The sequence below is a fragment of the Thalassophryne amazonica genome, chromosome 9 (genome assembly GCF_902500255.1).
Source record: "Thalassophryne amazonica chromosome 9, fThaAma1.1, whole genome shotgun sequence".
Taxonomy (NCBI): domain Eukaryota; kingdom Metazoa; phylum Chordata; class Actinopteri; order Batrachoidiformes; family Batrachoididae; genus Thalassophryne; species Thalassophryne amazonica.
Window position 1 is genome coordinate 37,831,824 of NC_047111.1, and position 144,179 is coordinate 37,976,002.

Genomic DNA, 144,179 nt, shown 5'->3' on the forward strand with positions numbered 1-144,179 from the left:
GTCTGGATGCATGAAGAACTGTTCAGATGAAAAGATGACATGTTTTTTTGGCTGGACTGAGGAACTACACAAAGTCTTTTTTTTATGGAAGTCCGAATCAGTGCACAGCATCGCTGGACTACATGTCGCAATTTGGACTTTAGCAGCAGTGGAACACCAAAATGTTAGTCCCTTTTCTGTTGTTTTTAAATTAATAAAATATCAAATGACAAGGATCTATTTTAGCCGTTATATAAAACAAATAATGAATGTTTTTACATTCTTTCAATGGAACAAATATTTAATTCGGTGAAATATCCATACCATTGAACTCATAAACATTCATTATTTGTATATTACTGCAGTTATGGAATCTGTTATATTGATTATTATTTTCTGTTTGTGTTCCTTAGAACCACACACACCCCCCACGTGCACTCTCCTCCCCAAATACCCTTTTATGCCTGTAACTCACCTGTGCCTGCAACTGTTCAGTAAACTCCCTAAACTGAACCACTATCTCCTGTTATTGTGTCCTGTCTGATGCCTCGGGGGTGAAAGAGGCTTATTACCATCATGAGCCAACCCTATATAGTCCTTTAAATCTAGTCTTCATAACAGTGTGCAAATATAAGAATCTTGGCACCACAGGCTTTATGTCATTACAGATGGAGGCCCAAATGATCTCGCAGGGATGAATGAAGGTTGGCCTGTAAGGTCTAACAGAAGCTCACGATCAAAACTAAGCTAAGAAGCCAATGTAGGAGTTATAGACATCAGGTAGCATGGAGATGGAGAGGCTGTGGACCAAAGAGGAAGCCATTACTCTAAAAGCAGCTAGTTTTGAAATGAAAGAAACTGAAACTCATTTCAAGAGACATGTAACGTCAAAAAACAAATATATGAGAGAAAGTGAGAGAGAAGGAAGAAGTGCTATGTTCAGGTTCATTCATACAGAACACAGGTTGTGTGGATATGTGTCAGTGAGTTTTAGAATGTACCCACTGTGAAATACTCAGTCTCACTCACTAACAACCACACATGCTCCTAATTCATCATCACTAACCATCCAGAAGTGGCAGGCACATCTACAAAGGCAAAACAAATTCAAGTTTCATCAAGTGTGAAAGGGGTTGTCCTTATATACAAAGTTTGAATTTGGTAATCTATGTACAAGAAGAGAATGTTTTTTTTTTTTTTTTAGTAATCACATCAAGTTATCATTATGACATTTATCTCTATTCACTCACTACATTTTTGAGGGAATAATCCAACAGTTTTCCAAAGCCTAAAAATGTTCCTACTCTGGAACATGTACATTTACCATTATACTACCGGTGCTGGTGCTTATCCCCTGGTACTGTAGTGTGAAGTGGATTAGTCTATGAGTGCCTTTGGACTTGATATCAGTCTGTTAAAGAATACTTGTCCAACCATGGCTGTTCATCATTTACAGCTGGATGGACTGGGACTAAGCAGGACAAGTGTTGATCTTAATATTTAGGTAAAAGTTTTGTTTTGGTCAAACAAACCTAAATAGTATACAGTAACCTGCACACATCTATATATTAAAAGCCAAGTGACCTCTGTGTACACATGCGTGTGTGTGTGTATGGCTTTGACCACGGACAAACTGGGGAGAGCTGACATTTGCCGTTTGGTATGCTTATGTATTTTGGGTCAAGAATGAAGGCTGCGAAAATGGAAAGTTGATAAGACTAATATTTTTGGAGAAATTAATGATAATATCTAACAACAATGAATAATGGACATTGATAATTACACTCAACAAAAATATAAACTCAACACTTTTGGTTTTGCTCCCATTTTGTATGAGATGAACTCAAAGATCGAAAACTTTTTCCACATACACAATATCACCATTTCCCTCAAATATTGTTCACAAACCGGTCTGAATTTGTGATAGTGAGCACTTCTCCTTTGCTGAGATAATCCATCCCACCTCACAGGTGTGCCATACCAAGATGCTGATTAGACACCATGATTAGTGCACAGGTGTGCCTTAGACTGTCCACAATAAAAGGCCACTCTGAAAGGTGCAGTTTTATCACACAGCACAATGCCACAGATGTCGCAAGATTTGAGGGAGCGTGCAATTGGCATGCTGACAGCAGGAATGTCAACCAGAGCTGTTGCTCGTGTATTGAATGTTCATTTCTCTACCATAAGCCGTCTCCAAAGACGTTTCAGAGAATTTGGCAGTACATCCAACCGGCCTCACAACCGCAGACCACGTGTAACCACACCAGCCCAGGACCTCCACATCCAGCATGTTCACCTCCAAGATCGTCTGAGACCAGCCACTCGGACAGCTGCTGAAACAATCGGTTTGCATAACCAAAGAATTTCTGCACAAACCGTCAGAAACCGTCTCAGGGAAGCTCATCTGCATGCTCGTCGTCCTCATCGGGGTCTCGACCTGACTCCAATTCGTTGTCGTAACCGACTTGAGTGGGCAAATGCTCACATTCGCTGGCGTTTGGCACGTTGGAGAGGTGTTCTCTTCACGGATGAATCCTGGTTCACACTGTTCAGGGCAGATGGCAGACAGCATGTGTGGTGTCGTGTGGGTGAGTGGTTTTCTGATGTCAGTGTTGTGGATCGAGTGGCCCATGGTGGTGGTGGGGTTATGGTATGGGCAGGCATCTGTTATGGACGAAGAACACAGGTGCATTTTATTGATGGCATTTTGAATGCACAGAGATGCCGTGACGAGATCCTGAGGCCCATTGTTGTGCCAATCCAAGAACATCACCTCATGTTGCAGCAGGATAATGCACGGCCCCATGTTGCAAGGATCTGTACACAATTCTTGGAAGCTGAAAATGTCCCAGTTCTTGCATGGCCGGCATACTCACCGGACATGTCACCCATTGAGCATCTTTGGGATGCTCTGGACCGGCGTATACGACAGCGTGTACCAGTTCCTGCCAATATCCAGCAACTTCGCACAGCCATTGAAGAGGAGTGGACCAACATTCCACAGGCCACAATTGACAACCTGATCAACTCTATGCGGAGATGTGTTGCACTGCATGAGGCAAATGGTGGTCACACCAGATACTGACTGGTATCCCCCTCAATAAAACAAAACTGCACCTTTCAGAGTGGCCTTTAATTGTGGACAGTCTAAGGCACACCTGTGCACTAATCATGCTGTCTAATCAGCATCTTGTTATGGCACACCTGTGAGGTGGGATGGATTATCTCAGCACAGGAGAAGTGCTCACTATCACAGATTTAGACTGGTTTGTGAACAATATTTGAGGGAAATGGTGATATTGTGTATGTGGAAAAAGTTTTAGATCTTTGAGTTCATCTCATACAAAATGGGAGCAAAACCAGAAGTGTTGCGTTTATATTTTTGTTCAATGTACATTCTGGACTTATACAGCACTCCAGTAGGGGGCAGCAAATAATCTATATATTAAAACCAAAATAGCTTCTGTCTACGTATGTGCGTGCGTGTGTGGATCTTAGGTTACGGAGAAACTGGGAAGAGCTGACATTTGCTGTTTGGTATGCTTATGTATTTTGGGTCAAGGATGAACGCCATGAAAACGGAACATTTAATAGGACTAATATTTTTTGGAGAAATTACGGATATTAAGTAACAGTGGATGTTAATAATTACATTCTGACCTCACACACACCATTCCAAATCTTTATAGAAACTTTACATAATTTGTTACCACCCCTTGAAAAATGTCAACTACCTAATTTCTAAACACTACCCGATCTAGAGCCCATGGATCCCCATGGGCAATGCGCTAGTTAAATCTTTTAACTTCAACAATATGGTTAAAATACCAAGGCTGAATTTCTAAAGTTGTTATGGCTAAATGTGGGGAAACACCCTCTATACTGTATGTTGACAGTTCTATAAAGTTTATTTAATGCAGGCTTTGTCACCCACATGATATTAGTGTGTCCTGGTTTGGAAATACTGGTTGAGGATCAAATGCACGATGTTCCCCGTGCATGTTTGAGTTGTTTACAGTGATGTCTCTGTGCACTGGTTTTAGCATTCTGCAGGATTCTGCCCAGTCCCACACAAAGCACAACTGATCCCAGTTCAGTTTAATGATTTGTGAGCACGCATGCATGTGTGTGTATGTAAGAGAGAGAGAGAGCTGGAGAGAGAGGGAGAGGGAGGGGTGGCTGGGGTGAGAGAGTGAGAGTATCCAGCTCTCTGTCATTTATCTCTCGGGGAGAGGAGAGGAAACTACAGCAGGACAGGAAAAGAACACTTTTTTCTAGAAATACAGATTGTTTTTTAGTTGTGTAGCTCCACGCTCACTGACTGGAAGCCTTTCACTCAAACACCTGAAACTACTTAATTTCTGCAAGTATTCCACTTCCTGCCGACTCCTGCTGTTGTGAGTGAAGATACTTCTGCAGCTGCCACTGAGGAGGCCTCAGAGTCGAACCCTAAACCTGAGAGGGGACCTTCACTCTACAACAAGCTGCAACCCTCGTCCCTGCTGCAGGAGGATCAGAGGCGCCCCCGGGCAGGACACGCTCACAGTGAGAGAGCATCCTCCTCCCTGCCTCCAAACACATGCCCACAGGACCACAGTAGTACATGACAGAATAAACTCAACATCAACACAAAGAAAAAAAAAGAGCCAATTAAAAGCAACCCCAGGGTTCTGCCCAGTGATACTGTAAGTTACCGTCAGGATATTGTAGGAATATTTAATTTTGTCAGAAGCACATCCAGGCGCAGGGAGACAGAGGACGCCACAGCACGCTGCACAATGGAGCTCCCACCAATCAGAGGTAAGCATGAATTCACCCTATCACCATCTGATCTGCTTGTGAATGATTTGTGTGACCTTGAAATGAAACTGCATTTGTAATTTTAGATCAACTATGGAGTTATGCTGGAGTAGTGCGGCACTTTTCTTCACTATCCAGAAAGGAAATCCTAACAAATTGTTACATTTAATTCCCATTTAAGTTTTTTTTTAGCTGTGGTTGACATAACTCAATGAAGTAAACATAATTTCACTTCTAAGAATGGTGTTTGTATTAGATATTATTTTGTTGTATGTTTCTCCCAAATTACTTTTCTGACATTATTTTGGGAACATGTAATGTCATATTAAAACTACACTGATAAGTACAGATGTGTTTTAGAGGTTTTGCAGAGGGCACTCAGTGTATCTGTTCTTAAAGGGGGTGCTGTTTCACCCACCTTCATGCAACATACAAATCAGCGATGACTTAAATATTGAATAAATATAAGTTCAATCTAGATCATCATTAGAATCCCAAAGCCATACCTCAACACCAAATAATGAAATCTTTTGAGACATTCTTTTTGAGATATTCTTCTGATAAAGAAACAAACACATTATTATGTAGTTAAATGGTTTTTGCACATTATAAGTACATTTAAAACCCTCCGTCATTACTTCACATTTGTAGTTTTGCTGAGTTAATATGTACAAGCATCTGCTCAGGTTTTAGCGATTAGGTTTTATTTATGATTGCTTTTAGACATCGAAGCTGAAGACCATGTGGTTGATCGTATGCTGTTCATTTCCCCTTATAAAAGAAAAAAATACATTAAAAGTGTACAGTGAAGCCACGCCTAAAATCATGAAATGACACAAATGAAAAAAAAAGAGATCATACATGTAGACAAATGTTACATTAACTTTCAGTCAAGTTTTCTAACAATAAAAATGTTCCCATCAGAAATGGGTTCAGATATTTTATTACAATAAAATAAATAAATAAATAAATATATATCTGAACTTGTTTCCATAAATTAGCCTTTTTTAATTCTTGAAATTAGAAAATGTTAAGAAATTTAATCTTAACTCATGACCTTGATCACTGACTGATCCTCAATGCATCTACCAATTTTGATCAAAAGCGGATTGGACATTCTTAAATAAATATTGCTGATATCGGCTGTTGGTAGCTTGAAATCTTCAGATCCACCCTCAGATTTGTAAAATAACCCAAAACGGCAGTGCAACCAAACAAAACTAAACAAACAAAAAAGCAGAATGTCTAGTCAGATTTACCAAATAAATCCATGTGAGGAATGTGATCCCAGTTGGATTCACCTCCTGAGATGGAATACAGGAAAACAGAATAGTCCATTCCCAACAACAATGTCCAAACTTCGCCTTGGACTTTTGTCCATTCTTTGATTTTCATTTTTCTCGAAATATGTATCAATCAGCTGAAGATGAGCCCATCCTTGTTTGGTTTTGTTTGTGCCCTTACTTCCAGCAATATGTGCCTGAATATCTCATGCACTGACATTGGTCCCATCTGCTCAGGGATTGCTGGAGTTCGTGATGTGATCTGTGTTTGGCGCTGTCTGCTTGCAGACATGGAAACTCTGTTTCATTGTTTGCCCCTTGAGGGCAGATTCATATGAGCAGTTTGCTTCTATTATCAATCACATTGACATTTTTTCTGATCATGTTCAAGTCTCACAGAGAGACATTAGAGAACATTTTGTCACGATGGAACAGAGAGACATATTAGCAGGCTACATGCTAATAATGACTTTTGGCATTGTGTGTGTGTGTGTGTGTGTGAGTTGTGTGTGAGAGAAAGAAAGAGAGAAATGTGATGGGTGGGATTGGGATTGATTGTCCTCAAGGTCAGTAGCAGAATATCAATACCCGTCTCCGCTGGGGTGGGACTGGAGGGGCGGGTGGATGAGCGAGTGATGGGACGGACTGATGGGAGAAAAAGAGATGGGAGATAGAGTGAGAGTGAAGGCATTGACCAGCGATAGACAGAAGGGAGGGGACAGTGTGTGGGGAAGGGAATATGGAGGACAGATGAATGGATGGGTGGTTAAATGGAGGAAGGGAGAGTGGGTGGGGGATGAATGGAGAGGTGCTAATGCACTGTCTAATGCACTACTGAACCACGAACTGTGGGAAATAAACAATAATAACAAAAATACTGTTAAAAACCAGATGTGGGACAGTCACCATCAATCACTCTCAAGTCAGCAATCTGCAAGACCCAAGTCAAGTCTCAAGTCATAATGACCACCAATTGTTTGCAAGGTGACTGAATGACACTGCCTAGCATAAAGTAAGAAAATGTGATTTCTTTCAAACAGTTGCAACAAGCAATGCACATGCTAGCTAGTGCTTATATAGACTGACTGTAGCCTTAAAACATGAAGTTCAAAGACAGTGTCATGCTGTGTATTAACTGCTCATGGTACAGGGAGTTCCAAACAGGAAGTGCCAAATTTTGCATCCACAGTGAAACAGGAAATGTCAAATGTTGAACACTTCCTGGATCGATAGTTCCTGGATTGACAGACGAGATCTCATGGAATCTTGCGGGAACTCAGTGGTAAGTTTGCACTGAAGCAGGAAGTGACAAATTTTGAGTCTGAGTGACACACCAGTGACACAATTTTAGATAAGTAAATCTAAAGTTATCTTCCTTAAACTCAAACTGAAAGCAAATGTCTACAACTTGATATAAATTCATTAAAAATATAAAATAAAGCTTCCTGATGAAGTGGTGTAGAGGAGGATTTTCTTAAAAAGAAGTCCTGATAGTTCAGCTACAATTTGACAGAAAGTACATTTGAGATGAAAGCCAAGATTTCATGTTTTGGTGAAAGAAACGTTTGTATTTCTTCATAACTGATGTAAATAAAGTCCAAGACATATTCAGTGACTTGGAAATGTTTGTTTCCATTCCCTGGCTTGTCTGAAGAAAACTCGCTATAAACTAATTATTATTTACAGGTTTTATCAAATTTTTGATATTTGCTTTCAGATGGAGTTTGAGGAAGATAATTTTAGAAATTTTTATTCTTTATATTTTTTGTATTTCTTGTATTTGAAATGGCATAAACAAATTAAAAAGTGTGAAATATGAAATGTTCCAATACTTTTGGAGGGCACTGTATCCTAACCTTATGATGAGTGCAAAATGAGTGTGGTATTATTACTGTTTTGTTTAAGTAGAGAAGCTTGAATCTTCGACTGGACTGGGTTGCTTGACGCGAGGACATTTCGCTTCAAATCGCAGAAGCTTCCTCAGCTAAAATTCTTGCTCTGGTGGTCTGACTTCTGTCTTGACTCTTGTAGAGAAGAATAATCAAGAAGTCACAAAAGCTGGAGTTTTAAACCTAACCAGACCCCTCCTACCGAGAGGCAGACTGCTATAGGCTGGTGACTAAACAATAGCTCTAATTAGCACCTATTGTGCTCTAGTTAGCACCCTCCTAATGACAGGGCAGCTGTCCCTCTCCTGATGGCTCCCTTGACGACTCTCCTGATGACATGAATGACTCATTACCATGAACAAAAGACTGAAACTGCTTTGACCTGAGTACCCCATTGTAAACAGGGGATAAAGCGTGTCTCAGACCCCCTCCCCGGTTAAGGCTGAGTTTTAAACGTTTCACAAAGAATGCCTCCTTGACCCCTCTCTCAAACCATTTCTTCTCTCTGGCTAATATTTTAACTTCCTTGTCCTCAAACATGTGGTTAGTATCTTTAAGGTGGAGATGAACTGCAGACTGACGTCCACTGGCGCCCTCTCTGCGGTGCTGGTATAGCCTTTTGTGTAAAGGTTGCTTAGTCTCACCTATGTAGTGTTCGTTACAGTTTTCCTGACATCTGATAGAATACACTACATTGCTCTGTTTGTAACTAGGGATCCTGTCCTTAGGGTGAACTAATTTCTGTCTCAAGGTGTTAACCGGTTTAAAGTAAACTGGGATTTTGTGCTGTCTGAAGATCCTCTGTAGTTTTTCCCCTACTCCTGCTAAATAAGGGAGAGACACTCCTCTTCTTCTTGTCTCCGTCTCCTGTCTATCTGATCTCTTTGTTCTCTGGGACTTCTGCACTTTGTCCAGGGACCATCGTGGGTACCCACTTACTGTGAGGGCTTTCCGGACAAGTTGTTGTTCTTTAGCCCTTCCCTCTGCAGTTGTGGGCACCTGTAGAGCGTCCTGATCACCCCGAGCTTGTGTTCAAGGGGGTGGTTTGAGCCAAAGAGCAGATATTGGTCAGTGTGAGTTGGTTTTCTGTAAATCCCTGTCTGGAGCTGCCTGTTCTCTCCAATGGTTTTGTTTAAGAATGTTTCATTTTCACTGTTGCTGCACTTCTGTGACAGACTGGCATCCTGTCCAGGGTGTACCCCACCTTGCGCTCTATGACTGCTGGGATAAGCTCCAGCCCCCCGCGACCCTTAATTGGACTAAGCAGTTGGAGATGAGTGTGTGTGTTGCTGCACTTTGTGTGTAATCATAGTCATATCGTATATCATATTGATATGATATAAGCGTAAATTTGGTAAGATTGTAATTCACGTCGGCAGTAATGACACCCGGTTACGCCAATCGGAGGTCACTAAAATTAACATTGAATCGGTGTGTAACTTTGCAAAAACAATGTCGGACTCTGTAGTTTTCTCTGGGCCCCTCCCCAATCGGACCGGGAGTGACATGTTTAGCCGCATGTTCTCCCTGAATTGCTGGCTGTCTGAGTGGTGTCCAAAAAATGAGGTGGACTTCATAGATAATTGGCAAAGCTTCTGGGGAAAACCTGGTCTTGTTAGGAGAGACGGCATCCATCCCACTTTGGATGGAGCAGCTCTCATTTCTAGAAATCTGGCCAATTTTCTTAAATCCTCCAAACCGTGACTATCCAGGGACCAGGAAGCAGAGTTGTAGTCTTACACACCTCTCTGCAGCTTCTGTCCCCCTGCCATCCCCTCATTGCCCCATCCCTGTAGAGACGGTGCCTGCTCCCAGACCACCAATAACCAGTAAAAATCTATTTAAGCATAAAAATTCAAAAAGAAAAAATAATATAGCACCTTCAACTGCACCACAGACTAAAACAGTTAAATGTGGTCTATTAAACATTAGGTCTCTCTCTTCTAAGTCCCTGTTAGTAAATGATATAATAATTGATCAACATATTGATTTATTCTGCCTTACAGAAACCTGGTTACAGCAGGATGAATATGTTAGTTTAAATGAGTCAACACCCCCGAGTCACACTAACTGCCAGAACGCTCGTAGCACGGGCCGAGGCGGAGGATTAGCAGCAATCTTCCATTCCAGCTTATTAATTAATCAAAAACCCAGACAGAGCTTTAATTCATTTGAAAGCTTGTCTCTTAGTCTTGTCCATCCAAATTGGAAGTCCCAAAAACCAGTTTTATTTGTTATTATCTATCGTCCACTAGAGGTTTTCCTGACATCTGATAGAATACACTACATTGCTCTGTTTGTAACTAGGGATCCTGTCCTTAGGGTGAACTAATTTCTGTCTCAAGGTGTTAACCGGTTTAAAGTAAACTGGGATTTTGTGCTGTCTGAAGATCCTCTGTAGTTTTTCCCCTACTCCTGCTAAATAAGGGAGAGACACTCCTCTTCTTCTTGTCTCCGTCTCCTGTCTATCTGATCTCTTTGTTCTCTGGGACTTCTGCACTTTGTCCAGGTTGTTACCTGGTTGTTACTGTGAGTTTCTCTGTGAATTTTCAGACCTTTTGTCTGACTTAGTGCTTAGCTCAGATAAGATAATTATAGTGGGCGATTTTAACATCCACACAGATGCTGAGAATGACAGCCTCAACACTGCATTTAATCTATTATTAGACTCAATTGGCTTTGCTCAAAATGTAAATGAGTCCACCCACCACTTTAATCATACCTTAGATCTTGTTCTGACTTATGGTATGGAAATTGAAGACTTAACAGTATTCCCTGAAAACTCCCTTCTGTCTGATCATTTCTTAATAACATTTACATTTACTCTGATGGACTACCCAGCAGTGGGGAATAAGTTTCATTACACTAGAAGTCTTCAGAAAGCGCTGTAACTAGGTTTAAGGATATGATTCCTTCTTTATGTTCTCTAATGCCATATACCAACACAGTGCAGAGTAGCTACCTAAACTCTGTAAGTGAGATAGAGTATCTCATCAATAGTTTTACATCCTCATTGAAGACAACTTTGGATGCTGTAGCTCCTCTGAAAAAGAGAGCTTTAAATCAGAAGTGCCTGACTCCATGGTATAACTCACAAACTCGCAGCTTAAAGCAGATAACCCGTAAGTTGGAGAGGAAATGGCGTCTCACTAATTTAGATGATCTTCACTTAGCCTGGAAAAAGAGTCTGTTGCTCTATAAAAAAACCCTCCATAAAGCTAGGACATCTTACTACTCATCACTAATTGAAGAAAATAAGAACAACCCCAGGTTTCTTTTCAGCACTGTAGCCAGGCTGACAAAAAGTCAGAGCTCTATTGAGCCGAGTATTCCTTTAACTTTAACTAGTAATGACTTCATGACTTTCTTTGCTAATAAAATTTTAACTATTAGAGAAAAAATTACTCATAACCATCCCAAAGATGTATCGTTATCTTTGGCTGCTTTCAGTGATGCCGGTATTTGGTTAGACTCTTTCTCTCCGATTGTACTGTCTGAGTTATTTTCATTAGTTACTTCATCCAAACCATCAACATGTCTATTAGACCCCATTCCTACCAGGCTGCTCAAGGAAGCCCTACCATTATTTAATGCTTCGATCTTAAATATGATCAATCTATCTTTATTAGTTGGCTATGTACCACAGGCTTTTAAGGTGGCAGTAATTAAACCATTACTTAAAAAGCCATCACTTGACCCAGCTATCTTAGCTAATTATAGGCCAATCTCCAACCTTCCTCTTCTCTCAAAAATTCTTGAAAGGGTAGTTGTAAAACAGCTAACTGATCATCTGCAGAGGAATGGTCTATTTGAAGAGTTTCAGTCAGGTTTTAGAATTCATCATAGTACAGAAACAGCATTAGTGAAGGTTACAAATGATCTTCTTATGGCCTCAGACAGTGGACTCATCTCTGTGCTTGTTCTGTTAGACCTCAGTGCTGCTTTTGATACTGTTGACCATAAAATTTTATTACAGAGATTAGAGCATGCCATAGGTATTAAAGGCACTGCGCTGCGGGACCAATTTTATTCACTTTATACATGCTTCCCTTAGGCAGTATTATTAGACGGCATTGCTTAAATTTTCATTGTTACGCAGATGATACCCAGCTTTATCTATCCATGAAGCCAGAGGACACACACCAATTAGCTAAACTGCAGGATTGTCTTACAGACATAAAGACATGGATGACCTCTAATTTCCTGCTTTTAAACTCAGATAAAACTGAAGTTATTGTACTTGGCCCCACAAATCTTAGAGACATGGTGTCTAACCAGATCCTTACTCTGGATGGCATTACCCTGACCTCTAGTAATACTGTGAGAAATCTTGGAGTCATTTTTGATCAGGATATGTCATTCAATGCGCATATTAAACAAATATGTAGGACTGCTTTTTTGCATTTACGCAATATCTCTAAAATTAGAAAGGTCTTGTCTCAGAGTGATGCTGAAAAACTAATTCATGCATTTATTTCCTCTAGGCTGGACTATTGTAATTCATTATTATCAGGTTGTCCTAAAGGTTCCCTGAAAAGCCTTCAGTTAATTCAAAATGCTGCAGCTAGAGTACTGACAGGGACTAGAAGGAGAGAGCAGATCTCACCCATATTGGCTTCTCTTCATTGGCTTCCTGTTAATTCTAGAATAGAATTTAAAATTCTTCATCTTACTTATAAGGTTTTGAATAATCAGGTCCCATCTTATCTTAGGGACCTCATAGTATCATATCACCCCAATAGAGCGCTTCGCTCTCAGACTGCAGGCTTACTTGTAGTTCCTAGGGTTTGTAAGAGTAGAATTGGAGGCAGAGCCTTCAGCTTTCAGGCTTCTCTCCTGTGGAACCAGCTCCCAATTCAGATCAGGGAGACAGACACCCTCTCTACTTTTAAGATTAGGCTTAAAACTTTCCTTTTTGCTAAAGCTTATAGTTAGGGCTGGATCAGGTGACCCTGAACCATCCCTTAGTTATGCTGCTATAGACTTAGACTGCTGGGGGGTTCCCATGATGCACTGAGTGTTTCTTTCTCTTTTTGCTCTGTATGCACTACTCTGCATTTAATCATTAGTGATTGATCTCTGCTCCCCTCCACAGCATGTCTTTTTCCTGGTTCTCTCCCTCAGCCCCAACCAGTCCCAGCAGAAGACTGCCCCTCCCTGAGCCTGGTTCTGCTGGAGGTTTCTTCCTGTTAAAAGGGAGTTTTTCCTTCCCAGTGTCGCCATGTGCTTGCTCACAGGGGGTCGTTTTGACCGTTGGGGTTTTTCCGTAATTATTGTATGGCCTTGCCTTACAATATAAAGCGCCTTGGGGCAACTGTTTGTTGTGATTTGGCGCTATATAAATAAAATTGATTTGATTTGATTTGATATGACAATATTGAGATATAATAATTGGGCCATATTGTACAGCCCTACTGTCAAGTAGCTGAAAAGTGTGCATATTAATTTTCATCTACATAAAAAAAATCTTAAAGCGAAAGGGGGTTAAGACGACTGCAATGGGGGGGGGGGGGGGGGGGGACAAGCCCCCCAGAAGCTGAAGGTTTTTAATCTTGCTAATGCTCCTCAGAAGCATTTACTGAAAATAAAGTGTGAAGGACCTAAATGACATTGTTAGATGGTGAGGAGCCTCCAGGCATGTGAGAGGCAAAAAAGAAAAATGCTTAAAAATGCGGGGTTTCTGGGGGGGCGGAGATCCTCAGAAGCTGTAAGGTTTTAGCCATGCTCATGCTCCCAAGAACTATTTTCCTGTAAAAAAGTCTGAAGGATCTAAATGACATGGTTAGACGGTGATGAGCTTCCAGGCATGTGAGAGGCAAAAAAGAAAAATGCTTAAAAAGGTGGGGGTCTGGGGGGGCGGAACTCCCCAGAAGCTGAAAGGTTTTAGCCATGCTAATGCTCCCCCGAAGCATTTGCTAAAAAAAAGTATGAAGGACCTAAATGACATGGTGAGATGCTGAAGAGCTTCGCTATTTAATGTCCACAACATACAGTATACATAATATTATGTCAATACCAAATCAACTGGAAGGTTTTGAAAGATTTTATCATATTTCTCATCATATTTCATATTTCACATCGTATTTCTCCCTGTGGTTGCTAAGCTGGGTGGAGTGGAGTATGCCTAACGCTCAGGAGGTAGATAAGCTACGATAATTTCACTTTAGCTTAATTTTTCCAAACAATAATCACTCAGCTGGATAGAGGAATATTAGTTTCTTTCTGACTAGATGCCATTTGAACAAAAATGTAACAGCGGACCCTGGAGTCTGCAGCAAAATATTTCATCACAGGTTTGCTCATGTTTTTTGTGTGACATTTACGTGGTAGGTTATTGGTGTACCAGTTATCAGGTCAGGTCTGAGACCATGAGCTGCAGTCACCAATTGCTCCATCCACTACACTTTGGATCCACCCTGGGTTATGGATGGCAACCAGCCAAGTAGACATCCACTACATTTCCACCTCTCAAAAGTAACATCATCTGCAGCAAGCTTATGATACATATGCATAGGGATGGGCGATATGGCCTAAAATCCATATTGTGATATACATTGTAGCCTCTTGTGATAACGATATATATCACAATATAGAAATTATAATTTCATAACGGGTTACATAGACCCCAACCAAATCCCCATCATTTTGTAGAACTATTTTCATAACAGTCCCTAGTTGCACAAGCATTTCACAATTTATATCTCTATTTATTACATACAGTATTTTATGATGGCACAACCACATTATAACACACGTATATTATTAATGTCTTTAAAACAAAAATATAGTCAAAAATTTCAAGATGCACATAGAATCTTTATCATTAAACATACATAACAGTGCCTTACTGTTTCATGATACCTTGCCCTTTATTGCTGGGGTGTTCATTAAATCATATTTTTGGGGACTGTGCGGTGGTTCTCCTAATGGTTTACTTTGTTGTGGACATTAAAAGTTATAAGTAGCATATTTTTTTCCAGTAATCATACACTAAGTGGAGCTAACGGGTGAAGCCACCGACAGCTGCTAATGGCGCTAACGCCGTTAGTGTACATCATTAAATCGATGAGAGTTTTACTTAGTGTGTCTACTGCAACAGAGACATCTGATCTGTTAGGACATTTGTGCTCTACGAGCATGGCGCACTAGTTTGGAGTATTTTATGACAAATATCTGGAATAATCTGGCTTGTTGTGCGGTGAAATGTATGCAAGGTAGCATCATGAACACTTCTTCTTCTTCTTCTTCTACTTCTATGGCATTTAACGACAGCCGGCATCCTTATTGCTGCATTGCTACCACCTTCAGTCCATTAACATGCATTACCGTAAGCCTAATTTATACCGTCTACCACATATACTGCACACCCCTACATGTGTGTTCTTGTCACATTTTCCATTTTCTGGGATTCTCAGCACTGAAGCACCTGTATACTAGTCCATTCTGAAAGAAATGCACCACCTGGACAATATGTTGTAGCTGATGTTTCCTCACCATGCAAGTGATAGTCCTCATTTGAGTCTCCCTAACTGCCTGCTTATTTGATACCTTCCTGTCTCCCAAATGGAAGCAAAGATTGCTTACAACACTAGGAAAACAGCATCTCCACCTATCTGAACAAGGTCAACCCTTTTTCCAAATTCCTGCAGCTATACTCACCTTACTGACATAACATGTCTCTGGGTCCTTGGCCTTTGTAATTGAAAGGTGCCGGGGAAGAGCTTATGGAGTCATGAGGTTGCTGGACAGAGGTGTTTGCCGATGCTGATATCTTTGCAGGAGAACAAAAGACCAAGTCATTAGGGTCCTGGTCCTGCCTGAATGGCTGTATGGTTGTGAGACTTGGACACTAACCAGTGACCAAGGGCGACAACTGGATATCTTTGACATTAGGTGATTTTGGAGGACCCTTGGGTACCGATGGAATGACTTTGTACAACACAAGAGTTTACTAAGAATGACTAAGATGAGGAATATCACCTGCATTGTGAGGATGCGCCAGCTTTGATATTTTGGCCACGTGGCCCATTTCTCTGTGCATGAACCAGCACTCATGTGCCTGAATGTAGAGGAACCCAGTAGCTGGAGAAGGCCATGGGGACACCCATGTTTCACCTGGCTGTGGCAGGTAGATGGTTACTTCAGAGATGCAGGAAAGGACTGGTTGACTGCCTGGATGGTTGCCATCCAAGACCTAAGGCGGTTCCATGGTGTCATGGATGTGGCAAAGTGCAGCACACGTGCATGCTGCCAGACTTGACTTGATGTATTCTAACTGACATGAAGTGGTGTGCCACTGACTGGTGGATCTGTATTGTGCTTGTTTTTTTACCAGACACATGATAATACTTCTTTCATAAGCATAACACCTCATGGTTTGACACAAAAACAAATTACCAACACTAATTACACACTCCACATTTTAAATGAAGACGAAAGCTCATTAAGTCCCTCTGTGCCACAATGAAGGACAGACCACATAACAGCAAATTTACAGTTAAAATAAATTTGAACAGTTATTAACTTACCTTAAAAAGTATTGCAGGTGATAGATCTTGGTATTTCTCTTTATTCAGGAATTTGTCTGTGAGCTCCATGTCAAAGATCAACACAAGCAGCACCTTACAGTGTGTACACACACACACATAGCGTATGTAACAGGTGTCGCAGGATGCAAAATTCACATACAGGGGTGCCCAAATGTTTCTGAACCTTGAGCTGTCACATATCACAAAGAGGAATGACATAAAATAAAAAAATGAAGAAAAACACATGAAGTAAAAATTAGTACTGTATGTTAAATCTGGGGCAGCACGGTGGCTTAGAGGTTAGCACTGTTGCCTCACAGCGAGAAGGTCGTGGGTTCAATTCCCGTGGCCTTTCTGTGTGGAGTTTGCATGTTCTCCCCGTGTTTGTGTGGGTTTCCTCCGGGTGCTCCGGTTTCCTCCCACATCCAAAGACATGCGGGTTAGGTGGATTGGAATCTTTAGAAAATTGTCCGTAGGTGTGTGTGTGTGTGTGGGTGTGTCTGTGTTTGTTTGTCTGTTTGTGGCCCTGCGACAGACTGGCGTCCTGTCCTGGGTGTACCCCGCCTCGCGCCCTATGACTGCTGGGATAGGCTCCAGCCCCCCACGACCCTTAATTGGACTAAGCGGTAGAAGATGAATGAATGAATGTTAAATCTGCCTGGAGGATGCAATTCTCAAAACTGAATGACTGTGCAAGAAGGAGACCAGTGAGGGAAGCAAACAAGACACCTGTCTGCATTCTGGCAACCTGTAGCCAAACTTTCAAGTCTTTTTTTTTAAGAAAATCCTCCTCTCTACACTACACCTTGAAGCTGTATAAACTGGGGATGCAAAATTTAAATTTTCCAATTGCAGCCACAGAAGCCTATAATGTCTTCAGGGTTGTCTGGGTATTTTGGTGGCTTTCCTCAATGATCTCCTTCTTGCACGGTCACTCAATTTTTTTGTAGAATGGCCTGCTCAAGACTTAATGTACGGTACCATATAAAATTTTGGTTATGCCCACAACACGCCCTTGACTAATCAAGAGGATAAATCCAACTTCTTTGTGCCCAGCACCCAGTTTTATGCTCAGTTTTTGTCCCCTGTAGGTAGAAAAGTGGACTTGCACACACTGCAAATTCATCTGAGGAGGGCTACATGCACCTGCTGTCAATGAATATGCAAGAGGAAATTAAGATTTATTTTATTTTTTTCTTGGCAACAAAAGTGTCTCAGAATGTAAATAGTGTTGTAAAAAGCTTTATCTCTCTTAGGCCATGTTGTCTTAAAGTTTTAGAAAAGGTTTCCCATTTAAATTTTCACTTTGTTGTGATCCGATCCTAACTTTTATTCTGGAGATTGAGCAGATTTGCGTTTCAGTGTTAACTCTGAATATGTCCTATATGTATTTTTTTTTAGCTCCCCTCACACAGTCCTCCTGTTCATTGCCTCCACCTCCTCTTCCTCCTCCTCCTCTCCTCCCTGCCAGGACTTGCTGGTCTGCAGTGTCTATTTCAGTCTTTCCGTTGGGGTCAGATTCGGCACATCCGGTATCTCATCCAGTTTATTGTCATTCAATCCGGCTCTGCTCCCGGAGGGCATTGAGAGGGAGGCCCCTGGGTCTTAGTGCCTGCACATATCACAGACACAACCTACATGTGCATATTGATGATGTCCTAAATAAATAAATAAATAAAAAACAACAATGAGATTTTACCTCAGACTCAGACTGTATTTTATTCATCTTATATGTATCACTATACAGTGCATCCGGAAAGTATTCACAGCCCTTCAGTTTTTCCACATTTTGTTATGTTACAGCCTTATTCCGAAATGGATGAAATTCTTTTTCCCTCAAAATTCTACTCACAACACCCCATAATGACAACATGAAAAAGTTTTAGAAATGTTTGCATTTTTTTTTAAATAACAAACTAAGAAATCACATGTCCATCAGTCTTCACACCCTTTGCTCAATACATTGTTGATGTAACTTTGGGAGCAATTACAGCCTCAAGTCTTCATGAATATAATGTCACAAGCCTCTTTGGATCTCAGTGAGGTTTTTACCTATATATTTCTTGGTCATCTCCTGATTAAGGCCCTTCTCCTCAGATAGCTCACTTTAGACTGGCGGCCAGCTCTTGGAAGAGTGCTGGTGGATCCAAACCTCTTCCATTTACAGATGATGGAGGCCACTGTACTCATTGGGACCTTCAAAGCAGCAGAAATATTTCTGTACCCTTCCCAGATTTGTACCTTGAGACCAGAGGTCTACAGACAATTCCTTTGACTTCATGTTTGGTTTTTGCTCTGACATACACTGTCAACTGTGGGACCTTATATGAAGACAGGTGTGTGTCTTTCCAAATCATGTCGAATCAACTGAATTTTTCCCAGGTGGACTCCAATTAAGCTATAGAAACATCACAAGGATGATCAGTGAAAACAGGATGTGCCTGAGCTCAATTTTGAGCTTTGTGGCAAACGCTGTGAATACTTATGTACGTGTGATTTCTGAGTTTTTTATTTTAATTTTTAATATATTTGCAAAAATCTAAAAAACAAAACAAAAACCTTTTGCCATTGTCATTATGGGGTATTGTGTGTAGAAGTTTGAGGAAAAACCCTGAATTTCATCCATTTTGGAATAAGGCCATAACAACAAACAAAATGTGGAAAAAGTGAAGCAATGTGAATATTTTCCAGATGCACTGTATTTCTTCTTGTGTGAGTTCATGAATATGCTGTGTGATTACATCATACAGTATGGATACCTTGGTCAGAATTCAACCTGTGTTCTTTTGGTGAACTTAAGTTTCTATACTGTTCGGAAAAAGGCCCTGGTTTAAACTCACCAGTGCCAAGCTGCTTTCTTAGTGGAATCTGCATGTTCTTCCCATTCTGGGTTTCTTCCTACTGTCAGAAACATGAACCTTAATTTCTTTCTTCTTTTAGAGCTGGAGTTGTGTTAGGAAGGGCGTCCACCATAAGTGCCAAATCAAAATTCAGATTCATACTTAATGGTGCCACTGCACAAGAGCATAATTCAGGCAGTTTTATCACATGTATGAGAATAAAGTGAAGACTCATGACCATGATCTGTAATTCCAGCAGTTATCAAAACCTTTTTATGGAGATTCAATCGACACAGCTGCCAGTGTTGTTTAAGCTCATCATAATAGACCTTATCCCATCACATTGGGGTGAATGTGAAGCGTTACTGTAAAGCGCTTTGAGCGTCTGATGCAGTTGGAAAAGCGCTATATAAATGCAGTCCATTTACATTTATTATACCATTTATCCAAAGCTTATGTGTGAATGTTCATAACAGCCACTCGAAGCACTTCCCCAATAGAAGACCTTAAATTTTTCAATTTATTTTAGCATCTTTCACTTTTTTAATCATTGTTGATCAGTTACCATGCCTGTATGAAAAGCTTAATTAATTGAGTGTGACTGCCCAATCTGCAAATGTGAGGTAAAATACAATTTGGATCGGATTTTTGTTATGTTAAATATATGTGATGCCATCATGAAATGGCATGAGATTGTTGTATGTATCATGATACATAATTACATGAGTAATCACATAAATTATGTAGAAAGTAATCTGTGGTGAATGTTTAACATTAAAGAAATAAATTATTCTGAAGTAAATATTGTAATCCTTTATGTTATGTGTCCTATTTGCATACTGCATAAATCATTTATGATTTTTTGCAAGAGGTAATTATGTCATCCATGCAATACCTGCAGTAGTTTGTAATACACACTCATTAAAAATAAAGATTTTACACAGACCTCATGATATGATTATCACAATATACGATGTATCGTTCCACCCCTACCTATTTCATTAGCTCACAGAGGAGGAAGTTGTAAATGTTGACCAACCAAAAAGTCTCACCGTAATTAATTACAGTCATGGAGTTGGTGCAGCAGATCCAGTCTAAATCCTCAGGTTAATTGTGCACAACTTCCTGATGCTACTCCAGATGTACATGAAGGATGGGCAAACAGAAAGAAAGCTTTTATTGTTTCAGATAAGGCCGTACTGGCAGAGAAAAAAGTTGCAGTTCCTTGACTGGTGACTTGAGGCTGGCAACAAAAGAGAGCACATTCCCATAGGAGTCCATGTTAAAATGGCAAAATTTATAGTAGAAATAAACATGTTTACAGCCTGGTACAAAAAAAACAAACCTGTTTTGGTCTCTATAGGTTCCTCTGTCATGACAACAGTTTGGAGGTGATTTTTTTCCCCTAACTTCTTAGTTTAAGATGTTTTAAGCCATAACGTTCTGTATAATTAGAGGCATGGCACTTTGAGTGACAGCGGCTGAGCCCAGTGACTCCGCCTCTCATAGCTTCTGGCCATAACTCAAAGGCTGCTCAGTGTGGCTGCTAGCTGAGGGTGGTTTCTGTTGTTTTGGAGTATTTTATTACAAACACCTGGAATAATATGGCTTATTGTGACGTGAAACGTCCTATTGGATCTTCCAAGACGTCCCTGCTGTAATATTCGCGCTGAGTGAAATTCTCATGGTATTTAACGTTGTATGCTAACGGCGTTAGTACTTTTAGGACCTATCCTAGCCTGATCCATTATGTCACGTTAATGCATGATTATCGCAACATTTAATGTACACACCAAAGAAAATTGTTAGGAGAACAGCCGGACAGTCCCTAAAAATATGATTTAATAAAGAACCTGAACTGAGGTTAGACTGTTAGCTAGTTCGGACGTGAAGAGAGAGGCGTTGTTCCATTACACAATGAGCCACCCACGCTCCACCCCTTTTCCCAGATATGGGCATAGATAACCTATGGATGGCGTCATGTGGGCTTTGTCCAGTACATAAACAGTGGTGGTTCCAAAGACTTTTTTCTGCAGGTGCTTGGTATTTTTATGAGGGTGCTATAGGCTCATGTGTTGCAACGGCTCTCTGTTACACCTCTGCCACATTCACAGGCTTACACACACATAGCCACATTCTGATCTGCGACAGTCACTAATGACATACAGAATGACCAAAATCACACACAAACCTAGGCTACTGTTCAATACAAACATCCACAGACCTACACATGCAGCCTATAGCCTCGGGAGAAAAATACCTACAGCAGGCAGAGAGGAAATCTTTCACCTGCCATTGATGTCTTCATAACAGCACAATGCATCTGTTGTTGTGGTTAAGAGCAAAAAACATCAATGATTTGGTTGCTGTCCAGAGGCTGTGTTCTCTGAGGGGTAATTGCCAGGAGTGACACCAGGTCACTGGTTTGTCTGTGCCTTCTGCTGTTCCTCAGGTAGTTCTTTAGGTGACACAGACTTTACTTCTTTCCAATTCCACTCATGGATATTTGGGCAGCAAAAACCATTTCAGCAACTTGAAACTACACTGACTACAGTACGACATCATCCTTGATGCTGAAAAACTCATCCATGCTGTTGTCTCCTCTAGGCTTGACTACTATAACTCCCTGCTCTTTGGGATCTCTGGCAAAAAACATCAATGGCTCCAATACATTCAAAAAAGTGCAGATAGAATTCTGATGAGAGTATGTAAACAGGAACACATACAGTAACACCTATTCTCCATAGCCTTCACTGGCTCCCTCTCCTACAGAATCCATTTTAAGATTGCTCTCATCACCCACCAATGCATCCATGGCAATGCCCCCACATACCTCAACGACCTCCTCACTGTGTCCACACATCCTCCGGTTACCTCTGTGCATACAACACTAATCTTCTCCGTTTCCCTCGCACCAAACCTCACACCATGGAAGACAGGGCCTTCTGTTCAGCTGCCCCTCATATCTGGAACTCCCTCCCTGCCCATCTGAGGGCTTCACAGACTGTGGAAGCTTTAAAAAACCTCAAGACATACCTATTTAGACAGGCCACAGTTATCAATAATTTGATAACTGTCTTTTATTCTAATTTATTATTTTATTTTGGCTTTATTCTATTCTGCTGACTGTTTTTAATCTTAAGATTTTCTGTTTTTATCTGTTTATCCCTGGTTTTATTTTTTCCTGTAGCACTTTGAGATTTTTATTAATGAAAGTTGCATTATAAATGACATTTATTATTATTATTATTATTATTATTATTATTATTATATTATTATTATTATTATCATGACATTGTTCAATGTGATGTCATTAAACATCACGTTACACTCATTTTGTGTAAAACAATCAGTTCTGTTGATGAATGTTTATTTTGTTTTATGAGTGAAATATTTATCTAATCACATAAATCTGAAAATGCCAAAAATGTCTTAGTGTGGAAAACTGAAAGGAGGATGTCATCACCCTGCCTCTGGAACATGTTGTTAACAGTGTAATTTTACTGTGTAATTTAGCATATTTTGTTGTTTTTTTTCTTCTTGTTGGTGGTGGGACAAAGTGCCGGCGTCCTCCAGCCCAGGTTGAGAAACTCACCCAGAGCAGACAAACACTGAGGGGCTTCTTAAAAAACTTAACAAGTAACTTCCATTATATCGAATTACAGTTTTTCTCAATTGCTAAAACACTAAACCCTAATTTCTAATCCAAATGCTCAGTTGCCAGAACCCACTGAGTGAATCACTCTTTTGGCAAAACCATAAGCACTTTTCACCTGTTAGACACAACTTGCCAACACATTTTCATTGTGATGTACCCGTGTTGCATAATGGTGAACACAGGTGGCAAAAGTCAAACACAGTTAAAGCACTGGTGTCACCGGTTGAACGCAACAGCTCAAAATTGATCACACTTGTGGCCAATGATGTGAGGGAACACATATAAGCCAGTTCACTGGTTTGGTTTTGTGAATGTAGCTTGAAAATTGGGTTTTGTGTTCACCGTTTTGAGGAAAAACAGAGCAGCTTTTGAGAAATGTGTCTTAGAAATTGAGAAAAACTGTAACGCATTTCCAGACGTCATCTTCCAAAACAAGGGTGTGGAGAACAGTTTTCAGATGTGATGATGAATCCTGGCAACAGGTCAGATTAAAAGACTTTATTTAATCTGTGTGCCGTCTTCTAAAGTTCTAGCATCCATTGCTACAATGATTAGCCCCAAGTCGTCTTCTCCATTTTTTTTGTAGAAGCGTTACGGCGCTATATACAGGCCTGGCATGTGTACTACAGCATTTTCATGCATTTCACTGGAATTGTGAAAATGGAGATATTTCTTGAATGGAACAATTTTGAAAATGACAAAAAGATTGTATAGCAGAAGTTCAAAAGCAGCAATGATTTAAAGGAATATTCCACGCCGGTTCATACATTTACTGTTTTGTAGTCAGGGGAAAATGTAGGTGGTGGGGGGGGGTTGTAGTTTCTGAGGTCCTTGAAGAGCAGGACTGACAAATGCTGATTTAACATGTTTGATACTAGAGAGATTCACAGAAGAGAAAGAGTGCAGTGGAAGAAAAGTGAGGGGACTGTGTGATGAGGTGAGGCAGGGAAGGGGAGAGTGACAGGAGGACGGTGAAGGTGATGGTAATGAGAATAGAGGAGGAAAGAGGAGAAGTCGACAGGAAAAGAGGGGAGAGGGCAACCCCTCTGAAAAGGAAGGGTCACTGCAGTTGGTATTGAAATAGCTTGAAACCATGATGTCATCAGTGGAGATGCGTCAATGTTTGTTTGTTCCATCGCGGTCTAGACTTGACGGATGTGAGGAAGTCAGCGGGACATGGTGCAGTCACCAAGTTCCTGTGGAATTTGGAAATGGGAACCAAGAGAAGATAACAACAAACCACAAGTTCACATTTCAGCTCTGAAGTAACTTCAAGCAACTTTATTCATATAAAGTTGTATTTCAATCACAACGACATCTTTGTGGGGCTTGTAATCTATGTAACTTACATTAAGGTCAAAGGTTTACATGCACCCTGGATCAAATCATTCAAACTCAGTTTCCCCCAAACAGACATTCATTCATTTTCTATACCCTCTTAGTCCAATCAAGGGTCATGAAGGGTTAGAGACTATCTCAGCAGTCAGAGAGGTGGGGTACACCCTGGACACGATGACAGTCTGTCGCAGCCTCAACTGGGCATACAGTATGTATTCCATTTTATCAAACATCATATGCTAAATCTAATAGAATGCAAACTTTGTTTCCATATAATACTAGAGGACTGTACTTGTAGAGCGCAAACCTCTGCCAACACTAGTTTCCAATTCCACAAATTTTTACCTTGGAAAAAATTTCAAGGTCAAAGTCCTGTTAGAAGTGGCTTTTCATAAGCTAAAATATAAAACAAAATATAGATCAAAAGGGCTTTTTAATGTTAAAATCAAATATACCCCAAATCTGCAATGCGGATCAGATAGATCCAACTTAGTCTATTCATTAAGAGGTCCAGTTTTCACCTCATTGTCAAAAATGAGAGTGATTGAGGCACTTTTGATTGAGATATAATGTAAAACTCACCTAAACAGTCATCGTATAAACAGAATATTTGCACTCACCGAACAAAAGCAAAAGTCCCAAAGCTTTTGTATGGTTTTCCATGGAATAAACACAGAATATAGCGTATTTTGTGTAACGGATTTTTAGACAAATGTCCTGTCCGATCGCAATGAATTTTCATTAAAAGCCCCTCGCATGTACCGGACAGAACAGTCTGGATGTGCTCAATAACAGACATACGAAATGAGGTTCAGCACTGACACTCAATGATTCAAGGAAATTGGGTACTGTATTTCCTTGATTAAAAGACCGGCTGTTTATTTAAAAAAAAAAACTGTGCTCAGACTCAGCGCCTAAACGAGGCAGGGTGTAAGGCTGATGATTATTAACAAAATTATGCTTGTTGCCTGCACTGTAATATGGTGTTAAGTTTCACATATGTCCCTGGGTGTGATGAACGAAACTGCTTTAGATCAGAGCCCTCTGCTGGTGGCAAACCCTCTCCATAGCCTGACATGCACCTACTAAATGAATGAGACTGCAAGGGCTGTGATTTGTCACTTTTATGTTTTCACTCCTTCCTCTCCCGTCATATGTTAAAAGTTTAAAATATAATGGCAATTTCATTTCGATCATGGATCAAATACGTTTGGCAGAAAAATCTGCAAATATGACCACGAAGGAAACTTGGAGATGCACCTTGGCTCTGCTGTGGTGACCCTAAATGAAAACAAGGGACCAACTGAAGGGACTTACTTTACCTTTATATAATCCAAGCACAAACATTCTGGGAAGTAGAGAAGCTTGAATCTTCGACTGGACTGGGTTGCTTGACGTGAGGACGTTTTACTTCTAATCACAGAGGCTTCCTCAGCTAAATTTCTTGCTCTGGTAGTCTGACTTCTGTCTTGACTCTTGTAGAGAAGAACTTTATTTCTCTACAAAAGTCAATGTGGAGTTGCACTTGGGCTATAAGTCATCAAAATAAGGCTGTTATTGTTCACAAAGCCGAGGTTTGATGCAACAAAAGTGGAATCTATGGGTGATAGTGAAACAGACAGATTCAGGCGTTTGCTCTCCAGGTGTAATTTGCACATAAATGTTGTGAGTGTAAATGGTGACACACTGTGAAGGTTGAATGTTTTTGTGGAACAAATTGATGGAGAGAAAAAAAATATATTTGTGCGTTGATCCCAGGGCAGAAGCTCGGCCCTTACTGATACTCCCCGAGCACAGAGATCCATCCTCATGTTACCACAGCCTCTTCAAACAACAACTCTCTCACCCACTCAAATATACATGTTACACAAGAAATGTTGAGGAAATGTGGCACAAAAATCACTTTGTGCTCTGCACCCTTGTACATCATTTACGGTGAATATCATCATATTCACAAGACTGTGAAATACAATTAATGTACCACATCGTTTATCCAAACAGGCATATACGAGGTCTGTCCATAAAGTATAGGTCCTTTTTATTTTTTTCAAAAACTATATGGATTTCATTCATATGTTTTTACGTCAGACATGCTTGAACCCTCGTGCGCATGCGTGAGTTTTTCCACGCCTGTCGGTGACGTCATTCGCCTGTGAGCACTCCTTGTGGGAGGAGTCGTCCAGCCCCTCGTCGGATTCCTTTGTCTGAGAAGTTGCTGAGAGACTGGCGCTTTGTTTGATCAAAATTTTTTCTAAACCTGTGAGACACATCGAAGTGGACACGGTTCGAAAAATTAAGCTGGTTTTCAGTGAAAATTTTAACGGCTGAGGAGAGATTTTGAGGTGACACTGTCGCTTTAAGGACTTCCCACAGTGCGAGACGTCGCGCTGCGCTCTCAGGCGGCGTCATCAGCCTGTTTCAAGCTGAAAACCTCCACATTTCAGGCTCTATTGATCCAGGACGTCGTGAGAGAACAGAGAAGTTTCAGAAGAAGTCGGTTTCAGCATTTTATCCGGATATTCCACTGTTAAAGGAGATTTTTTTAATGGAAGACGTGCGGACGGGTCTGCGCGTCGGGACGCAGCCGGCGCGGAGCGGCGGCACAGGAAAAACACCTCCGTGTTGATAACCATTTGTAAAATCCAGGCGGCTTTTGATGGCTTTCAGTGGAGTGAGTATATGAGAAATTGTTTAACAGCTGGACATGTTCCAACTTGTCCTTAAGGCTTCCAACACAGGTGTTTTTCCTGTGGCGGAGCGTCGCGGCGGCTGCGAGCCGACACGCGGACCTGTCCGCACGTCTTTCATTAAAAAAATCTCCTTTAACAGTGGAATATCCGGATAAATGCTGAAACCGACTTCTTCTGAAACTTCTCTGTTCTCTCACGAGACTTCTCAGATAAAGGAATTCCGACGAGGGGCTGGACGACTCCTCCCACAAGGAGTGCTCACAGGCGAATGACGTCACCGACAGGCGTGGAAAAACTCACGCATGCGCAGGAGGGTTCAAGCATGTCTGACGTAAAAACATATGAATGAAATCCATATAGTTTTTGAAAAAAATAAAAAGGACCTATACTTTATGGACAGACCTCGTACAGTAGTGTTCAGAATAATAGTAGTGCTATGTGACTAAAAAGATTAATCCAGGTTTTGAGTATATTTCTATTGTTACATGGGAAACAAGGTACCAGTAGATTCAGTAGATTCTCACAAATCCAACAAGACCAAGCATTCATGATATGCACACTCTTAAGGCTATGAAATTGGGCTATTAGTAAAGAAAAGTAGAAAAGGGGGGTGTTCACAATAATAGTAGCATCTGCTGTTGACACTGCAAACTAAAAACTATTATATTCAAACTGCTTTTTTTTTTTTAGCAATCCTGTGAATCACTAAACTAGTATTTAGTTGTATAACCAAAGTTTTTCATGATTTCTTCACATCTGCGAGGCATTAATTTTGTTGGTTTGGAACCAAGATTTTGCTCGTTTACTAGTGTGCTTGGGGTCATTGTCTTGTTGAAACACCCATTTCAAGGGCATGTCCTCTTCAGCATAAGGCAACATGACCTCTTCAAGTATTTTGACATATCCAAACTGATCCATGATACCTGGTATGCGATATATAGGCCCAACACCATAGTAGGAGAAACATGCCCATATCATGATGCTTGCACCACCATGCTTCACTGTCTTCACTGTGAACTGTGGCTTGAATTCAGAGTTTGGGGGTCATCTCACAAACTGTCTGCAGCCCTTGGACCCAAAAGAACAGTTTTACTCTTATCAGTCCACAAAATATTCCTTCATTTCTCTTTAGGCCAGTTGATGTGTTCTTTGGCAAATTGTAACCTCTTCTGCACATGTCTTTTATTTAACAGAGGGACTTTGCGGGGGATTCTTACAAATAAATTAGCTTCACACTGGCGTCTTCTAACTGTCACAGCACTTACAGGTAACTCCAGACTGTCTTTGATCATCCTGGAGCTGATCAGTGGGTGAGCCTTTGCCATTCTGGTTATTCTTCTGGTCATTCTGGTTATTTTGATGGTTGTTTTCTGTTTTCTTCCATGCGTCTCTGGTGTTTTTGTCCATTTTAAAGCATTGGAGATCATTGTAGATGAACAGCCTATAATTTTTGCACCTGCATATAAGTTTTCCCCTCTCCAATCAACCTTTTAATCAAACTACGCTGTTCTTCTGAACAATGTCTTGAACGTCCCATTGTCCTCAGGCTTTCAAAGAGAAAAGCATGTTCAACAGGTGCTGGCTTCATCCTTAAATAGGGGACACCTGATTCACACCTGTTTGTTCCACAAAATTGACAAACTCACTGACTGAATGCCACACTACTATTATTGTGAACACCCCCTTTTCTACTTTTTTTTACTAATAGCCTAATTTCATAGCCTTAAGAGTGTGCATGTCATGAATGCTTGGTCTTGTTGGATTTGTGAGAATCTACTGAATCTACTGGTACCTTGTTTCCCATGTAACAATAAGAAATATACTCAAAACCTGGATTAATCGTTTTAGTCACATAGCACTACTATTATTCTGAACACTACTGTATTTCCTTTCGGCAGTTCCCAGAATTCTATCAGTATGTACACAGATAGTTTCCTGTTGCACACATATTTTAAACTGGAAACAGCTGGCTTTAGACTTTTCTGAATTATTATGAGAATATACCAAAATGTTCAGTATTTTTTTAAACTTGACACATGTTGCGTCCATGTAAAGGCAGAGAAGTTTGATCAAAGTCCAAAACTCATCTTCATAATCATGTCTTACGTCCATAGCAGCTCCTTATTCTTACCAGTTCAGGGAAATTGCATTTATGTTTTTTTGGCTGCTCCCATTTTTTTTTTTGCTTGGGTTCACCACAGAAGATTGGGTATAGAGCCATTTATTGATTTGGCACAGGTTTTACATCAAATGCCCTTCTTCATACAACTCTAGACATACCAAGACATTAATTAATAGGTTGGGTATTGAACCCTGAAAGTGCACAATGTCTCTGTTCATTAAAGTTATGTATATAATCTGTGGTAAAAATATTCATTCATTTAACTCCTTTAAGATGGTAGAAAAAAATATTCCCCAATACACCCAACTGGTATTAGAAGTCAGATTATTGGAATAGAGTTCCACTTTTGTTGAGACAAGGAGTTCAGTAGGTATCGACGCAAAGCTGGTACCATAAAGACAAAATGACAGACCAGCAACTCTGCAAGGAGGTGATTGAAACATCTTGGACAGATATATTACTGTAAGTAAATGTAGAATACTCAATCAATATCCCTCAGAGGCCAGTCAATCAGTGAGAAACTGAAAGACTGGCATGGTTGCAAATCTGTTGAGATCATGCTGTCATAAAATAAAGGAAGACCCATGAGAGGAAGACCTGTGACAAGCGTGAAAGAGTTACAAGCCTAAGTAAAGATGTCGCACATATGTACACCAGATTCTGAGGTGTTTTCACCAATTGCAGTGTTAGCTCATGATTCAGCTTGAGTTTGGAAAGTCACTTATACGGTTCAAAAATTCAAAATTCAGATTTATTAATTTCTATAGCGCCAACTCATGATGAGATTGCCTCAAGGTGCTTTAAATCAAATCAAATCAAATCAATTTTATTTATATAGCGCCAAATCACAACAAACAGTTGCCCCAAGGCGCTTTATATTGTAAGGCAAGGCCATACAATAATTACGGAAAAACCCCAACGGTCAAAACAACCCCCTGTGAGCAAGCACTTGGCGACAGTGGGAAAGAAAAACTCCCTTTTAACAGGAAGAAACCTCCAGCAGAACCAGGCTCAGGGAGGGGCAGTCTTCTGCTGGGACTGGTTGGGGCTGAGGGAGAGAACCAGGAAAAAGACATGCTGTGGAGGGGAGCAGAGATCAATCACTAATGATTAAATGCAGAGTGATGCATACAGAGCAAAAAGAGAAAGAAACACTCAGTGCATCAATGGAACCCCCCAGCAGTCTAAGTCTATAGCAGCATAACTAAGGGATGGTTCAGGGTCACCTGATCCAGCCCTAACTATAAGCTTTAGCAAAAAGGAAAGTTTTAAGCCTAATCTTAAAAGTAGAGAGGGTGTCTGTCTCCCTGATCCGAATTGGGAGCTGGTTCCACAGGAGAGGAGCCTGAAAGCTGAAGGCTCTGCCTCCCATTCTGCTCTTACAAACCCTAGGAACTACAAGTAAGCCTGCAGTCTGAGAGCGAAGTGCTCTATTGGGTGATATGGTACTATGAGGTCCCTAAGATAAGATGGGACCTGATTATTCAAAACCTTATAAGTAAGAAGAAGAATTTTAAATTCTATTCTAGAATTAACAGGAAGCCAATGAAGAGAGGCCAATATGGGTGAGATATGCTCTCTCCTTCTAGTCCCTGTCAGTACTCTAGCTGCAGCATTTTGAATTAACAAGGCTTTTCAGGGAACATTTAGGACAACCTGATAATAATGAATTACAATAGTCCAGCCTAGAGGAAATAAATGCATGAATTAGTTTTTCAGCATCACTCTGAGACAAGACCTTTCTAATTTTAGAGATATTGCGCAAATGCAAAAAACGCAGTCCTACATATTTGTTAATATGCGCATTGAATGACATATCCTGATCAAAAATGACTCCAAGATTTCTCACAGTATTACTAGAGGTCAGGGTAATGCCATCCAGAGTAAGAATCTGGTTAGACTCCATGTTTCTAAGATTTGTGGGGCTAAGTACAATAACTTCAGTTTTATCTGAGTTTAAAAGCAGGAAATTAGAGGTCATCCATGTCTTTATGTCTGTAAGACAATCCTGCAGTTTAGCTAATTGGTGTGTGTCCTCTGGCTTCATGGATAGATAAAGCTGGGTATCATCTGCGTAACAATGAAAATTTAAGCAATGCCGTCTAATAATACTGCCTAAGGGAAACATGTATAAAGTGAATAAAATTGGTCCTAGCACAGAACCTTGTGGAACTCCATAATTAACCTTTGTCTGTGAAGAAGATTCCCCATTTACATGAACAAATTGTAATCTATTAGATAAATATGATTCAAACCATTGCAGCGCAGTGCCTTTAATACCTATGGCATGCTCTAATCTCTGTAATAAAATTTTATGGTCAACAGTATCAAAAGCAGCACTGAGGTCTAACAGGACAAGCACAGAGATGAGTCCACTGTCTGAGGCCATAAGAAGATCATTTGTAACCTTCACTAATGCTGTTTCTGCACTATGATGAATTCTAAAACCTGACTGAAACTCTTCAAATAGACCATTCCTCTGCAGATGATCAGTTAGCTGTTTTACAACTACTTTACACAACACAATACCGAAAACGGAGAAAACATTGAATTAAAAAAATTAAAAACACAAATAAAAAGACAAAACCATAAAAGCGCACAAGAATAAAAACACGTAATAACAAAAGGGTTGTCAGGTATTAACAATTTTTGGCCTTGATCTTCATCCTGATTTAAAAATTGTGGATTTTTTTTATCGTTGCCAAAATACATACGTAATCGTAGTTCAGTTCTTACAATTACCTGGTATTTTATATCCGATTACATACGACTGTAACCGATTATTTGCAGATTAAACCCAATTATGTATGATTCCTATTATCTGATATTTTTTATGTACATATGTTAGAGCGTGTACAAAACCATACTTCCACGCTTTCCCACTTTTCTAAAGAACTAAAATTTTTCCGTACAAAACTCAAAAATGTCTTATGTTGAAAAGTGCAATATGCTTTTTATGGGTTTCATGTTGTGAAGGAGGGTCAGAAGGCGGCGCCTGCTCGGGAAACAGGAGGTTTCGTTTACTACATATTGTACTTGACTGTCCACTTTCACCTACTTCTATTCACTTTATTTTTTTTTTTGGATAATTTTAACAACAATGTATTTGGATCATAATTTTATGATGTTGTGTAATATGCACATCCTGACAGTGCAGCATGGAGGTGGCAGCACCGTGTAGCTGCTTCGCTACTGCCTGACTGACAGATCAGATACAGTCTGCACGTCATCTACCATCTGGAAGAACGTTAATTATTATATATGAAGCACGTTACGTGTGTGGCTCTGTGACTCTGTATGTGTGTCCACACTGAAACCACAGCTTTCTCTGTACGTAGGCCGTCACCTCACTCGACGGAAAAAATGCAGCACACACTTCTTAAAGGTTATCTGTTAGGCTGATTAAACACAGATGTCTTATTATCACAGATATTTATAATAAAATGCTCACAGAGGAGCCATTCCATCATGCTCATGTTAGCTGTTAGCACCATGCTATGTAAAAAAAGTCTATTCAACATAAGTGAACAATTAAATGTTATTACAAATATCTGAGATAAAACAACTTGTGCTGTTAACTGTACTACCGGACCATCAAAGATGTCAGTGCACATGTATTTTTGTTGGGTGTAATTTATTTAAATTCGTATTTTAGCACAGTTAGCGCCAGGTAGCAGGTAGTGAGAGCTTGGTGAGGTTATCTTCACTGTTGCTTCACAGTTACTGAGACAATATAATGGTTTTTTTTTTTTTTTAATATCCGCACTGAACCCACTCTTTATGAAACACAGCCCAGTCCCAAAAAATATGCATCAATAAAACACCCAAACCAATGTTAGCCTGTTTGCTTTAGCTTTGGTATCTCCATGATGGGGCATGTTGGGACTTCATTTGTCTTGTTCAGGTCATGCCAGTCTTGCCCACGCACCATCGCTTTGCCTATGTCTGGGTTGACTGGGAGTCATACACCATCAAGATGGAGACATTTGGAACTGCCCCATTTGAGCTTCAAAACCTGCTCTTCAAACATCCTATGGGTGATGTCAGGGAGAGTCTGTCCAGTATGTATACAGTCTGTGCTTATTACAGAATGTGGCATGTGGAAACTCCAATTCAGGGACTAGCTGAGCGTCTGATGCAGATGGAAAAGCGCTATATAAATGCAGTCCTTTTATTTTTACGCATTTATCAAGAAGTCTTTGCTGCAGATCACTAAAGAGTGATGCTGCAGTCCTTCTCCTTCAGAAAACGTCATGTCGAGATACTTTTTTCTTTTGAGAAGATATTGATTTCACCCGGCATTCTTGGAAAACCTGACACTGTAAAACATGATAAGTTAGATCAACTCATTATTAGGTTTTAAGATGTGGTAGTGGGACTTAATGGACACTCTGATTGCAGCACTTGAGAAGCTGAGTGAGGAAGAGTGTCTGGGTTTGAGATTGTCCTGGAACAAGACTAAGATTCAGGCTTTTAATGACTTCCTGGACTCGGCCATCAGATGCATCTGTATGTGGTGAAAGTGTTGAAGTTGTAGAGGCATTCACTTATCTCAGCAGTGACATAAATGTCTCTGGGCCCTGCCCTTTGAGATCAAAGAGGTACCTGGGAAAAACTAGTTAGCTGGACAGAAGGTGTTTAGTGATGCTGATGTCTTCACACGAGACTCAAGGTCCACGTCTTGAGGGTCCTTGTGTTTCCTGTCTTACTCTATGGTTGTGAGACTTGGACACTAACCAATGACCCAAGACAGGGTGGGCAACGGGGGCCAAGACAGCGCAGACTTTCCTTGCAACCAATCACCTCAGCAGGTGGATTTGCTGATGAGCTTCTCCCCCAAACATAAACATCTGATCATTAACCCTCTGGGGCCGATGCTGTTGTATACGATGGCTAAGACCAAGCTTTACAAAATTATAAATTATTTTTGAATGATATGAGATAGAAACGTACTTTTTTTTGCTGAAAGGTTCACTCCGCGGACTTCTGAGCCAGCCATCGGCCATCTTTGTACTCCTCATAGAAGCTATGTGTTGACGTGCGCAATGTGAGTGTCCAATCGGAATTGGTTCACCGTCACATGGTTTTCCAAAATCCAACCGTAGGGCAGATTTACCTCACGTGAAAAGCCAAAGATCATTTTCAAGAGTGATATGTTTGGAGTTGGCCCGTTTGAATAGCCCCCTGGGTGAGTTCAGTGAGTACATACTATTGGTCTCCATGCGCCCTGTGCCATTACGCACAGCGATCAATGAAAGCAGGAGCAGACGGAAAGCCTCTTATGACAATCTCACGTGCTCAAACAAAGAGTGTGTAACTATCAGGATTGCTCCACTAGTTTGCATGTGAATGTTACTGGATAAATCTGTTGCTTTCTCTGCATAAAGCACTGTTTACCATCTCAATGGACAACAAAACTCATAAACCATTTTGTATATATTGTTCAAAATGTGCATTTGTGTTTATTGTTTGAAGCTTTTTGTTGTACAGTCTTTCACACAAGACCTCAAATTACCTTTATAAAGTGTCAAAACAGTTGTTTATTATAGTTTGCTGTGTGTTTTGAATAAATGTGTGTGGAAAATTATTTTTCACTTTATTTCTTCCTTGCCTATTTTTTATTGTAAACCTTTATTACACTTATAAAACACAACAAAAACATATATATTCTGAAAGCACAGGTTGTCCTGAAAAAAGAGACATAAAACCTGATTGTGGGATGCAGGGAGAGCTGTTAACAGCAATAATAAAACACTTATGCCAGGCGAGAGAACTGTCCAAAAAATGCCCTCAGACCCCAGAGGGTTAATGAAATCATCTGCTGAGGTGATTGGTAGCAAGGAAAACCTTTGTGGTACATGACTGCCCACCCCTGACCTAAGACAATGACTGGATGTCTTTGGTACTAGGTTTCTTTGGGTACCACTAGAATATCTTTGGTTCAAACAAGCTGTTACTTGGGGAGACTCAGATCAGAAGTATCACTTACAATGTGAGGGAGTGTCAGCTTCGATATTTTGGCCATGTGGCACATATCTCTGAGCATGATCTAGCACACAGGTCCCTGAGTGTTGAAGACCCCAGCAGCTGGAGAAGGTCAAGGTGACACCAATACTTCACTTGTACAGATAGATGGCTACTTTCAAGAAATGGGAATGGACCAGTTGTCTACCAAGGTGGTTGTCATCCAGGACCCAGTGCCGTTCTACGGTGTCATGGATGACAACAGTGATGCTCCCAGACTGGACTTGTAGTGAGACCAGTGATGTTGTTGTATGTTGATACCAAAGACACATGAAGGCGCACGGGAGACTCACATCTTTCATTTTCCGTCTTTTACAGAAAGCTGTAACACCTGTGAACCGACAGAGAAACTTTGCGCTGTGTACAGTCTCTCACATCACAGCCACAGAATCCTATAACTCCTTCAGAGTTGTCACAGATGTCTTGGTGGCTTCCCTCAATCGTTTCCTTCTTGCATGGTAACACAGTTTTTGAGAACTGCTTACTCCAGTTTGATTTACCATGCTGTGTCTGTTCTTCATGATGGTTGTAAATCAAGTTCAGAACATATTCGCTGACTTAGAAATGTTAACTTTGCAAAAGAGAACTTGCTGTAATAGTTATGATTTGTATTAACAATGATTCTTGTATTTAGTTTGTCCAAGTACTTATGGTGTCTGACTGCAATTCTTAATTGGTTAATTAATATTTATTTAACAAAATATTGCACTGTAATCATACCTACAATGGAGTTCTGACATACACAGACTGGTCAATAAAAGACATGTTAAAGAAGTCATTTTGCATAATATGTTCCCTTTAAATGCTACAATATGGCTGGACCAGTATCTGCTCCACTTATAGACTCTGTTTTTTTGACATGCTGAATAAAATATTGGAATTATTAGGGATTTCACTGTTCACAAAAATGAGCAGTTTGGATGAGATGCGGGTTTTAAGGCACTGATTGGATCATTTTATGCTGAGGAAAAAAATAAAATAAACTAGAAGCATTTTCTAATAACTAGTTATTCAATGAGGAGAAACAAATGCTAAATTATTGTTGTGTCTTAACTTAATTTTTGTTCAGCCTTTGTGACCCGTCTTCATGAAGTTAGATGCAAAGATGTTGAAATTGGCCCCTATCCTGCAATGATAAAGAATCCTTAAAAAATTACTGGATCCAGATCATGTTCCGGATCATCACCAAAATTTAATGACTTCTAAGTTAGGCCAAGCTACACCCCTGGTAAAAATTTCATTGAAGTCCGTTGAGGATTTTTTGAGTAATCCTGATAACAATCCAACCAACAAACAAACGGATGCGACCGAAAACATAACCTCATTGGCGGAGGTAATGAAGACAAATACTACCATGCTTTCCATTTTAAAAAGTGACTTAATGAGGAATATTGGTCTTTCTCCCTGCTCTGCTGCACACACACTTTTGAGCAGGATGCTTGGGGAAGGGTGCACAGGGACGAGACAACGGACACTTTCTCCTCAACTCCTTTAATTTTTCAAAGATTCTGACGTTTTTGGATCCAGAACTCCAGCACTTAGCCTGCTGCAAATGGAGCACGAGGCTACGTAAACTTGGCAATTAATCCACAGTTCACATGCGTGCTGACCTGTAGGGGGCACTCCGCATGGACCACTGATCAAATATGATCAGTTGTTACACTGTAAAGAACTGTGGTTGGGAAGGTAGCAACCAGCTCGACCAGCAAACATGAGGTCATCGTAAAGAGGCAGCAGTTCTCTTTTTTGACATTTAGATGGGCTGATAATCAGGCAGAGTATGGGCGAGCCATGGCCACCACTCTGCTTGATGAGATTAGTCACCGGGGCTTCTCTCCTGTCTGGCTAATTTGAAAATATATCCTCATGTAGCCAACCTGGAAGTTCCTTATCAGCTATGTGAGAGCTTCATAAGGCTCCATGGTAGGATTTCTTTATGTTCCCGGCTTTCAAACAGAGCCTGTGGAGCAGCAAGATGTTTATTTTCACTACTTTGTGATTTCTGCTCAATGATATATGGCCGTTCTTGAGCTTTATCCAACCTTCTTCCAACTCCCACTTCTTTTTCCCTGCTGCTGTTGTGATTTTCTCACTGTATCCATAATAGAAAAAATGAGAGAAATAACAGGTCATTTTCAAGCCACAACCTCCAGTCCTGATAAATGAATCCAACAAAGAACTGGTCCTCTACAGCTTCTTGTATGGCCATTTGAGGCTGGTTTTAAAATTGAGTCACTCCTCATAGACCCCCATGTTAAAATGTCCACTCTTAGAAACAAATAAAAGGTTTTCAACCTAGTACAAAAAAAAAAACAAAAAACAAAAACAAAAAACAGCTTTGCTCTCTGCAGGTGTTCTTTTAAAGTATTTTTAAGCCATACAGTTGTAATTAAAATAGAGTTCTAAGGCATGGACACAGACAATAAAGACAGGAGCAATATTAAATAAATGTTGACTTAAGTAGAACTATTTGTAATTGAACTGTAATTATTATTAAATTGTTGTTACATAACAAAATCAGTATTATACATCACTCATTCGCTGGTGTGTTTCTAAAAACTGGCACTGGCCATTAAAAAATGCACATCAGCTGACCAACACTTCTATGCTGTCTGAAGTCATTATTCATTATGTAAACATATGTTCATTATGTTTAGGTATTCCTCGGCCCTCCTTTAGCAGTAATGGTACTTGTAATAAGTGTAGCTTATTCGAGCTTTGGAGGCCAGGCTGGGCGAATTGGAGTCTCGGCTCCGCACCGTGGAAAATTCTACGCTAGCCAGCCCCTGTAGTCGGTGCGGACCAAGGTACTTAGCCGCCGTTAGTTTCCCTCTGGCAGATCCCGAGCATCCGGAAAGCAGGCCGACTGGGTGACTGTGAGGAGGAAGCGTAGTTCTAAACAGAAGCTCCGTGTACACCGCCAACCCGTTCACATTTCTAACCGTTTTTCCCCACTCGACGACACACCCCGAGGATCAAACTCTGGTTATGGCGACTCTGTTTTGAGAAATGTGAAGTTAGCGACACCAGCAACACCAATCAATCAATCAATCAATTTTTATATAGCGCCAAATCACAACAAACAGTTGCCCCAAGGCGCTTTATATTGTAAGGCAAGGCCATACAATAATTATGTAAAACCCCAACGGTCAAAACGACCCCCTGTGAGCAAGCACTTGGCTACAGTGGAAGGAAAAACTCCCTTTTCAACAGGAAGAAACCTCCAGCAGAACCAGGCTCAGGGAGGGCAGTCTTCTGCTGGGACTGGTTGGGGATGAGGGGAGAGAACCAGGACAAAAGACATGCTGTGGAGGGGAGCAGAGATCGATCACTAATGATTAAATGCAGAGTGGTGCATACAGAGCAAAAGAGAAAGAAACAGTGCATCATGGGAACCCCCAGCAGGTCTACGTCTATAGCAGCATAACTAAGGGATGGTTCAGGGTCACCTGATCCAGCCATACTATAAGCTTTAGCAAAAAGGAAAGTTTTAAGCCTAATCTTAAAAGTAGAGAGGGGTCTGTCTCCCTGATCTGAATTGGGAGCTGGTTCCACAGGAGAGGAGCCTGAAAGCTGAAGGCTCTGCCTCCCATTCTACTCTTACAAACCCTAGGAACTACAAGTAAGCCTGCAGTCTGAGAGCGAAGCGCTCTATTGGGGTGATATGGTACTACGAGGTCCCTAAGATAAGATGGGACCTGATTATTCAAAACCTTATAAGTAAGAAGAAGAATTTTAAATTCTATTCTAGAATTAACAGGAAGCCAATGAAGAGAGGCCAATATGGGTGAGATATGCTCTCTCCTTCGAGGTCCCTCGTCAGCCACTCTAGCTGCAAGCAATTTGAATTAACTGCTAAGGCTTTTTAGGGAACTTTTAGAGGACCAAACCTGATAAGAATGAATTACAATAGCCACAGCCTAGAGGAAATAAATTCCAGGATATTTAGTGTTTCTCAGCATCAACTCGGAGACAACGACCCTTTCTGAATTTTAGAGATATTGCGTAAATGCAAAAAAGCAGTCCTACATATTTGTTTAATTATGCCTTTGAATGACATATCCTGATCAAAAATGAACTCCAAGAGTTCTCAAACAGTATTACTAGAGGTCAGGGTAATGCCATCCAGAGTAATGGACTCTGGTTAGACACCATGTTTCTAAGATTTGTGGGGCCAAGTAACAATAACTTTCAGTTTTATCTGAGTTTAAAAGCAGGAAATTAGAGGTCAATCCATGTCTTTATGTCTGTAAGACAATCCTGGCAGTTAGACTAATTGGTGTGTGGGTCCTCTGGCTTCATGGATAGATAAAGCTGGGTATCATCTCGTAACAATGAAAAATTTAAGCAATACCGTCTAATAATACGCCTAAGGAAGCATGTATAAAGTGAATAAATTGGTCTAGCACAGAACCTGTGGAACTCCATAATTAACTTTAGTCTGTGAAGAAGATTCCCATTTACATGAACAAATTGTAATCTATTAGACAATATGATTCAAACCACCGCAGCGCAGTGCCTTTAATACCTAGGGCATGCTCTAATCTCTGTAATAAAATTTTATGGTCAACAGTATCAAAAGCAGCACTGAGGTCTCAACAGAACAGCACAGAGATGAGTCCACTGTCTAGGCCATAAGAAGATAATTTGTAACCTTCACTAATGCTGTTTCTGTACTATGATGAATTCTAAAACTGACTGAACTCTTCAAATAGACCATTCCTCTGCAGATGATCAGTTAGCTGTTTTACCAACTACCCTTTCAAGAATTTTTGAGAGAAAAAGGAAGGTTGGAGATTGGCCTATAATTAGCTAAGATAGCTGGGTCAGTGATGGCTTTTAAGTAATGGTTTAATTACTGCCACCTTAAAAGCCTGTGGTACATAGCCAACTAACAAAGATAGATTGATCCTATTGAAGATCGAAGCATTAAATAATGGTAGGGCTTCCTTGAGCAGCCTGGTAGGAATGGGTCTAATAACATGTTGATGGTTTGGATGAAGTAACTAATGAAAATAACTCAGACAGAACAATCGGAGAGAAAGAGTCTAACCAAATACCGGCATCACTGAAAGCAGCCAAAGATAACGATACGTCTTTGGGATGGTTATGAGTAATTTTTTCTCTAATAGTTAAAATTTTTGTTAGCAAAGAAAGTCATGAGTCATTACTAGTTAAAGTTAATGGAATACTCAGCTCAATAGAGCTCTGACTCTTTGTCAGCCTGGCTACAGTGCTGACAAGAAACCTGGGGTTGTTCTTATTTTCTTCAATTAAGTGATGAGTAGAAAGATGTCCTAGCTTTACGGAGGGCTTTTTATAGAGCAACAGACCTTTTCCAGGCTAAGTGAAGATCTTCTAATTAGTGAGACGCCATTTCCTCTCCAACTTACGGGTTATCTGCTTTAAAGCTGCGAGTTTGTGAGTTATACCACGGAGTCAGGCACTTCTGATTTAAAGCTCTCTTTTTCAGAGGAGCTACAGCACCAAAGTTGTCTTCAATGAGGATGTAAAACTATTGACGAGATACTCTATCTCCCTTACAGAGTTTAGGTAGCTACTCTGCACTGTGTTGGTATATGGCATTAGAGAACATAAAGAAGGAATCATATCCTTAAACCTAGTTACAGCGCTTTCTGAAAGACTTCTAGTGTAATGAAACTTATTCCCCACTGCTGGGTAGTCCATCAGAGTAAATGTAAATGTTATTAAGAAATGATCAGACAGAAGGGAGTTTTCAGGGAATACTGTTAAGTCTTCTATTTCCATACCATAAGTCAGAACAAGATCTAAGATATGATTAAAGTGGTGGGTGGACTCATTTACTTTTTGAGCAAAGCCAATAGAGTCTAATAATAGATTAAATGCAGTGTTGAGGCTGTCATTCTCAGCATCTGTGTGGATGTTAAAATCGCCCACTATAATTATCTTATCTGAGCTAAGCACTAAGTCAGACAAAAGGTCTGAAAATTCACAGAAAACTCACAGTAACGACCAGGTGGACGATAGATAATAACAAATAAAACTGGTTTTTGGGACTTCCAATTTGGATGGACAAGACTAAGAGACAAGCTTTCAAATGAATTAAAGCTCTGTCTGGGTTTTTGATTAATTAATAAGCTGGAATGGAAGATTGCTGCTAATCCTCCTCCTCGGCCCGTGCTACGAGCATTCTGACAGTTAGTGTAAATGGGGGTGTTGACTCATTTAAACTAACATATTCATCCTGCTGTAACCAGGTTTCTGTTAGGCAGAATAAATCAATATGTTGATCAATTATTATATCATTTACCAACAGGGACTTAGAAGAGAGAGACCTAATGTTTAATAGACCACATTAACTGTTTTAGTCTGTGGTGCAGTTGAAGGTGCTATATTTTTTTTCTTTTTGAATTTTTATGCTTAAATAGATTTTTGCTTGTTGTTGGTGGTCTGGGAGCAGGCACCGTCTCTACGGGGATGGGGTAATGAGGGGATGGCAGGGGGAGAGAAGCTGCAGAGAGGTGTGTAAGACTACAACTCTGCTTCCTGGTCCCAACCCTGGATAGTCACGGTTTGGAGGATTTAAGAAAATTGGCCAGATTTCTAGAAATGAGAGCTGCTCCATCCAAAGTGGGATGGATGCCGTCTCTCCTAACAAGACCAGGTTTTCCCCAGAAGCTTTGCCAATTATCTATGAAGCCCAACTCATTTTTTGGACACCACTCAGACAGCCAGCAATTCAAGGAGAACAGGCGGCTAAACATGTCACTCCCGGTCCAATTGGGGAGGGGCCCAGAGAAAACTACAGAGTCCGACATTGTTTTTGCAAAGTTACACACCGATTTAATGTTAATTTAGTGACCTCCGATTGGCGTAACCGGGTGTCATTACTGCCGACGTGAATTACAATCTTACCAAATTTACGCTTAGCCTTAGCCAGCAGTTTCAAATTTCCTTCAATGTCGCCTGCTCTGGCCCCCGGAAGACAATTGACTATGGTTGCTGGTGTCGCTAACTTCACATTTCTCAAATAGAGTCGCCAATAACCAGAGTTTGATCCTCGGCGGGTGTGTCGTCGAGTGGGGAAAAACGGTTAGAAATGTGAACGGGTTGGCGGTGTACACGGGGCTTCTGTTTAGAACTACGCTTCCTCCTCACAGTCACCCAGTCAGCCTGCTTGGGATCTGCCAGGGGGGAACCATAGTCAGTTCCTGTAAAAAGTCTGAAGGATCTAAATGACATGGTTAGAGGTGATGACTTCCAGGCATGTGAGAGGCAAAAAAGAAAAATGCTTAAAAAGGTGGGGGTCTGGGGGGGGGAACTCCCCAGAAGCTGAAAGGTTTTAGCCATGCTAATGCTCCCCCGAAGCATTTGCTAAAAAAAAGTATGAAGGACCTAAATGACATGGTGAGATGCTGAAGAGCTTCGCTATTTAATGTCCACAACATACAGTATACATAATATTATGTCAATACCAAATCAACTGGAAGGTTTTGAAAGATTTTATCATATTTCTCATCATATTTCATATTTCACATCGTATTTCTCCCTGTGGTTGCTAAGCTGGGTGGAGTGGAGTATGCCTAACGCTCAGGAGGTAGATAAGCTACGATAATTTCACTTTAGCTTAATTTTTCCAAACAATAATCACTCAGCTGGATAGAGGAATATTAGTTTCTTTCTGACTAGATGCCATTTGAACAAAAATGTAACAGCGGACCCTGGAGTCTGCAGCAAAATATTTCATCACAGGTTTGCTCATTTTTTGTGTGACATTTACGTGGTAGGTTATTGGTGTACCAGTTATCAGGTCAGGTCTGAGACCATGAGCTGCAGTCACCAATTGCTCCATCCACTACACTTTGGATCCACCCTGGGTTATGGATGGCAACCAGCCAAGTAGACATCCACTACATTTCCACCTCTCAAAAGTAACATCATCTGCAGCAAGCTTATGATACATATGCATAGGGATGGGCGATATGGCCTAAAATCCATATTGTGATATACATTGTAGCCTCTTGTGATAACGATATATATCACAATATAGAAATTATAATTTCATAACGGGTTACATAGACCCCAACCAAATCCCCATCATTTTGTAGAACTATTTTCATAACAGTCCCTAGTTGCACAAGCATTTCACAATTTATATCTCTATTTATTACATACAGTATTTATGATGGCACAACCACATTATAACACACGTATATTATTAATGTCTTTAAAACAAAAATATAGTCAAAAATTTCAAGATGCACATAGAATCTTTATCATTAAACATACATAACAGTGCCTTACTGTTTCATGATACCTTGCCCTTTATTGCTGGGGTGTTCATTAAATCATATTTTTGGGGACTGTGCGGTGGTTCTCCTAATGGTTTACTTTGTTGTGGACATTAAAAGTTATAAGTAGCATATTTTTTTCCAGTAATCATACACTAAGTGGAGCTAACGGGTGAAGCCACCGACAGCTGCTAATGGCGCTAACGCCGTTAGTGTACATCATTAAATCGATGAGAGTTTTACTTAGTGTGTCTACTGCAACAGAGACATCTGATCTTTAGGACATTTGTGCTCTACGAGCATGCGCACTAGTTTGGAGTATTTTATGACAAATATCTGGAATAATCTGGCTTGTTGTGCGGTGAAATGTATGCAAGGGTAGCATCATGAACACTTCTTCTTCTTCTTCCTTCTACTTCTATGGCATTTAACGACAGCCGCATCCTTATTGCTGCATTGCTACCACCTTCAGTCCCATTAACATATAGCATTAACCGTAGCCTAAATTTATACCGGTCTACCACATATACTGCACACCCCTACATGTGTGTTCTTGTCACATTTCCATTTTTCTGGGATTCCAGCACTGAAGCACCTGTAACTAGTCCATTCTGAAAGAAATGCCCACCGTGACAATGTTGTAGCTGAGTGTTTCCTCACCATGCAAGTGATAGTCCTCAATTTGATCTCCCTAACTGCCTGCTTATTTGATACCTTCCTGTCTCCAAATGGAAGCAAAGATTGCTTACAACACGAGGAAAACAGCATCTCCACCTATCTGAACAAGGTCAACCACTGTTTCCAAATTCCTGCAGCTATACTCACCTTACTGACATAACATGTCTCTGGTCCTTGGCCTTGTAATTGAAAAGGTGCCGGGGAAGAGCTTATGGGTCATGAGGTTGCTGGACAGAGGTGTTTGCCGATGCTGAGTATCTTTGCAGGAGAACAAAAAGCCAAGTCATTAGGGGTCCTGGTCCTGCCTGAATGGCTGTATGGTTGTGAGACTTGGACACTAACCAGTGACCAAGGCGACAACTGGATATCTTTGACATGAGGTGATTTTGGAGGACCCTTGGGTACCGATGGAATGACTTTGTACAACACAAGAGTTACTAAGAAATGACTAAGAATGAGGAATATCACCTGCATTGTGAGGATGCGCCAGCTTTGATATTTTGGCCACGTGGCCCATTTCTCTGTGCATGAACCAGCACTCATGTGCCTGAATGTAGAGGACCCAGTAGCTGGAGAAGGCCATGGGGACACCCATGTTTCACCTGGCTGTGGCAGGTAGATGGTTACTTCAGAGATGCAGGAAAGGACTGTTGACTGCCTGGATGGTTGCCATCCAAGACCTAAGGCGGTTCCATGGTGTCATGGATGTGGCAAAGTGCAGCACACGGCATGCTGCCAGACTTGACTTGATGTATCTAACTGACATGAAGTGGTGTGCCACTGACTGGTGGATCTGTATTGTGCTTGTTTTTTTACCAGACACATGATAATACTTCTTTCATAAGCATAACACCTCATGGTTTGACACAAAAACAAATTACCAACACTAATTACACACTCCACATTTTAAATGAAGACGAAAGCTCATTAGTCCCTCTGTGCCACAATGAAGGACAGACCACATAACAGCAAATTTACAGTTAAAATAAATTTGAACAGTTATTAACTTACCTTAAAAAGTATTGCAGGTGATAGATCTTGGTATTTCTCTTTATTCAGGAATTTGTCTGTGAGCTCCATGTCAAAGATCAACACAAGCAGCACCTTACAGTGTGTACACACACACACATAGCGTATGTAACAGGTGTCGCAGGATGCAAAATTCACATACAGGGGTGCCCAAATGTTTCTGAACCTTGAGCTGTCACATATCACAAAGAGGAATGACATAAAATAAAAAAATGAAGAAAAACACATGAAGTAAAAATTAGTACTGTATGTTAAATCTGGGGCAGCACGGTGGCTTAGAGGTTAGCACTGTTGCCTCACAGCGAGAAGGTCGTGGGTTCAATTCCCGTGGCCTTTCTGTGTGGAGTTTGCATGTTCTCCCCGTGTTTGTGTGGGTTTCCTCCGGGTGCTCCGGTTTCCTCCCACATCCAAAGACATGCGGGTTAGGTGGATTGGAATCTTTAGAAAATTGTCCGTAGGTGTGTGTGTGTGTGTGGGTTGTGTCTGTGTTTGTTTGTCTGTTTGTGGCCCTGCGACAGACTGGCGTCCTGTCCTGGGTGTACCCCGCCTCGCGCCCTATGACTGCTGGGATAGGCTCCAGCCCCCCACGACCCTTAATTGGACTAAGCGGTAGAAGATGAATGAATGAATGTTAAATCTGCCTGGAGGATGCAATTCTCAAAACTGAATGACTGTGCAAGAAGGAGACCAGTGAGGGAAGCAAACAAGACACCTGTCTGCATTCTGGCAACCTGTAGCCAAACTTTCAAGTCTTTTTTTTTAAGAAAATCCTCCTCTCTACACTACAACTTGAAGCTGTATAAACTGGGGATGCAAAATTTAAATTTTCCAATTGCAGCCACAGAAGCCTATAATGTCTTCAGGGTTGTCTGGGTATTTTGGTGGCTTTCCTCAATGATCTCCTTCTTGCACGGTCACTCAATTTTTTTGTAGAATGGCCTGCTCAAGACTTAATGTACGGTACCATATAAAATTTTGGTTATGCCCACAACACGCCCTTGACTAATCAAGAGGATAAATCCAACTTCTTTGTGCCCAGCACCCAGTTTTATGCTCAGTTTTGTCCCCTGTAGGTAGAAAAGTGGACTTGCACACACTGCAAATTCATCTGAGGAGGGCTACATGCCCTGCTGTCAATGAATATGCAAGAGGAAATTAAGATTTATTTTATTTTTTTCTTGGCAACAAAAGTGTCTCAGAATGTAAATAGTGTTGTAAAAAGCTTTATCTCTCTTAGGCCATGTTGTCTTAAAGTTTTAGAAAAGGTTTCCCATTTAAATTTTCACTTTGTTGTGATCCGATCCTAACTTTTATTCTGGAGATTGAGCAGATTTGCGTTTCAGTGTTAACTCTGAATATGTCCTATATGTATTTTTTTTAGCTCCCCTCACACAGTCCTCCTGTTCATTGCCTCCACCTCCTCTTCCTCTCCTCCTCTCCTCCCTGCCAGGACTTGCTGGTCTGCAGTGTCTATTTCAGTCTTTCCGTGGGGTCAGATTCGGCACATCCGGTATCTCATCCAGTTTATTGTCATTCAATCCGGCTCTGCTCCCGGAGGGCATTGAGAGGGAGGCCCCTGGGTCTTAGTGCCTGCACATATCACAGACACAACCTACATGTGCATATTGATGATGTCCTAAATAAATAAATAAATAAAAAACAACAATGAGATTTTACCTCAGACTCAGACTGTATTTTATTCATCTTATATGTATCACTATACGGTGCATCCGGAAAGTATTCACAGCCCTTCAGTTTTTCCACATTTTGTTATGTTACAGCCTTATTCCGAAATGGATGAAATTCTTTTTCCCTCAAAATTCTACTCACAACACCCCATAATGACAACATGAAAAAGTTTTAGAAATGTTTGCATTTTTTTTTAAATAACAAACTAAGAAATCACATGTCCATCAGTCTTCACACCCTTTGCTCAATACATTGTTGATGTAACTTTGGGAGCAATTACAGCCTCAAGTCTTCATGAATATAATGTCACAAGCCTCTTTGGATCTCAGTGAGGTTTTTACCTATATATTTCTTGGTCATCTCCTGATTAAGGCCCTTCTCCTCAGATAGCTCACTTTAGACTGGCGGCCAGCTCTTGGAAGAGTGCTGGTGGATCCAAACCTCTTCCATTTACAGATGATGGAGGCCACTGTACTCATTGGGACCTTCAAAGCAGCAGAAATATTTCTGTACCCTTCCCAGATTTGTACCTTGAGACCAGAGGTCTACAGACAATTCCTTTGACTTCATGTTTGGTTTTTGCTCTGACATACACTGTCAACTGTGGGACCTTATATGAAGACAGGTGTGTGTCTTTCCAAATCATGTCGAATCAACTGAATTTTTCCCAGGTGGACTCCAATTAAGCTATAGAAACATCACAAGGATGATCAGTGAAACAGGATGTGCCTGAGCTCAATTTTGAGCTTTGTGGCAAACGCTGTGAATACTTATGTACGTGTGATTTCTGAGTTTTTTATTTTAATTTTTAATATATTTGCAAAAATCTAAAAAACAAAACAAAAACCTTTTGCCATTGTCATTATGGGGTATTGTGTGTAGAAGTTTGAGGAAAAACCCTGAATTTCATCCATTTTGGAATAAGGCCATAACAACAAACAAAATGTGGAAAAAGTGAAGCAATGTGAATATTTTCCAGATGCACTGTATTTCTTCTTGTGTGAGTTCATGAATATGCTGTGTGATTACATCATACAGTATGGATACCTTGGTCAGAATTCAACCTGTGTTCTTTTGGTGAACTTAAGTTTCTATACTGTTCGGAAAAAGGCCCTGGTTTAAACTCACCAGTGCCAAGCTGCTTTCTTAGTGGAATCTGCATGTTCTTCCCATTCTGGGTTTCTTCCTACTGTCAGAAACATGAACCTTAATTTCTTTCTTCTTTTAGAGCTGGAGTTGTGTTAGGAAGGGCGTCCACCATAAGTGCCAAATCAAAATTCAGATTCATACTTAATGGTGCCACTGCACAAGAGCATAATTCAGGCAGTTTTATCACATGTATGAGAATAAAGTGAAGACTCATGACCATGATCTGTAATTCCAGCAGTTATCAAAACCTTTTTATGGAGATTCAATCGACACAGCTGCCAGTGTTGTTAAGCTCATCATAATAGACCTTATCCCATCACATTGGGGTGAATGTGAAGCGTTACTGTAAAGCGCTTTGAGCGTCTGATGCAGTTGGAAAAGCGCTATATAAATGCAGTCCATTTACATTTATTATACCATTTATCCAAAGCTTATGTGTGAATGTTCATAACAGCCACTCGAAGCACTTCCCCAATAGAAGACCTTAAATTTTTCAATTTATTTTAGCATCTTTCACTTTTTTAATCATTGTTGATCAGTTACCATGCCTGTATGAAAAGCTTAATTAATTGAGTGTGACTGCCCAATCTGCAAATGTGAGGTAAAATACAATTTGGATCGGATTTTTGTTATGTTAAATATATGTGATGCCATCATGAAATGGCATGAGATTGTTGTATGTATCATGATACATAATTACATGAGTAATCACATAAATTATGTAGAAAGTAATCTGTGGTGAATGTTTAACATTAAAGAAATAAATTATTCTGAAGTAAATATTGTAATCCTTTATGTTATGTGTCCTATTTGCATACTGCATAAATCATTTATGATTTTTTGCAAGAGGTAATTATGTCATCCATGCAATACCTGCAGTAGTTTGTAATACACACTCATTAAAAAATAAAGATTTTACACAGACCTCATGATATGATTATCACAATATACGATGTATCGTTCCACCCCTACCTATTTCATTAGCTCACAGAGGAGGAAGTTGTAAATGTTGACCAACCAAAAAGTCTCACCGTAATTAATTACAGTCATGGAGTTGGTGCAGCAGATCCAGTCTAAATCCTCAGGTTAATTGTGCACAACTTCCTGATGCTACTCCAGATGTACATGAAGGATGGGCAAACAGAAAGAAAGCTTTTATTGTTTCAGATAAGGCCGTACTGGCAGAGAAAAAAGTTGCAGTTCCTTGACTGGTGACTTGAGGCTGGCAACAAAAGAGAGCACATTCCCATAGGAGTCCATGTTAAAATGGCAAAATTTATAGTAGAAATAAACATGTTTACAGCCTGGTACAAAAAAAACAAACCTGTTTTGGTCTCTATAGGTTCCTCTGTCATGACAACAGTTTGGAGGTGATTTTTTTCCCCTAACTTCTTAGTTTAAGATGTTTTAAGCCATAACGTTCTGTATAATTAGAGGCATGGCACTTTGAGTGACAGCGGCTGAGCCCAGTGACTCCGCCTCTCATAGCTTCTGGCCATAACTCAAAGGCTGCTCAGTGTGGCTGCTAGCTGAGGGTGGTTTCTGTTGTTTTGGAGTATTTTATTACAAACACCTGGAATAATATGGCTTATTGTGACGTGAAACGTCCTATTGGATCTTCCAAGACGTCCCTGCTGTAATATTCGCGCTGAGTGAAATTCTCATGGTATTTAACGTTGTATGCTAACGGCATTAGTACTTTTAGGACCTATCCTAGCCTGATCCATTATGTCACGTTAATGCATGATTATCGCAACATTTAATGTACACACCAAAGAAAATTGTTAGGAGAACAGCCGGACAGTCCCTAAAAATATGATTTAATAAAGAACCTGAACTGAGGTTAGACTGTTAGCTAGTTCGGACGTGAAGAGAGAGGCGTTGTTCCATTACACAATGAGCCACCCACGCTCCACCCCTTTTCCCAGATATGGGCATAGATAACCTATGGATGGCGTCATGTGGGCTTTGTCCAGTACATAAACAGTGGTGGTTCCAAAGACTTTTTTCTGCAGGTGCTTGGTATTTTTATGAGGGTGCTATAGGCTCATGTGTTGCAACGGCTCTCTGTTACACCTCTGCCACATTCACAGGCTTACACACACATAGCCACATTCTGATCTGCGACAGTCACTAATGACATACAGAATGACCAAAATCACACACAAACCTAGGCTACTGTTCAATACAAACATCCACAGACCTACACATGCAGCCTATAGCCTCGGGAGAAAAATACCTACAGCAGGCAGAGAGGAAATCTTTCACCTGCCATTGATGTCTTCATAACAGCACAATGCATCTGTTGTTGTGGTTAAGAGCAAAAAACATCAATGATTTGGTTGCTGTCCAGAGGCTGTGTTCTCTGAGGGGTAATTGCCAGGAGTGACACCAGGTCACTGGTTTGTCTGTGCCTTCTGCTGTTCCTCAGGTAGTTCTTTAGGTGACACAGACTTTACTTCTTTCCAATTCCACTCATGGATATTTGGGCAGCAAAAACCATTTCAGCAACTTGAAACTACACTGACTACAGTACGACATCATCCTTGATGCTGAAAAACTCATCCATGCTGTTGTCTCCTCTAGGCTTGACTACTATAACTCCCTGCTCTTTGGGATCTCTGGCAAAAAACATCAATGGCTCCAATACATTCAAAAAAGTGCAGATAGAATTCTGATGAGAGTATGTAAACAGGAACACATACAGTAACACCTATTCTCCATAGCCTTCACTGGCTCCCTCTCCTACAGAATCCATTTTAAGATTGCTCTCATCACCCACCAATGCATCCATGGCAATGCCCCCACATACCTCAACGACCTCCTCACTGTGTCCACACATCCTCCGGTTACCTCTGTGCATACAACACTAATCTTCTCCGTTTCCCTCGCACCAAACCTCACACCATGGAAGACAGGGCCTTCTGTTCAGCTGCCCCTCATATCTGGAACTCCCTCCCTGCCCATCTGAGGGCTTCACAGACTGTGGAAGCTTTAAAAAACCTCAAGACATACCTATTTAGACAGGCCACAGTTATCAATAATTTGATAACTGTCTTTTTATTCTAATTTATTATTTTATTTTGGCTTTATTCTATTCTGCTGACTGTTTTTAATCTTAAGATTTTCTGTTTTTATCTGTTTATCCCTGGTTTTATTTTTTCCTGTAGCACTTTGAGATTTTTATTAATGAAAGTTGCATTATAAATGACATTTATTATTATTATTATTATTATTATTATTATTATTATTATATTATTATTATTATTATCATGACATTGTTCAATGTGATGTCATTAAACATCACGTTACACTCATTTTGTGTAAAACAATCAGTTCTGTTGATGAATGTTTATTTTGTTTTATGAGTGAAATATTTATCTAATCACATAAATCTGAAAATGCCAAAAATGTCTTAGTGTGGAAAACTGAAAGGAGGATGTCATCACCCTGCCTCTGGAACATGTTGTTAACAGTGTAATTTTACTGTGTAATTTAGCATATTTTGTTGTTTTTTTTCTTCTTGTTGGTGGTGGGACAAAGTGCCGGCGTCCTCCAGCCCAGGTTGAGAAACTCACCCAGAGCAGACAAACACTGAGGGGCTTCTTAAAAAACTTAACAAGTAACTTCCATTATATCGAATTACAGTTTTTCTCAATTGCTAAAACACTAAACCCTAATTTCTAATCCAAATGCTCAGTTGCCAGAACCCACTGAGTGAATCACTCTTTTGGCAAAACCATAAGCACTTTTCACCTGTTAGACACAACTTGCCAACACATTTTCATTGTGATGTACCCGTGTTGCATAATGGTGAACACAGGTGGCAAAAGTCAAACACAGTTAAAGCACTGGTGTCACCGGTTGAACGCAACAGCTCAAAATTGATCACACTTGTGGCCAATGATGTGAGGGAACACATATAAGCCAGTTCACTGGTTTGGTTTTGTGAATGTAGCTTGAAAATTGGGTTTTGTGTTCACCGTTTTGAGAAAAACAGAGCAGCTTTTGAGAAATGTGTCTTAGAAATTGAGAAAAACTGTAACGCATTTCCAGACGTCATCTTCCAAAACAAGGGTGTGGAGAACAGTTTTCAGATGTGATGATGAATCCTGGCAACAGGTCAGATTAAAAGACTTTATTTAATCTGTGTGCCGTCTTCTAAAGTTCTAGCATCCATTGCTACAATGATTAGCCCCAAGTCGTCTTCTCCATTTTTTTTGTAGAAGCGTTACGGCGCTATATACAGGCCTGGCATGTGTACTACAGCATTTTCATGCATTTCACTGGAATTGTGAAAATGGAGATATTTCTTGAATGGAACAATTTTGAAAATGACAAAAAGATTGTATAGCAGAAGTTCAAAAGCAGCAATGATTTAAAGGAATATTCCACGCCGGTTCATACATTTACTGTTTTGTAGTCAGGGGAAAATGTAGGTGGTGGGGGGGGGTTGTAGTTTCTGAGGTCCTTGAAGAGCAGGACTGACAAATGCTGATTTAACATGTTTGATACTAGAGAGATTCACAGAAGAGAAAGAGTGCAGTGGAAGAAAAGTGAGGGGACTGTGTGATGAGGTGAGGCAGGGAAGGGGAGAGTGACAGGAGGACGGTGAAGGTGATGGTAAATGAGAATAGAGGAGGAAAGAGGAGAAGTCGACAGGAAAAGAGGGGAGAGGGCAACCCCTCTGAAAAGGAAGGGTCACTGCAGTTGGTATTAAAATAGCTTGAAACCATGATGTCATCAGTGAGAGATGCGTCAATGTTTGTTTGTTCCATCGCGGTCTAGACTTGACGGATGTGAGGAAGTCAGCGGGACATGGTGCAGTCACCAAGTTCCTGTGGAATTTGGAAATGGGAACCAAGAGAAGATAACAACAAACCACAAGTTCACATTTCAGCTCTGAAGTAACTTCAAGCAACTTTATTCATATAAAGTTGTATTTCAATCACAACGACATCTTTGTGGGGCTTGTAATCTATGTAACTTACATTTAAGGTCAAAGGTTTACATGCACCCTGGATCAAATCATTCAAACTCAGTTTCCCCCAAACAGACATTCATTCATTTTCTATACCCTCTTAGTCCAATCAAGGGTCATGAAGGGTTAGAGACTATCTCAGCAGTCAGAGAGGTGGGGTACACCCTGGACACGATGACAGTCTGTCGCAGCCTCAACTGGGCATACAGTATGTATTCCATTTTATCAAACATCATATGCTAAATCTAATAGAATGCAAACTTTGTTTCCATATAATACTAGAGGACTGTACTTGTAGAGCGCAAACCTCTGCCAACACTAGTTTCCAATTCCACAAATTTTTACCTTGGAAAAAAATTTCAAGGTCAAAGTCCTGTTAGAAGTGGCTTTTCATAAGCTAAAATATAAAACAAAATATAGATCAAAAGGGCTTTTTAATGTTAAAATCAAATATACCCCAAATCTGCAATGCGGATCAGATAGATCCAACTTAGTCTATTCATTAAGAGGTCCAGTTTTCACCTCATTGTCAAAAATGAGAGTGATTGAGGCACTTTTGATTGAGATATAATGTAAAACTCACCTAAACAGTCATCGTATAAACAGAATATTTGCACTCACCGAACAAAAGCAAAAGTCCCAAAGCTTTTGTATGGTTTTCCATGGAATAAACACAGAATATAGCGTATTTTGTGTAACGGATTTTTAGACAAAATGTCCTGTCCGATCGCAATGAATTTTCATTAAAAGCCCCTCGCATGTACCGGACAGAACAGTCTGGATGTGCTCAATAACAGACATACGAAATGAGGTTCAGCACTGACACTCAATGATTCAAGGAAATTGGGTACTGTATTTCCTTGATTAAAAGACCGGCTGTTTATTTAAAAAAAAAACTGTGCTCAGACTCAGCGCCTAAACGAGGCAGGGTGTAAGGCTGATGATTATTAACAAAATTATGCTTGTTGCCTGCACTGTAATATGGTGTTAAGTTTCACATATGTCCCTGGGTGTGATGAACGAAACTGCTTTAGATCAGAGCCCTCTGCTGGTGGCAAACCCTCTCCATAGCCTGACATGCACCTACTAAATGAATGAGACTGCAAGGGCTGTGATTTGTCACTTTTATGTTTTCACTCCTTCCTCTCCCGTCATATGTTAAAAGTTTAAAATATAATGGCAATTTCATTTCGATCATGGATCAAATACGTTTGGCAGAAAAATCTGCAAATATGACCACGAAGGAAACTTGGAGATGCACCTTGGCTCTGCTGTGGTGACCCTAAATGAAAACAAGGGACCAACTGAAGGGACTTACTTTACCTTTATATAATCCAAGCACAAACATTCTGGGAAGTAGAGAAGCTTGAATCTTCGACTGGACTGGGTTGCTTGACGTGAGGACGTTTTACTTCTAATCACAGAGGCTTCCTCAGCTAAATTTCTTGCTCTGGTAGTCTGACTTCTGTCTTGACTCTTGTAGAGAAGAACTTTATTTCTCTACAAAAGTCAATGTGGAGTTGCACTTGGGCTATAAGTCATCAAAATAAGGCTGTTATTGTTCACAAAGCCGAGGTTTGATGCAACAAAAGTGGAATCTATGGGTGATAGTGAAACAGACAGATTCAGGCGTTTGCTCTCCAGGTGTAATTTGCACATAAATGTTGTGAGTGTAAATGGTGACACACTGTGAAGGTTGAATGTTTTTGTGGAACAAATTGATGGAGAGAAAAAAAATATATTTGTGCGTTGATCCCAGGGCAGAAGCTCGGCCCTTACTGATACTCCCCGAGCACAGAGATCCATCCTCATGTTACCACAGCCTCTTCAAACAACAACTCTCTCACCCACTCAAATATACATGTTACACAAGAAATGTTGAGGAAATGTGGCACAAAAATCACTTTGTGCTCTGCACCCTTGTACATCATTTACGGGTGAATATCATCATATTCACAAGACTGTGAAATACAATTAATGTACCACATCGTTTATCCAAACAGGCATATACGAGGTCTGTCCATAAAGTATAGGTCCTTTTTATTTTTTTCAAAAACTATATGGATTTCATTCATATGTTTTTACGTCAGACATGCTTGAACCCTCGTGCGCATGCGTGAGTTTTTCCACGCCTGTCGGTGACGTCATTCGCCTGTGAGCACTCCTTGTGGGAGGAGTCGTCCAGCCCCTCGTCGGAATTCCTTTGTCTGAGAAGTTGCTGAGAGACTGGCGCTTTGTTTGATCAAAATTTTTTCTAAACCTGTGAGACACATCGAAGTGGACACGGTTCGAAAAATTAAGCTGGTTTTCAGTGAAAATTTTAACGGCTGAGGAGAGATTTTGAGGTGACACTGTCGCTTTAAGGACTTCCCACAGTGCGAGACGTCGCGCTGCGCTCTCAGGCGGCGTCATCAGCCTGTTTCAAGCTGAAAACCTCCACATTTCAGGCTCTATTGATCCAGGACGTCGTGAGAGAACAGAGAAGTTTCAGAAGAAGTCGGTTTCAGCATTTTATCCGGATATTCCACTGTTAAAGGAGATTTTTTTAATGGAAGACGTGCGGACGGGTCTGCGCGTCGGGACGCAGCCGGCGCGGAGCGGCGGCACAGGAAAACACCTCCGTGTTGATAACCATTTGTAAAATCCAGGCGGCTTTTGATGGCTTTCAGTGGAGTGAGTATATGAGAAATTGTTTAACAGCTGGACATGTTCCAACTTGTCCTTAAGGCTTCCAACACAGGTGTTTTTCCTGTGGCGGAGCGTCGCGGCGGCTGCGAGCCGACACGCGGACCTGTCCGCACGTCTTTCATTAAAAAAATCTCCTTTAACAGTGGAATATCCGGATAAAATGCTGAAACCGACTTCTTCTGAAACTTCTCTGTTCTCTCACGAGACTTCTCAGATAAAGGAATTCCGACGAGGGGCTGGACGACTCCTCCCACAAGGAGTGCTCACAGGCGAATGACGTCACCGACAGGCGTGGAAAAACTCACGCATGCGCAGGAGGGTTCAAGCATGTCTGACGTAAAAACATATGAATGAAATCCATATAGTTTTTGAAAAAAATAAAAAGGACCTATACTTTATGGACAGACCTCGTACAGTAGTGTTCAGAATAATAGTAGTGCTATGTGACTAAAAAGATTAATCCAGGTTTTGAGTATATTTCTTATTGTTACATGGGAAACAAGGTACCAGTAGATTCAGTAGATTCTCACAAATCCAACAAGACCAAGCATTCATGATATGCACACTCCTAAGGCTATGAAATTGGGCTATTAGTAAAGAAAAGTAGAAAAGGGGGTGTTCACAATAATAGTAGCATCTGCTGTTGACACTGCAAACTAAAAACTATTATATTCAAACTGCTTTTTTTTTTTAGCAATCCTGTGAATCACTAAACTAGTATTTAGTTGTATAACCAAAGTTTTTCATGATTTCTTCACATCTGCGAGGCATTAATTTTGTTGGTTTGGAACCAAGATTTTGCTCGTTTACTAGTGTGCTTGGGGTCATTGTCTTGTTGAAACACCCATTTCAAGGGCATGTCCTCTTCAGCATAAGGCAACATGACCTCTTCAAGTATTTTGACATATCCAAACTGATCCATGATACCTGGTATGCGATATATAGGCCCAACACCATAGTAGGAGAAACATGCCCATATCATGATGCTTGCACCACCATGCTTCACTGTCTTCACTGTGAACTGTGGCTTGAATTCAGAGTTTGGGGGTCATCTCACAAACTGTCTGCAGCCCTTGGACCCAAAAAGAACAGTTTTACTCTTATCAGTCCACAAAATATTCCTTCATTTCTCTTTAGGCCAGTTGATGTGTTCTTTGGCAAATTGTAACCTCTTCTGCACATGTCTTTTATTTAACAGAGGGACTTTGCGGGGGATTCTTACAAATAAATTAGCTTCACACTGGCGTCTTCTAACTGTCACAGCACTTACAGGTAACTCCAGACTGTCTTTGATCATCCTGGAGCTGATCAGTGGGTGAGCCTTTGCCATTCTGGTTATTCTTCTGGTCATTCTGGTTATTTTGATGGTTGTTTTCTGTTTTCTTCCATGCGTCTCTGGTGTTTTTGTCCATTTTAAAGCATTGGAGATCATTGTAGATGAACAGCCTATAATTTTTTGCACCTGCATATAAGTTTTCCCCTCTCCAATCAACCTTTTAATCAAACTACGCTGTTCTTCTGAACAATGTCTTGAACGTCCCATTGTCCTCAGGCTTTCAAAGAGAAAAGCATGTTCAACAGGTGCTGGCTTCATCCTTAAATAGGGGACACCTGATTCACACCTGTTTGTTCCACAAAATTGACAAACTCACTGACTGAATGCCACACTACTATTATTGTGAACACCCCCTTTTCTACTTTTTTTTACTAATAGCCTAATTTCATAGCCTTAAGAGTGTGCATGTCATGAATGCTTGGTCTTGTTGGATTTGTGAGAATCTACTGAATCTACTGGTACCTTGTTTCCCATGTAACAATAAGAAATATACTCAAAACCTGGATTAATCGTTTTAGTCACATAGCACTACTATTATTCTGAACACTACTGTATTTCCTTTCGGCAGTTCCCAGAATTCTATCAGTATGTACACAGATAGTTTCCTGTTGCACACATATTTTAAACTGGAAACAGCTGGCTTTAGACTTTTCTGAATTATTATGAGAATATACCAAAATGTTCAGTATTTTTTTAAACTTGACACATGTTGCGTCCATGTAAAGGCAGAGAAGTTTGATCAAAGTCCAAAACTCATCTTCATAATCATGTCTTACGTCCATAGCAGCTCCTTATTCTTACCAGTTCAGGGAAATTGCATTTATGTTTTTTTGGCTGCTCCCATTTTTTTTTTTGCTTGGGTTCACCACAGAAGATTGGGTATAGAGCCATTTATTGATTTGGCACAGGTTTTACATCAAATGCCCTTCTTCATACAACTCTAGACATACCAAGACATTAATTAATAGGTTGGGTATTGAACCCTGAAAGTGCACAATGTCTCTGTTCATTAAAGTTATGTATATAATCTGTGGTAAAAATATTCATTCATTTAACTCCTTTAAGATGGTAGAAAAAAATATTCCCCAATACACCCAACTGGTATTAGAAGTCAGATTATTGGAATAGAGTTCCACTTTTGTTGAGACAAGGAGTTCAGTAGGTATCGACGCAAAGCTGGTACCATAAAGACAAAATGACAGACCAGCAACTCTGCAAGGAGGTGATTGAAACATCTTGGACAGATATATTACTGTAAGTAAATGTAGAATACTCAATCAATATCCCTCAGAGGCCAGTCAATCAGTGAGAAACTGAAAGACTGGCATGGTTGCAAATCTGTTGAGATCATGCTGTCATAAAATAAAGGAAGACCCATGAGAGGAAGACCTGTGACAAGCGTGAAAGAGTTACAAGCCTAAGTAAAGATGTCGCACATATGTACACCAGATTCTGAGGTGTTTTCACCAATTGCAGTGTTAGCTCATGATTCAGCTTGAGTTTGGAAAGTCACTTATACGGTTCAAAAATTCAAAATTCAGATTTATTAATTTCTATAGCGCCAACTCATGATGAGATTGCCTCAAGGTGCTTTAAATCAAATCAAATCAAATCAATTTTATTTATATAGCGCCAAATCACAACAAACAGTTGCCCCAAGGCGCTTTATATTGTAAGGCAAGGCCATACAATAATTACGGAAAAAACCCCAACGGTCAAAACAACCCCCTGTGAGCAAGCACTTGGCGACAGTGGGAAAGAAAAACTCCCTTTTAACAGGAAGAAACCTCCAGCAGAACCAGGCTCAGGGAGGGGCAGTCTTCTGCTGGGACTGGTTGGGGCTGAGGGAGAGAACCAGGAAAAAGACATGCTGTGGAGGGGAGCAGAGATCAATCACTAATGATTAAATGCAGAGTGATGCATACAGAGCAAAAAGAGAAAGAAACACTCAGTGCATCATGGGAACCCCCCAGCAGTCTAAGTCTATAGCAGCATAACTAAGGGATGGTTCAGGGTCACCTGATCCAGCCCTAACTATAAGCTTTAGCAAAAAGGAAAGTTTTAAGCCTAATCTTAAAAGTAGAGAGGGTGTCTGTCTCCCTGATCCGAATTGGGAGCTGGTTCCACAGGAGAGGAGCCTGAAAGCTGAAGGCTCTGCCTCCCATTCTGCTCTTACAAACCCTAGGAACTACAAGTAAGCCTGCAGTCTGAGAGCGAAGTGCTCTATTGGGGTGATATGGTACTATGAGGTCCCTAAGATAAGATGGGACCTGATTATTCAAAACCTTATAAGTAAGAAGAAGAATTTTAAATTCTATTCTAGAATTAACAGGAAGCCAATGAAGAGAGGCCAATATGGGTGAGATATGCTCTCTCCTTCTAGTCCCTGTCAGTACTCTAGCTGCAGCATTTTGAATTAACAAGGCTTTTCAGGGAACATTTAGGACAACCTGATAATAATGAATTACAATAGTCCAGCCTAGAGGAAATAAATGCATGAATTAGTTTTTCAGCATCACTCTGAGACAAGACCTTTCTAATTTTAGAGATATTGCGCAAATGCAAAAACGCAGTCCTACATATTTGTTTAATATGCGCATTGAATGACATATCCTGATCAAAAATGACTCCAAGATTTCTCACAGTATTACTAGAGGTCAGGGTAATGCCATCCAGAGTAAGAATCTGGTTAGACACCATGTTTCTAAGATTTGTGGGGCTAAGTACAATAACTTCAGTTTTATCTGAGTTTAAAAGCAGGAAATTAGAGGTCATCCATGTCTTTATGTCTGTAAGACAATCCTGCAGTTTAGCTAATTGGTGTGTGTCCTCTGGCTTCATGGATAGATAAAGCTGGGTATCATCTGCGTAACAATGAAAATTTAAGCAATGCCGTCTAATAATACTGCCTAAGGGAAACATGTATAAAGTGAATAAAATTGGTCCTAGCACAGAACCTTGTGGAACTCCATAATTAACCTTTGTCTGTGAAGAAGATTCCCCATTTACATGAACAAATTGTAATCTATTAGATAAATATGATTCAAACCATTGCAGCGCAGTGCCTTTAATACCTATGGCATGCTCTAATCTCTGTAATAAAATTTTATGGTCAACAGTATCAAAAGCAGCACTGAGGTCTAACAGGACAAGCACAGAGATGAGTCCACTGTCTGAGGCCATAAGAAGATCATTTGTAACCTTCACTAATGCTGTTTCTGCACTATGATGAATTCTAAAACCTGACTGAAACTCTTCAAATAGACCATTCCTCTGCAGATGATCAGTTAGCTGTTTTACAACTACTTTACACAACACAATACCGAAAACGGAGAAAACATTGAATTAAAAAAATTAAAAACACAAATAAAAAGACAAAACCATAAAGCGCACAAGAATAAAAACACGTAATAACAAAAGGGTTGTCAGGTATTAACAATTTTTGGCCTTGATCTTCATCCTGATTTAAAATTGTGGATTTTTTTTTATCGTTGCCAAAATACATACGTAATCGTAGTTCAGTTCTTACAATTACCTGGTATTTTATATCCGATTTACATACGACTGTAACCGATTATTTGCAGATTAAACCCAATTATGTATGAATTCCTATTATCTGATATTTTTTATGTACATATGTTAGAGCGTGTACAAAACCATACTTCCACGCTTTCCACTTTTCTAAAGAACTAAAATTTTCCGTACAAAACTCAAAATGTCTTATGTTGAAAGTGCAATATGCTTTTTATGGGTTTCATGTTGTGAAGGAGGGTCAGAAGGCGGCGCCTGCTCGGGAAACAGGAGGTTTCGTTTACTACATATTGTACTTGACTGTCCCTTTCACCTACTTCTATTCACTTTATTTTTTTTTTGGATAATTTTAACAACAATGTATTGGATCATAATTTTATGATGTTGTGTAATATGCAATCCTGACAGTGCAGCATGGAGGTGGCAGCACCGTGTAGCTGCTTCGCTACTGCCTGACTGACAGATCAGATACAGTCTGCACGTCATCTACCATCTGGAAGAACGTTATTATTATATATGAAGCACGTTACGTGTGTGGCTCTGTGACTCTGTATGTGTGTCCACACTGAAACCACAGCTTTCTCTGTACGTAGGCCGTCACCTCACTCGACGGAAAAAATGCAGCACACACTTCTTAAAGGTTATCTGTTAGGCTGATTAAACACAGATGTCTTATTATCACAGATATTTATAATAAAATGCTCACAGAGGAGCCATTCCATCATGCTCATGTTAGCTGTTAGCACCATGCTATGTAAAAAAAGTCTATTCAACATAAGTGAACAATTAAATGTTATTACAAATATCTGAGATAAAACAACTTGTGCTGTTAACTGTACTACCGGACCATCAAAGATGTCAGTGCACATGTATTTTTGTTGGGTGTAATTTATTTAAATTCGTATTTTAGCACAGTTAGCGCCAGGTAGCAGGTAGTGAGAGCTTGGTGAGGTTATCTTCACTGTTGCTTCACAGTTACTGAGACAATATAATGTTTTTTTTTTTTTTTAATATCCGCACTGAACCCACTCTTTATGAAACACAGCCCAGTCCCAAAAAATATGCATCAATAAAACACCCAAACCAATGTTAGCCTGTTAGCTTTAGCTTTGGTATCTCCATGATGGGGCATGTTGGGACTTCATTTGTCTTGTTCAGGTCATGCCAGTCTTGCCCACGCACCATCGCTTTACCTATGTCTGGGTTGACTGGGAGTCATACACCATCAAGATGGAGACATTTGGAACTGCCCCATTTGAGCTTCAAAACCTGCTCTTCAAACATCCTATGGGTGATGTCAGGGAGAGTCTGTCCAGTATGTATACAGTCTGTGCTTATTACAGAATGTGGCATGTGGAAACTCCAATTCAGGGACTAGCTGAGCGTCTGATGCAGATGGAAAAGCGCTATATAAATGCAGTCCTTTTATTTTTACGCATTTATCAAGAAGTCTTTGCTGCAGATCACTAAAGAGTGATGCTGCAGTCCTTCTCCTTCAGAAAACGTCATGTCGAGATACTTTTTTCTTTTGAGAAGATATTGATTTCACCCGGCATTCTTGGAAAACCTGACACTGTAAAACATGATAAGTTAGATCAACTCATTATTAGGTTTTAAGATGTGGTAGTGGGACTTAATGGACACTCTGATTGCAGCACTTGAGAAGCTGAGTGAGGAAGAGTGTCTGGGTTTGAGATTGTCCTGGAACAAGACTAAGATTCAGGCTTTTAATGACTTCCTGGACTCGGCCATCAGATGCATCTGTATGTGGTGAAAGTGTTGAAGTTGTAGAGGCATTCACTTATCTCAGCAGTGACATAAATGTCTCTGGGCCCTGCCCTTTGAGATCAAAGAGGTACCTGGGAAAAACTAGTTAGCTGGACAGAAGGTGTTTAGTGATGCTGATGTCTTCACACGAGACTCAAGGTCCACGTCTTGAGGGTCCTTGTGTTTCCTGTCTTACTCTATGGTTGTGAGACTTGGACACTAACCAATGACCCAAGACAGGGGTGGGCAACGGGGGCCAAGACAGCGCAGACTTTCCTTGCAACCAATCACCTCAGCAGGTGGATTTGCTGATGAGCTTCTCCCCCAAACATAAACATCTGATCATTAACCCTCTGGGGCCGATGCTGTTGTATACGATGGCTAAGACCAAGCTTTACAAAATTATAAATTATTTTTGAATGATATGAGATAGAAACGTACTTTTTTTTGCTGAAAGGTTCACTCCGCGGACTTCTGAGCCAGCCATCGGCCATCTTTGTACTCCTCATAGAAGCTATGTGTTGACGTGCGCAATGTGAGTGTCCAATCGGAATTGGTTCACCGTCACATGGTTTTCCAAAATCCAACCGTAGGGCAGATTTACCTCACGTGAAAAGCCAAAGATCATTTTCAAGAGTGATATGTTTGGAGTTGGCCCGTTTGAATAGCCCCCTGGGTGAGTTCAGTGAGTACATACTATTGGTCTCCATGCGCCCTGTGCCATTACGCACAGCGATCAATGAAAGCAGGAGCAGACGGAAAGCCTCTTATGACAATCTCACGTGCTCAAACAAAGAGTGTGTAACTATCAGGATTGCTCCACTAGTTTGCATGTGAATGTTACTGGATAAATCTGTTGCTTTCTCTGCATAAAGCACTGTTTACCATCTCAATGGACAACAAAACTCATAAACCATTTTGTATATATTGTTCAAAATGTGCATTTGTGTTTATTGTTTGAAGCTTTTTGTTGTACAGTCTTTCACACAAGACCTCAAATTACCTTTATAAAGTGTCAAAACAGTTGTTTATTATAGTTTGCTGTGTGTTTTGAATAAATGTGTGTGGAAAATTATTTTTCACTTTATTTCTTCCTTGCCTATTTTTTATTGTAAACCTTTATTACACTTATAAAACACAACAAAAACATATATATTCTGAAAGCACAGGTTGTCCTGAAAAAAAGAGACATAAAACCTGATTGTGGGATGCAGGGAGAGCTGTTAACAGCAATAATAAAACACTTATGCCAGGCGAGAGAACTGTCCAAAAAATGCCCTCAGACCCCAGAGGGTTAATGAAATCATCTGCTGAGGTGATTGGTAGCAAGGAAAACCTTTGTGGTACATGACTGCCCACCCCTGACCTAAGACAATGACTGGATGTCTTTGGTACTAGGTTTCTTTGGGTACCACTAGAATATCTTTGGTTCAAACAAGCTGTTACTTGGGGAGACTCAGATCAGAAGTATCACTTACAATGTGAGGGAGTGTCAGCTTCGATATTTTGGCCATGTGGCACATATCTCTGAGCATGATCTAGCACACAGGTCCCTGAGTGTTGAAGACCCCAGCAGCTGGAGAAGGTCAAGGTGACACCAATACTTCACTTGTACAGATAGATGGCTACTTTCAAGAAATGGGAATGGACCAGTTGTCTACCAAGGTGGTTGTCATCCAGGACCCAGTGCCGTTCTACGGTGTCATGGATGACAACAGTGATGCTCCCAGACTGGACTTGTAGTGAGACCAGTGATGTTGTTGTATGTTGATACCAAAGACACATGAAGGCGCACGGGAGACTCACATCTTTCATTTTCCGTCTTTTACAGAAAGCTGTAACACCTGTGAACCGACAGAGAAACTTTGCGCTGTGTACAGTCTCTCACATCACAGCCACAGAATCCTATAACTCCTTCAGAGTTGTCACAGATGTCTTGGTGGCTTCCCTCAATCGTTTCCTTCTTGCATGGTAACACAGTTTTTGAGAACTGCTTACTCCAGTTTGATTTACCATGCTGTGTCTGTTCTTCATGATGGTTGTAAATCAAGTTCAGAACATATTCGCTGACTTAGAAATGTTAACTTTGCAAAAGAGAACTTGCTGTAATAGTTATGATTTGTATTAACAATGATTCTTGTATTTAGTTTGTCCAAGTACTTATGGTGTCTGACTGCAATTCTTAATTGGTTAATTAATATTTATTTAACAAAATATTGCACTGTAATCATACCTACAATGGAGTTCTGACATACACAGACTGGTCAATAAAAGACATGTTAAAGAAGTCATTTTGCATAATATGTTCCCTTTAAATGCTACAATATGGCTGGACCAGTATCTGCTCCACTTATAGACTCTGTTTTTTTGACATGCTGAATAAAATATTGGAATTATTAGGGATTTCACTGTTCACAAAAATGAGCAGTTTGGATGAGATGCGGGTTTTAAGGCACTGATTGGATCATTTTATGCTGAGGAAAAAAATAAAATAAACTAGAAGCATTTTCTAATAACTAGTTTATTCAATGAGGAGAAACAAATGCTAAATTATTGTTGTGTCTTAACTTAATTTTTGTTCAGCCTTTGTGACCCGTCTTCATGAAGTTAGATGCAAAGATGTTGAAATTGGCCCTATCCTGCAATGATAAAGAATCCTTAAAAAAATTACTGGATCCAGATCATGTTCCGGATCATCACCAAAATTTAATGACTTCTAAGTTAGGCCAAGCTACACCCCTGGTAAAAATTTCATTGAAGTCCGTTGAGGATTTTTTGAGTAATCCTGATAACAATCCAACCAACAAACAAACGGATGCGACCGAAAACATAACCTCATTGGCGGAGGTAATGAAGACAAATACTACCATGCTTTCCATTTTAAAAAGTGACTTAATGAGAATATTGGTCTTTCTCCCTGCTCTGCTGCACACACACTTTGAGCAGGATGCTTGGGGAAGGGTGCACAGGGACGAGACAACGGACACTTTCTCCTCAACTCCTTTAATTTTTCAAAGATTCTGACGTTTTTGGATCCAGAACTCCAGCACTTAGCCTGCTGCAAATGGAGCACGAGGCTACGTAAACTTGGCAATTAATCCACAGTTCACATGCGTGCTGACCTGTAGGGGGCACTCCGCATGGACCACTGATCAAATATGATCAGTTGTTACACTGTAAAGAACTGTGGTTGGGAAGGTAGCAACCAGCTCGACCAGCAAACATGAGGTCATCGTAAAGAGGCAGCAGTTCTCTTTTTTGACATTTAGATGGGCTGATAATCAGGCAGAGTATGGGCGAGCCATGGCCACCACTCTGCTTGATGAGATTAGTCACCGGGGCTTCTCTCCTGTCTGGCTAATTTGAAAATATATCCTCATGTAGCCAACCTGGAAGTTCCTTATCAGCTATGTGAGAGCTTCATAAAGGCTCCATGGTAGGATTTCTTTATGTTCCCGGCTTTCAAACAGAGCCTGTGGAGCAGCAAGATGTTTATTTTCACTACTTTGTGATTTCTGCTCAATGATATATGGCCGTTCTTGAGCTTTATCCAACCTTCTTCCAACTCCCACTTCTTTTTCCCTGCTGCTGTTGTGATTTTCTCACTGTATCCATAATAGAAAAAATGAGAGAAATAACAGGTCATTTTCAAGCCACAACCTCCAGTCCTGATAAATGAATCCAACAAAGAACTGGTCCTCTACAGCTTCTTGTATGGCCATTTGAGGCTGGTTTTAAAATTGAGTCACTCCTCATAGACCCCCATGTTAAAATGTCCACTCTTAGAACACAAATAAAAAGGTTTTCAACCTAGTACAAAAAAAAAACAAAAAAACAAAAACAAAAAAACAGCTTTGCTCTCTGCAGGTGTTCTTTTAAAGTATTTTAAGCCATACAGTTGTAATTAAAATAGAGTTCTAAGGCATGGACACAGACAATAAAGACAGGAGCAATATTAAATAAATGTTGACTTAAGTAGAACTATTTTGTAATTGAACTGTAATTATTATTAAATTGTTGTTACATAACAAAAATCAGTATTATACATCACTCATTCGCTGGTGTGTTTTCTAAAAACTGGCACTGGCCATTAAAAAATGCACATCAGCTGACCAACACTTCCTATGCTGTCTGAAGTTCATTATTCATTATGTAAACATATGTTCATTATGTTTAGTTATTCCTCGGCCTCCTTTAGCAGTAATGGTACTTGTAATAAGTGTAGCTTATTCGTAGCTTTGGAGGCCAGGCTGGGCGAATTGGAGTCTCGGCTCCGCACCGTGGAAAATTCTACAGCTAGCCAGGCCCCTGTAGTCGGTGCGGACCAAGGTAGCTTAGCCGCCGTTAGTTTCCCTCTGGCAGATCCCGAGCAGCCGGGAAAGCAGGCCGACTGGGTGACTGTGAGGAGGAAGCGTAGTTCTAAACAGAAGCTCCGTGTACACCGCCAACCCGTTCACATTTCTAACCGTTTTTCCCCACTCGACGACACACCCGCCGAGGATCAAACTCTGGTTATTGGCGACTCTGTTTTGAGAAATGTGAAGTTAGCGACACCAGCAACCAATCAATCAATCAATCAATTTTTTTATATAGCGCCAAATCACAACAAACAGTTGCCCCAAGGCGCTTTATATTGTAAGGCAAGGCCATACAATAATTATGTAAAACCCCAACGGTCAAAACGACCCCCTGTGAGCAAGCACTTGGCTACAGTGGGAAGGAAAAACTCCCTTTTAACAGGAAGAAACCTCCAGCAGAACCAGGCTCAGGGAGGGGCAGTCTTCTGCTGGGACTGGTTGGGGCTGAGGGAGAGAACCAGGAAAAAGACATGCTGTGGAGGGGAGCAGAGATCGATCACTAATGATTAAATGCAGAGTGGTGCATACAGAGCAAAAGAGAAAGAAACAGTGCATCATGGGAACCCCCCAGCAGTCTACGTCTATAGCAGCATAACTAAGGGATGGTTCAGGGTCACCTGATCCAGCCCTAACTATAAGCTTTAGCAAAAAGGAAAGTTTTAAGCCTAATCTTAAAAGTAGAGAGGGTGTCTGTCTCCCTGATCTGAATTGGGAGCTGGTTCCACAGGAGAGGAGCCTGAAAGCTGAAGGCTCTGCCTCCCATTCTACTCTTACAAACCCTAGGAACTACAAGTAAGCCTGCAGTCTGAGAGCGAAGCGCTCTATTGGGGTGATATGGTACTACGAGGTCCCTAAGATAAGATGGGACCTGATTATTCAAAACCTTATAAGTAAGAAGAAGAATTTTAAATTCTATTCTAGAATTAACAGGAAGCCAATGAAGAGAGGCCAATATGGGTGAGATATGCTCTCTCCTTCTAGTCCCCGTCAGTACTCTAGCTGCAGCATTTTGAATTAACTGAAGGCTTTTTAGGGAACTTTTAGGACAACCTGATAATAATGAATTACAATAGTCCAGCCTAGAGGAAATAAATGCATGAATTAGTTTTTCAGCATCACTCTGAGACAAGACCTTTCTGATTTTAGAGATATTGCGTAAATGCAAAAAAGCAATCCTACATATTTGTTTAATATGCGCTTTGAATGACATATCCTGATCAAAAATGACTCCAAGATTTCTCACAGTATTACTAGAGGTCAGGGTAATGCCATCCAGAGTAAGGATCTGGTTAGACACCATGTTTCTAAGATTTGTGGGGCCAAGTACAATAACTTCAGTTTTATCTGAGTTTAAAAGCAGGAAATTAGAGGTCATCCATGTCTTTATGTCTGTAAGACAATCCTGCAGTTTAGCTAATTGGTGTGTGTCCTCTGGCTTCATGGATAGATAAAGCTGGGTATCATCTGCGTAACAATGAAAATTTAAGCAATACCGTCTAATAATACTGCCTAAGGGAAGCATGTATAAAGTGAATAAAATTGGTCCTAGCACAGAACCTTGTGGAACTCCATAATTAACTTTAGTCTGTGAAGAAGATTCCCCATTTACATGAACAAATTGTAATCTATTAGACAAATATGATTCAAACCACCGCAGCGCAGTGCCTTTAATACCTATGGCATGCTCTAATCTCTGTAATAAAATTTTATGGTCAACAGTATCAAAAGCAGCACTGAGGTCCAACAGAACAAGCACAGAGACGAGTCCACTGTCCGAGGCCATAAGAAGATAATTTGTAACCTTCACTAATGCTGTTTCTGTACTATGATGAATTCTAAAACCTGACTGAAACTCTTCAAATAGACCATTCCTCTGCAGATGATCAGTTAGCTGTTTTACAACTACCCTTTCAAGAATTTTTGAGAGAAAAGGAAGGTTGGAGATTGGCCTATAATTAGCTAAGATAGCTGGGTCAAGTGATGGCTTTTTAAGTAATGGTTTAATTACTGCCACCTTAAAAGCCTGTGGTACATAGCCAACTAACAAAGATAGATTGATCATATTTAAGATCGAAGCATTAAATAATGGTAGGGCTTCCTTGAGCAGCCTGGAAGGAATGGGGTCTAATAAACATGTTGATGGTTTGGATGAAGTAACTAATGAAAATAACTCAGACAGAACAATCGGAGAGAAAGAGTCTAACCAAATACCGGCATCACTGAAAGCAGCCAAAGATAACGATACGTCTTTGGGATGGTTATGAGTAATTTTTTCTCTAATAGTTAAAATTTTGTTAGCAAAGAAAGTCATGAAGTCATTACTAGTTAAAGTTAATGGAATACTCAGCTCAATAGAGCTCTGACTCTTTGTCAGCCTGGCTACAGTGCTGAAAAGAAACCTGGGGTTGTTCTTATTTTCTTCAATTAGTGATGAGTAGAAAGATGTCCTAGCTTTACGGAGGGCTTTTTTATAGAGCAACAGACTCTTTTTCCAGGCTAAGTGAAGATCTTCTAAATTAGTGAGACGCCATTTCCTCTCCAACTTACGGGTTATCTGCTTTAAGCTGCGAGTTTGTGAGTTATACCACGGAGTCAGGCACTTCTGATTTAAAGCTCTCTTTTTCAGAGGAGCTACAGCATCCAAAGTTGTCTTCAATGAGGATGTAAAACTATTGACGAGATACTCTATCTCCCTTACAGAGTTTAGGTAGCTACTCTGCACTGTGTTGGTATATGGCATTAGAGAACATAAAGAAGGAATCATATCCTTAAACCTAGTTACAGCGCTTTCTGAAAGACTTCTAGTGTAATGAAACTTATTCCCCACTGCTGGGTAGTCCATCAGAGTAAATGTAAATGTTATTAAGAAATGATCAGACAGAAGGGAGTTTTCAGGGAATACTGTTAAGTCTTCTATTTCCATACCATAAGTCAGAACAAGATCTAAGATATGATTAAAGTGGTGGGTGGACTCATTTACTTTTTGAGCAAAGCCAATAGAGTCTAATAATAGATTAAATGCAGTGTTGAGGCTGTCATTCTCAGCATCTGTGTGGATGTTAAAATCGCCCACTATAATTATCTTATCTGAGCTAAGCACTAAGTCAGACAAAAGGTCTGAAAATTCACAGAGAAACTCACAGTAACGACCAGGTGGACGATAGATAATAACAAATAAAACTGGTTTTTGGGACTTCCAATTTGGATGGACAAGACTAAGAGACAAGCTTTCAAATGAATTAAAGCTCTGTCTGGGTTTTTGATTAATTAATAAGCTGGAATGGAAGATTGCTGCTAATCCTCCTCCTCGGCCCGTGCTACGAGCATTCTGACAGTTAGTGTGACTCGGGGGTGTTGACTCATTTAAACTAACATATTCATCCTGCTGTAACCAGGTTTCTGTTAGGCAGAATAAATCAATATGTTGATCAATTATTATATCATTTACCAACAGGGACTTAGAAGAGAGAGACCTAATGTTTAATAGACCACATTTAACTGTTTTAGTCTGTGGTGCAGTTGAAGGTGCTATATTATTTTTTCTTTTTGAATTTTTATGCTTAAATAGATTTTTGCTTGTTGTTGGTGGTCTGGGAGCAGGCACCGTCTCTACGGGGATGGGGTAATGAGGGGATGGCAGGGGGAGAGAAGCTGCAGAGAGGTGTGTAAGACTACAACTCTGCTTCCTGGTCCCAACCCTGGATAGTCACGGTTTGGAGGATTTAAGAAAATTGGCCAGATTTCTAGAAATGAGAGCTGCTCCATCCAAAGTGGGATGGATGCCGTCTCTCCTAACAAGACCAGGTTTTCCCCAGAAGCTTTGCCAATTATCTATGAAGCCCAACTCATTTTTTGGACACCACTCAGACAGCCAGCAATTCAAGGAGAACAGGCGGCTAAACATGTCACTCCCGGTCCAATTGGGGAGGGGCCCAGAGAAAACTACAGAGTCCGACATTGTTTTGCAAAGTTACACACCGATTTAATGTTAATTTTAGTGACCTCCGATTGGCGTAACCGGGTGTCATTACTGCCGACGTGAATTACAATCTTACCAAATTTACGCTTAGCCTTAGCCAGCAGTTTCAAATTTCCTTCAATGTCGCCTGCTCTGGCCCCCGGAAGACAATTGACTATGGTTGCTGGTGTCGCTAACTTCACATTTCTCAAAATAGAGTCGCCAATAACCAGAGTTTGATCCTCGGCGGGTGTGTCGTCGAGTGGGGAAAAACGGTTAGAAATGTGAACGGGTTGGCGGTGTACACGGGGCTTCTGTTTAGAACTACGCTTCCTCCTCACAGTCACCCAGTCAGCCTGCTTGGGATCTGCCAGGGGGGAACCATAGTCAATTGTCTTCCGGGGGCCAGAGCAGGCGACATTGAAGGAAATTTGAAACTGCTGGCTAAGGCTAAGCGTAAATTTGGTAAGATTATAATTCACGTCGGCAGTAATGACACCCGGTTACACCAATCGGAGGTCACTAAAATTAACATTGAATCGGTGTGTAACTTTGCAAAAACAATGTCGGACTCTGTAGTTTTCTCTGGGCCCCTCCCCAATCGGACCGGGAGTGACATGTTTAGCCGCATGTTCTCCTTGAATTGCTGGCTGTCTGAGTGGTGTCCAAAAAACGAGGTGGGCTTCATAGATAATTGGCAAAGCTTCTGGGGAAAACCTGGTCTTGTTAGGAGAGACGGCATCCATCCCACTTTGGATGGAGCAGCTCTCATTTCTAGAAATCTGGCCAATTTTCTTAAATCCTCCAAACCGTGACTATCCAGGGTTGGGACCAGGAAGCAGAGTTGTAGTCTTACACACCTCTCTACAGCTTCTCTCCCCCTGCCATCCCCTCATTACCCCATCCCCGTAGAGACGGTGCCTGCTCCCAGACCACCAATAACCAGCAAAAATCTATTTAAGCATAAAAATTCAAAAAGAAAAAATAATATAGCACCTTCAACTGCACCACAGACTAAAACAGTTAAATGTGGTCTATTAAACATTAGGTCTCTCTCTTCTAAGGTCCTGTTAGCAAATGATATAATAATTGATCAACATATTGATTTATTCTGCCTTACAGAAACCTGGTTACAGCAGGATGAATATGTTAGTTTAAATGAGTCAACACCCCCGAGTCACACTAACTGCCAGAACGCTCGTAGCATGGGCCGAGGCGGAGGATTGGCAGCAATCTTCCATTCCAGCTTATTAATTAATCAAAAACCCAGACAGAGCTTTAATTCATTTGAAAGCTTGACTCTTAGTCTTGTCCACCCAAATTGGAAGTCCCCAAAACCAGTTTTATTTGTTATTATCTATCGTCCACCTGGTTGTTACTGTGAGTTTCTCTGTGAATTTTCAGACCTTTTGTCTGACTTAGTGCTTAGCTCAGATAAGATAAGTATAGTGGGCGATTTTAACATCCACACAGATGCTGAGAATGACAGCCTCAACACTGCATTTAATCTATTATTAGACTCAATTGGCTTTGCTCAAAATGTAAATGAGTCCACCCACCACTTTAATCATACCTTAGATCTTGTTCTGACTTATGGTATGGAAATTGAAGACTTAACAGTATTCCCTGAAAACTCCCTTCTGTCTGATCATTTCTTAATAACATTTACATTTACTCTGATGGACTACCCAGCAGTGGGGAATAAGTTTCATTACACTAGAAGTCTTTCAGAAAGCGCTGTAACTAGGTTTAAGGATATGATTCCTTCTTTATGTTCTCTAATGCCATATACCAACACAGTGCAGAGTAGCTACCTAAACTCTGTAAGTGAGATAGAGTATCTCATCAATAGTTTTACATCCTCATTGAAGACAACTTTGGATGCTGTAGCTCCTCTGAAAAAGAGAACTTTAAATCAGAAGTGCCTGACTCCATGGTATAACTCACAAACTCGCAGCTTAAAGCAGATAACCCATAAGTTGGAGAGGAAATGGCGTCTCACTAATTTAGAAGATCTTCACTTAGCCTGGAAAAAGAGTCTGTTGCTCTATAAAAAAGCCCTCCGTAAAGCTAGGACATCTTACTACTCATCACTAATTGAAGAAAATAAGAACAACCCCAGGTTTCTTTTCAGCACTGTAGCCAGGCTGACAAAGAGTCAGAGCTCTATTGAGCCGAGTATTCCTTTAACGTTAACTAGTAATGACTTCATGACTTTCTTTGCTAATAAAATTTTAACTATTAGAGAAAAAATTACTCATAACCATCCCAAAGATGTATCGTTATCTTTGGCTGCTTTCAGTGATGCCGGTATTTGGTTAGACTCTTTCTCTCCGATTGTTCTGTCTGAGTTATTTTCATTAGTTACTTCATCCAAACCATCAACATGTCTATTAGACCCCATTCCTACCAGGCTGCTCAAGGAAGCCCTACCATTATTTAATGCTTCGATCTTAAATATGATCAATCTATCTTTATTAGTTGGCTATGTACCACAGGCTTTTAAGGTGGCAGTAATTAAACCATTACTTAAAAAGCCATCACTTGACCCAGCTATCTTAGCTAATTATAGGCCAATCTCCAACCTTCCTCTTCTCTCAAAAATTCTTGAAAGGGTAGTTGTAAAACAGCTAACTGATCATCTGCAGAGGAATGGTCTATTTGAAGAGTTTCAGTCAGGTTTTAGAATTCATCATAGTACAGAAACAGCATTAGTGAAGGTTACAAATGATCTTCTTATGGCCTCAGACAGTGGACTCATCTCTGTGCTTGTTCTGTTAGACCTCAGTGCTGCTTTTGATACTGTTGACCATAAAATTTTATTACAGAGATTAGAGCATGCCATAGGTATTAAAGGCACTGCGCTGCGGGACCAATTTTATTCACTTTATACATGCTTCCCTTAGGCAGTATTATTAGACGGCATTGCTTAAATTTTCATTGTTACGCAGATGATACCCAGCTTTACCTATCCATGAAGCCAGAGGACACACACCAATTAGCTAAACTGCAGGATTGTCTTACAGACATAAAGACATGGATGACCTCTAATTTCCTGCTTTTAAACTCAGATAAAACTGAAGTTATTGTACTTGGCCCCACAAATCTTAGAAACATGGTGTCTAACCAGATCCTTACTCTGGATGGCATTACCCTGACCTCTAGTAATACTGTGAGAAATCTTGGAGTCATTTTTGATCAGGATATGTCATTCAATGCACATATTAAACAAATATGTAGGACTGCTTTTTTGCATTTACACAATATCTCTAAAATTAGAAAGGTCTTGTCTCAGAGTGATGCTGAAAAACTAATTCATGCATTTATTTCCTCTAGGCTGGACTACTGTAATTCATTATTATCAGGTTGTCCTAAAGGTTCCCTGAAAAGCCTTCAGTTAATTCAAAATGCTGCAGCTAGAGTACTGACGGGGACTAGAAGGAGAGAGCATATCTCACCCATATTGGCTTCTCTTCTTTGGCTTCCTGTTAATTCTAGAATAGAATTTAAAATTCTTCTTCTTACTTATAAGGTTTTGAATAATCAGGTCCCATCTTATCTTAGGGACCTCATAGTACCATATCACCCCAATAGAGCGCTTCGCTCTCAGACTGCAGGCTTACTTGTAGTTCCTAGCGTTTGTAAGAGTAGAATTGGAGGCAGAGCCTTCAGCTTTCAGGCTCCTCTCCTGTGGAACCAGCTCCCAATTCAGATCAGGGAGACAGACACCCTCTCTACTTTTAAGATTAGGCTTAAAACTTTCCTTTTTGCTAAAGCTTATAGTTAGGGCTGGATCAGGAGACCCTGAACCATCCCTTAGTTATGCTGCTATAGACTTAGTCTGCTGGGGGGTTCCCATGATGCACTGAGTGTTTCTTTCTCTTTTTGCTCTGTATGCACCACTCTGCATTTAATCATTAGTGATTGATCTCTGCTCCCCTCCACAGCATGTCTTTTTCCTGGTTCTCTCCCTCAGCCCCAACCAGTCCCAGCAGAAGACTGCCCCTCCCTGAGCCTGGTTCTGCTGGAGGTTTCTTCCTGTTAAAAGGGAGTTTTTCCTTCCCAGTGTCGCCATGTGCTTGCTCACAGGGGGTTGTTTTGACCGTTGGGGTTTTTACGTAATTATTGTATGGCCTTGCCTTACAATATAAAGCGCCTTGGGGCAACTGTTTGTTGTGATTTGGCGCTATATAAATAAAATTGATTGATTGATTGATTATTCTAATCCAATTACATTTTTTCCTGCAAATCTGATTGGTTAACCGTGTGAGATTTCAGACCACATAATATTTGGCTAATGGTGGCAAAATATTTGACCGTTTCACATTTGGATGTATCACCCCGCACCCTGACTGGTGTTCTGACAAGATATCATTCCTTTTGGCAAGCCAGCCCTCCGCATGCACAATGTTGTCGGGACGTAGAACTGTCGATTTATGTGACGAGACACACAATTTGACAGAACACCAGCTGTGCGTGCTGCTACGCAGATGTTATAATAGCACTGTTAGCTGAGAGCGAGAGAGAGTCGCGTACTGCCAATGCTGCTGAAATGGGTGAATTTAAGCTACCATACGAAAGTATTGATGTGGATTCTGACACAGAATTACCGTTTCACATTTGATGGATTTTCACATTTGATGGATTACTCCGCACCCTGACTGCTGTTGGAGCGACACTGCCTCACAGTAAGCCTTGCCAACCAATATCTGTTTTACCGTCTACGCTAACGCTTCGTTGGTAAAGCTCAATTTGCGGCTGTATAACCAGCATGAACGTCCACAAATCTTCAGACACAACGGGGTTATTCCTTAATTGACCTGCTGTTGTCTGCTCAACCGCTTGTCTGTGGAACAACCGACCAGCTCTTTATTCTTACAAGGATCCTGGAGGGGGCCTAGGAGTATGCCCATCCAGTCTACATGTGTTTTGTGGACTTGCAGAAGGCATATGAATGGGTACCCCGGGAGATACTGTGGTAGGTGCTGAGTGAGGTGTTCCCTTCTCAGGGCCGTCCAATCTCTGCACTCACAAAGCGAGAGCTGTGTTCGGGTTCAGTGTCTGCAAAAAATATGTTGGAGATGTTTTGACATTTGGTGGTTTCCAGCATCATCTTCTATGCTGTAGTGTGCTGGAGTAGCAGGCTGAAGGCAGCTGACATGAACAGACTCAACAAGTACATCAGGAAAGCTGGCTCTGTCCTGTGGGTGGAGCTAGAGTCTGTGGCAGAGGTGTCAGATAGGAGGATGTTGAGGAAACTGCTCAGCATCCTGGACAACACCTTCCACCTTCTGCACTGATGTCCCGTCAGAGCACCTTCAGCCATAGGCTGAGACCACCGAGGTGCACCACAGAAGATCCTTCCTACCTGTGGCAATCAGGCTATATAACTCAGTTAGTCAGAGTTATTAAGTTACTCAGAGCAATATTGTTGAACATCTTGTGCAATTGCCTAAAAATACATAATGCACAACTGAACAGAGTTATACTGTTTTTCAGGTACTCAGAGTTATGTGCAAAATTGTTGAATGTCTTGTGCAAATGTCTTTAAAAACACGCTGTTCACTGTTTACTTTTACTGTTTCAGTACTCTGGCAAATAATTTCCTTTGGGATAAATAACTTTGATCTTATTCTTATGAACGTCAGTTTTCACTGGCGTTAAACTCAGAGTCTCCACTCCGCACAGCACTCACAGTATCTGGCTATGATGTCCAGTAGCTTCTTGGGGACAGCACAAATTCTCAGGATGTCCCAGTGAGCAGTCTGATCAACTGAATGAAATGCTTTGCAAAAATTGATGTACGCAACAAAGAAGCACTGCAATACTCACACTTGCGTTCTATAACTACCCAAAGAGCAAAATGCGGTCAGCAGTTGACTTCTTGGGTGTGAAACCAGACAGTTTCAGCCACTAAACAGCAAGTAACGCCTGCAGACAAAGCTGTGAAACAGTTAGTCCAATCATTCAGTAAGAGCTGTCCTTTGATACTGAATGAAAAAAGAAAAAGCAGGGAGTTGAGGATTGCTTAGATGATGAAGAACAAGTTGGTTTTTTTTTTGTTTTTTTTGCCATGGTCTGTGGTTTTGAAAAAGTCTAAGAACTTCCAGTAATCATCATGACCAGATGTTCAGCTGAGAGATAGAGAACATGATTGGTCCCTGTTGCGGTTAACTTTTTTCAGGAATTACCATCTCCACACAGGTCCATGCTCAAAACTTTGACCAGTAGTGTACCCCATGATTTTACTGCTGTCTCTGTGAAAGGCCATCACCATTAACAGCTGATCTTCTTTAATCTCATTCTTACCTTGAAATGTGGCTGGTTGTCGGTCTTTTACGGCAGCAATACTGTTAAGCTTTGAACACATGCCACATCCTATTTTCCTTATTTAAACAAAGCACAGGTCAGATGGTTGATACACACTGATTTCAAGGACTAAACGTGCAGTTTTATTTTCGTTATGTTGAAGCTGCTTGACCACAGTACCAGCCTTGCTGTCTGCAGGTGGGTTTCCTCTGTGGTGGCAGAAAGCAGCTGTGCTAAACAGATGCTAAATTACAGTGTGGCTCTCGTGCTTCTCTTTCCTTATAGCTCTGGCAAGCTAATAATAGCGTTAGCCTGAGCAGAGAAACTCTGCGGTCATGATGACATGGCTAATGGTCGTGTGGACGCTGAACTCCAAAGATCTGTGCAGAGAGTAATGTGGACTGGCTGTTGTATTAAAGATAATCTCAACAGTAATGTGCAGTCAAAAAAAATATCAAGAAAATCTGGTGATCCTGATCGCTTCTGGGTATGAAATGGTTTGATTGTTACACCAGGCAAGCAGTTAACATTTATAGCGTGCTTGTAGCTGTTGCTGTTTATAGATTGGATTGGTAAGCTGCGGTCACATTAGCTACACGCGGCAGCAAGCAACAGGGCCAAAGCGGCGACTTGCCATTCATTTTCAGTCAGTCGGCATTTTGCAGCAGCAAGAGACAATGGTCGCTTTGTCGCAAGCTATGCAGCGGCAAAATATACCTGACATCTGTTTCATGCAAATACTGAGCGGTTGTGACACGGCGACTGCCAATCAGAGTGAATAGGCAACGTAACATGAGCTGGTTGTTCGCTTGAATAAAATAATCCAAGATGGCGGAAAACATGCCAAAACAGTTGTATTTATGCATAAATCAAATACTGTATGTTTCTCATATATTTTGTATAAGTTAGAGAGAAATAAACACTTCTACATCTAAAAATGCAGCTTTGTAACCAGATAACACATCTGAACCGATTTACAAGACATCATTGTAGATGTTATTGTGCACGCCCAAGGAACGCCCACCAACCGACAAAACCAGTTGCATGCTGCCCTCATTTGTAGCTAATATGACTGTAGCATTGGCAAGATGACAATCAACAATAAATTAATTCCATGGAATGTGATAAGTTTGAAACCATTTAAATTTGCTTCAGAGACAAACCTTTGTCAGTTAAGCATGAAGTAGGTTTATGAGAATTAAATGTTATAACATCACATTTGGCTTTAATTTTACTACGCGCAATTTGACCACATTCGTGCTATGTGTGAAGGGGTCCTTAACAATACAATCAATAATATTTTTAACCAAAAACATATCAAAATTGTCACTATCAGTTGATTTTTTTCCCCCTTAAGTTTATGAACTGACAATAATTTCTTTTTCATCCATTTTTTTAATGAACATTGAATCCAGAACTGTATTAATTGTTTTGCTGTAATCCAAAGACCGCGTCTTAGAATATACAATTGAATTTGCAACATTTTTACCCACATTGACAAAATAATCATTAAAATGATCTGCTATAGCTTTGTTTTCTTTAACAATTGTGTCAGTATTTGTATAAAAATAAGCAGGATATTCTTTAACAACTTTTTTCTTATTCATGATTTCATTTTAAAACTTCCACGTACTCTTTATATTTGTTTTTTTTGTTCAGTAAATTACTATAGTACTGCCTTTTACCAGATAGCATAATAATACAATAACATGCTTTTGGAGGGCAGTATGCATTTTCAGAGGACCAACATTCATGCCCAGTCGCCCAAAATGACAGATATTCATCCGAGTTAGATGAGGGCGAATATCTGTCATTTTGGGCAACGGCATGGACGTAGGGACTCAGAAAAAGCATACCGCATGACAACTGCATGTTATTTCCATTATTATCACTTACTGAGATACACAACACGTGGAATCACATTAACAATATTTAATGTCATTTCAAAATGCACGACACCCAGCAAAGGTGTACATAAAAAGTTGGCTCACTTTAACTTTTGTCGTGTTGGCTGGTACCGCACTGCTCTCCAAATTTGGCAGGGCGTCCTCATCAAGCTGGCTGCTTTGGCTGCTGTTCATTTTTGAACTATCCATGATAAAATCATCCGGAATATCCATATTGGGACCAACACACACTTCTCGCCTTTTCATCTTTTCCTCTGCGGACAGTTCTTGGGCAGTGCGCTATAACATCATCAGTTTATGCACAGTGGGCAAGTGTCCCAATTCCCACCCGCTACTGCGGGCAGGTATAGTCAGGTAGCGTAAATGTAAATATATGCTACCGGCCCAGCAACGCCTCATTAAGTGATAATAATGTTTGTTAGTTAGTTTTTATATGTCTTATATCTTTTCTCAGCTTCATTTGTTCTAAATTTTAACTCAGCCACATGGGGTGTGCAGCCAGTACATTCTGAGTGCCGGTCCCAAGCCCGGATAAATGAGGAGGGTTGCGTCAGAAAGGGCATCCGGCGTAAAACAAGCCAACCGAACTATGCAGACTCAGAATCGAATTCCCATACCGGATCGGTCGCGGCCCGGGTTAACAACGTCCGCCACCGGTGCTATTGCCCAACAGGGTGCCGGTGGAAATTGGGCTACTGCTGGGCGAAGACGAGGAAGAAGAGGAGGAAAACATTGCCACGAACAGCGGGAGAAGAAGAAAACTAGAAGGGTGGAAATGAGAGTGGGGACTTTGAATGTTGGTAGTATGACTGGTAAAGGGAGAGAGCTGGCTGATATGATGGAGAGGAGAAATGTAGACACATTGTGTGTGCAAGAGACCAAGTGGAAGGGAAGTAAGAGCAGGAGCATCGGCGGTGGGTACAAGTTGTTGTACCATGGTGAGGACAGGAAGAGAAATGGTGTTGGGGTCATTTTAAAGGAAGAGTATGTTAAAAGTGTGTTGGAGGTTAAGCGAGTGTCTGACAGGGTGATGAGTGTGAAGTTGGAAATTGAAGGGGTGATGATGAATATCATCAGTGCATATGCCCCACAGGTTGGTTGTGAGATGAAGGAGAAAGAAGATTTCTGGAGTGTGTTAGATGAGGTGGTGGAGAGTGTGCCCAAGCATGAAAGAGTGGTGATAGGAGCAGACTTCAATGGGCATGTTGGTGAAGGGAACAGAGGTGATGAGGAAGTAATGGGTAGATATGGTATCAAGGATAGGAATGGGGAAGGACAGATGGTAGTTGATTTTGCAAAAAGAATGGAAATGGCTGTGGTGAATACCTACTTTAAGAAAAGGGAGGAGCACAGGGTAACATATAAGAGTGGAGGAAGGTGCACACAGGTGGACTACATTCTTTATAGGAGATGCAAGCTAAAAGAAATCACAGACTGTAAGGTGGTAGCAGGAGAGAGTGTCACTAGACAGCACAGGATGGTTGTTTGTAGATGACTTTAGAGGTAAAGAAGAAGAAGAGAGTGAGAGCTCAACAAAGGATCAGATGTGGAAGCTGAAGGAGGAAGACTGTTGTGTGAAATTTAGCAAGCATGTGAGAGAAGCACTGGTTGGAGGGAAGCAATTTTGGACAACTGGAAAAGTACTGCAGATGTGGTGAGGGAGACAGCTAGGACAGTACTGGGTATGACATCTGGACAGTGGAAAGAAGACAAGGAGACTTGGTGGTGGAATGAAGAGGTCCAGGAAAGCATAAGGAGAAAGAGGTTGGCGAAAAAGTTTTGGGATAGTCGGAGAGATGAAGAAAGTAGACAGGAGTACAAGGAGATGCGGCGTAAGGCGAAAAGAGAAGTGGCAAAAGCAAAGGAAAAGGCATATTGCGAGCTGTACAAGAAGTTGAATAGTAAGGAAGGAGAAAAGGACTTGTACCGATTGGCCAGACAAAGGGACAGAGCTGGAAAGGATGTGCAGCAGGTTAGGGTGGTAAAAGATGCACATGGTAATGTGCTGACAAGTGAGGAGTGTGTGCTGAGAAGGTGGAGGGAATATTTTGAAGAGTTGATGAATAAAGAAAATGAGCGAGAGAAAAGGCTGGATGATGTGGTGAGAGTAAATCAGGAAGTACAAGAGATTAGCAAGGAAGAAGTGAGGGCTGCTATGAAGAGGATGAAGAGTGGAAAGGTAGTTGGTCCAGATGACATTCCAGTGGACGCATGGAAATGTCTAGGAGAGATGGCAGTAGAGTTTCTAACCAGATTGTTTAATAAAATCTTGGAAAGTGAGAGCATGCCTGAGGAGTGGAGATGAAGTGTGCTGGTTCCTATTTTCAAGAACAAGGGTGATGTGCAGAGCTGCAGTAACTACAGAGGCATAAAGCTGATCAGCCACAGCATAAAGTTATGGGAAAGAGTAGTAGAAGCTAGGCTTAGAAAACAGGTGAAGATTTGTGAGCAGCAATATGGTTTCATGCCGAGAAAGAGCACTACAGATGCAATGTTTGCTCTGAGAATACTATTGGAAAAGTACAGAGGACAGAAAGAGTTACATTGTGTATTTGTGGACTTAGAAAAAGCTTATGATAGGGTGCCAAGAGAAGAGTTGTGGTATTGTATGAGGAAGTCTGGAGTGGCAGAGAAGTATGTTAGGGTAGTGCAGGACATGTACAAGAATAGTGTGACAGCGGTGAGATGCGCAGTCGGAATTACAGACTCATTCAAGGTGGAGGTGGGATTACACCAAGGATTCTTGTTTGCAGTGGTGATGGACAGGTTGACGGATGAGATCAGACAGGAGTCCCCATGGACTATGATGTTTGCAGATGACATTGTGATCTGTAGTGAGATTAGAGAGCAAGTTGAGTCTAGTCTGGAGAAGTGGAGATATGCTTTGGAGAGAAGGGGAATGAAAGTCAGTAGAAGCAAGACTGAGTACATGTGTGTGAATGAGAGGGAGCCCAGTGGAATAGTGTAGTTACAAGGAGTAGAAGTGGTGAAAGTAGATGAGTTTAAATATTTGGGGTCACTGTTCAAGTAATGGAGAGTGTGGTAGAGAGGTGAAGAAGAGAGTGCAGGCAGGGTGGAGTGGGTGGAGAAAGGTGCAGGAGTGATTTGTGACTGAAGAATATCAGCAAGAGTGAAGGGGAAAGTTTACAAAACAGTAGTGAGACCAGCTATGTTGTATGGTTTAGAGACAGTGGCACTAACAAAAAGACAGGAGGCAGAGCTGGAGGTGGCAGAGCTGAAGATGTTAAGATTCTCTTTGGGAGTGACAAGAATGGACAAGATTAGGAATCAACATATCAGAGGGACAGCTCAGGTGGGACGGTTTGGAGACAAAGTCAGAGAGGTGAGATTGAGATGGTTTGGACATGTGCAGAGGAGGGACCCAGGGTATATAGGGAGAAGGATGCTGAGGATGGAGCCACCAGGCAGGAGGAGAAGAGGGAGACCAAAGAGGAGGTTCATGGATGTGCTGAGAGAGGACATGCAGGTGGTTGGTGTGACAGAGGAAGATACAGAGGACAGGGTGAGATGGAAACGATTGATCTGCTGTGGCGACCCCTAACGGGAACAGCAGAAAGACAAAGAAGAAGAAGAAGATTTGTTCTAAATTTTAAAAACTGCTTGTACAAATTTTTTTTTTTCTTTTTACAGGATTTCACAGATTCTTATGTTCAGTGAGCAGATTTGAAAATGAAATGGTCTTGGACCCAAAAACACAATTATTAAAGGGGTCTAGACTAGGGATGGGTATTGATAAGATTTTTATCAATATGGGTACCATTATCGATTCTCCTTTCTTAAACTCTTAAACTCTGAATATAATAAACTCTACATGGTGGATCCTTGATCTCTGGACCTAAATAGAAATAAACAAAATCTGTAGTTTTTTTCAAAAGCATTTCCTTTCAGACATTATTGGCATGAATGTCTTTCCATACATCTGAGCTGAGCTCTTGCAGCTGGCTGTGCTGAACGTCAGGATGTAATTCATAAAGAATGCAAGATGCCTCATTTTGGGAAAAAAAAAATGTTTTAGTCTGTTGTAGTTTATTGTCTGTATTACAGCATTTGGAAAGAGGTGTCATTTTATTTAAAGCGGCAATTCATTTTGAAGTTATTAATTCTGACCAGTCTCTGTCTCGGCAGAGAGCTGTGCAGCGTTAATCCACACAAAAGTGACTCACAATTGACATATTTTAATGGCTTTGTGAGGGGTGAAGAAGCGGACTTGCTGCTTCCGAAGAGCAGTGAATCAAGAACATCGAAGCAGAGGATTGAAGCACTGCTTCATTGGTTTATGCTTCAAAGTGGAGTCGTGCTGATTACAGTGCCGCTACAGCAGGGGTGGGCAATCATGTGCCATAAAGGGCCGAGACACTGCAGGTTTTCCGTGCAACCAATCGCCTCAGCAGGTGATTTCATTAATGATCAGGTGTCTCAGCAGGTGATTTCATTGACAACCAGGTGTTTATGTTCAGAGCAGAAGCTCATCAGCAACCCACCTGCTGAGGTGATTGGTTACATGGAAAACCTGCAGTGTCTCGGCCCTCGATGCCCACCCCTGCGCTACAGGGTCTGTAATCAACGTAGAGAAATGATCATTTTCCCGACAACCACCCTCAAAAACAACGGCTGCTCTGAAGGACCGATAAGGGAATCATTAAGCAAAAAGACTATTGATATCGGTGGACCGAATAATTTCTTAACGATACCCGAAAAGCAACCCTAGTCTAGACAGTGACCAAGTAAAGTACCTTTTGTTGTCATTGTACATACATAAAACAAAATTTGTCCTTTGCATTTAACCCATCCTAATTGCAGTTAGATACAATCCAACCACTAGGAGCAGTGGGCAGCCACAGTCTGGTGACAAACTCCAGATGTAGAGACACTGCCTTGGCCAGGGGCAGAGAAAGGAGAAGACCCCAAATTAGCATGTTTTTGATTGTGGAAGGAAACCGCAGTGCCCGGAGAAAACCCACATAGACACGGGGAGAACATGCAAACTCCACACAGAAAGGGCAGGAAGCGATCCCACGACATTCTTGCTGTGAGGCATCAGTGGTAACCACTAAGCCACTGTGCTGCCACTGGGCTGGATTAGACATGGTGCGAACCTGTAGTATTTGATTTTTCAACAACAGTATTAAGACTTTTTTCTTTGGTTTGCAGCTAAATTAAGATTAGGAAAATATCCAGCCTCCCATTTCCATGATAAGGATGTTTGAAAAAGCTTGCTTGTTGTAAAAGGGTAAAATGTGGATGTATAGTAGTTTAGCAACAGTGGACAAACCACTGTGAGTGCTACTTTCATCCATGTACTGAGACATCCTGAATCCTTTCAAATACCAAAAAAAAAAAAAAGAAAGAAGAAAAGATAATGCTGATGGCTTTACAGTCATATCCACAAAGTATTGATGCCATGCCTTTAGTAATAATGGAAAAAAAAAAAAATTATATCTGCATTTTGCTGCGCATATATTACACATTCTGCAAACTGGGGTAGAGCTCCAGTCAAGGTTCAGTCTGACAAGTCACTCAAGGCGTTATTTAGATGAGTGGTGAAACTCCTAAACAGGAAATCCAGCTGCTTTTGACTAAACTCTACATGTTGTGCTCTGAAATAACATTGTGATGGAATCATCCAAATTTAAATTTTTATCACTAACCACCATCATTTCAATATTTGTGTTTGTCTGCAGGTTTATCTGATGTGCCGTGAGAGTTGGGAGCACTTTGTCCCAGCTCCAGCCTGCAGCCCTGGTGCCACCTTGCACGGCTCACTAGGATGGACCCTTGTCATTCCTTCAGGATGGACTTGGACCTTCAGCAGGTCCCAGTGCTGTCACTCGACCAGATACGTGCAATCCGGGCCAACAATGACTACATGGAGCGGGCAGTGGCACTGGAACCAAACACCCAATCTGGATTTTTCTATGCCCACGATGAGCATTTCCTTCATGGAGTGTACATCCACCATCCCCAACCTTCTCTCCATTCTGTCCTGCCACGAAGCCAGAGTCAGCAACAACATGTCCATCTGACCCACCTCAGTCGTTCTAGCACCATCAGCTCATCTATGTCTCGGACCAGCGCCACCTCAGACCAACGGTTACTGGCAGGCTTAACGCCCTCCCACTCTGGCTTAAGTTCTGTGGTCCGATCTCAGCCCAAAGGAGAACTCAAGCATGATATTTCCCTGGAAAAAGGCCTGGTGGAGAATGAGACTGAGGTGGGCCTGCATTTGTTCATTTGTGAGAGGTGTGGTCGCTGTAAATGTCAAGAGTGCTGCACTCCCCGCCATCTGCCTTCGTGCTGGATCTGTGGGCAGCGCTGTCTCTGCTCTGCAGAAAGCGCTGTGGAGTACGGCACCTGTTTGTGCTGTGTTAAAGGCCTATTCTACCATTGCTCTGCCCAAGATGACGAGGATAACTGTGCTGACCGGCCTTGCTCCTGCACCCCAGCTCACGCCTGTGCCCGCTGGGGCACCATGGGGCTGCTGGCCTTTTTCCTTGCCCTGTCTCTGCTGCTACCCCCCTGCCAGGCTGTGCCTTTCCCTATGCCAGTGTGCCCATGACCGCGCTACACGCCCCGGCTGCAGATGCAGCGACACCAACACGGTGTGTCGCAAGATCTCCACCTCCAACCCCAACCCTGGTCCTCCCTCGCTCCGCAGCAAGGCCTTAGAAAAGCCATTATGACAGCCCTAGACGAGGTCCAGTCAAATCTTTTTTCCACTCAGACATCACCAAAGTAATGCTGTCAGTAATCAACAGTGCCACGACTAATATTGCAATCCTATGACATAGCCAACAAGAACCACAAACTGTTAATCACCTAATGTATCCTGTATTTACTTCTCCAGCTCAGGAGGGACCAAGGTTTACGTGTCTGTTCACGTTGGAGACTTAATGCCTAAAACAGAAACTTGTTTTTACTAAGAAGCTGTTGTGCTTTGCTGGAATGTCCGCTGACCTTAAGCAGGATTTCCACGCCCTCCCTTTGCTGTCTGTGGTGCAGCCTGGACATGTTAAAATCTATTTATCTACTGTCGACCCCATTCCTACCCTTCCTTAGCGAGAAGAGTGCACACACCACATTGATGGGCAATGGACCAAATCGGAAAGGAAAGATGCCTGCAGCAATGTATAAGATCGATGCCAACATAGCGTGTGTCCTCTAGAAAGAGAATGAGGAGAGTGACAGATTGAGGACTTAGACAACAACAGCATTCAGAAAAATCACACAAATATGGAAGATAATGCGGATAAACAAAATGTTGTGCCATGGTGGATTTGAAGTAGAACTCTGAGCAAAGTATACAGGCATTAAGACAGAACAAAGATACATGCAACACATTTAACAATTGTTTGACACCAATCCAAAAGGGCCCATGCACTGTACTGAGCGATTTTCAATGTGATTAAGCTGATTTGTAAAAGAAAAGCACTGTGAGGTAGATGGACAATGTTACCCTCATCGGCCAAAGAGCTGAATGGAGGATTATTTAACCGGAGGGACGATGCATCTGTTGTGACGAGGCAGCGCGTGAGAGTGTGTGTGTGTGTGTGTGTGTACATGTACAATAACCTGCAAGCTATGTGTATGTTGTTTTGTCAGCAGAAGGAGTCTCCATTGTCTTATTTTTAGCAGTGGTACTTCAGAGGGGCTGCGAGGGTCTGGTCAGGTTTCCTTTCCAAGTCAGTCTGTCGCCAGCTTCGACCTACGTCCTGTACATCTCTTCATCCACTCTTCCGTCTTCCAGTCTTCTCCGGTCCAGTTCAGTCTTAGGCAGCCAGTACCTTAATAAAATAAGTACTCCTAATAAAATAAACAGAGGCCTTCCAGCTGCAGTATAAACAAAGAATTTCCTGAGCACAAAATACTGAGATGTTTACCCGTTAAACACAGCAAAACTACAAAAGACGACAAACTTAGACTTCATTAAAATGTGTGTGTGTGAGAGAGTTTGCTTCTGCTCAAACAGAAAACTGAACCAAGGTACCAAATTCGCACTTCGGAACACTCTGGGCAAAATTTTGCTTGAAGAGTGGGGTGGCGGATGCACGAGCCCGACCTCTATTACGTTGGTCAGAACGCCCACACGTCCATATACAACCCCTGGCAAAATTATGGAATCACCGGCCTCGGAGGATGTTCATTCAGTTGTTTAATTTTGTAGAAAAAAAGCAGATCACAGACATGACACAAAACTAAAGTCATTTGAAATGGCAACTTTCTGGCTTTAAGAAACACTATAAGAAATCAAGAAAAAAAGATTGTGGCAGTCAGTAACGGTTACATTTTTAGACCAAGCAGAGGAAAAAAAATATGGAATCACTGTAAATTTTCATCCCCAAAACTAACACCTGCATCATATCAGATCTGCTCGTTAGTCTGCATCTAAAAAGGAGTGAACACACCTTGGAGAGCTGTTGCACCAAGTGGACTGACATGAATCATGGCTCCAACACGAGAGATGTCAATTGAAACAAAGGAGAGGATTATCAAACTCTTAAAAGAGAGTAAATCATCACACAATGTTGCAAAAGATGTTGGTTGTTCACAGTCAGCTGTGTCTAAACTCTGGACCAAATACAAAGGCAAACATACTGGTAGACCAAGGAAGACATCAAAGCGTCAAGACAGAAAACTTAAAGCAATGTGTCTCAAAAATCGAAAAATGTACAACAAAACAAATGAGGAACGAATGGGAGGAAACTGGAGTCAACGTCTGTGACCAAACTGTAAGAAACCGCCTAAAGGAAATGGGACTCACATACAGAAAAGCTAAACGAAAGGCATCATTAACACCTAAACAGAAAAAACAAGGTTACAATGGGCTAAGGAAAAGCAATTGTGGACTGTGGATGACTGGATGAAAGTCATATTCAGTGATGAATCTCGAATCTGCATTGGGCAAGGTGATGATGCTGGAACTTTTGTTTGGTGCCTTTCCAATGAGATTTATAAAGATGACTGCCTGAAGAGAACATATAAATTTCCACAGTCATTGATGATATGGGGCTGCATGTCAGGTAAAGGCACTGATGTAATGACAGACATTTAATGATGGCTGTCATTACATCATCATTAAATGCACAAGTTTATGTTGATATTTTGGACAATTGAAAGGATGTTTGGGGATGATGAAATCATTTTTCAAGATGATAATGCATCTTGCCATAGAGCAAAAACTGCAAAAACATTCCTTGCAAAAAGACACATAGGGTCAATGTCATGGCATAGGGTCAATGTCAATGAGCAGATCTGATTTGATGCAGGTGTTAATTTGGGGGATGAAAATTTACAGGGTGATTCCATAATTTTTTCCTCAGAATTGAGTGATTCCATATTTTTTTCCTCTGCTTGGTCTAAAAAAGTAACCGTTACTGACTGCCACAATCTTTTTTTCTTGATTTCTTATAGTGTTTCTTAAATCCAGAAAGTTGCCATTTGAAATGACTTTAGTTTTGTGTCATGTCTGTGATCTGCTTTTTTTCTACAAAATTAAACAACTGAATGAACATCCTCTGAGGCCGGTGATTCCATAATTTTTGCCAGGGGTTGTATTTCAATAAAATGTCTGATTTCATCATAAACAAAAAAATAAAACACAAATAACTCCCCTGTTTAGTGCCAGATCTGTTCAGCCTGATGCACAACTCTCACACCACAAACTCTCAAATTGACATCATTGTCATGCGACTATGACTAGTGCACACTGATGATGTCATCACGGGTAAGCTGCGGAAGCACCAAGAAAAACAACTCAATATTTTTGCTGTTTATTCCCCGGGTATGAAATACAGGAGGATATAGCGATCAGCATGTCCATCTGTCCATCCGTCCATTTTCGCTTTTTAGCGCGTTGACCAGTTTCATTCATATTTAGCATAAGGGTGTACTTGGGTGTTCCCCCGACACCAATCAATTGCAGTGACCTCGGGGTCAATTCCAAGGTAATAGCAAGATATTCAAGATACTGTCATTGCTACCATCATTAGCGCAATATCTCAAGAACCAGTTAAACAATTTCATTCCTATTTAGCATAAGGGTGTACTTGGGTGATCCCCTGACATCAGTCGATTATGGATTTGTTGGGGGATATATCATTCTTCTGAGACCCTTTTATGATGTTATGATTTTACAGTGCGGGTTTAATCAACTTCAATAAAAAGGGGGTTGGGGCGGCTGCTCGAAGGTGCAGTTCCAAACACGTGGATGTGGTACTTATTTCAGGGATGACCACGCTTAAAAGCACAACCGATTCCTAGATGTAGATAACAATACTGTAAACCTTGGGAGTGTTGAAATACCAGTACATTAATTTCAACAGTCAGTGCCTCTCGAGTAAGTCACTTCGGCTGCTCCCTGGTTTTCACTCGGGGATTATGAAAGTTTTATGCTGGATGCCCTTAGTGATGCAACTCTCCACATTTTCATGGAGAAATGTGGCAGAGGTGAACCTAGAACCTTCTGCACTGAAACCAAGCACATACCCACTTGCCACCACCTCTGCTGGTCAGTGCCTCTCTGTTCACGAGAAAACAGAACTTATATGTAATTGTTCAAGATGACAAAGAAAATATACTCAAGTTGTCCAAGCAATTATATATTAACTCAGCTAAACTATCACAAAGTTTAACTCAGCATATTGGCCCATTAGCACAGGGTACTGTAACTGCTGTCAAAAATATGTTTTAAAAAACACTTTTTCTAGGATATATCTGCTTCTAGTAAGACTAGAAAGATGATACAGAGTGTATTTCAAGGTTTTTGTAATCTTCAGTGACAAAATTACATTTAGAGAGCAAAATTTTTTATTTATTTATTAGTTCCTACCCTTATCAATCAATCAATCAATCAATTTTTATTTATATAGCGCCAAATCACAACAAACAGTTGCCCCAAGGCGCTTTATATTGTAAGGCAAGGCCATACAATAATTACGGAAAAACCCCAACGGTCAAAACGACCCCCTGTGAGCAAGCACTTGGCGACAGTGGGAAGGAAAAACTCCCTTTTAACAGGAAGAAACCTCCAGCAGAACCAGGCTCAGGGAGGGGCAGTCTTCTGCTGGGACTGGTTGGGGCTGAGGGAGAGAACCAGGAAAAAGACATGCTGTGGAGGGGAGCAGAGATCAATCACTAATGATTAAATGCAGAGTGGTGCATACAGAGCAAAAAGAGAAAGAAACACTCAGTGCATCATGGGAACCTAACTAAGGGATGGTTCAGGGTCACCTGATCCAGCCCTAACTATAAGCTTTAGCAAAAAGGAAAGTTTTAAGCCTAATCTTAAAAGTAGAGAGGGTGTCTGTCTCCCTGATCCGAATTGGGAGCTGGGTTCCACAGGAGAGGAGCCTGAAAGCTGAAGGCTCTGCCTCCCATTCTGCTCTTACAAACCCTAGGAACTACAAGTAAGCCTGCAGTCTGAGAGCAAAGCGCTCTATTGGGGTGATATGGTACTATGAGGTCCCTAAGATAAGATGGGACCTGATTATTCAAAACCTTATAAGTAAGAAGAAGAATTTTAAATTCTATTCTAGAATTAACAGGAAGCCAATGAAGAGAGGCCAATATGGGTGAGATATGCTCTCTCCTTCTAGTCCCCGTCAGTACTCTAGCTGCAGCATTTTGAATTAACTGAAGGCTAACAGAACAAGCACAGAGATGAGTCCACTGTCTGAGGCCATAAGAAGATCATTTGTAACCTTCACTAATGCTGTTTCTGTACTATGATGAATTCTAAAACCTGACTGAAACTCTTCAAATAGACCATTCATCTGCAGATGATCAGTTAGCTGTTTTACAACTACCCTTTCAAGACTTTTTGAGAGAAAAGGAAGGTTGGAGATTGGCCCCTATATTAGCTAAGATAGCTGGGTCAAGTGATGGCTTTTTAAGTAATGGTTTAATTCTGCCACCTTAAAAAGCCTGTGGTACATAGCCAACTAATAAAGATAGACTGATCATATTTAAGATCGAAGCATTAAATAATGGTAGGGCTTCTTGAGCAGCCTGGTAGGAATGGGGTCTAATAGACATGTTGATGGTTTGGATGAAGTAACTAATGAAAATAACTCAGACAGAACAATCTGAGAGAAAGAGTCTAACCAAATACCGGCATCACTGAAAGCAGCCAAAGATAACGATACGTCTTTGGGATGGTTATGAGTAATTTTTTCTCTAATAGTTAAATATTATTAGCAAAGAAAGTCATGAAGTCATTACTAGTTAAAGTTAAGGAATACTCGGCTCAACAGAGCTCTGACTCTTTGTCAGCCTGGCTACCAGTGCTGAAAAGAAACCTGGGGTTGTTCTTATTTTCTTCAATTAGTGATGAGTAGTAAGATGTCCTAGCTTTACAGAGGGCTTTTTTATACAGCAACAGACTCTTTTTCCAGGCTAAGTGAAGATCTTCTAAATTAGTGAGACGCCATTTCCTCTCCAACTTACGGGTTATCTGCTTTAAGCTGCGAGTTTGTGAGTTATACCACGGAGTCAGGCCTTCTGATTTAAAGCTCTCTTTTTCAGAGGAGCTACAGCATCCAAAGTTGTCTTCAATGAGGATGTAAAACTACTGACGAGATACTCTATCTCACTTACAGAGTTTAGGTAGCTACTCTGCACTGTGTTGGTATATGGCATTAGAGAACATAAAGAAGGAATCATATCCTTAAACCTAGTTACAGCGCTTTCTGAAAGACTTCTAGTGTAATGAAACTTATTCCCCACTGCTGGGTAGTCCATCAGAGTAAATGTAAATGTTATTAAGAAATGATCAGACAGAAGGGAGTTTTCAGGGAATACTGTTAAGTCTTCAATTTCCATACCATAAGTCAGAACAAGATCTAAAATATGATTAAAGTGGTGGGTGGACTCATTTACATTTTGAGCAAAGCCAATTGAGTCTAATAATAGATTAAATGCAGTGTTGAGGCTGTCATTCTCAGCATCTGTGTGGATGTTAAAATCGCCCACTATAATTATCTTAACTGAGCTAAGCACTAAGTCAGACAAAAGGTCTGAAAATTCACAGAAAAACTCACAGTAACGACCAGGAGGACGATAGATAACAACAAATAAATAAATAACAACAAATAATCTACCTAAAAGACTATCCTTTTGGGAGTGTCAGCCCAAACAGTTTTTTAATGGTTTCAAATCCAGTATGCAGGGTTACACGAGAAGAATAGCATTGTATGCGTGCTCTTAGGGTGGTCTTCCATTTCCGATTTTTGATACCCGATTTTTGTTCCCATTGTCAGGTGCAGTACTGGTGGAATACAGAAAGCGTCCATCCCTTAGACCACTAAAAACCTGATCTAAACTTGAACATAAGGCTGTTCTGGTATTTATAGTGCACAATATTAAGCTACACCTTACATTAGCGGATACACATAAAGCGTGCTTATATCTACTGATTTCTCAACAACCATGAAATAAAATGAAGTAGCTTTTGATACAGTTCTGTATACTGCCATTTAGTATGGCATCTAATAAGAAACTGACATGATTATTGTGAGATAAAGAGTGACATCATGGTGTGGAAGCTGGGCAGGAGGCATCTGATGAATATCAAACTCCAAACGTAGGGTATGGGTTAAGGTTGTGCATGAACTCTGACGTTGGGCATTTTAAGTAACAATGGATGCTAACAGCAACAGCTTTAATAAAATGAAAGTAGCCACTGATGGATAAATGCAAAACTTCACCTTTCTGCTTCACCACAGGTAGCTTTGGTGGTCGATCTCCACTGTCACACACTGGTTGGTGCAGATCCGTTAACTCACAAAAAAACCTCTTATTCTACTCTGCTTTATCTGCAGAACATAGTCACTCAGGGTCTCACAGATGGCGGTCTGTTTTTTTCCTGTTATGCCTAAAACATTTTGTGCTCAGATTATGCAAACAGATTATTTCAGATTATGTAAACAGCAAAAATGAGTCGAACACACTCAAAATGCACGTTTGCTATGTGCCTTACATCACACGCCACAGGTTGTCAAGATAGGGCCCACCGTGTTTATCCATCTCATCTTTGGCCATTTGCTTTTAAAACACAAATAAATGGAAGCGTAGGTTCACTCACCTTCTCATCTTCAACCACTTACTCCAATTAAGGGTCACCGGGGCTGGAGCTTATCCCAGCAGTGTAAGTTCTTTGACATAAATTTGTTTTGCTCAGTGTCAGCAGTGTGCCACCTGCAGGCCAAATGGCTTCACTGCACCATGATAAATTTGACCGCAAGAAGGCATAACTTAAAAACAGATTTCCGATTTTTAGGAAACAATTTCTGAATGTTCATTTGAATGTCAATCATGATTAGTTGCATTTTTTTTTAGCTGTCTTTTAGGAAACAAAAAGTGCCTATATTTGTACTTCCATTGGGTAGGGCTGATAATCACGTTTGTGTGTCTGGTTTTGGTTCGGGTGTCAGCATGCCAAGATTTACTCATCTTTCAACATCGGCCACTGGTAACAATGCCACTTATGAACTTTGACTCCATCAGTCAGTCCCAGCACATTACAGCAATTTTGTGAACAGGTTTTAAGAGGAAATTCTTAGTTGCAAACTTTTAGTGCACTCTCTGCCACAGCCACGGAGATAACTCACACAAAAACTCAGTGATGTTCCAGCGTCTCACACGAAAACTGCAAGGTGTACTTTCGAGTTCATTTCTTTTTCTCGCCTCATTCTTGCTTTGAAAATGCCTCAGCACAACAAATCGACATAAAACAAAGCAGCACAAGGCGCATTATTCCCACACACCCATATCCTTCCTGCCTCCTTCCATCCTCTTACACTTACAGGCTAAAAGCCTCCAGTCGCTCGTCCGTGGAGAGTTGATCAAACAGGCAATTAGCTTCATGATAGCTCTTAATGGGCCGGAGAAGGATGGAGTGTGGGAGGGAGGAGAGAGATGGAAACGGATGAGTGGAGCTGTGGTGTTTGGCAGATGGACAGCTGATGGAGATAGAGTGCTGACTGCAGAGTGATGTGAGGAGTGTGGTGAGAAACGGAGGAAGAGTGGGAAAAAGGAAAGATGAGCAATGATGTCATCTTAAAGCCAGTTTAAAAGAAATTAAAGCTTTAACAACTTTTATAGAACTTGTTCAACACTTTGGGAACAGAATTTCTAGGCTCCGCCTCAATGCATCATGGGAAATACAGGATTGGGTTCTGGCTGTCTGTATCTCTGTAACAAAATCTTGTTATTGTGACTCCTCCCACATGGCAACAGATACCTGTCTGTGTCCTTGGACATGACACTTAATCGTTATTGTGTCCGTTCATCCAGCTGTAAATGGGTGCCGGTTTCGACTGGGGAAGTAAGCTGTGATGAACTGGTGTCCTGTCTGGGATAGTCATAAGCTGTGTCTCAGTTCAAGGGCTGCATCCTTTGAAGGCAGTGTCCTACAAAGATCTGGCCTTCCAAGATCGTGGAGGCTGAACCAGTTGTTGTGAAATGAGACGGTCTAGCCCACAGAGCATTCTGCAATCGCATCATTATCTTGTCCAGCCCCTAACCCCTGTTATTTAGCAACCTTGACAACTGCACATGACAAGCTAGTGGACATAACCTGTAGTTTAGCAATCATTTTTCAGTACTTATAAATATTGAATGTTTTTTATTGTACATATGAAGCCCAAAATTGTTTTTTATTATTATTATAGTTTATTTATCTTAATTTACTAAGCCTTCTGTCTTGTAAAAAAATGTGCAAGGAGTCTGAGCTTTGCTTGAGCCATGAAGGATACACCTGTTCTATCTTTCATTTTCAGGGGAAAGAAGGATCCGTTCATTGGCCTCATTTCAAGGAGGCTTGAAAATGAGAGTCTAGTCGTGCCGTTACGATGCGGCCTTCGAAGGATGTGTTCGCCTAAATTGGGACACAGCATACACTCGCATCCACAAAAAGGTATCTGAGGATAAGCACCGGCCCGATGGGTCTCAGAGCCTATATAGGGCTTTTTTCTTCTTCAGGAGCTTCAAATTGACCTTGATTTGGGACCTTGAGGTGTGTGTTTTTGAGGAATGGGGTGATGTACTCCGACTCTCTCCCAATGACTGCTGAGATAGACTCCACCCCCATGACCCTTAACTAGAAAAAGCAGGATTACAAAATGGATGGATGTGTATTTGGATGTGGATGGATGTGGATGTGTGGTATCTTGTTAACACAATGCCTCGAAGGCTGCAAGGGCTACAAAATAATATGGGTACCAAAGGACAGGGGAACATCTGTCGATGCTGAATATGACTTTTTGATTTGACTTTGACCCTAAAATGAAACTGATTCAGGACAGTGAAACCATTGGGGTTTTTTGTTTGTTTTTTAAAAAACCCAATGAGATATCAACACCAAACCAAAATAAAAATCATTGCCCATGGGGAGGAATTGTTTTTTTTTTTTTGAAATATTATCATAATGGCAGCCATCTTGGTGGCCATTTTGGATTTATAATTTTCTCCATTGAGATTAAGGATGGCAGCACGTGGCCCCCTCTGAGTCTACTTCTATTTCAGACGATGACTTCAGTTGTGCATGTCATTTCTGATGGAAGGATCCCACATTGACAAAACAACAAACATTCACTATGTGTATGTGTGTGTGCAAACAGTTTGTACAAGAGTATTTGCATTTGTGTGTTTGTAAATGATATTTTGAGTGTGTGTGTGTGTGTGTGTATGTGTCACCTAAGCACAGACACACACACTGTGCTGATTTGATTAAATGTTACTTTGCTATATTTTTATATGTAAATACGGGCTATTAAGTATTTTTAACTGATGAGCACCTCTTTGCATTAAGGGCAGTATACTGAAAACTGCAGATTGTCAGCCCTTTCTTTACACTAAGACTGGATCCTTAACTTTAAAGTGACAAATTGTCTTTTTCTTGTTCCGCTTATAAAGAAAGACGGGATCCGTCCTCATTACTTCATACAGACAAAAAGTCAAGCTAGAATATTCGCCCACCAGGACGCCAACATTTATGTGGACTCACAACATGGCAACTCAATTGTTCTTATTTGGGTTAATTATTAACTAGTCACTTATTAGTTAGTAAAACACAAATATGATTTATTAGAATCACGTAAGTAAATCCCCCATAAATCCTTTTGTGTGTCTTGTTGGTATGACTGCAGTACTGTGCAAATGTTTTAGCCACCCTACAGTTTTGATCATATCCTGTTTGTTTTTTAAATTAATTAATTTACTTTTATCTTCGGTGGGAGAGTGAAAAAATAAAAAAACTAAATAACTGAAGAAACAATTATGAAGTTACAAACTTTTTTCAATTTATTTGTAGACAACATACAGTAAAACCACCATTTCCCATCAACTGAAAAAGACATAGTAGAGAAGCTTGAATCTTGCAGCTGGTCTGCTCTGTGTCAGCCTGATCCCGTCAGATCTCAGATGCTAAGCAGAGCAGGATCTGGTTAGTTGGATGGGAGACCTCTTTGGAACACCAGCGGCTGTGTGTGTTTCTCCAGGTAAAACTGGAGTTGCGTCAGGAAGGGCATCCGGCATAAAACTTGTGCCAATTACCAATGCGGATCTGGCTGTATCCGCAGTGGCGACCCTGAACAAGAACCGGGAGCAGCTGAATGAACAACAAGAGAAGCTTGAATCTTGAAGATTCAAGCTTCTCTACTATGGAAACCACCTGGACAACTGAGAGCCTTCACAGAAAAACTGAAAAAGACCACCTAAAAGAAATCATGGAGGGTAGATTACACATATTTCAGTGATTTTATAATTGTTGGATGCTTAGCTGTTTATTGTTAAACCACGCCATTTGTAAGGCACAGAAAGTGGATATACCACACCTGGCAAAAATTATGGAATCACCGGCCTCGGAGGATGTTCATTCAGTTGTTTAATTTTGTAGAAAAAAGCAGATCACAGACATGACACAAAACTAAAGTCATTTCAAATGGTAACTTTCTGGCTTTAAGAAACACTATAAGAAATCAGGAAAAAAAATTGTGGCAGTCAGTAACGGTTACTTTTTTAGACCAAGCAGAGGGAAAAAAATATGGAATCACTCAATTCTGAGGAAAAAAAACAAAAAAAAACAAACAAAAGAACGCTCCAGCACATCACTAGCATTTTGTTGTACCACCTCTGGCTTTTATAACAGCTTGCAGTCTCTGAGGCATGGACTTAATGAGTGACAAACAGTACTCTTCATCAATCTGGCTCCAACTTTCTCTGATTGCTGTTGCCAGATCAGCTTTGCAGGTTGGAGCCTTGTCATGGACCATTTTCTTCAACTTCCACCAAAGATTTTCAGTTGGATTAAGATCCGGACTATTTGCAGACCATGACATTGACCCTATGTGTCTTTTTGCAAGGAATGTTTTCACAGTTTTTGCTCTATGGCAAGATGCATTATCATCTTGAAAAATGATTTCATCAACAAAAGTTCCAGCATCATCACCTTGCCCAATGCAGGTTCGAGATTCATCACTGAATATGACTTTCATCCAGTCATCCACAGTCCACGATTGCTTTTCCTTAGCCCATTGTAACCTTGTTTTTTCTGTTTAGGTGTTAATGATGGCTTTCGTTTAGCTTTTCTGTATGTAAATCCCATTTCCTTTAGGCGGTTTCTTACAGTTCGGTCACAGACGTTGACTCCAGTTCCTCCCATTCGTTCCTCATTTGTTTTGTTGTGCATTTTCAATTTTTGAGACATATTGCTTTAAGTTTTCTGTCTTGACACTTTGATGTCTTCCTTGGTCTACCAGTATGTTTGCCTTTAACAACCTTCCCATGTTGTTTGTATTTGGTCCAGAGTTTAGACACAGCTGACTGAACAACCAACATCTTTTGCAACATTGCGTGATGATTTACCCTCTTTTAAGAGTTTGATAAGCCTCTCCTTTGTTTCAATTGACATCTCTCGTGTTGGAGCCATGATTCATGTCAGTCCACTTGGTGCAACAGTTCTCCAAGGTGTGATCACTCCTTTTTAGATGCAGACTAACGAGCAGATCTGATTTGATGCAGTTGTTAGTTTTGGGGATGAAAATTTACAGGGTGATTCCATAATTTATTCCTCAGAATTGAGTGATTCCATATTTTTTTCCCTCTGCTTGGTCTAAAAAAGTAACCGTTACTGACTGCCACAATTATTTTTCTTGATTTCTTATAGTGTTTCTTAAAGCCAGAAAGTTGCCATTTGAAATGACTTTAGTTTTGTGTCATGTCTGTGATCTGCTTTTTTTCTACAAAATTAAACAACTGAATGAACATCCTCCGAGGCCGGTGATTCCATAATTATTGCCAGGGGATGCGTGAGTTACACTTCCTTGAGGAGCCAATAGCTTGACTAAAATACATCTGATTTTCACAAAATGTAATTTGAAGTGGCCATCCTAAATGGGATTGTTTCAAACAAGTACAAATTTGGGCATGATGGGGTTTCACCAACACCCTCTAAGGACTGCCCATGTTACTGAATGGAGTATTGATTATTGTCATTTATAATTCCCAGTTTAAAATTTTGTAAGCTATTTTCACAAATCCCAGTGTAATAGTGTGAACAATATTTGATGCAGTCGGCTGCTTTTATTTCCAAATACAGCATCACAAGATGAAATACTTGCTTCAGTAAACATCTCCAAAATTATCTACCAAAGTGATCGAGCCAACACTAAGCAAAATGAACCCCATGGTTTAAAATACTAGAGTGGGAAACTCGGCACACGAGAGTGCATTCTTGATTCAGGTACAATAAATGTGCTTCAAACATTTGCACAGTACTGTAAGTAAGACAATAATTTTCAGGATGTGTGGATGTTGGCCAGAATGCTTTGGTGCTCATCACTGCTTTCACTGTAATAGACAGTTCATAAGTGTGTGGAGGACACGTTCAGCTTAAACATGGGTTATTAGTTCCATGTTGTCACTTTCATCTTCCACTTTTAGTCTCACCCATGGCGTTGTTATTAACATCAGGACCTACGGCAACCAAAAGTATTGTCTGTGTAATTGTCACACATGAAGCTGATGTGAGTTTTCCATTTAAGGTGATAAATCTGAAAACACTGTTGTCCATTTTGACCTTTTGTCCACACTGAGTTTGTTTTTCAAAGAATCAACACAGAAATGAACACATCTGAAAACTTCATACTTGTGTTATTATGTGGATGATGAAACGCTTAATGTATGCAACTGAAATGAGCACTTCACACAATTATTCGCTGCCATATTCTATCTGTCATGCATGTTCTAAATGACAACCAACATTTAAAATGTTTTAAATGATGAAAAAATGACAGTGTGGACAGAAAACCTTCAGTGTGTAAATAATGTTTTCAGATTTAATCTTAGGTGTGCCTGCAGAAAGCCAACATCATTGACAAAACAGGACTTCAGTCCGGTACTGGTGCTTCTGGAGGTGACTTGAGGAACTTCTATTTGTACCTAGACTGTTTTCTATCTGAGCTGAACACTGTTAAAAGGGGGAGACGTCCCAATATTTTCAACAGATTGTGTTTCATGAGTTCAGAGTAATGACATTTACAGCTCCCCATGTACGTTATATCTTTTTTTTATTATGCTGTATTGTCTATATGCACTACAGACACACAACAAGCACTGTGTGATACAATTCAACAACAGTTATCAACTTAAATATTGTATATATTTCAACATACACACTGTCAATAACTTTTACTGTTGTTTTAAATGCAGTTATTAAATTAAATGCAAGCAAATCCATTTGACATAAAATGCTCATGTTTGACTGCATTGTCAAAAGCATAGTTCCATGAAGTAACTAGAGCACCACACTCGCAGCGCACAAACCTCCACCAACACTTGTTCCACAATTCCACAAATGTTTCCATGGAAAGAATTTTTCAAGGTCAAAGTCCAGTTAGAAGTGGCCTTTTATAAGCTAAATTAGATGTGATCAGGAGTATTTTAGTTAATGCACTTGAATCTAAGTTTTTTCATGGTGTTTTCAGTTTTGTATTTTTTTAAACATTTTCAGTTTCTGATTTTTTTTTTTTTTTCAGATAATTTTCACAGAACATTGGTTATCTCTGCTATGCAGAGCATAAAATTGGAACCTCCATCAATAAAGGATATGGTATCCTTTATCGATGGACAAACACTTTCAAATATGACAGGAATTCAATCTTTTTTGACAGGATTATGAATTTTGGAAAATTTGTGCAATGTTAAGGGCCCCTTCACACATAGTACAAATAAGTACAAATCAGGGCGAACAGCTCGTATGAGCGAACCACGAAAACATTGAGCCGACGTCGGGAGGGACACGTGGTTGGGCAGGTGTAAACGATCCTGCTGCAACGGTTTTGTGCACAAGCATGCACAAAACCATCATAACAGGAACACAGTGCAAGCAGCTGGAGCATGTGTAACCACATCGCGCAGCTGCTGTAAAAAAAAAAAAAAAAAAAAAATACATGCCACCCACAGGATTTGAACCTGCAATTTACAAAAGCTCTGATTACCAGCCAGAAACTTTACCACTGTTCTACCATCGCTGTTCAGGAAAAATGCCTGAAATCAACAAGAAGATAGATGTATTTTAAAAAATAACACTACACACCATTAAAAAAAAAGCATTTTATTGAATCTCTCTTATTGAGCAGACAATACTGTGTAGATGACCCATGGTCACAGATGTACAGTCATGACATGAATGATGCAGTGCGCTCTTATCATGTCAACATCTACTGACCCGGCATATCCAACCGGCCCTGCGTGTGTGTCCAGCCCAACATGCGTGTCCTGTGGACGGCACGTCACAGGACAGACACCGCATCAATGGGACAGAGCTCACCTGCTGCATGTTATGATCTATTATGATGGCCCGTTTCACCCGGGGCAGCCTGTCAATGTGCGCGCCATGTGCTTGCTCGCTGCAGCTCATCATAACAATGATATATGTTTTTATGTATGTCCACGTGAGAACAGCAGGCAGACACACGTGTGTCACAGTGGACAGTTGTCAGGTCATATCCGTCCAAACACGGTACGTGTTCCCCAGTTGTAACGTCCAGAACCAGAGATCTCAACAGCTGCAGCTGTTGTTTTTGCTTCCTTTTTAAAATTTCCCTGTGCCAAATAAAAATAGCCCAGTCAAGCAGATGCTAGTTAGCAGCTAGCTACTAGCAGGAGCTAACTAAACATACTAAACAAACTAAACATTATGTAAGGTAAGAAGCTCTGTTTCTGACTGTAGTAGCAGTCAGCTACGGCTTTGATCTTCTACATCACACTTTTACTAACTCGTGTATCTGTTTGTGCATAAGATAAACTCAACTTCAGCAACAAATAAGTAATTTATGTTGTTTCTTTATAAATGAAAGGATTGTATTTTGTGATTCTAAGGTTTTCCATAAATTTCACACTTGCCCACATTCTATCTCAGGCACTGAGTTGATGCCAGAAAGTTGTTTGATGCTGTACGTACACAGGCTGCCGGTATATCCATTACACTTCTCCTCTTGTCTTTGCAAGCATTGCTTTTAGTGCAAATTGGCATCTTGTATGTTGTAAGAAATTTTAATGAGAGTATATGGAACAAATATATTAAAAAAATCTATTTAAAATGAATATATTATATAAAACATTATGCATTTTACAGTTTGTTTTATTTTTCATAATACATCATTACTATTTATTTAAACGGTTGCAACAACGGTGGTAAAAAATCACGGAGAATGCATTGATGAGTGACATATTTATTTTACAGTGGTCAGCGACATCATGGACACCGTTGATGTTTGTCTTTTGGTTTTGTTAAATTTGTTCTTCTTTGTGTGGTGTGGCTGCTGCTACCCTCCTGGCTAAAGATGAACCAATAAAAGATGTTTCCAAACAGATTTAGTGTGTGTATTATGACTGCTTTAAGGCTGCTTGCTTCACTGATAACAGCAACAGATTAATGCCAAATTCATTTTAAGGTATCAATAACATTCTAGTGTGCAGGTTCTCGGAGAAATATAGTAAATCCATCATACAGAAGGTGTCCAACTTGGACTTAGAGTAGTATTTAAATGCTCACCACCACCACCACTACTACTCTGCAAGAGTCAAGACAGAAGTCAGACTACCAGAGCAAGAATTTTAGCTGAGGAAGCTTCTTCGATTTAGAAGCGAAACATCCTCGCATCAAGCAACCCAGTCCAGTTGAAGATTCAAGCTTCTCTACTATGGAAACCACCTGGACAACTGAGAGCCTTCACAGAATCAAAGCCACAGCGAATTTAGAAAGAGGGCCAGTTATCAATAACACTAAAGCCTTGCTATCTCCAAAACTATGCCAGCCACCTATTCAAAGATATCAGCCTGCTAAACACCTCTTCATTCAGAAGGGAGGGGAGCATAGACTGTTAATCGATGCCGACATCTTTCTGGTGCGGTCACAAGTCCTCTCTATGCCCATTTTTGTGACTTCTGGTTGTCACATCCTAACATTATTGGTGCCAACATGAATAACTCTGTAGATATAACTCATGTCATGTTCCTTTGTCTGTCCGCCCTTGTGCCTTGTCAGCACCCTAAGGTGAGCGGCAGTGCTCTGGCCCCAGGAATACATTTAATCATTTAACATTGGCTGGCATCTGTCATCTGACCTTGCAGGTAATAGAATATCACTACACAGCATTTTGGTCTGGAGATAGGGGTAGAAGTTACCCGGGGCTTGGAGGGCTAACAATAGGCGTATTGAAAAATGGTTCACAATTGGCAGTGGTGACTTTGAGCTGGGTACCACAACCAGGCACCAAGCCTTACGGGATTTCTTCTGCCTAACAACATTCTGAAACTCATCATCATTAGCCGGTGGCGCTAAACTAATGCTAACGGGTGCGCTAGCTGATCCAACACTAAGCTTGTCTGGAGTGCCTGTGATATCTAACTCCACTGACCTAAGAAGCTGCTCTAGCTTCCAAACATGGCTCTCTAAGAGGGCCACCCTTTCTAACAGCATTGCGCAAATTAATGTAAATTGCTGTGCAGTAAGAAAAGAATAAGTGAGTAGCAAAAGCTCCTAGGATTCACACAGCAGTAAATTAATGAGCTAAAATCCATACCTGTTGCACTTAAATACTAACAAAAGTCAGAACTGGACTCTTACTATAAGACTATGGTAGAAAATTGACCAAATTGACAAGTAAACAAATGCTCTGTTTTCTGAAATGCTCCACTCATAAAATACTTGATCATGCATCAAAAGTGTTCTGTGTCAAAGAAAGGTTATTTAGGGAGACTAAAGCTTGTCTCTGAATGATGGTTTTTGACCCCCAATTGTGTATGTTTTTGGATGAAAAAACTGCATACCTAATGAAAATGTGTGTAATCTGTGGTAAAAGTAGTGCTGTAGAACATTGTGATTAATTTGGAAAGTTATAAACATATCCACAAAAATTTTGATGTTGGGACACATCGTGATCCACAAAACCTGAATAAGAGGATATAATTTGTGCAGACAGAGGAAAATAATGCATTTGTTATGGTAATTTTACAGATACCTTTGGTTTTGCCTGTGCATATTGAAATAAATCATTTTTGCCTGAATGTGGATTTGGCTGCTCAGTTATTTTGATGCCAAATTACAATTAAAGTGAGATTAAAATACAATGCAGATTGCTTTCTGTTTTGGAGCACAGTGATTTTAATGACCGGACTGGGCATTGGAGTGCAGCAGTCAGTGTGTGCGCAGGACGGTGCATTCATAGACTTACTGTTTGTTGACCACTGTTTGTTTACCTCTTTAATATGTTCTTCGGTAATCATATGAAAACCATGCTGCACTTTTCAGTAGAAGACAGGTGTTAGCACATACATTTTTGCTTTGTGGAAATGTCTTATTATAACCACAGACATTAGCGTATAGACACACACAGCACCATTTTGAGCATGCACAGTAGCTCCAGTATTGTGGAACAGTTTTCAATATTGCTTGTACTCGTCAATAACCTACATAACAATATAACACACAACTTTACACAGTTCTTGTAGTAAATTTGGCCCAGTTTCCTTATTTTTGAAATCAGGAAGGCAATGGTGGCCATAAATCGGCAATGGGAGATTGGCTCAAGAATATCACTTGTATTATAAGGGAATATCAGCTGTGATATTTTGTCGCTTTTCTGTGGGTGTAATCCAGCATGCAGGGGCCTCAGTGTTAATGACCCCAGTGTATAGAGAAAGCCAAGAGGATGCCAACATTTAGCATACAGATACTCATTTTGGACAGATGGAGTGGGCTTGGTTGACTGACTGTGTAGTTACCATCTGAGACCCAATGTGGTTCTGTGGAATGGTGCATATAGCACCATGTGGCACCCCAACATGCTTTCAGACCTGACTTGATCGGGTATAAGTTCTGTTCAAAGACCTGATCGGCTACGTCAACTCTACATAGAAGACTGTAGACAGAAGCTCTTCATTGATCAGTTGTGGGGGAAAAAAAAACATATACAATGTTGGTTTTGGTGTCTGACATCTCATTACTTTCTCATCAACTAGTAGAGCTGGATGATACGGTGGTATTAACGTCAGCATAACACACACAGTGGGAACCAAGATTAATAGTAGAGATCCAGTGCGCCAAACCAGTGTGGCAGAAAATAATTCCTAGTGAAAGACTACAGAAGCATTGCAAAAAAGCTTTTACCCTTGCATTAGGTGGTTTTTCAGGCGATGGAAAACCTTTTCTGCAAGAGCCACATGTCATTCCAAAGTACATGGATTGCTACATGTGGACAGAGAAGGGACTGAGATCTGAAACCTTATAATAGAAGAATGCAATATTAGAGGTGATAAAACTACAAAATGAGGCACTGCACATTTACACATCTGTTGCCATGACTACTACAGTGACAGTTTTTGCGAGAGGACAAAACCCAGTAGCTGCCTCACATCATTTACTGAAAACTATCATTTCGCAGTGGGCAGCATGGTACCTTAGTAGTCAGCACTGTTGCCCCGCAACAAGAAGGTCATAGGACCACATCCCACCTGATCCTTCCTGTGTAGATTTTGCATGTTCTCCCTGTGGTTGCGTGAGTTCCCTTTGGATGCTCTGGCTTCCTCCCACCTCCAAAAACATGCAGGTTAAGTGAATTGGAAACTATAAAATGAACATAGCTGTGGGTTTGTGAATGTGAATGTTACCCAGTGACTGCTGGGTAAGAGTCCAGCGCCCCATGACCCTTAATTTGAATAAGTGGGTCTAGAAAATGACAATGTTATTTTGGTGGGTTTTCTTTTTTTTTTTTTGGACATTCTGAAAATATCACTCAAATTTTGTGCAAATCTCGAATGGAAACTTGTCTTTTGTTTGGGCCTTGTAAATGGACCATATCACCAAAACCTTACCTATTTTCAACAGTTCCTACAGTTCCAACAGATATTGAAATAATCCTCTATAGATTTCTTCAAACAGAAAACTACTTCCATCTTTGTAATATAGCGAGGATGCTCCTCAGTCTTAACATCTAGCTCCAGTCTGCAAGTTGATGACATAAAATTGGAATTTTTTAACAACCATTTCTCTTACAAACCAGATGGAGTCCATCCCAACAAGTCAGGTAGCAGAGTTTTGACATATAATCTGCAATACTCTATGCAGTGCTTCCCACATGACTTGCTGTCAACATCATACATCACATCCCATGATGATTTTTCCTCTTATGATTAGGGAGGGGTGTTATTTAAAATTTTTTTTTAAATCTATCAATTTTTGCATGGAATATGGAAATATACAGGGAATAAACCATAACTGTATAATTTTTGGGTCATTTGGTTCCAAAAACCCATATGGACGGAAAGTTTGAAAATTTCAAGTAACGCGTGTCGTATACGAGTATCAATCAACTTTTCTTGTATAGCGCCAAATCACAACAAACAGTTGCCCCAAGGCGCTCCACATTGCAAGGCAAGGCCATACAATAATTATGAAACACAGTCTACGTCTAAAGCAACATAACCAAGGGATGGTCCAGGGTCACCCGATCCAGCCCTAACTATAAGCCTTAGCGAAAAGGAAAGTTTTAAGCCTAATCTTAAAAGTAGAGAGGGTATCTGTCTCCCTGATCTGAATTGGGAGCTGGTTCCACAGGAGAGGAGCCTGAAAGCTGAAGGCTCTGCCTCCCATTCTACTCTTACAAACCCTAGGAACTACAAGTAAGCCCGCAGTCTGAGAGCGAAGCGCTCTAATGGGGTAATATGGTACTATGAGGTCCCTAAGATAAGATGGGACCTGATTATTCAAAACCTTATAAGTAAGAAGAAGAATTTTAAATTCTATTCTAGCATTAACAGGAAGCCAATGAAGGGAGGCCAACACGGGTGAGATATGCTCTCTCCTGCTAGTCCCCGTCAGTACTCTAGCTGCAGCATTCTGAACCAACTGAAGGCTTTTTAGGGAACTTTTAGGACAACCTGATAATAATGAATTACAATAGTCCAGCCTAGAGGAAACAAATGCATGAATTAGTTTTTCAGCATCACTCTGAGACAAGACCTTTCTGATTTTAGAGATATTGCGTAAATGCAAAAAGGCAGTCCTACATATTTGTTTAATATGCGCTTTGAATGACATATCCTGATCAAAAATAACTCCAAGATTTCTCACAGTATTACTAGAGATCAGGGAAATGCCATCCAGAGTAACGATCTGGTTAGACACCATGCTTCTAAGATTTGTGGGGCCAAGTACAATAACTTCAGTTTTATCTGAGTTTAAAAGCAGGAAATTAGAGGTCATCCATGTCTTTATGTCTGTAAGACAATCCTGCAGTTTAGCTAATTGGTGCGTATCCTCTGGCTTCATGGATAGATAAAGCTGGGTATCATCTGCGTAACAATGAAAATTTAAGCAATACCGTCTAATAATACTGCCCAAGGGAAGCATGTATAAAGTGAATAAAATTGGTCCTAGCACAGAACCTTGTGGAACTCCATAATTAACTTTAGTCTGTGAAGAAGATTCCCCATTTACATGAACAAACTGTAATCTATTAGACAAATATGATTCAAACCACCGCAGCGCAATGCCTTTAATACCTATGACATGCTCTAATCTCTGTAATAAAATTTTATGGTCAACAGTATCAAAAGCAGCACTGAGGTCCAACAGAACAAGCACAGAGATAAGTCCACTGTCCGAAGCCATAAGAAGATCATTTGTAACCTTCACTAATGCTGTTTCTGTACTATGATGAATTCTAAAACCTGACTGAAACTCTTCAAATAGACCATTCCTCTGCAGGTGATCAGTTAGCTGTTTTACAACTACCCTCTCAAGAATCTTTGAGAGAAAAGGAAGGTTGGAGATTGGCCTATAATTAGCTAAGATAGCTGGGTCAAGTGATGGCTTTTTAAGTAATGGTTTAATTACTGCCACCTTAAAGGCCTGTGGTACATAACCAACTAACAAAGATAGATTGATCATATTTAAGATTGAAGCATTAAATAATGGTAGGACTTCCTTGAGCAGCCTGGCAGGAATGGGGTCTAATAAGCATGTTGATGGTTTGGATGAAGTAACTAATGAAAATAACTCAGACAGAACAATCGGAGAGAAAGAGTCTAACCAAATACCGGCATCACTGAAAGCAGCCAAAGATAACGATACATCTTTGGGATGGTTATGAGTAATTTTTTCTCTAATAGTCAAAATTTTGTTAGCAAAGAAAGTCATGAAGTCATTACTAGTTAAAGTTAATGGAATACTCAGCTCAATAGAGCTCTGACTCTTTGTCAGCCTGGCTACAGTGCTGAAAAGAAACCTGGGGTTGTTCTTATTTTCTTCAATTAGTGATGAGTAGAAAGATGTCCTAGCTTCACGAAGGGCTTTCTTATAGAGCAACAAACTCTTTTTCCAGGCTAAGTGAAGATCTTCTAAATTAGTGAGACGCCATTTCCTCTCCAACTTACGGGTTATCTGCTTTAAGCTACGAGTTTGTGAGTTATACCACGGAGTCAGACACTTCTGATTTAAAGCTCTCTTTTTCAGAGGAGCTACAGCATCCAAAGTTGTCTTCAATGAGGATGTAAAACTATTGACAAGATACTCTAACTCTCTTACAGAGTTTAGGTAGCTACTCTGCTCTGTGTTGGTATATGACATTAGAGAACATAAAGAAGGAATCATATCCTTAAACCTAGTTACAGCGCTTTCTGAAAGACTTCTAGTGTAATGAAACTTATTCCCCACTGCAGGGTAGTCCATCAGGGTAAATGTAAATGTTATTAAAAAATGATCAGACAAAAGGGAGTTTTCAGGGAATACTGTTAAGTCTTCTATTTCCATACCATAAGTCAGAACAAGATCTAAAATATGATTAAAGTGGTGGGTGGACTCATTTACTTTTTGAGCAAAGCCGATAGAGTCTAATAATAGATTAAATGCAGTGTTGAGGCTGTCATTCTCAGCATCTGTGTGGATGTTAAAATCGCCCACTATAATTATCTTATCTGAGCTAAGCACTAAGTCAGACAAAAGGTCTGAAAATTCACAGAGAAACTCACAGTAACGACCAGGTGGACGATAGATAATAACAAATAAAACTGGTTTTTGGGACTTCCAATTTGGATGGACAAGACTAAGAGACAAGCTTTCAAATGAATTAAAGCTCTGTCTAGGTTTTTGATTAATTAATAAGCTGGAATGGAAGATTGCTGCTAATCCTCCGCCCCGGCCCGTGCTACGAGCATTCTGACAGTTAGTGTGACTCGGGGGTGTTGACTCATTTAAACTAACATATTCATCCTGCTGTAACCAAGTTTCTGTTAGGCAGAATAAATCAATACGTTGATCAATTATTATATCATTTACCAACAGGGACTTAGAAGAAAGAGACCTAATGTTTAATAGACCACATTTAACTGTTTTAGTCTGTGGTGCAATTGAAGGTGCTATATTATTTTTTCTTTTTGAATTTTTATGCTTAAATAGATTTTTGCTAGTTATTGGTGGTCTGGGAGCAGGCACCGTCTCTACGGGGATGGGGTAATAGGGGGATGGCAGGGGGAGAGAAGCTGCAGAGAGGTGTATAAGACCACAGCTCTGCCTCCTGGTCCCAACGCTAGACAGTCACAGTTTGGAGGATCCCAAAAAATTGGCCAGATTTCTAGAAATGAGAGCTGCTCCCTCTAAAGTGGGATGGATGCCGTCTCTCCTAACAAGACCAGGTTTTCCCCAGAAGCTTTGCCAATTATCAATGAAGCCCACCTCATTTTTTGGACACCACTCAGACAGCCAGCAATTCAAGGAGAACATGCGGCTAAACATGTCACTCCCGGTCTGATTGGGGAGGGGCCCAGAGAAAACAACAGAGTCCGACAGAGTCCGAGTTTAAGACATTTTGATTTGATCAAGTTGTGCAGGGACCAACACACTGTCGTGGCGATACAATTAGCTTTTGTTTGTTTTTTTAATTCTCTCTCCCCTGCTGCCATTGCCATTGAGTGCTACATACTGTATTACAGACTTGTCTTTATTGCTGATGTTGTTAAAAATTCAAACAATGTAAACCTGGATACAATCTGGGTGAAGTCAAACAATAGTTTCATGAGCGAGTCCCCCAAGTACGCCACTCCCCTTACTCCACTCTGCTGGATCCATAAATAAGTAATCAAGGCTGGGTCACACTAATGGCTTCCATTCACAGGGAATCCAAATGTGTGTCTGTGTGTGTATGAATATGTGAGAAAAAGATGATGGAGAAAGAGAGGAAGAGATTATTAGAGAAAGAACTGTGTGTGTGCGTGTGCACAGAATGTGCAGTGTTGGAGAGAAAGTGCACAAATTAAAGTGCATTTAAGCAGAGCTCTTAGCATACACACACAACCCCCTCTCCCAACAAACATGCACACACCCATACAGACAAAACCCATGTGTATGCATGCGCTGCTGCGTACCTAAATGCGAAAACACACTCTGTCATCGCTGACACACAACCACTGTGGGTGTACGTTTAATGTGTGATGGAAAAATATGAATAATTCATGGCTGCTTCTCCTTTCAAGCTTGTTACCAATAAAGCCATTGACCATCTCCAGTTCTGGTGCCGCTGACCTCCTCATAGAATGAAATCTTGCCCTCTTCAAAGAAGGTTGGTGTTTAATTCCACTATCATTTACCTTTTTGAGATTATTGTTTACCTGTTCCCCCTGACCCTGACCTTTCGCCCATTAATGAAATATATAAGGTCAAATATTTTTTTTATATGCATTATGCAGGCAAATATTATTTCTCATGTCATAAATCCTTCAAATCATACAAATGTAATGTGTTACGTCAAGCTATAATGAAAAGACAATACAATGCAGTAGTAGGTAATTATTTTGTGGCAGAGTACGGCACTGCACCGGCCTTGACGGCTGCACAATTTAATGAAAAGGTGATGTTGCAATTGCTGTGGTAAAAATTGCAATGTGGTCAACTTATGGTCTGTTAATTCTGGTTTCTTAGTCATCAAAGCTTTAAAGCTAGAGGGCCACCCAAATTTCACTAAACTGACAAAATTTATAGTTTCTCCTAAAATCCAAGCATTATAATGTCCATTTATTTTTTGAAATGTCTTGTAAAATTACAGGTCATTTTAATCAAGAGAACATATTTATCTGGGTGATATTTATAATAAAACATCTGTGTGCATGCATGAGCTTTTGAAAAGAGTGGAAGTTACCTTGATGCTGTCAGGAAAGGGTGGATTGTCCCCTCTTGGTCACACAGAGAGTCATCATTCCTCAGATCCGTGTTTTATGCTAATGCAACAAGTTTGTCTCTACGTTTCACGGAAATTGCTGCATTTACAAAAAATTTTAAATTTATTGACTTTCAACCTTTTAAAGTCATTGAAACTGCACTGATCACTAATGCTCATATTGCTAATGCAACAAGTTTGTCTCTGCGTTTCACGGAAATTGCCGCATTTACAAAAAAGTTTAAATTTATTGACTTTCAGCCTTTTAAAGTCATTGAAACTGCACTGATCTCTAATGCTCATATTGCTAATGCAACAAGTTTGTCTCTACGTTTCACGGAAATTGCTGCATTTACAAAAGAATTTAAATTTATTGACTTTCAACCTTTTAAAGTCATTGAAACTGCACTGATCTCTAATGCTCATATTGCTAATGCAACAAGTTTGTCTCTGTGTTTCACGGAAATTGCCGCATTTACAAAAAAGTTTAAATTTATTGACTTTCAACCTTTTAAAGTCATTGAAACTGCACCGATCACTAATGCTCATATTGCTAATCCAACAAGTTTGTCTCTGCTTTCACGGAAATTGCTGCATTTACAAAAAAGTTTAAATTTATTGACTTTCAACCTTTTAAAGTCATTGAAACTGCACCGATCACTAATGCTCATATTGCTAATGCAACAAGTTTGTCTCTGCGTTTCACGGAAATTGCTGCATTTACAAAAAAGTTTAAATTTATTGACTTTCAACCTTTTAAAGTCATTGAAACTGCACTGATCGTTAATGCTCATATTGCTAATGCAACAAGTTTGTCTCTACGTTTCACGGAAATTGCTGCATTTACAAAAAAGTTTAAATTTATTGACTTTCAACCTTTTAAAGTCATTGAAACTGCACTGATCGCTAATGCTCATATTGCTAATGCAACAAGTTTGTCTCTACGTTTCACGGAAATTGCTGCATTTACAAAAAAGTTTAAATTTATTGACTTTCAACCTTTTAAAGTCATTGAAACTGCACTGATCTCTAATGCTCATATTGCTAATCCAACAAGTTTGTCTCTGTGTTTCACGGAAATTGCTGCATTTACAAAAAAGTTTAAATTTATTGACTTTCAACCTTTTAAAGTCATTGAAACTGCACCGATCGCTAATGCTCATATTGCTAATGCAACAAGTTTGTCTCTGCATTTCACAGAAATTGCTGCATTTACAAAAAAGTTTAAATTCATCGACTTTCTACCTTTTAAAGTCATAAAACTGCACCGATCGCTAATGCTCATATTGCATTCTGCCATCTTCACCATGTTCACACAGATTCACGTGGTAACCAAAATCATATCCGATCCCATAATGCATAGCGTGGATCAACATTCTGAAGTCGCTTATTATTCATGAATCATAATGAGTGCACTGAGAAGGGACATCTACTGCTAACAAACTGTCACTACACTCAGGTTTGGTGAGGGATGCATAATTAATCACACTGCAGTTGTAATTGTGATGTCATCCCGTGTGATTACGTAATTGCAAAAGGGTGCAGTAAAATCAGTAATCATCTGTCGTCAAAACACTGTGGCCTGCCATGGTGTCTTTTACAGCACGATGCACAGTTTCTCCAATCACAGCTACAGAAGCCTATAAGAAAACTGACATGTTGTCATGTTTGGTTGGTGGCTTACCTCACAAGTCTCTTTGAGAACTACCTATTCCAGACCGATTTACCATGCAGAGTGCCATACTGCAAAAACAACTGCAATATTTCTCACAATAACTGAATTATAATTGTTTTGACAAACTATATGGCGCTAGTTTTGACTTGCAATATGTGATTTCTCCTCCCTCCGGTGATGAGACAGGCTGATGAGTGATGCCACTTCCTGCCTGGACCTCTGACCCCGGTGTCAAACTGGTGGGTGTTGAAAGGTGGGGAGTCACCTCCACCCCATGCCTGACCTCCTGTCCTCTCAGACTAGTGTGTGTTCACTGTGGGCCTTGTTATCGCTTTACAACCAATGTTCAGATCTGCCCTGGGAGCTGGTCTCAGAACCAGGCAAAGACAAAACCGCCTGTCAGTCAAATGCTCATACAGGTGTCAATCAATCCAAATGATACTCTTTAGTCTGGACACAGATGATCCTGACACTCTGTCACCATGACAACCATCACCAACACAACAGAAACTGGCCTGACACACACATCAATGTGTGTGAGCCAAATAGTAATGCAAATGACAAAAGGTCAGAGGTTAGGGTGGCTGCAGAAGGATCTGCTAAAATGTCCTTGAGCAAGACATCGCAGCAAGTTGAGACTTTCTGACCTCTTCTAGCACTACATATAAACAGTACTTACAGTATAATGATAATGACACACTTAAAAGCAAACACAACTTTATATGAACCATTTAATGCATCCATTGTGCATGTATTTTGTGTTGTGACTATTTTAAAGTTTACTTCTAGTTTAACCTGTTAAATGTATTTAAGTTACAATAATCATATTATCTAAGTGTAATGAAATAATAGGTTTTAGGCTCCCTGCTCTTCTCCCTCTACATAGCACCACGTTACACTGATGAAAAGCTGGATGTCTAGGAACATCTTGCTTGTAAATTTGGACAAGACTGAAATGATGGTCCTTGGTCCTGCGAGACATAGACATTTTGAACAGCTAATGCTTAAAATAGACTCATGCGTTATACATCGCTGTGATAAAATGAGGAACCTTGGGGTGATTTTCAATCCCACACTGTCCTTCGACTTACCCATTAGAGAAATCACGAGGACTGCTTTGAGGTGCCATTGCCGGATGTGGGGACCTGGGATCTGAGAGACTGTTGTGGCAAGTTGAACAACAGACTTACCTGGCCCTGGTGGGCTAGATCTGCTCTGAGATGGACTTTTGCAATCTGTTAACTGACTTTCTGTCTTTTCTTCATTTTTTGTAAAACTTTATAAATGTTAGAATCACTCAAACAGTGGGTCACCCTCTGAGTCTGGTCTGCTTGATGTTTCTTCTTCAAAAACACCAGATGGAGTATTTCATGACCACTGTCTCCCATGTGAACTGCCTTGAGGCAGCTTTGTTGTGATTTGGTGCTATATAAATAAACTGAATTGAATTGTGTAATGAATTTAGCATGACTGGTGACCCCAGAGTAAAGAGCAACAGTGGCAGTCCACAAAAACACAGCACACTTGAGGGTATCAGCAAATGAGGAATCCAGGAAGATAGGTGGAACACCAGGGTGTTCATTGAATGGAGTCCACATAGCACAAGTGGCCATGTAGGAATGAGCAAAAAGTCAAACCAGGAAATGAGGCAGAGAATCAAAACACTGTCAAACAAACCTACCTACTTTCCAGTTATGGACATACAACAATCAACAAACACAAGAAGATAGCAAGGTTTGGTAATTAGGGCCCCTTCACACATAGTGTGAATTTGGTCGAATTACCCATGAAGTGCGCATCAAGCAGGAATCATATGCAATACGTGTAAAATCGTAGCTGCCTCTAACGCCTCATACACCTATTGCTACAACTATTTACTCACACCAGCGGCTGAAAGACAGAGTGTGCGCTGTGAGAGTTCATTGAACCCTTTTGTGGCCAAATTCCAGCTGACACACAGGAACATCTAACACCGCTTGATTGGCACTTAGAAAATGTGTGGCCATTCGCACTATCATCATGAAAACAGTCAGCAGACGATCACTGTCAAGCTGGATGTGAAATTTGTCTAAGTGCCCCACGAGTGTGGCTTTGCAAACACACACTGACAGGAGCTGACAGGAGGTGTGGCCACTGACAGGAGTGGCTGTGGAGATCTGTGGCTCTGGACATCACGGGTGGGGAACAGGTAACGTGTTTGGACGGACATGAACTAACAACTGTCCACTGTGAAGCATGTGTATCTGCTTGCTGTCCTCACGTGGACATACATAAAAACATATATCACTGTTGCATTGGGCTGCAGCGAGCGTGCGCATGCCACACATTGACAGGCTACCTCAGGTGAAACAGACCATCAGTGTTCCCGCGTGCATGACCTGCCACAGCGGCATCGTGCATGCCTGCCTGTCGGCTCAATGTTTTTGTGGTTCGCTCACATGAGCTGTTCCGCCGTGAGTCGCCATGGGTTGTATTTATTCATACTATGTGTGAAGGGACCCTTAGAGATGAAACACAGAAGAATAATGTGACAAGGACCAGTGGTGGGCACAACTAACCAAAAAGTTAGCTTTGATCACCGCTAATCCACTAGCTGAAAAGTTAACATTTAGAACGCTAAACCAATAAACTGCTAAAAAATTTAGTGGAAGTTACAGCTAATTTCTAACTTTTAATATTGACTCAGTACGCTGTCAGCTACTGATAAGCCAGTTTCAAGTTTAAGCACCATAGGGGCTGCTGGTTGAATTCAAAGGCAATCATAAACCCAAAACAAAGACACGAACAATAAACAAATAAAACCCCAAACACTGTCATCTTTATCAAAAGAAGTCATAGTTTATCTCTATATTATATACTGTGGCAAGCTGCATGGAAGAACAAGCCAGAGCTTTTGTCTTTATGCACCCTGCCACAAAGAAGTGCTATTTATTTTTCACACACAACAATGCAGATGGTGGCAGAAGACATCAAATGCAAGGCACTTTTCACTCATGGTGACAACATAATTTTTAGCCAAACTGACTACAACTACAACTACTAACTTGAACTAGAAAAACACAACAAATCTATAACACTAACAAGAATGCTAAAACAACATAAACTACAATAACAATAATAAACACCCCAAACCCTGAACTCCCATAATGCATTGCAGCACAGCAATTCACAGTCTTCATGACTGGCCCAGCGATTGCTACAATATTTATAAACCGTTAATGGAGCTGCATTCACAAACACAAAACAAATGCACAATAAATAAATTAATTAATTAAATCTCAAACACGGTCATTGTCTTCATAAAAAGCAGAAAATCACAGTATTAACAGTCAGAGTTTACGTCTGTATAAAAACAGGAACAGTTCACCTGTGTTGGTAAAATCTAAGCTGGTAAAAAATCTAGCTGGTAAAATCTACACCTTATTCGTCGCGTTGCGCTTCCCCACTGAAGAAAACCCACATAAGTTTTGTCTCTACATGAAAATACAGCAATAAGTGTCTTTTCACTTTAAAAAAGTAAACATTTGCGTGTACACGCTGTTTTTAAAGCAGACACACTGTCAATTTACACTGCGGTAGCTCATCTCAACAGGACACTGGTGTTGTCACACTCTGAGAGCTCCCCCATGTTTTATTGTGAAGTAATGCTGAATTTATGTGGAAATGATTGTTGTACGAATGCTTCAGATATCTGTCGATGAGATAGATGATGACTGGAGTGCAGTTTTAAACAGAAACGAAGCGATAATCTGTGAATAGCTGCTAAAGATTCAAAATGACGCATGTGCAGCGAAGGCACTGTGCAGGGAGAGTGCTCAGAAGGGGTGGGGTGGCTGAGCTCTTCACAGCGGCCTGACTGTTGCAGACACATCCACTGATGGTTTTTCAAAGTTAGCTGAAAGCAAGTCCACTAATTAGCGGTTAGCGGTTAGCAGATTAGCGGAACTGTGCCCACCACTGACAAGGACGACATGCTAGTTTCACTGTTCTGGCAGTGGAGTGATGGGCTGTGTGCAGTTAAATAGTTTGTGAATCAGTAAACTGGGAAATGAGTGTGCACACAAACCAGTAGCCCAGCGACCAGCAGTTGGGAACAAAACATGAGATGCAAAAAATCTGTATCTAGCCATCTGGAAGGAGTTGTATTAAGGCCCAATCGCGTAGAGATAAGACTCTCTTGCAGTCCCCTCAAGAATATGGTGATGAACTTTGTGGAAAAAAGTTGCAGTCAGTCACACATATATTAGTCTTTTGTGAAAAACACTGATGCACACATTTGAGGGTGGCTACATTAATATTTGACAGCCGTGTGGAAGACTGCCATTCTTTTGGCCATCACTCCCATAAGAGCTGTCCATGGTGCTGAACCGTGCTGTTTGTCAAAGAGGATGCAAAAAGTGCATGCTCTTCACAAGAACCAGTTTCCAAATTTCAACACTGGAGCTGTTCAAGCCTTTTTCTTTTCATGTCCTCTTCACATGTGCCAGCCACAAATTATGCACCTCTGTGGCACACTGTGGCACAAACAAACAAACAAAATCCCACTCACCACATTCTAAAGTCACAGGAGTTGGTGTGTGTATTTTGAACATGTTCGGGGTAAACTCTTCATCTGATTTTCAGGCTTCCACACAGTGCAGACACTCAATTTTTCCCATGACAGTTGAGAAAATGTGGTGTGCACACCTGCAAAATTTTGTCATGAACCTGTGGAAGGCTGGTTGTAACCCCCCAGTGTGACTAGGTCTTTCCTGAGATTCATAAACGAATGATCCGACTCCAGTCCTGTAATACGTTACAGCAGGAGGTTTAAGACCCTTCAGCTTCTTCCTTGTTTCACTTGGGTTAGCCACAGCAGATCAGAGGTGGATCTGCATGTTGATTTTTAGGTTTTATGCCAGATTCCCTACCTGATGTAATTCAACATTACATGAGAAAGGCAGGGGTGGGTTTGAACTGGCAACATTCCACTCTGGAAACAAGTGCACTTAACCTCTTGGCCACCGCCCAACATTACAACAGGACGTAACAATCAGAAATCGTTTGGATTGTGTGAAATTGATTTTGACCCTTTAAAAAACAAACAAAGAAAAAAAAAATCCCCTGTCAATTTTGGCCCTTGTTATGATACACTGTAATTGATGACTGAGTTACATGGATGCACATGGGGTGTGCAGCCAGTGCACTCTAAATGCCAGTCCCAAGCCTGGATAAATATGAGTAGTGTTGCATAAGGAAGGGCATCTAGCAAAAAAAAAAACAAAAAAACAAGCCAAGACTACAAATCAAATTTCCATACTGGATCGGTCAAGGCCCGGTTAACAATGACCGCCACTGGCGCAGTTAGCCAATAGGGTGCTGGCAGAAATTGTGCTACTGCTGGGTGAATTTTCAATTTATTTTATTTATACAGTTCCAAATCACAACAAAGCTGCCTCAAGGCGCTTCACATGGGTAAGGTCTAACCTCCCCAAACCCCATTGAGCAAGCATATAGGCGGCAGTAGTAAGGAAAAACTCCCTCTGATGATGTTGAGGAAGAAACCTCAAGCAGACCAGCCTCAGAGGGGTGACCCACTGCTTAGGCCATTCTAACAGTTACAAGATTTTTACAAAATTTTGCCAAGCTGAAGACACAGGAAACAGAAAAATAAAAAAAACAGAATAGCATCAAAAACAAAGTGCATTACTGGGGTGAGCACACAGTCAATAGCACCACAGGCAGGGTATCGTGAGATAAGTCCAGCACCCTTGTGTGCAGGGCACCATCCATCACACTGTCAGCTTCACTTTAGTAAAAGCTGTCTTCATGGAAGACTGCATTCTAAAAGCAGACTGCAGTGGCAAAGACAGGTCACCCTCATCAAGGTAGTCCATGGGCCAGAGCATCTCGTGGTCAGTCCAGTGCCCTGTGGTGCATAGCCATCAGCCTTGTGCAGTCTCTTCAATGCCTCAGACAGAGAAAAAAGACCACAATCAGTTGGCCGGAAATAACCACACCTAAGGTATGAGTTCAACAGTAAACATGGAATCAGAGAGAATACTAAGGTGACCTGCAGTTAGCCCTGAGTTTCACTAACAGACCCAGAAATTAGTTGCAGTGAGGCTGTGATCTGTTCTGTTGCTAATAAGATGAATTAAAGGGATAGTTCCATACTATGCCAATGTGCTATCCATATGAGAGGGAGAATAGATGCTCTTTAGTCTGGGCTTGAATGTCTCTATGGAATCTGACTGTCTGTGAAGAAGAAGAAGAAGAGGAGGAAACTGTCTCCATAGACAATGGGAGAAGAAAAAAATAAAAAGGTCTAAGTGAATGTTGGCAGTATGACTGGCTGACATGATGAGAGGAGAAAAGTAGAAATACTATGTATGCAAGAGACTAAGTGAAAGGGAAGTAATGCCAGGAGCATAGGCGGTAGGATCAAAATGTATCATGGTGTTCGGGTCATTCTAAAGGAAGAACATGTTGAGAGTGTGTTGGAGGTTAAGCAAGTGTCTGACAAGGTGATGAGTGTGAAGTTGAAAACTGAAGGGGTGATGATGAATATCATCAGTGCATATGCCCCACAGGTAGGTTGTAAGATGAAGGAGAAAGAAGATTTCTGGAGTGAGTTAGGTGACATGGTGGAGAGTGTGCCCAAGCATGAAAAAGTGGTGATAGGAGAAGACTTCAGTGGGCATGTTGTTGAAGGGAACAGAGATGATGAGGAAGTAATAGGTAGGTGTGGTATCAATGACAGTAACGTGGAAGGGCAGATGGTAGTTGATTTTGCAAAAAGGATGGAAATGGGCTGTGGTGAATACCTACTTTAAGAAAAGGGAAGAGCACGAGGTGACATGTAAGAGTGGAGGAAGGCGCACACAGATGGGCTACATTCTTTATAGGAGATGCAAGCTAAAAGAAATTAGAGGCTGTAAGGTGGTTGCAGGAGAGAGTGTAGTTAGACAGCATAGGATGGTGACTTGTAGAATGACTTTAGAGGTGAAGAAGAGGAAGAAAGTCAGAGCTTAACAAAGGATCAGATGGTGGAAGCTGAAGGAGGACTGCTGCGTGAAATTCAGTGAGCAGGTGAGAGAAGCATTGAATGGAGTGGAAGCAATTTTGGACAACTGGAAAAGTACTGCAGATGTGGTGAGGGAGACTGTTTAAGGTGAAAAGAGAAGTGACAAAAGCTAAGGAAAAGCCATATCGCGAGCTGTGCAAGAAGTTGAACAGTAATACCCCCATTACACATACACTGATTGAGGCTGAATGGCATCAGAATGACACATCTGGCCACAGTCGGGAAGTATTGAGGTGCGGTCTGAAGACGGATGGACTGCAGTCTCTGAGCAGTCTACATAGTTGGTCCCAATCGCTCGGATGTCGCGAGTGTGTTGCACAGTTCAAAACACTCTTTGCGCTGTCGAGATGGGACACACATCTGAGGGCAGTCTATGTGCAGTATCTGCACCATCTGATCACAATCTGCATATTCTGATGCCATCATAACAGCATTTGAAACAATCTGATCGCAGTTGATTGAGCTCTGAGATGGATCGTCATGGCAAAGCATGTTGTGCCACATATCTCCATCTGCACTGCACCCTGGCCACAGAGGGCAAAGGAAATGTTGATATGTAATAACATGTATGTGGTACACACTCATCATGTGCAGTGAATGTGAATAGCGCACATTCAAACCGAAAGCACTGTGTGCCACTGCAGGCCAATGCATCGCACAGCACACACCGCCACAGATCTGAACAGGCGAGTAAATCCATAATAGACCTTACAGTACAGACAAATTTCCAGTCCTTCACTTGGATGACATTAATAATGTGAAATATTGTCCTCATCATATCTGTGATACCACATGCAGGTGCGCCTCTCTGTGGTCACATGCGCAGTAATGCACGTGTCAGAGGCTCAGAGCTGAATGGATCTCACCACTGTAATATATACATATTATTACTTGATCACCATCTCTGTATGATGTGGAACTGTATCGCCAGCCCATGACAACATTATTAAACATGAATCTCACCTCCAGCACGGAACCGAGAGCGTTTCACAGTGCAGGGCAGACAAGAGCCAGGACTACAGCCTGTGGTGAAAAGCCTCTCATCCAGCTGCTGTGTGCTGCTGCAAACAACCACAGCTTAAATAAATCCCATGTGATAATCTAAACAGACATGAGTTGTGCTGAAGTGAGCAAAAAATAAAAAAAAAAATAAATAAAAAGAAATGAAAGTATTCTGGAAAGGCTGCATCTGAAGAATGGTGGGAAAGCTTGGCCCACTGCCAGCAAACATTCAGCAAAGGTGTCAGTGGCTGACAGCAGCATGCGCACACACAGCAAATGGTGTCCAGTGGTGCGTAGTGGCTCATTCAGCTGTTATGAACACACACACACAAAGGAGGACAGAGCGCTGCCTCTCACTCCAGTCCCGTGTTTGCCATCCAGACGTTTAGACATCGAGCACTCTGCAGTGCCTTTTCTGGCTTTCTGAAAGCAGTCTGTGTCATTTAACTGTTGTCTAAATATGCTTTGTATGCGATCATGCAGGTGTGAATGATGTAGTCTGGACGGCATCCGTCCACAGTCTACACACCTCTTTCCCTCCTGACTGCATCCAGATCATGGGCATTTTTGCCGTGTCGTCCTGGTTCCTGCACATTCTTTCTATGTGTGACAGAGCCTGTAGATATAGATGGTAATTTGTTGACAAGCAAGTATAGTGTTTTGAGAAGGCGGAGGGAATATTTTGAGGAGCTGATGAATGAAGAAAATGAGAGAGAGAAAAGTCTGGATGATGTGGAGAGTAAATCAGGAAGTGCAAGAAATTAGTAGGGCACCTATTAAGAGAGAAAGACGGTTCGTCCAGGTGACATTCCAGTGGAAGCATGGAAATCTAGAAGAGGTGGTAGTGGAGTTTCTAATCTGATTGTTTAATAAATCATGGAAAGCGAGAGAATGTCTGAGGAGTGGAGATGAAGTGTGCTGGTTCCTATTTTTAAGAACAAGGGTGATGTCCAAAGCTGCAGTAACTGACTACAGAGGCTTTAAGCTGATCAGCCACAGCATGGAGCTATGGGAAACAGTTGTAGAACCTAGGCTTAGAAAACAGGTGAAGATCTTTGAGCAGAAATATGGTTTCTGAAAATGGCTGTTCAGTGACACTACCCATCCACCCTGACTGAATTTGAAAAGTGCTGCAAAGAGGAATGGGCAAAACTGCCAACAGTAGGTGCACTAAACTTGTGGCATCATGTTCAAGAAGACTCGAGGCTGTAATTGCTGCCAAAGGTGCATCAATAAGGTATTGAGCAAAGGGTGTGAATACCTATGTACAAGTGATTTCTTAGTTTAGTTTTGAATATATTTGCAAAAATTAAAAAAAAAAAACTTTTTACATGTTGTCATTATGGGCTCTTGTGAGTAGAATTTTGAGGGTAAAAAATTAATTACCTCCATTTTGGAATAGGGTTGTAACAAAATGTGGAAAAAGTGAAGTGCTGAGGATAATTTCCAGATGCACTGTATATTTTTGACACTTGCTGAAAGTAATTTAAAAGTGGTGTTTGTCAGATTTGGTACTGACCACAGTTACTTTGTTAATGAAGCTTGTTTGGCACATTTTACTTAATTTTTGTTGCGACCAACAAGATGTTTGGTTTAGCACTTGTAATAACCCCCTCGCATTTGTTAACATCTTCACTCGGTGACTGAAGACTGCCACAGTGGTGAAACTCTACTGGTCATAGATCAATCAATCAATCAATCAATCAATTTTATTTATATAGCGCCAAATCACAACAAACAGTTGCCCCAAGGCGCTTTATATTGTAAGGCAAGGCCATACAATAACTACGTAAAAACCCCAACGGTCAAAACGACCCCCTGTGAGCAAGCACTTGGCGACAGTGGGAAGGAAAAACTCCCTTTTAACAGGAAGAAACCTCCAGCAGAACCAGGCTCAGGGAGGGGCAGTCTTCTGCTGGGACTGGTTGGGGCTGAGGGAGAGAACCAGGAAAAAGACATGCTGTGGAGGGGAGCAGAGATCAATCACTAATGATTAAATGCAGAGTGGTGCATACAGAGCAAAAAGAGAAAGAAACACTCAGTGCATCATGGGAACCCCCCAGCAGTCTAAGTCTATAGCAGCATAACTAAAGGATGGTTCAGGGTCACCTGATCCAGCCCTAACTATAAGCTTTAGCAAAAAGGAAAGTTTTAAGCCTAATCTTAAAAGTAGAGAGGGTGTCTGTCTCCCTGATCTGAATTGGGAGCTGGTTCCACAGGAGAGGAGCCTGAAAGCTGAAGGCTCTGCCTCCCATTCTACTCTTACAAACCCTAGGACCTACAAGTAAGCCTGCAGTCTGAGAGCGAAACGCTCTATTGGGGTGATATGGTACTATGAGGTCCCTAAGATACGATGGGACCTGATTATTCAAAACCTTATAAGTAAGAAGAAGAATTTTAAATTCTACTCTAGAATTAACAGGAAGCCAATGAAGAGAGGCCAATATGGGTGAGATATGCTCTCTCCTTCTAGTCCCTGTTAGCACTTTAGCTGCTGCATTTTGAATTAACTGAAGGCTTTTCAGGGAACTTTTAGGACAACCTGATAATAATGAATTACGGTAGTCCAGCCTAGAGGAAATAAATGCATGAATTACTTTTTCAGCATCACTCTGAGACAAGACCTTTCTAATTTTAGAGATATTGCGTAAATGCAAAAAAGCAGTCCTACATATTTGTTTAATATGCGCATTGAATGACATATCCTGATCAAAAATTACTCCAAGATTTCTCACAGTATTACTAGAGGTCAGGGTAATGCCATCCAGAGTAAGGATCTGGTTAGACACCATGTTTCTAAGATTTGTGGGGCCAAGTACAATAACTTCAGTTTTATCTGAGTTTAAAATCAGGAAATTAGAGGTCATCCATATCTTTATGTCTGTAAGACAATCCTGCAGTTTAGCTAATTGGTGTGTGTCCTCTGGCTTCATGGATAGATAAAGCTGGGTATCATCTGCGTAATAATGAAAATACTGCCTAAGAGAAGCATGTATAAAGTGAATAAAATTGGTCCTAGCACAGAACCTTGTGGAACTCCATAATTAACCTTAGTCTGTGAAGAAGATTCCCCATTTACATGAACAAATTGTAATCTATTAGATAAATATGATTCAAACCACCACAGCGCAGTGCCTTTAATACCTATAGCATGCTCTAATCTCTGTAATAAAATTTTATGGTCAACAGTATCAAAAACAGCACTGAGGTCTAACAGAACAAGCACAGAGATGAGTCCACTGTCTGAGGCCATAAGAAGATCATTTGTAACCTTCACTAATGCTGTTTCTGTACTATGATGAATTCTAAAACCTGACTGAAACTCAAGAATTTTTGAGAGAGAAGATTTTTGATAGATGATTTCAGTCTGAGCACTGCGTATAGTCCCTTAGTTTCTTAGTTTTTAAAATACTTTTAATAAATTTGCAAAAATTTTGAAAAGCTTTTTCACATTATCATTATGGAGTACTGTGTGCGGAATTTTGATGGGAAAAAAATAATGAATTTCATCCAATTTGGAATAAGGCTGTGTGGAAAAAGTGAAGCGCTGTGAATACTTTCCAGGTGCATCGTAACCCTTTTCTTCTCAAAAACCATTAAAATGTGCATTTTGTTCATGTTAATCTAGCAATGCTGTTCAGATTAACAGATGTCCTAACATCTATAAAAATCCTCACGAGTCAGAAATTAATAAAGACACAATGAACAGGAAGCAAGATTAAACCAAGGAGATCTGAGATGGAGTAACAAGAACACAGAGATCCAAGAACTAGAAAGTGAGGGAGTTTTCTCACAGCTGCAGGGACGGGGGAGGGTGGAAATGATATCTGCAAGAGTCAAGAGGTTAGCTGAGAGGATTTAACTGACTTCCTGTTTCTGCTGCTTGGATGACACAACTTCGCTCACTGTCCTCTGGAATTCATATCCTCTCCTCCCCTCCCTCCCTGTCCTCATTTTTTTCGTGCTGTGGTGCCTGCGGCTTTTTCCACACTCCAGTAGCTGCTCTGTTTCCATTCAGTTCTTCTCATGTAAATTATAAGTAAAATCGAGTATTAAAAGAAAATTTAGTCATTTGTTTAAAATGCTTCCAGTTTGGCAGAAAAAAAAATATGACAGTTCTCTTCTTTTAAAATGCAACAATCCAGATTTGAAAGCATGTCTGTCACATAGCATTCACCAGGCTGATGGCATACATACATACATACATACTATTACAGAAAATGTGAGTGTCATGTATACCCACCTCAGGCAGCATGGTGGAACAAGCAGTTAGTGTCAGGTGAGTCAAGAAGGGCACAGTCCATGCCAATTTGACATCTTAGAGGTAAAGATCCTGATGGGTAATACAGTGATTGCTGGTTCAAGGCCCATTGGTGTGCTCAGTCTTTGGTGGCATAATGGATTAGTGGTTAGCACTGTTGCGTTTGCATGTCTGTGTGGGTTTAGTCTGGGTACTCTGGGTCCCTCCCACAATCAAAAACATGATTATTTAGGGTCTGCTCCTCTCTAACCACAGCTGCCTCTCTGGGTGCTGGACTGTGGCTGCCCACTGCTCCTAGTAGTTGGACTGTGTCTAGCTGTAGTTAGGATGGGTCAAATTCAGAGGACAAATTCTGTTGTATGTATTTATCAATGTACAATAACAATACAGACCCTTCTTCTTCAACTGAACATGGAAATCTGCAGTGGCAACCCAGAGCAGAAAAGAAATTACCCAGTATGCCCACCTAAAAATGGTCAGAAATGGGCATCAGCCAGATGTACAGTGTTTGGAACTTACTTTTGAGCTTTTTGTCCACTGATTAAGAGGTGTAAAGCATTATTCTTTTCACCCTGCCTGGAGAGATGATCTGCCAGAAACAGTGGTTTGATATTGAGGAAGCAGATACAAGTGAAAGGATTTCTGTTGTGAGTTGCCATTGTTCTTAGCTTCACTGGTGGAGAGGTGAGAATGATGTTGTGTATACCCACCTAGTGGTGCAAGCAGTTAGTGTCAGTGTTGGGAAAGTGTAGTGACACGGACCACAACAGGGGGCGTAAATGAACGGACAATGGAGATACAAAAAGATAACAATTGTTGTGAAAGTGTAGGAACACGGACCCACAACAGGGGGCGCAAATGAACGGACAATGGAGGTAGCCAAATAACAACGCTTTACTGTTGCGACAAAAAGCGCAACAAACACAACAGATTACAACAATAGACAAGAAGTCAATTCACACAATGTGTCACGTGGGCAGGCTCGAAGATAAGAGACGTCTGTCCAAAGCAGAACCGGAACCACACGATTTCCTCCGCCACCGAACCCCAGGAATACTGGAGCCGCCAAGTCCCGAACTCCCAGGTGGCCACTGCCTCCGTGTGTCGGATCTGGTACTGCTGGCGAGGAACAAAAACAGTTAAAGGTGGGTGCGTGTATGCATCTCACCCAGCAACCCGTATGGCGGGAAAACCACCTCCTCCTCTCGTCGGAAGAATGTCTGCTACTTCACGCACAAAAGTAACAAAGTGTTAATGTTGACAAAGACAACACAGTCGGCTGAGAACAGTACCTTCAAGGTAGAGCGATATCTCGGCAAAGAGGTGGAGATGTCGTCCTGCTGATATACCACTGCTGATCAGATGATTGGTGACAGCTGTCATAGGCGATAAGTGACAGCTGTCACCCCGGCTGCTCCTGTGAGGCGGCAGCGCCCTCTGGTGCCTGGAGCCCGCACTCCAGACAGGGCGCCCTCTGGTGGTGATGGGCCAGCAGTACCTTCTCTTCAGCAGCCCACACAACAACAATTTAATGTTGTGAAATGTGCACAACGGTATACAGATACGATCTTAGACAACAGTCAATTAAACAGTCGGTGACGTGTGGGTAGGCTGGAGGATAGGAGACGCCTGTCCAGAGAAGAGCCGGGCCCCACCCGATTTCCACTGCCAGCGGAGACCCGAGACACTGGAGCCGCCAAGTCCTGAGTCCCCAGGTGGCCACCGCCTCCAGCTGTCGGACCGGGTACTGCTGGCAGGAAGCACAAATAGATCAAGTGGGTGTGTGCACACCCAGCAAACAGTTCAGCACAGACAGTCAAAGTTCCTTCTGGTGGAAAACCTTCACCTCCTGAACACAGATATTCAGAGTACGTGCAGATCCTTCTGAAACACTCAAGTTTTGGATTGAGGAGCGGGAACGCCGACTCCTCCAAACGTCCACAAACTCAGCAACCAGCTATGTGTTTACAAAAAGGTCTCAGCTGCAAAGACTCAGATGCAAAGAACATACAACTACGGCTCAGATGTAAAGACGTTACAACTGGCAAGTTTAGCTGTACAAAGGTGCGCATACGGCACTGAACGGCTGAGAGTTTACCTGTCGGGTAAGACGATTTCTCAGCAGAGATGTGGTGTCTCCTCCAGGCTTTTATGGTGTGATGAGTGATGAGGTGATTGATAACAGCTGTCAGCTCCGGGCTCCTGGTGCTCCTGGTGGCGACTGCGCCCTCTGGTGCCTGAAGCCCACCTTCAGGCAGGGCGCCCTCTGGTGTTGGGCCAGCAGTACCTCCTCTTCGGGCAGCCCACACAACAGTCAGGTGTGTCTCAATAAGAGCATAAGTCGTGCCAAACCAAGTCGATCCACACCACATCTGGCTGACAGATTAGAGCCAACTGCACAAACGTCAGCACCCATCAAAGCTCCCTGAGGTGAAGCCTGCAGTAATGTGACTTAAAAAAAATTACACATATTGACTGTATCTGAGAGAGGGTGTGTGTGTGTGTGTGTGTGTGTGTGTGTGTTTCTGTGTGTGTGTGGGAGGGGGGGATGTCTTGTACGATTCGTGATTATTTTTCTCCTTCCTCCAGCCCCCCCCCCCACCTTCCTTTTGCCTACAGTGGCTGTAATACGCCTTCATATTAATATTACATCACTGCAGGTGATTTATGATATGTGCAGGCAAGCAGAGTCTACATATGTTATGAAACCACTTATGTATGGCACCAGTCACTGTGATCCTCTTTGTGCAGTGCCATACAACACTGGATGACATACCTATTTTTTATTTTTTATTTTTTTTGGTGGTCTAAGGGGCAAACGTTTTATGGTAATGGATGATATACCTGCTCTGTCCCTGATTACACCCCAATGTTAAACCAACATGTCCATAGAACCTAGAAAGTATTATTGTTATTTAGAATATGCAGGTGCAGGGCGTGAAAATGACAACTGGCCTAGTTCAAAAATAATGAAGCCTAACTGCTGACTTGCATTGCATTTGTCATGAACAAGCCATTATTTTATTTAGCACCATCCAGATTTATCTGTGAATTGCCTATAGTCTCTTTGACAGGTACTAAAAATGTAATGGAAAAATTCCGCACTGTTCCAGAAATATGCATGAAATTTACCCCCAAAACAGTACTTTTTTTCATCAATTTTGTGTGACATTGATATTTAGCATTATCATTTAAAGTTGAATGTTAAAGAAATAACCTTGTATTTTGTCAGTTTGTTTGTTTGTGCTTCATACTAACACACAGTAATACATTTTTGTAAAGGTAGAAATGTCATTTCCTAGAAAAAAACATCATGTTTCTAAAGCAAGGTAAAACTGTCGCAAGCGTAACGGTGAGAATAAGTCCTTGATTTATTTGTGTCAAAACCTTAGCTATATCTCCTACTCTGCTTCAATAGAATAATTATATGACTTGTTCAATAATACCAGGAACTAATGGACAGAATTTCGTTGTTTCGGGCTTCTGTAGACTAAAGAAGATACCTGCAACTGTTGTCGCATCCGTTCCGCTCTAGCACATTATAGAATATATGCACTGATAATTTCTAGGAATGACTGAACCGAGACCAATAGAAATATTGAAACTCTGATATATTACCATACCTAAAATGATAACATTTCACAAAAAAAGACCACTTTTAGATTTTGATGGTTATGTCACACTTTGGCTTCATTATTTTTGAACTAGGCCAACTCCGTCAGGTGGAAAGCATAGATCATGTTTAAGTATAGACACACATGCACGCACACACATACATAATGGGCAAACCTGTGGGAAGTGTGATGAATGTGGCTTGATCACGACCCCCATTTCAGAGATCCCAAACAAGTTAATGTAACCTGCATCCCACTCTGGGCTCAAACTCACAGTCTCCAGGATGGAGCATAGGCACTCTGACCACAAGGCTAAAACCCATGGGCCCTAGAGTCTATTCCTAAAGCATCTTTTGGCCTGTTTGGAATAAGTTTTATTTAATGTCTTCTGCACAGCACCCCCGACTGGACTCCATTACACTAAGACTAACAGGCTAACATTGCTTTGGGTGTTTTATTAGTGCATGCTTTTGTGTACCCGGTGATGATTTTTCCTAAAGGTTAACTTGAGGCAGGTATGACAAATTATTGCCCCAGTAATAACTGCATCATCAGTGGACCTCATGCCATCAAGCTACCAACACCCACTAATCAGTGCTGAGAGAACGTCCTCAATCTTGGGGCATGCTGATGTCATGTGAACATCAGAGACGTAAAAACAATCAAGTGACATAAAAACAATAAGGGTACACAAAAGTAACTTCATGTTGGTTCACTGGTTATGACACGCACGACCTTCCTCACATGTATGTGTCATCAATACACAGATCCACACGTACTTTGTGTTTCAGTAGACTGCGCATCCTGCAGAGAATGCAGAGAGGAAGTGATTGAATAATTCAGCATATTTCCTGAGCAGTAATGGCCTGCCACTGATGGTGGTGCAGTATTCAGTGATGGGGTTAAGTGCTCCGTATACTCAGTCACCCGTGCAACATCCATCCATCTGGCTAGATTTTACCTTAGTTTATTTATACACACAAAGCATAAAAATATGGAACTTATAAATGAAATCCAGAGAGGAGATATTAAGTAGGCTGGAAAGAAAACAAAATGCCCATTTCTGGTCAAGTGCAGTAACAGAGGCACCTCAGATGGACAAATATAGGGAAATGGGACAAATTTTAGGAAGCATGTGTTAGTGCACGTATCCCCCAGAGTGCCTTTTCTGTGACACAAGAGTGTAAATTTGGTCTCACATTGCAGATTTTTGGCTCAGATTGCTTTCCTGATTCCAAAAACAAGGAAATCAGGCCAGATGAATTACAACTACAATTTAAAGATGTGTGTCATATACAGCAGGTTTGTACAGACTACAAACCATTTTGAATGCAGCCCCATGACACGAGAGCTTCTGGACATGTGCACAATGGTACTGTGTACAATCTGAGCACTAATGTTCACAGTTATGAGAAGACTTTTCCACACAGGCCAAATATATCTGTTAACATCTGAAAACTGGCTTCTGTTGAAGAGCGTGACATGGTTTTCATGGAATTATGGATGAATTTATTATATTTTCAGAAGAGATTTTCAGTGAATGGTGAGTCTTTGAATGCACTGAACTGAAATTGCCCACTGATCGCTCAAAAAAGAAAAAAAAAGAAAAGAAAAAAGAACAGTCTGCATTGTATTATAATTTTAGATTTCACTGTAGTCTGGCATCAAAATAACTGAGCAGTCAAATTTATATTTAAGCAGAAATTATTTATTCCAAGAGGACTGATAAAATAATCACAAAGCCATCTGTAAAAATAAAGTAAGATGGATGGTGCTGTCTGTTCTGTGCCGGTCCAGTATGTGATAGTGGAGCAAGTTGTAGCTACAGATAAAGTGATGATCTAGTTTCTTACAGTATGCTGCCCCATACGCATACTCCTGCCACAATCCATCCTCTTGGCTCCACTCTGCTGATATCACTCACATGCCCTCACTTTTGCTCAATATTACCAAATATCTGCACAAATTACATCCGACTATTCACTGTTTTGGATCACGTTGTGTGTTCTCACATCACAAATTTTTTGAACATGCTTAAAACTTTGTATAGTTCAAAATGACCAACAAAGCTACTTTTACCACCTATTACACCCTTTTCAAAACCTGATTGTACCAGAAACATAAGGAATCATATATCAAAAATCTGTAAGGGCTTTAAACACGACATATGTCACAATCATCAGGAAGACAGTGATGCTATGTGAAAAATATGATGTCAACAATGAAAAAGAAATTGTACTTCATAGAATCCAAAAATTCAAGTCTAAAACTTGGCGGTATTGTCTCTTAGGAACAAACTTTATGAAAGTGTTTTTGGTTCTTTATTTTGGGACAAGGAGGAAAGTCCGTGCACTTGGTCTGTTAGCCTTTGGTTCAGGAAACCGGATGAGAAGTGCGTGTCTGGTGTTGGGGGTGGGGGGTTACATATTCCAGAGTCTATTGGGACAAACCAGGGTTCCCACGTTCCCACAGTCTGAGCTGGAAAATGCTGCATGATGACAGCTGGCTCTGCTAGGAACTCTGGGTAAAAGACAGTCGGCTGCCTCCACAGGAAGGAAAGGTCACAGTGCAAACACACAAACAGTCCACTACACACACAAACACGGGCTGATTTTGTGACATTTAACGCTACAGTGTGTGGGAATTAGTGTCACGTAGTGGTGAGGTTGCAGATTGCATTACGCCATGGCCAATCGTGATTCTGTTTCCCTTCATGTTTTCACTTCTTTGTTGAAGGGGATTCACACTCCTTTGCCTTCTCTTGTGATAAATACTGTTTCACAAAAAGAGGGTTGTCAAACTTGTTAGATTGCACTAGCAACCAGTAGATGGCGTATCGCAGAGCAACCACTGATTCCTCTTCTTTTCTTCCTTCAGTCTTCCTGCCACGCTCCAAAATACAAAAAGATGGAGAAAGTGTACACAGTTGGGAAAATCTGAGAGATTTTAAAGTTTAAAAAAAGCCTTTAATTCTTCATGACTATTGAATTAGCTGTAAAAAAGTAGCAGTAAAAACATACTAACGTGTTACAGCCATTGCAGGTTTTTCATCAGTGAAAACACAAAATGGCTTTCCTTGGACCTATACCTTGATGTCACATGATCAGGTTAGGCAGGTAAGCAGTCACATGATCACTGAAGGTAGCCAATCAGGTGTCTGTTAGTACTTGACTGGTTACACACCTGAATGAGCTAATCAGCTTGTAGCAGAACAGGGAGTGATGGAAAATGTGTAGGTTAGGTGGTCCTTGAAGACTGGTTTCAAAACATTTGCCACACACTGGCAAGTTTTGGAAACCCATGTGCTGTTGTATGGCATGTTTGGTATGAGTCAATGGCATAGGGATAGATGGTCAGCATGTGCCATTGTACTGGGGCCCGGGACATACAGGGGCAGTGAATTTGTCTGGACTAACTTATCACAGTGAATCACACTTTACACAACACACAGCTGATTCATTACCTTATAGCCTTGAAGCAAACCTGTCTCTCGGTAGCATGGCCCAAGCAGAGGGTCACCCCTTTGAGTCTGGTCTGCTTGAGGTTTCTTCCTCAGAGGGAGTTTTTCCTTACCACTGTGACCTGTGTGCTTGCTCTAGGGGTTGGTAAGGTTAGACCTTACTTGTGTGAAGCGCCTTGAGGCAACTTTGTTGTGATTTGGTGCTATATAAATAAAAAAATTGACAAAACTCTCTCTGTCATGGTTTCCCAATTGGTGAAATAATTAAGTGCAATATTTTCAAAAATGGTGTGTTTTTTAATGAATAATAGGCGATATTTAGTATACAGAATACTCAGTTATAAGAATAATGTAATGTCTATTGGGGTTTTTCATACGATGCTATGCAGTGATGAATGCTGAGTAAACTATACGCTACCTCCATGTCAACCAATGACATAGCTGTATTTATTCAACTAGTGACACCAAAGAGAAGAGAAGAGAGCAAAGCTGACTAAATTAGGCAGCTCTGGATTTTCCAGCACAGCCAGTAGCCAGTGTCAGCAGCCCACCAACGAGTCCAAGTCCAGGCACGGCCGCTCTTCTTATTTCTGATATTAGCGGTGATAGTGGTGCCAGCTGAGAGATGGTTTTCCAAGTTAAAAGTGATCAAGACATACCTGAGGCGCTCCACAGAGCAGGAGTGGCTGACTGGCTTAGCTGTCCTCGCCATTGAAAACTCAAGAGCCAGGGAGTTGGACAATGGGTATATACAGTAATAGAGGATTTTGCCCAGCACAAGGCTCGCAAGATGCCCTTCCATTGAACCAAATATTATTCAGGGAACCTTTGGGGTAACTTAATAATCTGACTGTGGCGGGTTGCCACACCCCTTACCTGTTTGATCACCACTGTGCACCAGTTTCAGGAGAGGTCTGTGTGTTTCACATGTTACACGGTCTCTTCTGTCTTATCATGCTATAGGCTTCATTTTATTATCATCTCTTCTTGCCTTAAGGTTGCACTCTTGATTTTGCAAGAACAATGATTTTGTAGTCATTTCAGCACCTCTATGAATTAGACAGTTCCTCCCCTGCTGTCTGATGTGATGATGAGGTGTGCTGACCTGCACACTGTCGTGCACATGTGATTCATAGCTGGGGTGGTAAATCTAGATTCTTGACCTCTTAAACTTCTAATACAATAACCCAAGTCATTTATTTGATTGTAAAATCTAACACACTGTTGGAAAAAATCTACAGTATATAGACCTCATAATGTGGGTGGGTGCATGCATCTGCCTGATTGCGTGCAATTGCGCGTGTACGCCTAATAACTAGTGACATGCACGTAAAAGCTGTGCTGAGGTTGCTAGGTCACTGGTATGAGTAGTGATGTCTTTATGGTGTATAAGTGGCGAGTGCTACATGGGTCACTAAGCACCACGCACATGCCTTCTGTGTGAGAGGTGTTTTTCAACCCAATCTCACGCCAAGTTCGTGATGGCGTCACAAAAGTGATTTAATCCATTATTTTGTGATACTGGCATGAAATGCGTTAAAATTTTTTGCCAAAGTATCACAAAATGATTTTGTGACGGTATCACAAAATTGGGATGCTCTAGGGTTAGGGTTAGGGTTAGGGTGAGTGTGCATGTGTGAATCATCACTTTTACACCCAGTTTTCTTTAGACAAGTCAAGGGACAAATACATGATGTCCCCAAAATTTGCACTGAGTTAAGTAAGCAATCCTTCATGTACTTCGCACCTGCTGCCTGGAACTCACTACAGAGAACTTTGAACTTGAGGGAACTAACTTCTCTTGGAACATTTAAAAACATTATGAGGGATTTAGTATCTGCATCACATCATTCCTGTTCCTGTTTATGAAAGCCCCATATTAACTCTATGATGTGACCAGATTGTATTTGTCTGTTTTGTTGTTGTCTGATTCTGTGTTCTAGTCCTGAAACTTAATGTTTTTAAGCTGTTTTCTTGACCAGTCTTCCGTTGGAAAAGAGATCTTTGTGTCTCAATGAGACTGACCTGGTTAAATAAAGTTTTAATTTAATAATAAATGATAGAGTCTAGGTTAAAAAATCCTGGCGTTCCCTTTAACCTCAACCTGCCAACCATTTTTTCTACTACACATGTCGAGTCAGTGTTCCAGCACGGTCAAAGGTCAAAACAGTCACAGAAGATGGTTGCAGAAAATGGTTAATTTGAAGAGGTGGGGTTGGACTTGTTGTCTGTCTGGGGTGGGTGGACTCAAGGCAGTTTCTCAGTGGGGTGGATGTGGGGACATGTGACACCAGCACATGTTCTCTAACCAGATTCTGTTCAAGGAACAAAGAGGAGTGTGAGAAATTTCAGCACGCAGCACATACTGAATGCTCCCACAAACATTTCTAATTCGGATGATGCCTGTGCTCATTACTTTTTAAGTATCTTACCACTTATGTCATCACTGATCAAGACATACTTTTACACATATAAAACACACATGGTAGAAAATAATGTTAATTTTTATGTTGTGTCCTCTGACAGCCACCTCTTTTGGCCTGATTATTATCAGTTTGATGTTGTGGTGGATCAGTTTCATACAAGCAAAGCGTTCAGCCTCCTGTGGGGCTATCGCTCCCTCTTGTGGTTGTGTTGAGACATGAGCACACAAGACAAAACATGAATGACTGGAAATGACTAAAACGTGAGCATGGCCCGCAGGCAAACCATCAGTTTTAAGGCAAGGTTTTTTTTCACCACCACAATGGAGTCGAAATTAAACAATGAAGATATGATTTTAGTGGAGACTTTTTAATTCAATGGGCTTCACACACCATTTAGGAATTAGAGCCATTTTTACAAACAGTAAGAGACTTGAACATTTATTCCACAGATTCAAACTTTGCAAATAAAAGATAGGGCTGGTCCCTATTCCTCACAGCGTCAGGGTACACTGAATTCAAATCCTGCCATCGGGAGAAGTCTTTGGACAGGGACTAACTGTCCAAAGCTAAGGACGGGGTGGTGCATGACGGCAATTAGGGTGCACACAGGAACCAAGCGAAGGTGACAAGAAGAGGAGGCAGAGGCCAGGCCAGTGATGGACTGGAATCAATGGGTTGCAGCAGATCATGAAGGGGCAACAAGAACCAACCAGGAGGTGGCGGGGTGGAGGAGGCAAAGTCTCAGACAGCATCTGCAAACAGCTGAGAGGTGAGCCAGGATTGGCATCTTTAAATGGCTTTGACGTTTCCATACAGTTGCCGTACAGTATGTATCAGTAAGAACTCTGATTGCAGAAGCCCGGCCTTCATGATAACAAGACATGAAAGCTACATGAAATAAAGGCTGCTTAAGTCATGTGATGTGCTGTAATTTTGAAATCTTTGGTGTATCTAAGCAATAATAATGTCATCCTCTTTTTCTTCTTCTTCCAGCTACTCCTGTTAGGGGTCACCACAGCTGATCAATTGTTTCCATCTCACTCTGTCCTCTGCATCTTCCTCTGTTATCCATATCATAATAATGTACTTAGCCACTTCTTTACTGACTGCTGTGCACATGTGTTACGTCTAAGGCAGAGGTCTCAAACCGGTTCCATAAAGGGCTGAGAGGGTGCAGGTTTTCTGTGCAACTACCCACTCCAACAGGTGATTTCACTAATTAACATCACTTTGAGCAGGTGGAATCATATCTTAGATCTTGTTCTGACTTATGGTATGGAAATAGAAGACTTAACAGTATTCCCTGAAACTCCCTTCTGTCTGATCATTTCTTAATAACATTTACATTTACTCTGATGGACTACCCAGCAGTGGGGAATAAGTTTCATTACACTAGAAGTCTTTCAGAAAGCGCTGTAACTAGGTTTAAGGATATGATTCCTTCTTTATGTTCTCTAATGCCATATACCAACACAGTGCAGAGTAGCTACCTAAACTCTGTAAGTGAGATAGAGTATCTCGTCAATAGTTTTACATCCTCATTGAAGACAACTTTGGATGCTGTAGCTCCTCTAAAAAAGAGAGCTTTAAATCAGAAGTGCCTGACTCCGTGGTATAACTCACAAACTCGTAGCTTAAAGCAGATAACCCTTAAGTTGGAGAGGAAATGGCGTCTCACTAATTTAGAAGATCTTCACTTAGCCTGGAAAAAGAGTCTGTTGCTCTATAAAAAAGCCCTCCGTAAAGCTAGGACATCTTTCTACTCATCACTAATTGAAGAAAATAAGAACAACCCCAGGTTTCTTTTCAGCACTGTAGCCAGGCTGACAAAGAGTCAGAGCTCTATTGAGCTGAGTATTCCATTAACTTTAACTAGTAATGACTTCATGACTTTCTTTGCTAACAAAATTTTACTATTAGAGAAAAAATACTCATAACCATCCCAAAGACGTATCGTTATCTTTGGCTGCTTTCAGTGATGCCTGTATTGGGTTAGACTCTTTCTCTCCGATTGTTCTGTCTGAGTTATTTTCATTAGTTACTTCATCCAAACCATCAACATGTTTATTAGACCCATTCCTACCAGGCTGCTCAAGGAAGCCCTACCATTATTTAATGCTTCGATCTTAAATATGATCAATCTATCTTTGTTAGTTGGCTATGTACCACAGGCTTTTAAGGGGCAGTAATTAAACCATTACTTAAAAAGCCATCACTTGACCCAGCTATCTTAGCTAATTATAGGCCAATCTCCAACCCCCTTCCTTTTCTCTCAAACATTCTTGAAAGGGTAGTTGTAAAACAGCTAACTGATCATCTGCAGAGGAATGGTCTATTTGAAGAGTTTCAGTCAGGTTTTAGAATTCATCATAGTACAGAAACAGCATTAGTGAAGGTTACAAATGATCTTCTTATGGCCTCGGACAGTGGACTCATCTCTGTGCTTGTTCTGTTAGACCTCAGTGCTGCTTTGATACTGTTGACCATAAAATTTTATTACAGAGATTAGAGCATGCCATAGGTATTAAAGGCACCTGCGCTGCGATGGTTTGAATCATATTTATCTCATAGATTACAATTTGTTCATGTAAATGGGGAATCTTCTTCACAGACTAAAGTTAATTATGGAGTTCCACAAGGTTCTGTGCTAGGACCAATTTTATTCACTTTATACATGCTTCCCTTAGGCAGTATTATTAGACGGTATTGCTTAAATTTTCATTGTTACGCAGATGATACCCAGCTTTATCTATCCATGAAGCCAGAGGACACACACCAATTAGCTAAACTGCAGGATTGTCTTACAGACATAAAGACATGGATGACCTCTAATTTCCTGCTTTTAAACTCAGATAAAACTGAAGTTATTGTACTTGGCCCCACAAATCTTAGAAACATGGTGTCTAACCAGATCCTTACTGTGGATGGCATTACCCTGACCTCTAGTAATACTGTGAGAAATCTTGGAGTCATTTTTGATCAGGATATGTCATTCAAAGCGCATATTAAACAAATAGGTAGGACTGCTTTTTTGCATTTACGCAATATCTCTAAAATCAGAAAGGTCTTGTCTCAGAGTGATGCTGAAAAACTAATTCATGCATTTATTTCCTCTAGGCTGGACTATTGTAATTCATTATTATCAGGTTGTCCTAAAAGTTCCCTAAAAAGCCTTCAGTTAATTCAAAATGCTGCAGCTAGAGTACTGAAGGGGACTAGAAGGAGAGAGCATATCTCACCCATATGGCCTCTCTTCATTGGCTTCCTGTTAATTCTAGAATAGAATTTAAAATTCTTCTTCTTACTTATAAGGTTTTGAATAATCAGGTCCATCTTATCTTAGGGACCTCGTAGTACCATATCACCCCAATAGAGCGCTTCGCTCTCAGACTGCAGGCTTACTTGTAGTTCCTAGGGTTTGTAAGAGTAGAATGGGAGGCAGAGCCTTCAGCTTTCAGGCTCCTCTCCTGTGGAACCAGCTCCCAATTCAGATCAGGGAGACAGACACCCTCTCTACTTTAAGATTAGGCTTAAAACTTTCCTTTTGCTAAAGCTTATAGTTAGGGCTGGATCAGGTGACCCTGAACCATCCCTTAGTTATGCTGCTATAGACGTAGACTGCTGGGGGGTTCCCATGATGCACTGTTTCTTTCTCTTTTTGCTCTGTATGCACCACTCTGCATTTAATCAATAGTGATCGATCTCTGCTCCCTCCACAGCATGTCTTTTTCCTGGTTCTCTCCCTCAGCCCCAACCAGTCCCAGCAGAAGACTGCCCCTCCCTGAGCCTGGTTCTGCTGGAGGTTTCTTCCTGTTAAAAGGGAGTTTTTCCTTCCCACTGTAGCCAAGTGCTTGCTCACAGGGGGTCGTTTTGACCGTTGGGGTTTTACATAATTATTGTATGGCCTTGCCTTACAATATAAAGCGCCTTGGGGCAACTGTTTGTTGTGATTTGGCGCTATATAAAAAAATTGATTGATTGATTGGAATCAGTTAATTCATGCACATCCATTGTTGGGGGTGGGGTGGGGTGGGGTGAAATCCAATCACAGTAGAGCGGCACCGTGATGTCATTGGCTCGTCTCTCTCTGGCTGCTAATTTAACATGGCTCCAAAACCACTTAGTTTCTGTGTAAATATAACATGTTTCTCATATGTAGTGTAAAAGCTAGTGAGAAATAAACACTTCTAAAAGTGAAAACTCTGTCTTTGTAACCTGAAAATGCCTCTGGAGTGATTTACAAGACATCTCGCGGACGTCAGCATGCATGCGGATCGCACGCGGTCAAAGGTAAGTTCCAGTCTTTTCAAAAGGTCATGTATGTGCACACGCACGCCCTCCTGCAGACGTTGTTAAAACAGAAATAAAATATTGCTTATGATTGATTGATTGAGTTGATTCTGCAACATGAATATAAACATACAGAGGTGAATACATGGATAACTCAATTTATATTTAATCATCCATCCATCCATCCATCCATCCATTTTCTTCCACTTTATCCAGAGTCGGGTCGCGGGGGCAGCAGCTTAAGCAAAGCCGCCCAGACCTCCCGATCCACACACACCTCCCCCAGCTCCTCCGGGGGAACCCCAAGGCGTTCCCAAGCCAGCCGAGAGATGTAGTCCCTCCAGCGCGTTTTGGGTCTTCCCCGGGGCCTCCTCCCAATGGGACGTGCCTGGAACACCTCTCCAGCAAGGCGTCCAGGGGGCATCCGGAAAAGATGCCCGAGCCACCTCAACTGATTCCTTTCGACGTTGAGGAGCAGCGGCTCGACTCCGCTGGTTATATTTAACCAGGTTAGTCCCATTCAGATCAAGATCTCTTTTGCAAGGGAGACCTGGACAATTATAAAGTTTCCAATTCACTTAACCTACATGTCTTTAAATGTGGGAGGAAGCTGGAGCACCAGGAGGAAACCCACCCAAACACACGAGGAGAACATGCAAACTCTACACAGAAAAGGCCACAGGAGGGAATTGATCCCATGACCTTCTTGCTGCATTTTGTGTCAGGGTTTAGTCTGGTTGGGTTGTTTTTGGCGATTCATTTCATTCTCTGTCCCCATATCAGTGTATGTTTCAGTTTCTTTTATGGGCTCCCAGTGTTTGTGGTGAAATGAGTGTGTGGTGCACTTCTGTTCCCCTGTCTTGCGTGTGTGGGTGAAAGTGAGCGAATCCAACGTGGGTGTGCATATGTTAGTACAATCGTGCATGAGTCTGTTCTGCCTCCAGCCTCTGTAGGTGCAGATGTGGGAGAGTGAGTGTGTGTGTGTGTGTGTGTGTGCGTGTGTGTGACTGTTGTTGCTGTGTCTGCAAGAGTGTGGTGAATCTCCTTCCCTTTTCGTCTCCTTTCCTCTTCACATTCGGTGGCCTTGGTTTGGTCCGCCTCCTCTGTTCCGGTTGTTCTTCACACCTGTCCCGCGTTATGGCTTGTTATGTTTGGTATTTAAGTCTTTCCAGTTTGCTCCCTCCTTGCCAGTCGATTAGCTGTTTCACCGAAGTTCTCCTCCACATGTCCTGGTTTCTAACTTCAGCTGTTTTTGAGTAATTCTCACTGTCCCTTTGTGACCGTTGATTTTTATTATTTGTTTGTCACTTTGTTAGTCTTTACAACTATTTGGATTTTGGCTTTTAGAAGAATTTTATTTTCATCCTCACTGTCATTTTGAGTTGCTGCTTATCTTCCTGTTTACTTTTTTGGTCATAGTCACGTTGTTATATGGCTGGGGGGGCCTGGCTGCCGGTTTGTTTCTGTCTTTTGGTTTTCCTCCCAGGTGGCGTGCGTTTGGGACTGAGTGGCTGTGTTGCTGAGGCTGTCAGGACCTCACCCTGATCACCTGCGACTCGTCAGGACTCACAGCTGTGGTGCATCTGGATGGATTGGAACATGTTGGCATTTAAGACTGGAGTGCACAGTGTGTATTTGCCAGAGACTCGACCTTGTGACCAGACGGGTGAGATCGTCGTCTCGGGAGCCATCTCATCAGCAGCGGATGCTGAGAACGTCCAGGTTTGATGCACAGTCTGTGAAAGAGGAGGGGGGTGAGGTCTCACGCTCGTCAGCACACTTCCTGAGGTACGTTAGATTTTGTGACTAACAGTTATACAGTCAGTAAATGTGGTGTCCCTCACACCTTATTGTATTGAGCTGTTTGTTAGTCATGTATCAGCTTTCACTGCAGTGGAGTTTTGTGAACTGGATGTTCCATGCCTGCAGGTTGGGAAGCTGATCAGTAATCAAGCCAGGAAGTGTTTGCTGTTTGTACACCTTTAAGTGTTCTGTGTGTAGAGTGTGGACTCACATAATGGTTCATTCTTTCACAGACTCGGTTGTTGCGGCCACCTGGGGGGTGTCGGCGGGGTCCTTGGGTCCGAAACAGCTTCTGGCTCCGGACCGTTAGCGCTGCTGGGAGCGCACCACGCCAGGCCGCACCTTTTGTTATTATATTATCACTGTTATGTATTAAATTCAGTTAGCCTTTGTACCATGTTCTGCTTATTTCATACTGGGTCCTTCAAACGCTGGTCGGTTCTCCGAGCTGCGTCCGACACATAACACACGTTGGGTTTAAGATATTTGGTAAACGTTTTTTGTCTGAAGTTGAAGTTTTTTTGATTTTAAGTTCATTATTATTCTGTGCTCTAAGAAATGAAACACGAGGGTTTTAAATGTAATTAATACTATTATTTTCAATATACTTGCAATTGTTAATTTTATGGATTTAAGTAATAATGTTTCATTTGATTTAATTAATTTCAACTACAATATACCTTAACTTATACCTTAACTTTATCAATTAAATTCAACAATAAATAACTATATTTTTCCCTCACCTCTTGTGTTTTGCCACCTGCATTTGGGGTCCAAACCTGCCTTCTGTGGGGTCTAAGCCATGACATTGTGGTCCTTATGATACTGGGACTACCAGCATTTTCTCACAACTCCTTTTTCTACCAGAGGCTGCCAAATGGCAGCGCTGGGGTAATTTACAACTCATTTCTTTTCTTATGTACATGCAGCCATTAGATCGGAATGTGCCAGTACCAGAGTGACCGACAGTTTGAGCCTAATGAATGCTTCCTTGACACCTCTCTCAAACCATTTCTTCTCTGGCTAAGATTTTAACTTCCTTGTCCTCAAACGTGTGGTTAGTGTCTTTCAAGACACTAACCACACTAGCCTATAGTGTGGTTAGCCGCCATCGAGAGTCAGAAACCACCACGTCATTTCTAAACGGATGGCTGTGTGGAGCCGGGACCGTCGTGTGCAATTTCTCTGGTTATCACAAGAGCTGGACATCAGCCATTTTCTGGCAGATTTCACTTTTAACAAGAGATTTTGTCATGGAAAGCTGCACGGAGGCTTCGCGCGTCACGACCGATTCACTGATCGAGCGAGACAAAGGAACACCTTTCCATGACAAAATCTCTAGTTAAAAGTGAAATCTGCCAGAAAATGGCTGATGGCCAGCTCTTGTGATAACCAGAGAAATTGCACACGACGGTCCCGGCTCCACACAGCCATCCGTTTAGAAATGATGTGGTGGTTTCTGCCTCTCGATGGCGGCTCGGAGCGCGGCGCGCTGTGTGCCATGGTGGGCCGTCCTTAAAGCTGTAGTAACACTCCTTATTCTCTGTGAAGCCGGTAAAATTTTCACCGAAAGCCAGATAAAGTTTTCGAATGGTTTCCAGCTGCCTGTCTCTAACATTTTCTGAAAGAATTCTGATGGAAAAAACCCACAAATCATTCCGCCATTTCCTCGCAATGAAACAACGACGAGAGGGGTGAAGCAGTGCTCACTCAAAGCCTGCCCACAGGCGAATGACGCAACCGACAGGCGTGGAAAAACTCACGCATGCGCACGAAGGTTCAAGCTTGGCTGACGTAAAAACATATGAATCAAATCCATATAGTTTTTGAAAAAATAAAAAGGTCCATTACTTTTCTAACAGACCTCGTATATATATATATATATACTCAACAAAAATATAAACGCAACACTTTTGGTTTTGCTCCCATTTTGTATGAGATGAACTCAAATATCTAAAACTTTTTCCACATACACAATATCACCATTTCCCTCAAATATTGTTCACAAACCAGTCTAAATCTGTGATAGTGAGCACTTCTCCTTTGCTGAGATAATCCATCCCACCTCACAGGTGTGCCATATCAAGATGCTGATTAGACACCATGATTAGTGCACAGGCGTGCCTTAGACTGCCCACAATAAAAGGCCACTCTGAAAGGTGCAGTTTTATCACACAGCACAATGCCACAGATGTCGCAAGATTTGAGGGAGCGTGCAATTGGCATGCTGACAGCAGGAATGTCAACCAGAGCTGTTGCCCGTGTATTGAATGTTCATTTCTCTACCATAAGCCGTCTCCAAAGGCGTTTCAGAGAATTTGGCAGTACATCCAACCAGCCTCACAACCGCAGACCACGTGTAACCACACCAGCCCAGGACCTCCACATCCAGCATGTTCACCTCCAAGATCATCTGAGACCAGCCACTCGGACAGCTGCTGAAACAATCGGTTTGCATAACCAAAGAATTTTTGCACAAACTGTCAGAAACCGTCTCAGGGAAGCTCATCTGCATGCTCGTCGTCCTCATCGGGGTCTCGACCTGACTCCAGTTCGTCGTCGTAACCGACTTGAGTGGGCAAATGCTCACATTCGCTGGCGTTTGGCATGTTGGAGAGGTGTTCTCTTCACGGATGATGCGAAGGAGATGTGTTGCACTGCATGAGGCAAATGGTGGTCACACCAGATACTGACTGGTATCCCCCCCAATAAAACAAAACTGCACCTTTCAGAGTGGCCTTTTATTGTGGGCAGTCTAAGGCACACCTGTGCACTAATCATGGTGTCTAATCAGCATCTTGATATGGCACACCTGTGAGGTGGGATGGATTATCTCAGCAAAGGAGAAGTGCTCACTATCACAGATTTAGACTGGTTTGTGCACAGTATTTGAGGGAAATGGTAATATTGTATATGTGGAAAAAGTTTTAGATCTTTGAGTTCATCTCATACAAAATGGGAGCAAAACCAAAAGTGTTGCGTTTATATTTTTGTTGAGTGTATATATATATATATATATATAGAGAGAGAGAGAGAGAGAGAGAAAGTTTGCATTGGGATACCAAACAGCTGCAAAATTCAAAGAACACAATGCTCATACGGCCGAGGGTATTTTAGCATTGTGTTATATTTTAATGTGATTAAGAGCTGTCAGGTTAGAAACAAGAACAGAATTACCTTTATTGTACACAACAAAATTTGTCCTCTTTATTTAATCCCATCCTAATTACAGTCAGAAACAATCCAGCCACTAGGAGTAGTGGGCAGCCACAGTCTGGTGTCTGAGGACCAACTCCAGATGGAGAGATGCTGCCTTGGTCAGGGGCAGAGAAAGGAGTAGATCCAAAATAATTAAATTTTTGATTGTGGGAGGAAACCAGAGTCTCTCGAGGAAACGCACGCAGATGTGGTAAAAACATACAGAAAGGACCAGGTGGGAAGTGATCCCATGACATTCTTGCTGTGAGGTATCAGTGCTAACCACTAAGTCACCATGGTACCAATAGAGAGCCATATTGCAGTGACAGTAGTGGTGCTTAAATATGTATTAATATGACAAGTGACGGGTGCATGTGACGGGTGCATTTTTATCCGAGGCCATCAAATGTGGACATTGTGCCATTGCGAAGGCCTTGCGTCCATCCGTTTGTCTTATCTGTCTGTGCTCAGCATAAGTCCAGTCCCATTACTGCTGGGGTCTTCAAATTCACAGGGAGCATTGTTGGGTCACAGACTTTGGACAAATTCAAAGATGGCTAACCTTGACCTATTTTAAGTGGTCAAAAGATCACTTTATTCCCTATTGTTATGCTCATACGGCTGAGGGTATTATAGCATTGTGTTATATTTAATATAATACTGCAGGAGGGAAGCTGTTTTCTTTTTTGCCTTGCATTAGCAGGAAGAGATCGAGGTGCTTCTTGATGGTCAAAAGCTGCTGTTTAATTCATGCGGGTGTCTTTTGTAGATTTTGTCACCGATGAGGCTACACGTTTCTAACTTGACATAATTACTAACTGTGTACTTATTAATTCTAGGAAGTAAAGAA

The 144,179-nt window shown here is 41.0% G+C and overlaps 1 protein-coding gene across 1 annotated transcript; it reads left to right on the top strand.

Moving 5' to 3' along the window:
• Positions 1–4,221: 4,221 nt before the first annotated feature.
• LOC117517005 (protein sprouty homolog 3) lies at positions 4,222–86,048 on the top strand. The gene is given in 3 exon segments (XM_034177910.1): positions 4,222–4,782; positions 84,510–85,312; positions 85,314–86,048. Coding segments are annotated over 2 exon segments (912 nt in total). The 5' UTR covers positions 4,222–4,782; positions 84,510–84,595; the 3' UTR covers positions 85,509–86,048.
• Positions 86,049–144,179: the final 58,131 nt, after the last annotated feature.